The 144,179-nt window shown below is 44.6% G+C and overlaps 3 protein-coding genes across 3 annotated transcripts; 1 reads left to right on the forward strand and 2 right to left on the reverse strand.

The window, feature by feature from the left end:
- Positions 1–811: 811 nt before the first annotated feature.
- LOC141082404 (uncharacterized) lies at positions 812–33,479 on the reverse strand. The gene is made up of 6 exons (XM_073566344.1): positions 33,462–33,479; positions 23,611–23,778; positions 23,386–23,509; positions 23,205–23,302; positions 22,916–23,006; positions 812–1,886 (listed from the first exon to the last, which is right to left on the reverse strand). Exons 1-6 carry the CDS (start codon positions 33,477–33,479, stop codon positions 865–867), a joined length of 1,521 nt encoding a protein of 506 aa, XP_073422445.1. The 3' UTR covers positions 812–864.
- A 1-nt stretch (position 33,480) lies between these two features.
- Positions 33,481–77,383, forward strand: LOC141082405 (uncharacterized). The gene is made up of 2 exons (XM_073566345.1): positions 33,481–33,775; positions 76,107–77,383. Exons 1-2 carry the CDS (start codon positions 33,481–33,483, stop codon positions 77,117–77,119), a joined length of 1,308 nt encoding a protein of 435 aa, XP_073422446.1. The 3' UTR covers positions 77,120–77,383.
- Positions 77,384–105,425: 28,042 nt separating this feature from the next.
- Positions 105,426–108,397, reverse strand: LOC141082255 (uncharacterized). The gene has a single exon (XM_073566194.1). It carries the CDS (start codon positions 108,192–108,194, stop codon positions 106,770–106,772), a length of 1,425 nt encoding a protein of 474 aa, XP_073422295.1. The 5' UTR covers positions 108,195–108,397; the 3' UTR covers positions 105,426–106,769.
- Positions 108,398–144,179: the final 35,782 nt, after the last annotated feature.

Genomic DNA, 144,179 nt, shown 5'->3' on the forward strand with positions numbered 1-144,179 from the left:
TCGTAAAGAGAAAAAATGTCAAAACGCCACAATTACTTTTTTTTCATCGCCGCAACATTAAAAAGCAATAAAGGATGACCAAAAGATCGTATCTGCACCAAAATGGTATCCAATTAAAAATGTCAGCTCGGCACACAAAAAATAAGCCTTCACCCAATCCGACATCATGAAAAATGGAGACACAACGGGTATCGGAAAATGGTGCAATTCTTTTATACTTTACCTAATAAAGATGAGTTATTTTTACTGATACAGCGGGTATGGAAAGTATTCACACCCCTTTAAATTATTAAATTGTTTCATTGCAGTCATTAGGTAAATTCAAAATCATACTATCTATTCCTGACACTGGAGGGGCTTATAAACTTCCAAAGTATATAGTTTGAGGTCTGGTATCTGCCAATATGGGGCTAGTTTTCCAATTGTTTTGAATAACATGATACATGATTTTAGGTTGTTTTTTTTTCGTTTAGTCTCGCTTGAGTATAGATCAATATTAAATATTCTACTGATGAGTCGTCTTTGGTGAGGACGATGAAACCCGTAGAAATGAGAGGCTTGGAGAGTGTGTATACGTCACCTCACCCTATATACTGAGACGTGGGGTATATGTTTTTTCTATTACTCACTTTCTGACTAACCTTCAGGGGGTGAATTATGGATATAGTTTTATATTTGGAATTAATAAAGTTTAGTTTTATCCTTTTGTTAGCAAACATGAGGAATGACAAGAGACAACCCATTTAAGAAGATTCAATTTTGGTTAAAACTATTCCAACATTATGAACATAAAAAAGTCTTCTCCCCTATGTGACATCTCTGATGTTTATTAACAGTTGATTTCCAAGTAAAATATTTCCCACATTATGAAAATGAAAATGGCTTCTCTTCTGTGTGACTGATCTGATGGCGATCAAGAAGCGCTTTCTGGTTAAAATATTTCCCACATTCTGAAGAGGAAGAAGTCTTCTCCCCTGTGTGAGTTCTCTGGTGCTTATCACAATATGATTTTCTGCTAAAACATTTCCCACATTTTGAACATGAAAAAGGCTTCTCCCCTGTGTGAGTTCTCTGGTGCTTAACACAATCTGATTTATTGTTAAAACATTTCCCACATTCTGAACAGGAAAAAGGCTTCTCTCCTGTGTGGATTCTCTGGTGCTTAACACAATCTGATTTATTGTTAAAACATTTCCCACATTCTGAACAGGAAAAAGGCTTCTCCCCTGTGTGAATTCTATGGTGATTAATACAATCGTATTTATTGTTAAAACATTTCCCACATTCTGAACAGGAAAATGGCTTCTCACCTGTGTGAATTCTATGGTGATCAATACAATCGTATTTATTGTTAAAACATTTCCCACATTCTGAACAGGAAAATGGCTTCTCACCTGTGTGGGTTCTCTGGTGTCTATCAAGAACTGATTTATGATTAAAACATTTCCCACATTCTGAACAGGAAAAAGACTTCTCTCCTGTGTGGATTCTCTGGTGCTTAACACAATCTGATTTATTCCTAAAACATTTCCCACATTCTGAACAGGAAAAAGGCTTCTCCCCTGTGTGAGTTCTTTGGTGTGTAACAAAATGTGATTTCTTGTTAAAACATTTCCCACATTCTGAACATGAAAAACGCTTCTTTGCTTTAGGAGCAGTTTGTTTTTTAATGCCTCTTTTGTGACTTTGATTTTTCTTAGTAGTCAGTAATGAATCTGAAGATGGGACCTGTTTCATAGGACCAGATGACAGATCTTTGCTGTGAATAGATGATGATATATCTGGAGTAATAGCAATCACTTCAGTTGTATCTTGTAGGATCTCAAGATCATCAGATTTAAAAGTTGAAGATGTCAGCTGTCCCTCTGATCTCCTGGTACAGTCATCTGCCAAGATAAAATACAATTATTATTTATTAATAAAATATCCTTGAGTTTTATAATTTTGAACATTTCTACTTAGCTTGCCATTTTTATGGACAGTTTATGTAAAAGCTTTAATTATTTACCAAGACAATGACAGTTCACAGTCTAAAGGGGGTTTTACACAGCGATATCGCTAACAATATTGCTATAGCGTCACTGATTTTGTGACGTTATAGTGATATCGCTAGCGATATCGCTATGTGTGATACTTACCTCCGACCGGCTCCCCCGCTGTCCATCGCTGATCGCGCGAGATCGGGCGGCTCCATTTCTCGTCGTCAGCTTCCTGCTGGGGCTTCCTGCTGTGACGACGAGCGACGCGTGGAGGCGGGCGGGAGGATGTCAGGATCGCTGTGTCTGAAAGGTGAGTATCGTGCACTGCGTCGCTGCTGCATCGCTGTGAGGTCTGCCTGTGTGACAGCTCACTAGCGATGCACCAGCGATCCTGACCGGGTCGCTGGTGCATCGCTAAATGTAAAAGGGCCTTAACAGAAAACCTTGTTGGATGAACCAGTAGTGTGCGGTGTTCAACTGTTTGTTCATTCTGCCTCCCAAATATCGAATTAAAAGAAACCAATCAATGTTATGTAGGCGAAAATAATACCAATTCTCATCTCACAAAAAACAAGTCCTCACTCAGGTCCATCATCTGTCAATGGAAAAACAGAGGTTCCCACACTATTAGTGGCTCAAAGGCTGCTGAAAAGCGACAAGGTTTCTATAAACCAATCCAGCAAAATCCGCTCTCACTTCGGAGTCTTGCAGTGTGCGCAAACAACATTTAGGATCCCTGTATTTAGCAATATTATAGTGAGAAGAATCCACTTAATTTGCGGTGTCTCCTGGAGCACAATCTGGGCACTATGTGCTGGGTAATAAAATGGCAAATGTGTAATTTTCACTCTCCAACATCCACTGTGTGTTAACTTCCAGAAAGTGGCTGTGGAGTCACAATATTCACTCCTCCTAAGGATTATTACCCTCAGTGAATTAATTTATAAAATGGAATCACTTTATGGGGATTTCGACTATTCTGGTTTTCTGTCATTTAGTTATATTAGGGCTTCTGCATATGGTGTGTCCAATCTCATCTGGGATCTGTTCCTGCTGTCCAGCTGGAGTAATCTGCTCCCTACTCCAGCCAATTGGAAAGTACCACACCCTACTAAAGCGCAAAGCACATGGCCGGAATCTGCCAGATACAGCGCTGTTCTCCTCTGGTTCAGTCCTCTGTGCTCAGCTTGCGGCTTGTGTATTTGTTTCCTGCTGTGACCGTGGCCCGTTTACTGACTACTCTTGTGTCTTCTGATTCTGTATTCTGTCCTTCTGGTTCTGACCCAGCTACCTGACTATTCTTCTTGCCATCTAACACCACAGAATAGCAGGTAACACCATGGTCCAAGCCTAGGGGTCCCAGTGTAAGTCCAGATCCATGTAATGGTGTTAAAGGGCGATGAGCAAGGCAATCCTTGGGATATGGAAAGCAGAGTAGAGCCAAGCATGTTCATGGTGGACATCTTTTGAGCTGCCAGGTGACCACGAACAGTGCTCCCAATACATTGTGTCTGCAAACTATTCCAGCAAGATCTGCATTCAAATAGCTAAATGGCGCTCCTTCCCTTCTGAACACTGCCATGTGCCCAGACAGTAGAGTACAACCGTGTGTAGGGATAGTGCGAAGCTGGAAAATAATTTGTAAGATCCATTTGTTTTCTATTATCCTTTGTGAAGAATTCCAAACTTACCACCACATAAAGTGACACACGTCAGATATTAATAATGGGGCCTGACTAGGAACTACTGAAATGATCAAACTCCACAGTCTCCATCAGTAATAAATGAGCAGCTAGTGGTGAAACCTCTCTGGGATAATTAGCGTATGGGTCACGGAGATTTCACAATCTATACTATCGTAAGCGCCAATAATATTTTCTGTCAGATGAGTTTCAAGAAGAAATATTAGGCATTTAAAGAGAACTGTGTATAAGGCCGATTTCACACGTCCTGATATTTCCGGTACCGTAAAAAATGGTACCAGAGATGTCCATGTGTGTAATACTTGTGGCACATGTGTGACAACCGTGTGCCACCCGTGTACAGCATCAGTACCACATGGATGGCCGGCAGGGAAGAAGCGGTACAGTAAGCGCTGTTCCCCGGTGGTGGGTGCTGAAGACGCTCTCATCATTTTCCTCTGCTCTGCCGGCGGGGAGAATGATGAGAGTTATATTAAAGTGAGAATGATGATAGTAGGTGCGGGCTTTTGGGACTATTACTCCCATCAACCTACACCTGCTGCTGCTAAGTACAGTGACATCAGGAGCGGATGATGGGAGTATTCTTCACCTGCCGCCTGCGCTATAACTAAATAAATGAATGAAAAAAACGGTGTGGGTTCCCCTGTATTTTCTATAACCTCTCTGGCAAAACTCACAACTGGGGGCTGCAATCCTCAGCTGTCAACTTCAGCAAGGCTGGTTATCAAGAATAGACGGGTCCTCACACTGTTTTTTTAATTATTTAAATAAATAATTTAAAAAACAGCGTGGAGTTCCCCTCCATTTTTGACAACCAGCCTTGCTAAAGCTGACAACTGGGGGGCTGGTATTCTCAGGCTTGTAAGGGGCCATGGATATTGACCCCCCCAGCCTAAAAATAGCAGCCCGCAGCTGCCCAGAAAAGGCATCTATTAGATGCGCCAATTCTGGCGCTTTGCCCGACTCTTCCCACTTAGGTGTTGGTGAGTATAACTGTGTTTGTTATTTCTGAAAAAGGAAAACTGTTTTGTTTTATTTCTAATAAAAGACTTTATTCTGGCTGTGTCTTTATTTACCATGTAACTATGGGGTTCGTAATGGATAGACACCTTTCCATTACTAAGCCGTGGGCTTGATGTCACCTGACAATAAAAGGGTGACATCAACCACACAAATATACAAATATGAACCCCACTTGCCACCGTTACAGAACAAGTGGGAAGACCCAGGAGAAGCGTCGGAATTGGCGCATCTAATAGATGTGTCTTTTCTGGGCAGTGCGGGCTGGTTACTGTTGAATCTATATTTGTAGTTTTCAGTTAATGAGATTCTCGTGCTTCAGGGTGGGGTTGTGGGAGTGGCTCTGGGGCGGGGCTGTGGGCGGGGCTTTATGTGGTGCTCTGCGTACATATTCATCTGTATTGGCTTATGACACTAATTCCTTCAGTGACCTGCCCCCTATTTTACATAAAAAATTACATCCAGAAAAATGGCGCCTGCACAGTACCATCTATAAGTAAGAGATAGATGCTACTGGACAGGTGCCGCCAGTGTCATTTGTAAATTTTTATTTTCTAAGCCTCACAATAGCCACAATATTATAGGCATTGTCAAGAATAATATCAACACTATTATATGCATTATGTAATAATGGGGGGCAGGTCAGTGAGGGATCAGCGACCTGTCATAAGCCAATACAGATGAATATGGAATCAGAGCACCACATAAAGCCCCGCCCACAGCCCCGCCCCAGAGCACGAGAATCTCATTAACTGAAAACTACAAATACAGATTAAACAACAACCACAAGACGGATTTCATCACCAGGTATCATTGTAATGAGTATAACGGCGCTGACCTGACAGTGTCTGTAGGTTACTGAGCACAATCCTGCTGACAGGTTCCCGTTAAATTTAGATCTTAGGCATTTGAAAGCAGCAATGGAGAGATTTTTTTCAAGACTATCAGGGAGATACAGACTCACATTAGGCAGGAAGGCCGATCCCACCACAATCAAACTATCATACAGAATGAACAGGTTAAAAAAAGACGCAGAATAAAAAATTATGTTACATCCCCAACAACAACATATGTACAAGTTGCACTCATTTATGGTGGACCATTGGAGCCACTGTGAGTCCTGACCAGAAGAGTAGAGAAAGTATTAGCGCCCCCATTTCAGGAGAGATTGTGTAGTTATCTGAATTCCTTAGGATGGAAAACATGATGGAATTCATGACGTTTAGTAAATCTATGACACCAGGGCTGGAGCCAACACATCTCCTGCAGGCGGGAATAAATGTATATTACAGCCATCAGCCACGCACAGCTTAGAGATCCATCATGGCACAGGTGGAATGTTTGTCCTGCAGTTTATCACAATCCTCCTTGAAGTTACTTGGTTTTAAAAGAAATTGAAATTTCAGGCTAAAGGGAAACTCTGTTATTGTACAGAAAATTCACACTTACCGTATTTTTTGCACCATAAGACGCACCTAGGTTTTAGAGGAGAAAATTAGGAAAAACAAATTGAATCAAAAAATGTGGTCAATTCTGTACTTAATATCCCCTATCCTGGTATATATGGTCCCCTCCTCCCCATTCTGATACACTTGGCCCCCTCATCCCTACCCTGGTATGCAAGGCCACCTTATCCCTATCCTGGCATGCATGGATCCCTCATCCCTATCCTGATATGACTGGCCCCATCCCCATCCTCGTATGCATGTATCCCTCATCCCTATCCTGGTGTGCATGGTTCCATCCCCATCCTGGTATGCAGGGCCCCCCATCTAATCCTAGTATGCATGCCACCTCATCTCTATCCTGGTATGCATGGCCCCATCATCCCTATCCTGCTATGCAGGGCCCCATCTCATCCTGGTATGCAGGGCCCGCATCTCATCCTGGTATGCAGGGCCCCCATCTCGTCCTAGTATATATGGTCCCATCTTGTCCTAGTATACATGGTCCCATCCCTATCCTGGTATGCAGGGTCCCCTATCTTGTCCTGGTATGCATGGTCCCATCAGCCCTATCCTGGTATGCATGGCCCCATCCTTATCCTGGTATGCATGGCCCTGTAGGAGGAAGGACCAGAACAATAAAGGCAACAGTGTCTGTGGGCCGTAACCATTGGAACTGCCACTAGTGTGGCAGGGGGACAGAGAACCTGACCGGGACAGACCTGTGACCTCTGCTGCAAAGGGTGGGTCTGATATAAAAAGGGGGTGTGCCGGAACCTGGGGTTTCTGGTGGGAAGACAGGAGGTGCAGCAGAGGAAAGTTTGCTCCCTCCCAGCAGGTAACACTACTGACGACAGACTGCGCTTGAGTGCGCACCCCCAACATCCAGCAACAGCACCAGTGACCGCTTACCGCTGCTGGACGCTGACCCTACGTGACCGCAGGCAGGAAGCGCTGACCGTACTGTGCAACGCTTGACAGCAGACAGTGTAGAGTTCACGGCTCCCGTCGGAGACTTTGACTTTACATCCACGGCTGTGGCCTTGATACCAGAAGCCTCCACCTCATCCGCCTAAACAACAGCCACCGGTACCTGGACATACAGCAGCCCACCAAAAGGTCCCGGACTCTTCTTCACCGCTAAGAGAGAGTGCCTCCGGTTCATCCAGGACCGCTTCCTCAACATGACGCGCCATCTGTGGCGCCATCGTGGAATCTTTCAACCACCTCCCTTTGGATGACAGAGTCTGATAAGTTGAACTCTACTGTTTTTTCCTCTCCCGTCGTTAGCAATTCTTTTTTCGTTGTTACCATTGTTGACAGGTGAAGTCAAGCTGTCACTGCATAATACTGAACTTCCACATACTTGTCCGCGCAATACTTCTGTGCATCTTGTATATATTAACTCCCTGCATGGGGAAAGCATTGTTATCTTTTTCTCTGGTTATAAAAAGACACCCGTTAACACTTGCTCTGCCCCCTGCTCGTCACTGCATCCAACGCACTTGCTGGTAACCTACAGCCCCATCTTGTCCTGGTATGCATGGTCCCATACCTATAAGTGGCCCCCACCCCCATTCCTATCCTGGTATGCATGGCCTTATCAGAAAACAGTAAAAAACAAACCATTACACTTACCTACCCGGTGCTCCCTTGCAGCCTCTTGCTCCGGTTGTGCTTGTAAGCAGCGCTGGGAACAGTGCGTATTCATGAATATTCATTTCTCTTAAGTAACGGCACATGTGACCACCGGTAGCAGCAGGAAGCTAGTTGCTGACACTGTGCGCTACTGAAGAGCAATGAATACTCACTGCCCTTTGCGTGCACAGTCCTGGCATCTGTGCTCTGCTTGTGAGCAGCGCATGACGTCCCTGCCAAGTGCTGCTTACAAGCATATAGCAGTTGCTAGCACCGAAGCAGGACGCTGTGAGGAAGCGCGGGGTAGGTAAGTGTAATGGTTTGCATTTTTAATGTTTTCTGATGGGGCCATGTGTTATGATTAGGTAACCGAGCAGGATAGCTGGGGAATAGGCTAGGCAACCAGATAACCAGAAAGGTTGGTAACTAAGAAGATTGCAAGATTGCAGACCCCTAAACTGACAACACAACTAGAATTAGCCATGGGACGTACCTACGAGGCCCTAGATGCCTCGGCACAGCCAAAGAATTAACTAAGCCTAAAGCAAGAAAGGGGAAAGCTAAACTGCCCCGGAGTAGAACCCCAAAGGAATAGATAGCCCCCGAACATATATTGCTGATGAGACAAGATGAGGCACAAAACACAGGTAGAAAATAGAGTAAGCAAATGATGGGGCCCAAACTGTCTAGATAGAACAGGACAAGAAAGATACTGTCTGCAATCACGCAAAAACCCTAAGAAAAATCCAACACGTATGATATGCAAAAATACTGAAGCCACACGACTTGTCCCCCACTAGATCAGAATTCTGGTGTGAACTGGAAGCAAAACAAAAGATACTGACATAGCAGGGGATTAGCAATACTGAACACACTGATATGAGCTGTGGCATATGGAACAAGGTCCTGTTATGAATAGGTCACCGAGGAGGAAAACTAAACAAGCTAAGTCACAGAAAACCAAAGAAGTTGGTAACTATGCAGATTGCAGACCCCTGACCCTAACCACACAACTAGCAGCAGCCGTGGAGCGTTCCTACGATGAATCTAGATGCCTCGTCACAGCCGGAGGACTAAATAAGCCTAAAGCAAGAAAAGGGGAAAACTAACTGCCCCAGAGCAGACCCCAAAGGAATAGACAGCCCCCACACATGTATTGATCGTGAAACAAGATGAAAACACAAACACAGGCAGGAAAATAGGCTGAGCAAACGATGGGGCCCAAACTAACTAGAAAGGACAGGAAAGGAAAGACTGTCTGCAATCTGCCCAAAAACCCTACAAAAATAATGTCCAACACTTCTGATAACAAAATTAACCCTGAAGACACTAGACTTCTCCCACTATATCAGCTGTTATGATGAGTCACCAAAGGAGGAAAAAAACAAAATACCAGCTTAGTCCAGAAAAACCAGAGAGGTTGGCAGCTATCGGATTGCAGACCCCTGAACCTATCCACAACAACTAGCAGTAGCCGTGGGGGGTTCCTACGGTGCCCTAGACCCCTCGATCACAGCCGGAGAACTATATAGCCTAAAGACAGAAAGGGGAAAAACTAAACTGCCCCAGAGCAGACCCCAAAGCAATAGGCAGCCCCCAACATATAATGACGGTGAAGCAAGATGAAAACACTAACACAGATAGAAAGATAGGTTGAGCAAATGATGGGGCCCAAGCTAACTACATAGGACAGGATAGGAAAGCTGCTGTCTGCCATCCGCAAAAACCCTATCAAAATGAGCCAACCGACTGATAGGAAAAACAGGCCCTGAAGTCGCTAGGCTTCAAAAGACTATATCAGCACTCAGGTATATTCTGAAGACAGAACAAAATATCAACAGATCAGAGACAAAAATGGAATTCAGCTCACCCCCGGCCGGGGATGGCAGAACTCCCAAAAAACAAGGCAAAACAAAAACAAAACTGAAGAGTACAAAGCAGAGCAGAAAAACTTAGCTTTGAGATGCAGGAATCAGACTGGTCTCCAAGAATCCAGCAGGAAAATCACCAGCCAGGAAGAAGGGCGTCGGCAGCCTTATATCCAGTCCTCAATTCCAGCCACCCAGTCATCATCTAGCTGCCCAGGTGTTTGGTAATCAGTCTCACTACCTTCCTTCACTAGAGGAGGGAGTTCATCAGACCTCAATGGTGAAGGGAAAAATGAACTCACAACAATCAGCACTCTGAAATATTCTGAGACAGAGCAAAAAAGAGGCCAATCTAATAAGGGACAAAAAGCAAATTGGCAAATACAGATAAACAAGAGTGGAAATTCAGCACAGCCCCAGCCGGGGCTGGCTGACCACACAAAAAACTGAATAGACAAACAAAATCAAGTGTGAACATTAGCAGAAACACTTAGCTTGAGATGACTGGAACAGAGCTGAAAACCAAGACCTGAAAAGCCAGAAGGAATCACCAGCACCGGAATAGGGCGTCGGCTGACTTAAATCCAGTCTGAGATTCCAGAGATCCAATTGTTATCCTCATCATGAGGTGGCAGATCTCTACTAATTAAATCAACCTCACTACCTCCTGTTACCACCAGAGGGAGCCCGGAAGGAGAACTCACAACTGATAGACCAGAAAATGAGTTCACAACAGGGTCCAGCACAGGTCCCCGCAGGGAACAAGGCTGAACTAACACCTGCAAAGCAGAAATCAGAGAAAGGCAAAAACTGGATCAAATGCAAAAAGATTCCAGCAAACAAATGACTCATCTGAACGATGCAGGACCAAGCAGGGGGCAGGCAGACTTCCAAATGCACAGGAAGAAACCAAATCACCAGCAACAATTGAGGGAAGGTTGCTCACTTAAATCTTCCCAGTCTGTAACACCTGACCTCCAATCATCATCTTCAGGTGATTGACTTTTGTCAACCCGACCAGCTCCATTACCTGCAGCAACCACCAGAGGGAGCCCAAACTCAGAAGCCAGGTCACAAGTGTTCACAACAGCCATGCATACCAGGATGGGGATGGGGGTGTGGGCCAATTATAAGGATGGGGCCATGCATACCAGGATCGGGTTTGGGGGGGTAATCAGATCAAGACACTATTATTAAAGAGAAATGAATATTCATTGTCCTCCAAGCCCATGGGCATGGAATGCAGTGAATATTCATTTCTCTTTAGCAGCGGGAACACGAGTTAGCCGCAGCCCCCGGCTCCAGCCTCCTGTGACCATCTGCCGTTTCCCCAACTTCCCACCACATCCAGAGCCGGTACATCCAGACTATAAGACTCACCCCCCCATTTTCCTCAAGCGTCTTATAGTCCTAAAACTACGGTAGTTTTAACACAAAATGAAAAGTGGGGATAAAGGGAAATTAGTTATTGCACAGAAATTCACACTTGGCCTCACTGCACATTTAATGTTGTCGCTCAAAAAAGCAAAGTTTGACCAGAAAGACTGGACCTGGTCATGAGTAGTTTTGAGCGATACCACCCGATACTGAAAAATATCAGATCGGAATGGATCGGCCGATCTAAAAAAAGTATCAGGTATCGCCGATTCCGATCCCGGAAGTCCCATTCAAGTCAATGGAACTGAAATATCGGAATTAAAAAAAACCCTTTCTTTCCCTGTTGGTTAATTCTACATGAAGAAACACAACTAATAATAATGTAGAATGTATTGTGGGAGGTGTAGGAGACATTAAAGCCATAGAGTTTTAGCCCAATCAAATGGAATAGCAGGAATTAAAAATATTTTCTTAAAGACGTTTGGAGTTACAAAGATATTTACTGTTAACCTCTTTTATATTTTGTCAGATATGTATGTTTCACTACTTCCATGCTCTTCACCTTCTTTTTTACTTCTCCCACACTTTCTCCTTCATCATCCTCAGCAGCATCTTTTTCATCAACTTCTTCACCTTATTCATCTTCTTCTTCACCTTCTTCCTATTTAATTTTTATTTTAGATTCTTCATATTCTTCTTATTCAACTATTATTCTTCTTCATATTCAACTTCTTCCTATTCTTCTTCATCATATTCTTATTTGTGTCAGGCATTCCTGCAGTTGTTATCTATAAAAGTTTGAAGATTACACCTTCCGTTCAGCCTGTGACAACAGATTTACAACAGGATTTGTCCGCGTTCAGTTTGGCCTGCAGCAGCAGGCCTTTTCCAGGGGCACCACGAGGAGGAATGGACTCACCCCCATACACTGTTTAGTCTTCTGCTTATAAATTAGATAATATCATTTGCTCTGATTTTTAGTCTTATGCTTAATGTTCTTCTGCTTTTGGTTTTTATGCTTCTTGGTCTTCTGTCTCTTGTTGTTCTGCATCTTGGTGGTTGTCTTCCTGTCCTTTGTCCTCTTGGTCATCTTCTTCAGGGTCATCTTTAGGTATTCTTCTGTGTAGTCTTCAGGATCGTCGTCTTCAGGGTCATTGTCAGGGAGATCCAGAGTGAGAATCAAAAACCATTTCCACAAGCTTGAACTTGGAAAAGTAGCAGAAGGTACAAGAAGGCTGAGGAACTGCCGAGAACCAGCTGACGGTACTGGAACCCGGAGGGGCAGCAGAATGAACAAGAGCCAATGGCACAACCGTGGACCAGCTGACGGTGCTGGAACACGGTTACTAAGCAGGAGGTACCTGTGCTCCAAAGCACTACCAAGGACCAGCAGACGTTGCTGGAACTCGGATACCAAGAAGGAGGCACCTAGGCCAAAGGCACTGCCGAGAACCAGCTGACGGTGCTGGAACCCGGATGGGTAGCAGAAGCTGCAAGAGCAAATGACACTAGCGAGGACCAGCTGACGGTGCTGGAACCCAGAGGGGCAGCAGAAGGAACAAGAGCCAATGGGACAACCGTGGACCAGCTGACGGTGCTGGAACCCGGAGGGGCAGCAGAAGGAACAAGAGCCAATGGGACAACCATGGACCAGCTGACGGTGCTGGAACACGGTTACTAAGCAGGAGGTACCTGTGCTCCAAAGCACTACCAAGGACCAGCAGACGTTGCTGGAACTCGGATACCAAGGAGGCACCTAGGCGAAAGGCACTGCCGAGAACCAGCTGACGGTACTGGAACCCGGAGGGGCAGCAGAATGAACAAGAGCCAATGGCACAACCATGGACCAGCTGACGGTGCTGGAACACGGTTACTAAGCAGGAGGTACCTGTGCTCCAAAGCACTACCAAGGACCAGCAGACGTTGCTGGAACTCGGATACCAAGAAGGAGGCACCTAGGCCAAAGGCACTGCCGAGAACCAGCTGACGGTGCTGGAACCCGGATGGGTAGCAGAAGCTGCAAGAGCAAATGACACTAGCGAGGACCAGCTGACGGTGCTGGAACCCAGAGGGGCAGCAGAAGGAACAAGAGCCAATGGGACAACCGTGGACCAGCTGACGGTGCTGGAACCCGGAGGGGCAGCAGAAGGAACAAGAGCCAATGGGACAACCATGGACCAGCTGACGGTGCTGGAACACGGTTACTAAGCAGGAGGTACCTGTGCTCCAAAGCACTACCAAGGACCAGCAGACGTTGCTGGAACTCGGATACCGAGAAGGAGGCACCTAGACCAAAGGCTCTGCCGAAAACCAGCTGATGGTGCTGGAACCCGGATTGGTAGCAGAAGGTACCCATGATCAACAAAGTTGCAAGGCCGCGAGCAGGACGCAGTTTCCGAAAACCACAGTCCAACAGGGGGTGCTTGTCCTATTGGCACTACGGAACCAGCCTTTACCAGAACCCGCAGCCCACATAGGAAGCACCAAAACTGCAGGCACCATAGACTCGGCTAACCTGACCGCAACACGACAGGACAACGTATCGGTGGCAAAGTGACGTTGACACTACCCGGAAACAGCAGGCGGGCTGGAACCAGGCTGGGCAGGAGGGAGTATCCGTGCCAAAGACACTGCCGAGAACCAGCTGACGGTGCTGGAACCCGGATGGGTAGCAGAAGCTACAATACTCTATGGCACTACCGAGAACCAGCTGACGGTGCTGGAACCCAGAGTGGCAGCAGAAGGAACAAGAGCCAATGGCACAACCGTGGACCAGCTGACAGTGCTGGAACACGGTTTCTAAGCAGGAGGTACCTGTGCTAAAAAGCACTACCAAGGACCAGCAGACGTTGCTGAAACTCGGATACCAAGAAGGAGGCACCTAGGCCAAAGGCACTGCCGAGAACCAGCTGACGGTGCTGGAACCCGGATGGGTAGCGGAAGGTACCCATGAAAAAAACAAAGTTACAAGGCCGTGAGCCGGCCGCAGTTACCGAAACCCACAGTCCTACATAGGAAGCACCAAAACTGCAGGCACCATAGACTCGGCTAACCCGACCGCAACACGACAGGACAACGTATCGGTGGCAAAGTGACATTGACTGTTATGATTCAGGAGGAGAAAACAAAAATACAAGCTAAGTCCAGAAAACCGGAGAGGTTGGTAGCTATCGGATTGCAGACCCCTGATCCTATACACCACAACTAACAGAAGCCATGGGGGGTTCCTACGGTGCCCTAGACCCCTCGTCACAGCCGGAGAAATACATAAGCCTAAAGAAGGAAAGGGGAAATCTAAACTGCCCCAGAGCAGACCCCAAAGCAATAGACATCCCCCAACATGTATTGTCGGTGAAAAACAGATGAAAACACAAACACAGACAGAAAGACAGGCTGAGCAAACGATGGGGCCCAACTAACTAGATAGGACAGGACAGAAAAGATGCTGGCTGCAATCCGCAAAAAACCCTACCAAAAATGTCCCAACCGTCTGATAGGGAAAAAGGCCCTCACTAAGCACTCAGGTATATTCTGAAAACAGAGCAAAGAGATCAACTGATCAGAGACAAAAATGGAATTCAGCCAGTCCCAACCAGGACTGGCTGAATACAAACACTAAGGAAACCAGACAAAATCTCATGGAATAATAGCAGGGAAAAAACATAGCTTTTAGTAGACAGGAACTAAGCTGGATGCAAGAGCTCAGAGCAGAAAGGATCACCAGCAGCCCTGCAGGGCGTCGGCTGCCTTATATCCACTCAGAAATTCCAGATGTCCAATCACACTCCGCCAGTTCAGATGACAGGTTCTTCCCATCCCAATCAATTTCACTACCTCTCTTCACCAGCAGTGGGAGTTCATCAGACAGTTGACACTACCCGGAAACAGCAGGCGGGCTGGAACCAGGCTGGGCAGGAGGGAGTACCCGTGCCAAAGACACTTCTGAGCTGCAACTGGCGATGTTGGAGCCCAGGGGTCAATCATGCAGCAGGCTGAGGCCTACTTGGAGCGAGTTTTATATTGGTTGTACACAACTACTGATTTTAACCGGGCTCCACTTAGGCCTCTGGCTCTACTGTCTCTAGTATTTCCCCTGGCCTCCAACCCCGGCAGTCGCTGCTCTGAAGTGGCGTGTGCACAATCCACACTTGTTCCTGTGTGACTGGGGCTCATTTACGTCAGTTGATCCACTGATGTGTGTCCGGCAAGGTCTCCTGCTCTGTCCACATTCCCACTACTAGTAATGGTAATGGGGACAGAGCGGGAGACATTGCCGGACACACATCAGTGGATCAACTGACGTGCCTGAGCCACAGTAACACAGGAACAAGAGTGGATTGTGCAGACGCCACTTCAGAGCAGCGACTAGCGGGGTTGGAGGCCAGGGGAAATACTAGAGACAGTAGAGCCAGAGGCCTAAGTGGAGCACGGTTAAAAATCAGTAGTGTGACTGTGTAGGCAGCAGGAGACTTTGCCATCCACACAGCAGGGGAACAGCTGGCGTTACTGAACCCCACAGACACCGAAGCGAGTGTTTCAATCTGTGCGGATGGCACTTCCAGGCTACAACTGGCTGTGTTGTAGCCCAGGATCAATGCTCCGAGCAGGCTGAGGCCTACTTGCGGCGAGGAGAAAATACGATGTAGTGTGAGTTTGGAGGCAGCAGGAGAGTTTGCCATCCACACAGCAGGCGAACAGCTGGCGTTACTGAACCCCACAGACACTGGAGCGAGTGTTTCAATCTGTGTGGATGGCACTTCCAGGCTAGAACTGGCTGTGTTGTAGCCCAGGATGAAGCATGCAGCAGGCGGAGGCCAACTTGCAGCTGGTTTTATAGAGGTTGTAGATTACTGCTGATTGTAACCGTGCTCCACTATGGCCTCCGGCTCCACTGTCTCTAGTATTTCCCCTGGCCTCCAACCCCGCCAGTTCCTGCTTTGAAGTGGCGTCTGCACAATCCACACTTGTTCCTGTGTAACTGTGGCTCAGTCACATCAGTTGATCCCCTGATGTGTGTCTGGCAAGGTCTCCTGCTCAGTCCTCATTCACACTACTAGTAATGGGAATGTGGACAGAGCAGGAGACCTTGCCGGACACACATCAGGGAATCAACTGACGTGACTGAGCCACAGTAACTCAGGAACTAGTGTGGATTGTGCAGACGCCACTTCAGAGCAGGAACTGGCGGGGTTGGAGGCCAGGGGAAAAACTAGAGAGCACAGTTACAAATCTGTAGTAGTTTGCATGTGGATAGAGCAGGAGACTTTGCCGTCGACACAGCAGGGGAACAGCTGGCATTACTGAACCCCACTAACACAGGAGCAAGTGTGTGTTTCTCTGCGAGGATGGCACTTCTGAACACCAACTGGCGTTGTTGGAGCCCAGGATGAGGCATGGAGCAGGCTGAGGCCTGATGTTGTTGGCATGTGGATGGAGCAGGAGACTTTCGCGTCTACACAGCAGGTGAACAGCTGGCATTACTGAACCCCACTAACACAGGAGCTAGAGTGTGTTTCTCTGCGAAGACGGCACTTCTGAACACCAACTGGCGTTGTTGGAGCCCAGGATGAGGCATGGAGCAGGCTGAGGCCTGATGTTGTTGGCATGTGGAGGCAGCACTAGACTTTGCCATCTACAGTACACAGCAGGGGAACAGCTGGCATTACTGAACCCCACTAACACAGGAGCTAGTGTGTGTTTCTCTGCGAAGACGGCACTTCTGAACACCAACTGGCGTTGTTGGAGCCCAGGATGAGGCATGGAGCAGGCTGAGGCCTGATGGTGTTTGCATGTGCATGGAGCAGGAGACTTTGCCATCTAGACAGCAGGGGAACAGCTGGCATTACTGAACCCCACAGACACAGTAGCAAGTGTGTTTTTCTCTGCGAAGACGGCACTTCTGAACACCAACTGGTGTTGTTGGAGCCCAGGATGAGGCATGGAGCAGGCTGAGGCCAACTTGCAGCACGTTTTATAGAGGTTGTAGACTACTACTGATTGTAACCGTGCTCCACTTAGGCCTCAGGCTCCACTGTCTCTAGTATTTCCCCTGGCCTCCAACCCTGCCAGTGACAGCTCGGAAGTGGCCTCAGCACAATCCACACTTGTTCCTGTGTTACTTGGGCTCAGTCCCGTCAGTTGATCCCCTGATGTGTGTCCGGCAAGGTCTCCTGCTCTGTCCTCATTTACACTACTAGTAATGGGAATGTGGACAGAGCAGGAGACCTTGCCGGACACACATCAGAGGATCAACTGACGTGACTGAGGCCAAGTAACACTGGAACATGTGTGGATTGTGCAGACGCCACTTAAGAGCTGTCACTGGCGGGGTTGGAGGCCAGGGGAAATAATAGAGACAGTGGAGCCAGAGGCCTAAGTGGAGCAGGGTTAAAAATCAGTAGTATTTTGAATGTGGATGGAGCAGGAGACTTTGCCCTCCACACAGCAGGGGAGCAGCTGGCATTACTGAACCCCACTAACACAGGAGCAAGTGCTTTTCTCTGTGCAGACGACACATCTGAGCGACAACTGGCTGTGTTGAAGCCCAGGGACTATAGTTCAGGTGGTAGAAACATGAACACAACAGGAGACCTGGATACAGTTGCCAACCAATTATTTAGTCGGGAAGCGGACTGGCAAATTCTGGGGAGATCCAGGCCTTGTTCATTTTCAGAAAAGTAAGCCGGTCGACGTTATCGGAAGAAAGTCTCGTGCGACGGTCTGTTAGCACACCACTTGCGGCACTAAAGACGCGTGCCGATAATACACTGGCAGCAGGGCAAGCCAGCACCTCCAATGCATACTGGCTAAGCTCTGGCCATGTATCCAGCTTAGAGACCCAAAACTTGAAGGGGGAAGAGCCATCTGGGAGTACAGTCACAGGGCAAGACATGTAGTCTGTCACCATCTGACGGAAACGTTGCCTCCTGCTGACTGGAGCCATCAGTGATGGTGTAGACAATTCTGGCGGACACACAAAACTTTGCCACATTTGGGCCATAGTGGTCTTGCCTTGTGCTGCGGCGCTGCCTCTGCTCCCTCTTTGTGCCGAGTTTCCTCCACTGGCTCGACGCACAGAGGTGCTTTGTAAAGCACTAACACCACTGCTGTCGGGTGGAATGGAAAACATGATGGACTGCACCAGTGTGTCTTGGTACTCCTGCAGTTTACGCTCCCGGTTCAACGTTGGTATGAGGGTTTGCAAGTTGTCCTGGTAGCGAGGATCTAGGAGGGTGTACACCCAATAGTCAGCCGTGTAGAGAATGTGGACGATGCGGTGGTCGTTTCTCAGGCACTGCAGCATGAAGTCAACCATGTGCTGCAGACTCCCAACTGCCAAAGAACCGCTGTCCCCTGCTTGAGGCGTGTTCTCTGCCTGCTCTGAATTACCCCACCCTCGCTGCACATACTGACTAGAGCTTTGTGTACCTCCCTCCTCTGGAGAGATGTCTTCCTCCTCCATCGACTCCTCCTCATCCTCCTCACAAAGTGTCCCCTGCCTAGGCCTTTGTGAGGAAGCACGTAGCGCAGACTGTCCAGAAGCAGATGGCATTTGGGACTCCTCATCCTCCACCTCTTTCAAAACCTCATCCCTTAGTGCTTGCAGTGTTTTTTGAAGCAGGCAGATAAGGGGGACAGTCATGCTGACTAGTGCATCATCTGCACTCGCCATCCGCGTGGAATCATCGAAGGCATGCAAAACGAGGCAGATGTCCTTCATAGAGGCCCACTCAGTGGTGCTGAAGTGTGACCGGTACGACTTGTGCAGTGCGACTTGTTTGCGCCTGATGCAGCTGGTACTCCATGACTGCTGCCTGCTGCTCACACAACCGCTCCAACATATGTAACGTAGAATTCCACCTGGTGGGTAGGTCACATATGATGCGATGTTCCGGAAGGCGTAATCGGCGCTGCAGAGAAGCAAGGCGCGACCTTGCCGTGCTGGAACGCCGCAAGTGAGCGCACTCTATGTGGACCTTGTGCAGCAGTGCACCAAGATCCAGATAGTCCCTCAGAAAGCTCTGCATGACCAAGTTGAGCACATGTGCCAGACATGGGATGTGAGTGAGGTTGCCTAGGCCAAGAGCTGCCACCAGATTTCGGCCATTGTCACACACTACCAAGCCCGGCTAGAGATTCGCTGGCACAAACCACACGTCGCTCTCCTGCTTGATGGCATTCCAGAGCTCCTGCGCTGTGTGGCTTCGATTCCCCAAAGAAATTAATTTCAGTACGGCCTGTTGACGTTTGGCCACGGCTGTGCTCATATCGGTCGTAATAGGCTTCTGCTGCGCTGTTTCAGAGGAACTTGAGAAGGAGGAGGAGTCAATGTGTACAGACTGGATTCCTGCAATCCGTGGAGTTGGCAGAACACGTACAGCGCCACTCTCCAGATCTGTACCCGGCTCCACAACATTGACCCAATGGGCAGTGAGGGAAAGGTATCGTCCCTGTCCATGGTTACTGGTCCACGCATCAGTGGTCAGGTCGACCTTGCTACTGACGGAGTTTAGTAGCGCATGTTTTATGTTTGCCTCCACATGTTTCTGCAAGGCAGGGACGGTTCGCCTGCTGAAATAAAAGCGGCTGGGCAAGGTGTATTGTGGGACTACCAATGCCATGAAGTCCCGGAAGGTGTCAGTCTCCACCAGCCTGAATGAGAGCATTTCAAGTGCCAGTAATTTGGCAATGCCAGCATTCAGAGCCTGTTCTCGGGGATGGTTTGCCGAGTATGGCCGCCTTTTCTCTCATGCCTGTGCTACCGATGGCTGTTGAGTGGCCTGGGAGTGTGAGGATGACTTGGAACGTGGTGCTGTGGGTGGAATGTCACAGGGTCTCCGGACAACAGTGCCAGATGTTCTTCCTTGGTGATCCTGTGAGGAAGCCGAACCAGCTGTGTGTGAGCTGGAGGAAGAGGCCCCAACACGAGCTGAAGAGGTGGTAGGTGGTGCTGTACATTGGCCTACGTCTTCAGTGTGTCTGTGTGACTCCACCTCGTGCTTGGTCCGCACGTTTCCACATATTAGTGGTATTGAGGTTGCTGACATTTTTCCATCTTTTGACTCTCTGATGACACAGCTTGCATTTGACAAAGCAAATGTCATCTGCAACTGTGTCAAAAAAGGACCACGCACTGCAAGTCTTGGGAGCGCCAGTTTTGCCTTTTGAAAGTGGAATGCTCCTAACGGGTGCCGAAGTGGAGGCTACAGGCAACCAAGTCTGCCCCCTCCCTCTCCGTCCGGTTTTGGCCGTTCGGGGAATCTCTTCCTCAGAGCTGCTCCCACCACCTTCCTGTTCCTCACGCCATGATGGGTCAAGGACCTCATCATCTACACTCCCCTCTTCAAACACCTGCTTCTCCTGGGTTGTCTCGCCAGCACCGTACGCAACAGAAAGTGGCACCTGTGTCTCGTCATCATCTGATGCGTACTGAGGTGTGCTGACCATAGGCACTGGCCCACCCGCCTCTTCAGATTCAGAGGGACAAAGCATTTGCGCATCACTGCATACTCCCTCTTCTTCACATTCTGGAATGCTGCTTGGCTGGCCCCCTCTTTCCAAACCAACAGATTCCGAGAACAGAAGTAGAGACTGTGATGGCTCCTGTCCAGGGCTCTCTGACTGCCTGGGCACTTTGGCAGGTGGTGAAGAGACAGATGGTTGCTCTTTGGTGCTCTGGCCCTGAGAGGATGTGGAAGTAATTGAAGTCGATGCGTTAGCTGCCATCCATCCGACAACGGCTTCAATTTGTTCCTCCCGCAGCAGTGGGGTACGGTGAGCTCCTACAAAGCTGCGTATAAAGGACTGTTGCCAGCTAAAACTGGGGGATGCTGACTCACTGGTGCCAACAGCAGGCACAGAATCCCCACGTCCTCTCCCTGCAGAATCCCCACGTCCTCTCCCTGCAGAATCCCCATGTCCTCTCCCTGCTGAAACTCCACACCCACGGCCACGTGCCTTACTCCCTGCCTTCTTCATCTTGCTAGACTGAGAAAGATAGGCAGAAAAGTACAAAGGGGGGCCTTAGTGTGCTTATTCCTGAACAGCTGGTTACAGGTATAAGAAACACTAATTTTATGAAGTGTGTGTGTCGAATACACTTTAATGGGAGCTAATGTGGCCTGCACAACTTTCAAATGTAGTGTTTGGTGAACTTTGTTGTTTTTTTTTTGGGAAAAAAAACTAAAAGGATGTGACCAAAGATTTGAAAGTGAGAGTATCACCAACTTTCTGGAGCTATTACAATGCAGGCAGGTAACCTACAATGCAAAAGATGAGGCTCCAAAAAAATTGGGTAATACTAATCTGGCTGCAGCTGAAGGGCACAAGCCAGAAAAAAGGCTCCTCTATCTACTCCTATATAGTGTTTGCAACCAACCAATGTAGATGGATATGGATGGATGCACACTAATAGGAGAAGAAAAAATGAGCTGCAATTAAAGAAAAATATGTGTGAGGCAGTGACGCACGCTGAGCAGCCTACAACCAGACGTAGCTGCAGGACACACTACTCAGCGTGAGCTGCACTCACACACAGTCAGAGACCTCTCAGACAGCCGTGAACAGTGCAGCTAAGTGGGCACTAGTACTGACAGGCTGCAGAAAGGCTCCGCTGTGCACCCCTAGAGTGTTTGCAACCACCGTATATGGATACAGATGGATGCACACTAATAGGAGAAAAAATGAGCTGCAATAAAAGAAAAATGTGTGAGGCAGTGACGCACGCTGAGCGGCCTACAACCAGACGTAGCTGAAGGACACACTACTCAGCGTGAGCTGCACTCACACACAGTCAGAGACCTCTCAGACAGCTGTGAACAGTGCAGCTAAGTGGGCACTAGCACTGAAAGGCTGCAGAAAGGCTCCGCTGTGTACTACTAGTGTTTGCAACCAACGTATATGGATACGGATGGAATCACACTAGATAGAATTTAAGAAAAATAAGCAGCTCAAAAAGAAAAATATGTATGAGGCAGCAGTGAGGCACGCTGGGCGGCCTACAACGAGACGTGGCTGAAGGACCCACTCCACAGCGTGAGCTGCACTCACACAGCCCTTGCAGAAAGCTGTGAACACTGCTGCTAGGGAAAAGAAAGCTACAGTGGTGGTTTATGTAGCCTGGGTTAAGCACTATATGTTTTGTGGAATCGCTATTTCTAACTGTCCCTCACAGTCTTCAACAGCAGCCTGTCCCTAACTGAATTCACAGCAGAGTGACCAGAAATGGCGGCGGCTTTTATAGTGCATCATGACATCATTTCAGCAGCCAATCACAGCCATGCCAATAGTTAACATGCCTACATGCCTAACAGGATGTGCCCACACTTCTGAGGATTCCCATTGGCTGAATCAAAGCGTGCGGGCTGATAGCATTATGGGAACTTCCGATTCCGGTATCTGATAGGAAAAAAGTATCGGAAGTCAGTATCGGAATTCCGATACAGCTAATATGGGCCGATACCCGATACTTGCGGTATCGGAAAGCTCAACACTAGTCATGAGACATTCAGCAGCACAGAAGGGAGAGAAAATTCATCCAATAAGATCTCAGGGATCTAGGAAGCCAACAGCATCATTACCCTCCGCTTTCTCTTTCAGGCCCATCATAAGATTTTTCTTCAAGTGATTTTCTAACCTTTCAGCACATTCTACGTAGGCTGTCATTTGACTTCCAGGGGGTAGGTGGATCCTCCAGGTTGTAAGTTCTATAGAAAAGGGCTTTCAATGCCCAAAGTCATTTGAACAGTTTTAGGTGGAGAATGTTGTGGTCTAGAGGCAAAATGGTGATCATGGTAATACGGCCGGACTACACCACCGATAAAGCAGCCACAGCCGGTGACTGAGAGGAATCTGTGACTTCTCTCCATTCAGTGGTTACTACTCACCTGGGCAGTCATATGTGGGAATCTCCTCTTTACACCACTCATTATTTCTCACATATGTCTCTGTAGTGTTAATATGAGTCAGATCTTCATCCTGAAACAAATATTGTAAAGGTCAAAGACAGATGGAGAAGTCCCATCTATGATCAGCTCTAATCCTGCCATATCCACCGTTCTCATTACACAAGTATAAAACATATAATACTGGTGGATAAAACAAGACTGAGCACAAGACCTTCACAGCCGTCTACACATCATAGGGGAGATCTCCTGACACCTTCTCTCCATCTACCTGATGATCCTGAGGAGCCCTGGGATCTTCTTGGTTACAGTCCTGTGGTAGAAGAGGACGGGGACATCTCTCTGGTGCTGTCCTCTTACTGGATAGATCTGGAGGAAACACATACAGGGACTGAATTCATTCTCTACATAGAGATAATTATAGGACGTGTGTATTTAGTCCTGTCTATTACCTGGAGATGTGAGGGGCTGGGGAACCTCCATTATGACGTTCTTGTACAGATCTCTGTGTCCTTCTAAATACTCCCACTCCTCCATGGAGAAATAGACAGCGACATCCTGACACCTTATAGGAACCTGACACATACAATGATACCGTCATCCCCCGATCCCTTCATAGTGTTACTGTATAATGTTCCGGCATTCCCAGCAGTGTCACCTCTCCAGTCAGCAGTCACCTCTCCAATCATCTTGTAGGTGAGTTCTAAGATCTTCTGGTCATTGATGTCCTCATGGATCAGGGGGTGAGGTGGAGGCCCCGTGATTGGGCTCAGGGGTCTTCCACATCCCTCAGACACAGGGTCCTGACAGCGATCACTAGAGGTCTTCTTCACCACTGTGTAATCCTGGTAATGGAGAGACACATTAATAAATCTCACTACAGACATTTCCAGAGTCCTCACCTCTCCAATTCTGTCCATCTGTTATTCCCATAGATAAGAATGATGTAATGTGACGTCATCAGAATCTCTCACCTCTCCAGTGAGACGGAAGAGGATCTCTAGGGTGAGGTGTAACATCCTCTCCGCCATCTTGTCTCTGTCCATATCCATCCTTGATGGGTAAATCAGGAAAATTCTCTTCTGTAGAAGATCTTCACTGAGAGGATCCGATATTGTAGACACCTGAATGAGAAGAAGATGATCCGATGTAACATCATAAGAATCCTGTGTAATAATACAATTACTGGAGATAATAAGGGAAACATATGAGGAGATTTATTATCTTACAGGGTTTAGTTTTCTCCCCTGACATCTACTAATAAAACCTATATATTTAGGCCACAGACAACAAGCAGTTTCCTCCTCGGAGTCGGCAGCTGAACACGTTCCTCATAGACTCATCTTCCATAACGCTAATTCTCGTCTCATTACCGACACTGGAATCGGCATTAGCAATACTGCAGGAGATATTCATTACACGCGACATGAGAAATAACTCCTTCATGATGAGGACGACATCTTCATCTCCTACTGCGGCTCTAGAGACAGATGTGGCCAGAGTCGGTCACTGCCTCCATCCCCACCGGCTGTCTATATGAAGGTTTCCCGTCTTCCCCGCACTGGAATCTTCTATCACGTTAGATCTCAGCTCTGAGTCACACACAGAAGTTTGAGGCTTTTCTGGAAGAACAGGACAGGAGAGATCTGAGGCCGATGTCTCCATGTACAGGGTTTCCCCTCGGGATAAGAGGCTTTTCTATCCCTTTCCCCCAATTAGAGGGGACACCTGTGGATATCGGGGTCTTTACCGGCTGCAGTCCTGGGGGGATTTACTCGGTAACGTGGACGTTGGACAAACGTCACCATCAATTCCCATCAGAGTGAAGGAACATCGCTCCTCTATTCAGCTCTATGGATCCAGGATGAAATCCACTGCGGCCCCTGCAAGAAAAGAGCGAAGTCTGGTGAGACCCCCGAGGCTGGAGATTTCTACAACTGCTCTGTGCACACAGGACCTGTGATGAGGTCACAGGAGGGGCGGAGTCAGAGGTCACATGATCAGGGGCCTCAGCGTGTGCAGGACTCTGCTGTGCTGGTTGTCATGGTGCTGGATGAGGGGAAGTTTTTGTGTGGGGTCAGGAGGGGTTTACAGGGTGGATGTAGCAGAGCCGTGTGTGTACGAGGTGTACGGAGCAGAGCCGTGTGTGTACGAGGTGTACGGAGCAGAGCCGTGTGTGTACGAGGTGTACGGAGCGGAGCCGTGTGTGTACGAGGTGTACGGAGCGGAGCCGCGTGTGTACGAGGTGTACGGAGCGGAGCCGCGTGTGTACGAGGTGTACGGAGCGGATCTGTGTGTGTATGAGGTGTACGGAGCGGAGCCGTGTGTGTACGAGGTGTACGGAGCGGATCTGTGTGTGTACGAGGTGTACGGAGCGGAGCCGAGTGTGTACGAGGTGTACGGAGCGGAGCCGTGTGTGTACGAGGTGTACGGAGCGGATCTGTGTGTGTATGAGGTGTACGGAGCGGAGCCGTGTGTGTACGAGGTGTACGGAGCGGATCTGTGTGTGTACGAGGTGTACGGAGCGGAGCCGAGTGTGTACGAGGTGTACGGAGCGGAGCCGCGTGTGTACGAGGTGTACGGAGCGGAGCCGTGTGTGTACGAGGTGTACGGAGCGGAGCCGTGTGTGTACGAGGTGTACGGAGCGGAGCCGAGTGTGTACGAGGTGTACGGAGCGGAGCCGTGTGTGTACGAGGTGTACGGAGCGGAGCCGTGTGTGTACGAGGTGTACGGAGCGGAGCTGTGTGTACGAGGTGTACGGAGCGGATCTGTGTGTGTACGAGGTGTATGGAGCGGAGCTGTGTGTGTATGAGGTGTACGGAGCGAAGCCGTGTTTGTGTGGACCCCTCTGTGTACTCTGTATACCCCCAGCTTCGGTCACAGACCCCACAGTGTACGCTGTATACACCCTTATACTCCCAGCTTCAGTCACAGACCCTTCAGTGTGCCCTGTATACACCCATATTCCCCCATCTTCGGGCACAGACCCCTGTGTACGCTGTATAGACTCATATACCCCCAGCTTCGGTTGCAGACGCCTATTTGTACGCTGTATACACCTGTATTCCCCCAGCTTCGGTCGCAGACCCCTCAGTGTACTCTTTATACACCCGTATACCCCCAGCTTCGGTCGCAGACCCCTGTGCACACTGTATACACCCATATACCCCCAGCTTCAGTCGCAGATCCTTGTGTATACTGTATACACCTGTATACCTCAATCTTCAGTCACAGACACCGCGTCTCTCACACTGTATACCCCCAACTTCAGTCTCAGAACGCTGTGTGTATGCTGTATACACCCGTATACCCCCAGCTTCGGTCGCAGACCCCTGTGCACACTGTATACACCCATATACCCCCAGCTTCAGTCGCAGATCCTTGTGTATACTGTATACACCTGTATACCTCAATCTTCAGTCACAGACACCGCGTCTCTCACACTGTATACCCCCAACTTCAGTCTCAGAACGCTGTGTGTATGCTGTATACACCCGTATACCCCCAGCTTCGGTCGCAGACCCCTGTGTTCACTATATGCACCTGTTTATCCCCAGTTTTGGTCTCAGACCCCTGTGTACACTATATACACCCATGTACACCCAGCTTCAGTCACAGTCCCCGCGTCTCTCACATTGTATACATCAGTATACCCCCAGCTTCAGTCTCAGAACCCTGTGTGTATGCTGTATACACCCGTATACCCCCAGCTTCGGTCACAGACCCTTCTGTGTCAAGGGAGTTTCAGTCTTCCAATTAGAAATCGTCCAGACCTGAATAAGTAAGATGCTTCTTTATTGGACATGCCGGCATGGAGAGAGAATGACGGCCACACCAGGTGTGGGCCGTCCTCTGTCTAACTCAATACATATTCTTAAGAGTTTAAATAGCAAAACCCAAAGGGTGTTGAAACATTGCGTTTGCAGAAAAGAGTACATACAATATGCTGAGCTTGTTAGAAATTCTTATCTACAGTTACCAGAGAAGTCACGTAAGACAAGGAAAGCAGCTAACGTTCACAAAAAGTAACACCCAAAAGTAACACCCATGTATTACATCAGCTGAAAAGAATTTCAAAGTCTTAAGAAAAAATAAATGGCATATATGCAGTCATGTGCATAGATACACATATATACACATACATACAGTCATATGTAAAAGTTTGGGCACCCCTATTAATGTTAACCTTTTTTCTTTATAACAATTTTGGTTTTTGCAACAGGTATTTCAGTTTCATATATCTAATAACTGATGGACTCAGTTATATTTCTGGATTCAAATGAGGTTTATTGTACTAACAGAAAATGTGCAATCTGCATTTAAACAAAATTTGACCGGTGCAAAAGTATGGGCACCCTTATCATTTTCTTGATTTGAGCACTCCTAACTACTTTTTACTGACTTCCTGAAGCACTAAATTGGTTTTGTAACCTCATTGAGCTTTGAACTTCATAGCCAGGTGTATCAAATCATGAGAAAAGGTATTTAACCCCTTCCTGACATGAGACGTACTATCCCGTCCACGGTACCCGGGCCCGTATGACCGGGGACGGGATAGTACGTCTACCGCGATCAGCGGCGCCCACGTGGTGAGCGCCGCTGATGGCGGCCGGGTGTCAGCTGATTATCACAGCTGACACCCGGCACAATGTGTCAGGGGCGGTCACGGACCGCCCCCGACACGTTAACCCCTTGCACACCGCAATCAAACGCGATCGCGGTGTACCGGGAGTTAAAGGGAAGCATCGGCAGGGAGGGGGCTCCCTCCGTGCTTCCCTGAGCCCCCCACGGCAGCGCAATGTGCAGCGCTGCTGCGGGGGGCTCCTTTCCTCCAGGCCCCCGAATCCAAGATGGCGACGGGGGCCTTCGGGGGCCTGGGGAAGCTGGCTTCCTCAGTGCCTGCAAAGCGCAGGCATGAGGAAGCCTTGTGCACTGCCTGTGACAGATTGCTGATCTGTCACAGTGATCTGTGATGTGACAGATCAGCGATCTGTCACAGGACAGTGATGTCCCACCTGGGACTATGTAATAAAGTAAAAAAAAAATTAAAAAAAAGTGTAAAAATAAATTTAAAAAAATCGCCAAATAAATTAGTAAAAAAAAAAAAATATTCCCCAATAAATTCATTTTTTGAAAATAATAAAAAAAAAAACAATAAAAGTACACATATTAGGTATTGCCACGTCCGTAACGACCTGCCCTATAAAACTGTCCCATTAGTTAACCCCGTTAGCGAACCCCTTAAAAAATAAAAATAAAAAACGAAGCAAAAAATAATGATTTATTATCATACCGCCAAACAAAAAGTGCAATAACGCGCGATCAAAAAGACGCATATAAATATCCATGGTACCGCTGAAAACGTCATCTTGTCCCGCAAAAAACAAGCCACCACACAGCATCATCAGCGAAAAAATAAAAAAGTTATAACTCGCAGAATAAAGCGATGCAAAAATAATTATTTTTTATATAAAATAGTTTTCATTGCATAAAACCGACAAAAACATAAAAAAACGACCTAAATGAGGTATCGCTGTAACCGTACTGACCCGAAGAATAAAACCGCTTTATCAATTTTACCGCACGCGGAACGGTGTAAACGCACCCCCCCCAAAAGAAATTCATGAAACGCTGGTTTTTGTTCATTCTGCGTCCCAAAAATCGGAATAAAAAGCGATCAAAAAATTTCACGTGCCCGAAAATGGTACCAATAAAAACGTCAACTCGTCCCGCAAAAAATAAGACCTCACATGACTCAGTGGGTCAAAATACGGAAAAATTATAGCTCTCAAAATGTGGTGATGCAAAAACTATTTTTACAATAAAAAGCGTCTTTTAGCGTGCGACAGCCGCCAAACATAAAAACCGCCATAAATAGTAAATCAAACCCCCCGTTATCACCCCCTTAGTTAGGGAAAAATAATAAAATTAAAAAAATGTATTTATTTCCATTTTTCCATTAGGGTTAGGGCTAGGGTTAGGGCTAGGGGTGTGTTGGGGTAGGGTTAGGGCTAGGGTTAGGGCTAGGGTTAGGGCTAGGGCTAGGGTTAGGGCTAGGGTTAGGGCTAGGGTTAGGGGCGTGTTGGGGTTCGGGTTGGAGTTAGAATTGGGGGTTTCCACTGTTTGGGCACATCAGGGGCTCTCCAAATGCAACATGGCGTCTGATCTCAATTCCAGCCAATTCTGAGTTGAAAAAGTCAAATGGTGCTCCTTCCCTTCCAAGCTCTGCTATGCGCCCAAACAGTGTTTTACCCCCACATGTAGGGTAGCAGCCTACTCAGGACAAATTGCAAAACAATTTTTGGGGTCCAATTTCTCCTGTTACCCTTAGGAAAATAAAAAATTGGGGGCAAAAATATCATTTTTGTAGAAAAAAATGATTTTTTTATTTTCACATCTGAGTGTTATAAACTTCTGTGAAGCACTTGGGGGTTCAAAGTGCTCACCACACATCTAGATAAGTTCCGTGGGGGGTCTAGTGTCCAAAATGGGGTCACTTGTGGGGAGTTTCAATAGTTTAGGTACATCAGGGGCTCTCCAAACGCACATGACACCCGCAGACCATTCCATCAAAGTCTGCATTCCAAAACGTCACTGCTTCCCTTCCGAGCCCCGACGTGTGTCCATACAGTAGTTTTCTCCCACATATGGGGTGTCAGCGTACTCAGGACAAATTGGACAACAACTTTTGGGGTCCAATTTCTCCTGGTACCCTTGGGAAAATAAAAAAATGGTGACTAAAAGATCATGTTTGTGGAAAAAATACGAATTTTTTTTTTTTCACGCCCGGGCGTTGTAAACTTCTGTGAAGCACTGGGGGGGTCAAAGTGCTCACCACACATCTAGATAAGTTCCTTGGGGGGTCTAGTTTACAAAATGGTGTCATTTGTGGGGGGTTTCCACTGTTTAGGTACATTAGGGGCTCTCCAAAGGCAACATGACACCCGCAGACCATTCCATCAAAGTCTGCATTCCAAAACGTCACTACTTCCCTTCCGAGCCCCGACGTGTGCCCATACAGTAGTTTTCTCCCACATATGGGGTGTCAGCGTACTCAGGACAAATTGGACAACAACTTTTGGGGTCCAATTTCTCCTGGTACCCTTGGGAAAATAAAAAAATGGTGACTAAAAGATCATGTTTGTGGAAAAAATACGAATTTTTTATTTTCACGCCCGGGCGTTGTAAACTTCTGTGAAGCACTGGGGGGGTCAAAGTGCTCACCACACATCTAGATAAGTTCCTTGGGGGGTCTAGTTTACAAAATGGTGTCATTTGTGGGGGGTTTCCACTGTTTAGGTACATTAGGGGCTCTCCAAAGGCAACATGACACCCGCAGACCATTCCATCAAAGTCTGCATTCCAAAACGTCACTACTTCCCTTCCGAGCCCCGACGTGTGCCCATACAGTAGTTTTCTCCCACATATGGGGTATCAGCATACTCAGGACAAATTGGACAACAACTTTTGGGGTCAAATTTCTCCTGGTACCCTTGGGAAAATAAAAAAATGGTGACTAAAAGAACATGTTTGTGGAAAAAATACGAATTTTTTATTTTCACGCCCGGGCGTTGTAAACTTCTGTGAAGCACTGGGGGGGGTCAAAGTGCTCACCACACATCTAGATAAGTTCCTTAGGGGGTCTAGTTTCCAAAATGGTGTCATTTGTGGGGGGGTTCCACTGTTTTGGTACATCAGGAGTTTTCCAAACGCGACATGGTGTCCGATCTCAATTCCAGCCAAAAACGTCAAATGGCGCTGCTTCCCTTCCGAGCTCTGCCATGCGCCCAAATAGTGGTTTACCCCCACATGTGGGGTATCAGCGTACTCAGGACAAATTGCACAATAACTTTTAGGGTCCTGTTACCCTTGGAAAAATAAGAATTGAGGTGAAAAGATCATTTTTGTTGAAAAAATATGATTTTTTAATTGTATGGCTTTATGTTATAAACTTCTGTGAAGCCCATGGGGGTTCAAAGTTCTCACCACACATCTAGATAAGTTCCTTAGGGGGTCTAGTTTCCAAAATGGTGTCATTTGTGGGGGGTTTCCACTGTTTTGGTACATCAGGGGTTTTCCAAACGCGACATGGTGTCCGATCTCAATTCCAGCCAAAAACGTCAAATGGCGCTGCTTCCCTTCCGAGCTCTGCCATGCGCCCAAATAGTGGTTTACCCCCACATGTGGGGTATCAGCGTACTCAGGACAAATTGCACAATAACTTTTAGGGTCCTGTTACCCTTGGAAAAATAAGAATTGAGGGTGAAAAGATCATTTTTGTTGAAAAAATATGATTTTTTAATTGTATGGCTTTATGTTATAAACTTCTGTGAAGCCCATGGGGGTTCAAAGTTCTCACCACACATCTAGATAAGTTCCTTAGGGGGTCTATTTTCCAAAATGGTGTCATTTGTGGGGGGTTTCCACTGTTTTGGTACATCAGGGGTTTTCCAAACGCGACATGGTGTCCGATCTCAATTCCAGCCAAAAACGTCAAATGGCGCTGCTTCCCTTCCGAGCTCTGCCATGCGCCCAAATAGTGGTTTACCCCCACATGTGGGGTATCAGCGTACTCAGGACAAATTGCACAATAACTTTTAGGGTCCTGCTACCCTTGGGAAAATAAAAATTGGGGTGAAAAGATCATTTTTGTGGAAAAAATATGATTTTTTAATTGTACCGCTGTACGTTATAAACTTCTGTAAAGCCCTTGTGGGTTCAAAGTACTCACCACATATCTAGATAAGTTCCTTGGGGGGTCTAGTTTCCAAAATGGGGTCACTTGTAGGGGGTTTCCACTGTTTAGGTACATCAGGGACTCTCCAAACGTGACATGGCGTCCAATCTGAATTCCAGCCAATTTTGCATTGAAAAAGTCAAACGGCGCTCCTTCCATTCTGAGCTCTGCCATGCGCCGAAACAGTCGTTCCCCCCCACATATCAGGTATCTGCGTACTCAGGACAAATTGCACAATAACTTTTGCAGTTCAATTTCTCCTGCTACCCTTGGTAAAATAAAAAAAATTGAACCTGAAGTATTTTTTTTATGAAAAAAAGTTAGATGTTCATTTTTTTTTAAATATTCAAAAAAATTCCTGTGACGCACCTAAAGGGTTAATAAACTTCTTGAATGTGGTTTTGAGCACCTTAAGGGGTGCAGTTTTTAGAATGGTGTCACTTTTGGGTATTTTCTATCATATAGACCCCTCAAAGTGGCTTCAAATGTGATGTGGTCCTAAAAATAAAATGGTGTTGTAAAAATGAGAAATCGCTGGTCAACTTTTAACCCTTATAACTTCCTAACAAAAAAAAATTTTGGTTCCAAAATTGTGCTGATGTAAAGTAAACATGTGGGAAATGTTAGTTATCAAGTTTTTTGTGTGCCGTATCTCTGTGATTTAAGGGCATAAAAATTCAAAGTTGGAAAATTGCGAAATTTTCAAAATTTTCGCCAAATTTCCGTTTTTCTCACAAATAAACGCAAGTTATTTGAATGAAATTTTACCACTATCATGAAGTACAATATATCACGAGAAAACAATGTCAGAATCACCGGGATCCATGGAAGCGTTCGAGAGTTATGACCTCATAAAGGTACAGTGGTCAGAATTGTAAAAATTGGCCCGGTCATGAAAGTGCAAACCACCCTTGGGGGTGAAGGGGTTAAGGTGGCCACTTGCAAGTAGTTCTCCTATTTGATTCTCCTATGAAGAGTGGCATCATGGGCTCCTCAAAACAACTCTCAAATGATCTGAAAACAAAGATTATTCAACATAGCTTTTCAGGGGAAGGATACAAAAAGTTGTCTCAGAGATTTAACCTGTCAGTTTCCACTGTGAGGAACATAGTAAGGAAATGGAAGAACACAGGTACAGTTCTTGTTAAGCCCAGAAGTGGCAGGCCAAGAAAAATATCAGAAAGGCAGAGAAGAAGAATGGTGAGAACAGTCAAGGAGTAATATGAATAAAAATATAGAGGAATTTGAAACCCAAGATTTTGAGGTTTTAAAAAACCAGTATATGGAGAATAGGAGAATCTCTACTTCTTTCTCAATGCCATTATTCAATCCAAGTGAGATCCCCAGTACTTCCTCTGATCTGATTAATTTAGATGAAATACAGGTAGAAGACTTACTGGATCTCTCCCTACATGAAAATACACAACCGAGTGAGAGCCAAAACACTGTTGTCATAGATAACAGTAGAAATAATTCTGAGTGCCTAGTACCGTTCCTGCCAGGAGCAATACCTAAGAAAAATAATATTGAGGATTTTTTTCTGGTAAAAAAGAAAAAAAAGAAAATTCCCTATAGAGGCTGCAGGGGGGGAGGAAGAAAAAATCGTAGTAAAGAGAGGAAAAATAGATCTGAACAAAAAAACAATGGATCAAACATCTTCAACCTCTCCTCCTATACTCTAAAACCATTAGAAAAACAGGTGTTGTCCAAAGGACTTTCCTATTGTCCAACGTACACACCTAAGGATTTTGACACTTTCTTGGACATTCAAAACTTTTTAAGAAATCTTACCTTGAAACGACACTTCATTATGAATAAAAACAAAATCGCTAACAAATTAGAACAGGTACCAACACATGAAAACCCAGAAGTGAATGCACATGCTGAGGTAAAACCCAAATCAAGTTTTTACCCCACTGAAAGCAAAGGGAACCATATAACTGTATTTGGGGATATCATTCTTAATGAGATGAAACAATTGGGATTGAAAAAATCTGGAATAAAAAATAGATACAAAAATAATTTAACAAAGAGGGAAAAAAATGCCATTCAGGATCTTCTAGAGAATAAAGACATTGTTATACGCCCTGCTGATAAGGGAGGAGGTATAGTGATTCAAAACTATGATATATACTGCCAGGAAGCTAACCGTATCTTATCGGATCCAGATTTTTATAGTGTTGTAATAAATTACCCTTCAACTGAATTAATAACAGCCTATTCGGATTTAATAAAAAGAGGGACTGAGGAAGGAATATTTAATGAAAAAGAAAGAAAATTTCTGAAATTAAAAACCCTAACATACCCTTCTTCTATCACCTCCCAAAATTACACAAAGATATTAACAATCCCCCCGGACGTCCGATAATATCTGGAATAAACTCCATCTCGAGTAATCTTGCAGAGTATATAGATAAATTAATGAAAGTACATGTGACCAATTTACCCAGCTACTTGAGGGATTCATCTCATCTTATAGAATTATTGAATGAATTTACATGGAAAAAATCCTATACATTTTTTACCTTAGATGTAGCAGCCCTATACTCGAATATTCAACATGAATTGGGATTAACAAGCTTTTACCATTACGTTAGAAATGATGAGCGTTTTTCAGTGGCACAAAAGAGGTTTATTTATGATGGATTATTTTTTATTCTTAAGAACAACTATTTTACTTTTTTAAAAAACACCTATCACCAAGAGAAGGGAATGGCAATGGGGTCAAAAGTGGCGCCAACTTTCGCAAATCTCTTCATGGGGAGATTCGAAGAGATTTTTATTTATAAATCACGCTTTTACAATTGTATAAAATTTTTAAACGTTTTATTGATGACATCTTCATAATATGGGACAGTAGTAAAGGGAATATTGAGGATTTTGTCATAGATCTGAATAATAATGATTGGGGGATGTCCTTTTCTCCATGCCACAATGAGAAAGAAATTAATTTTTTAGATCTTAATATTTATATTGAAAACCTTCAAATTAATACAAGAACATACTTTAAGAAAGTGGATGCGAATAGCTTCTTGCATTACCACAGTGGCCATTATTGCAAATGGCTGGTAAACATACCTGTGAACCAGTTTAAACGAATTAGGAGAAATTATACTACTGAAATTGATTTTTTAAACCAAGCTAAAATACTAGAAGAAAGATTTGAGGAAAAAAAATATCCTAAGAAACTAATAAAGGAATCCCTGGGTCATGTGCAAAATAATTATGATCAAAAATCACTTTTAGCTAAAAAGATTAAAACTAATACTGACGGTTTTAATCTTAATTTTATTACCACTTTTAATAAACACCATAAGGAAATGCATGAAATTTTAAAGGATAATTGGCACATTCTTTTAAATGACCCCATCTTAAAAACCATTTTACCGAAAACCCCAGGTGTTACTTTCAGGAGACCACCCAATATTAGAAACCTTGTGGCTCCGAGTAGATTGAGAGGACAAAAAATCTCTGTGATAACTAAAAAGAAAACTGCAGCACCACCAGGAATTTATAAATGTGGGAAAAAGAAATGTTTGTGTTGTAGGGGCATTGGTCATAAAAAAACCCTTTTTAATTCAACATCAACGGGTGAAACTTTTACTATTAAAGCCAATCTCACTTGTGAATCAAGTTTTATTATATATTTAATACAATGTATTTGTGGAAAACAATACGTGGGACGAACTACTCAGTGTTTTCGAAAAAGGATGAACTCCCACAGGCACAACGTGATGATTGGCTATATGAAACATGGACTATCTAGACATTGTGCCCTACATCATAAAAATGATTTTTTTTCTCTAACATTTTTTCCCATTGACCATATACCTGAAAATGCTCCGAATAGATTTCTACAACTTAGTAGAAAAGAAATTTATTGGATTTATCGACTCGATACTATTAATCCAAAAGGTTTAAATGAAATATGCGATATTTTTATATAAGTCTTACCTTGAGGAATGTTTTTCATATTTTTCTGTATATTTAATATATCAATTTATTTGTAAAACTTTTTTAAACTGTACTAAATTATCCTCACATTTTATCTGGTGAATTGAGAAGTTTTATGAGAAAATAATATATGTTACGTGAGATACATTTCTTAATGGTTTTTTGTTTTTTTGTTTTTTTCCCCTACTACGCTCTTGGCCGGGATATACCTCAGGGATCCCTTGGGTCATTCTAGTTCACTCAGCACTACTCTCTCTGGTGGACATAATTATATTACAGTTGGGTTCACCGCTAATTCTCATTTTTAAATACATTTGTTTTTAATTCGTATCAGTCCTTTTATTAAGTTGGTTTTTGGGATTTAAAAACTTTCCCACAAAATTATTTTTAAATAATTTTTTAAATAATTTTAAAACACATCTTTAAATTAAACACTTTGATTTTATATTTTTCTCTCGCATATTTGCACACTGGGAATTGTGGCAAAATGCTTCTAGTTCTTTCATAGATCTGCCATGTGAATGACAACATAGAAAAAAAAACAAAAAAAAAAACATTGGTTTAAAATACACAATTTCTCCAAATATAGCTCCTTTTATACACTCCCATTTATCACTACTATTGGTGAAAGGAAACTTTTTGCACTCTCTATCTTCACTAGTTATATCACATGAGTAATTACTCTCCACTACTCCTCACCACCGGTAGCTCATCACTCATGATAGCTCAGTGGTGAAACTGCCAGACATTTGTCTCAAACTCACCACAATGAAACTGGTTCTTATCCTCTCTTGTTCCCTTTTTTTTGTGTTGTATATATTTCTTTTTATTTAATTATAAAAGTCCATATTATTGCATTGATTGTCTGAATAGGATACACAATACTATCACTATCCGGAATATATGTTTTTCTATATATTTATGTCACTTTGCTTGTCTTTTCCAAATATCTTTATGTGCAGCATGTGCAGGTTGACGCCCTTCTCTCACAACGGGGGGTTACGCCCACACAGCATATAAGGCTGTCATTTGTATAGACCGATCACAACTCTGTACTGTAACCTGAAGAAGAGGTGCGGTTTGTCACCTCGAAACGCGTAGTTTCTGTAGTACATATAATAAAGAACTTGAAAGATTTATATGGATTTCTGAAGAATTCTTATTACTAAAGCAGCGCGGATGCTCAGAAGTGCTTTTCTTGGATCCTCAACTTATGATACCTAGTGGACGCTGTCCACCTGCACGAGCTCTGCAGCAGCTATATGACTGCAACAAACGTTGAGAGTGGTTGTGTCTGAACACAACCCATAAAGGGTGAGTACTCCAAAGTACTTTTATATTTTAATTGATTTATACCAGGTGAAGCCCTATGTCTGCGCCCCCGCCCTTGTTTTCTCTTAGACTGGCTACTAAAATCTTTACTAAAAGCTGTGCCATCCTTTGTAAAAGACTCAGGAGATTTATTGAAAAAATTGAAAGATTTCCATTGGCAACCACATTTCTCCTTTGCCTCTATTGATGCTGAGGTCTATATACCAGCATCCCCCATGATAAAGGCATAGCAGCAATAAAGGAGATTTTACACAAACAAATCACAGGATTTTATTTCCTTTATTATCGAGTCACTTGATTATGTTTTGACACATAATGCCTTCAAATTTCTGGATAAGTGGTATATACAAAGGGTGGGCACAGCAATGGGCACGCCAGTCTCTTGTGTCATACAAAGGGTGGGCACAGCAATGGACACGCCAGTCTCTTGTGTCATACAAAGGGTGGGCACAGCAATGGGCACGCCAGTCTCTTGTGTCATACAAAGAGTGGGCACAGCAATGGGCACGCCAGTCTCTTGTGTCATACAAAGGGTGGGCACAGCAATGGGCACGCCAGTCTCTTGTGTTTATGCAAATTTATTCCTAGCACGGTTTGAACAGTTTTATATAAAAACAGCCCTAAATCCACACTTAAGACATTTACAAGCATATTTTCGCTTTGTGGATGATATTTTTATTATCTGGGGGGTTCTCTGGAAGAATTTGCAGATTTTGTAAAATACCTGAACAATGTGAACAGTGACAACATGCGCTTCACATTTTCATTTGGGGGAAACACAATAGATTTTCTTGATGTCAAATTTAAAATAAAAAATGGCTCTTTAAAAACAGAAGTGTTTAGAAAAGAAACCGCAACAAATAATTACTTACATTATAAGAGCGCTCGCCCATTACACACTAAAAAGGGACTTCCATATAGTCAAATGCTAAGAGTAAGAAAACTGAATAATGATGAAACCATTTTTAATGAACAAATTTCTGAGCTGAAACAACGTTTTTTGCAAAGGGGCTACCCTATGAATTTATTAAATGAAGCATATGAAAGGGTAAAAAAATTTTCTCAGATGGATTTATTAAAGGAAAGGACTAAAAAATTAAATAGTGTAGTCAAACCTACAAAAAAATTTAATTTTGTTTCAAACATAGTGCAATGGATAGAGCAATACAAGCAGCAGTGAGAAAACACTGGCATCTCATTGACGCAGAAAAAACCTCACACACAGATGGTAAATTAGTTCCTCAATTTGCATACAAAAGGGCACATAATATAGGGGATTTATTAGTACATGATAGACTTCGTCCCCCTCAAAAAAATTGGCTACGAGATTTATCAATAAAAGGAAATTATAAATGTGGTCACTGCAGATACTGTCATCTTCACCTGACAGGGAATTCTATACATTTCGGCTCTATGGAACATAAGGTACAAAATTACATTTCTTGTCAAACTAAATTCGTGGTTTATATTATTTTTTGTCCATGTGGTTATATTTATATTGGAAAAACTATAAGACCACTTACAATACGTTTTGGTGAACACTATAGATCTATTACATCAGGAAAGGGCTCACTGCGATTAATCAAGCATATTCAAGATGTGCAGAAAGCTAACCCAGAAATTTTGAGTTTTGCAGGGATTGAAAAGGTCAATTTTCCACCTCAAGGAGGCAACCGTGACAAAGCTTTACTGCAACAAGAAGCAAAATGGATCCTGAAAGCGAACGCACAAGGTCCTTTGGGACTAAATGACCGGATCGATCTATCAGTATTTTTATAAAAAATGTTATATAAAAAATTGTATGTAAAGTTATTTTTCGATTATAATCTTCCTATGATACTGTAAAAATATAGATTATCTTGTAAATCGATATGGAAAGATCTATTCTTTACTAGTATCTTGCACTCTGTATATTGTATAACTATATATTTTTTTGTAAATCTTTGTTTCACAACTTGTTTTGTATGTTAATTAGTAAGGTCTGTGATCCTATATAGGGAATGACCTTTAGTTAATCCCCTCACCTGGACCCGTAGAAGCGAGTAATCGCGAAACGGCCGCTGTCCGGCACCTCTCTCCCCTAGCATTCCTCTAACGTCCTGCATGTCCACACATCATACTGATGGAATTTATGTGAAATAAAGACGCACAGTTTTTCAGCTACATCGGTGAGTGCTGCATATTTCTTCTTTTTTTGCTTCACATTGAAATATTCATGTTTTTTCATGCAAGCACCTCCGTTTTTTGACTGAATTATATACCGCAATACTTCAGATAAATAGCTTCCTCTGGTAATGTGGTGATTTTGCACCCTAGTATGCCGTTCATCTGTTTGCTCTTTGCTGGGTACATATTGGGCTGTTATGAAAGAGTCACCGTAGGAGGAAGACACAAAAATAGAAGCTAAGTCCAGAAAACCAGAGAAGTTGGCAACTATCAGATTGCAGATCCCTGAACCTATCAACACAACTAGCAGTAGCCGTGGGGGGTTCCTATGGTGCCCTAGACCCCTCGATCACAGCCGGAGAGCTAAATAGCCTAAAGACAGAAAAGGAAATCTAAACTGCCCCAGAGCAGACCCCAAAGTAAAAGGCAGCCCCCAACATATAATGACGGTGAAGCAAGATGAAAAAAACACTCACACAGATAGAAAGATAGGCTGAGCAAACGATGGGGCCCAAACTAACTAAACAGGACAGGAAAGGAAGGTTGCTGTCTGCAATCTGCCAAAACCCTATCAAAGACATAAGCCAACAGGCTGATATGGAAAAAGACCCTGAAGCAGCTAGGCTTCAAAAGCTATATCAGCACTCAGGTACTTTCTGAAGACAGAGCTAAAGGAATTCAGCTCACCCCAGCAGGGAATGGCAGAAATCCAGAAAAACAAAGCAAAACAAAGTCAAAGCCAAAATGCAAAAGGCAGAGCAGAAAACTTAGCTTTAGAGGAGCAGGAATTCAGACTGGTCTCCAAGGATCCCACAGAGAAATCACCCGCAGGGCAGAAGGGCGTCGGCGGCCATATATCCAGTCAGTCACTCCACTCAGCCAGTCATCATCACTAGGCTCAGGTGCTTGATAATCAGGCTTACAGTCCTGGACATTCTCGCACGATCAGTGATAACCAGCGGGGGAGCGGGTCGTAGGTAAGTATCAGACACAGCGATATCGCTAGCAATATCGCTATAACGTCACAAGTTATAGCGATATTGCTAGCGATATCGCTTAGTGTGACAGTACCTTTAGTAGCAATGGACAATATATTAAGGAAGCAGAAAGACAGCGATCAGATAGCAGCACATAGAAAAACAAGCGCTGATCCCACAAATATCGAGAAGGAACAACTAAGATCTTCTCTGAGATTTCACATAGAGAAGGGACGATTGTCTAAGGCTGGTTTCACATTCGCGCTTTTTAAGCGCACGCACGGCCGGGGGTAGCTCCGCCCCCGATCCGGCTCTCTGCCCGGCGTGCCCGCCCCTTCCTTGTAGCGCCGCCTCCTAGCGCACAGCGGCGCCTGCGATCGGCGCACCCTATCTTTAGCATAGGGTGCGCAGATCGTGCGCAGGCTGTGCGCTAGTTGCGCTTTGACCTGCGCTGCGCACTTTTGACGGTGCGCCGTGCACGCCAAAATCAAACTTTTCGGATGTTGGCGCGCACGGCGCACCGTCAAAAGTGCGCAGCGCAGGTCAAAGCGCAACTAGCGCACGGCCTGCGCACGATCTGCGCACCCTATGCTAAAGATAGGGTGCGCCGATCGCAGGCGCCGCTGTGCGCTAGGAGGCGGCGCTACAAGGAAGGGGCGGGCACGCCGGGCAGAGAGCCGGATCGGGGGCGGAGCTACCCCCGGCCGTGCGTGCGCTTAAAAAGCGCGAATGTGAAACCAGCCTAAGAAATATCAGAGAAACTCTTCCCTGAATTTCCACACAAGCCGCATTGGCATTATATTCCTAAAGTCCACAAAGATGCAGCGCCCCCACCAGGTCGCCCGATAGTGTGCGGAGTCGGATCAGTAACAGAATCTTTATCTACATTTATAGACCGGTGTCTGAGACCATTACTGAGAATAGCACCTGCTCACATCAAGGACACCGGAGATTTATTGTCATGTCGGACACTGTTTGCACCAGGGTGTCCGGCAGACAGCGGTAATACCCCATCCTACCACTTTGTTCTCAGCGGCGCTGGTTGTTCCTCTGATCCGGCTTGGATTGGGTTAACCAGGTTGTCATTCTGGCTGGGGTCTTAGCCACGCCCACTGGCTTTAAATTGTCCTGCGTGACTATGGGCGTCGCCGACTATAGCTCTTGCCTTGTGCTAAGCGATACCGGTCTGGAGTGGTGGTCTAAGGAGCATATGGTTGCTGGTGTAGTATATTCCATTGTTGCCATTTTGCCTCCCTGTGTTGTATTATTTGGTTGCCCTTGCACATTACTGTATTCCCCTGTGTGTACGCGGTGTGGTGCATTTCCGTTATCCCTGTCCATACTTATTTGTGGGGTCTGGTGTTTGGTCTCCTCACTGGGTGGAGGGTGGTGGGTTCAGCTTGGGGCTGGACAGGAGACAAGGACAGGGTGGAGGCCCAGGCAGGCACACCTTCAGTGTAAACCCTGGGTTGAGGGACAGACAGGGTTTCCCCTAGTCTGAGGGACACCGCAGGGGCCCCGGGGTTTTAGCCTAAAGTCACCTAGGCTTCCCATGACATTATAGTCGGCCCCCCAAAAAAAAAAAAAGGGGTTATTTACCATGGATCCCATAGTCTCCATTACTAAGCAGCTGGAGGCTCTGTCCACACAGGTCACTGAACTGAGGGGGGCGGTCCAGCAACAAGGCCTGTCAGTTCCTGCTGTGCAAACTGAGACAGCAGCCAGGGCAGCTGAACCCAAGTTACCTCTCCCTGAACGATTTTCTGGTGATCGCTGTAAGTTCATTGTATTTCGTGAATCCTGCAAATTGTATTTTCATATGCGTCCTCTCTCCTCAGGAGATGAGGCTCAGCGTGTGGGCTTGGTAATTTCTTTGCTGAGTGGTGATCCACAAGCATGGGCCTTTTCACTACCTCCGGATTCACATGCATTTGAGTCCGTAGACCTTTTTTTTTCTGCTCTTGGTTTAATCTATAACGATCCAGACAGATTGGCGTTAGCAGAGTCTAAAATCCGCTCTCTGCTCCAGGGTGAGCGACTGGCGGAGGATTACTGCACTGAATTTCGTTGCTGGGCTGTGGACACTCAATGGAATGACCCTGCTCTAAGAAGTCAATTTTTGCATGGGGTTTCTGGAAGGGTTAAACAAGCCCTGCTAATGTATGAGACTCCCGCCTCTTTGGAGGCTGCTATGGTACTTGTTGTATGCATTGATCGCCACTTTCGTCAGAGGTCGCAGGAGACATTGGCGGTGGGGGGGGCAGTTTCTGGTGAGTTTGCTTCGGGTGAATCCGTGGAACCTATGCAGATCACTGGTATATCTCATACACATAATAACAAACATAAATGTCCCTTGCCCAGAAAGCAAGGGGTCTGTTTTTTTTGTGGCAAAAAAGGACATTTTATTAATGCTTGCCCCCTGGTACCTAAGAAGGACGCGTCGGCAGAAAAACTGCTAGACTCAGAGGGTTTGGAGGAGTCTAGTCTGAGCCTTTGCATATCCTCCGTGGTGGTCTCCCAGTGCATGCTCCCTGCCAAGGTAGTTATCGGGGACCAAGAGCTGTCAATTACTGTATTTGTAGATAGTGGTTCAGCTGCTAATCTCATTGATGAAAAGTTTGCGCGTACAGCGGGATTTAAGGTGGAAGAGCTGCCTAATCCTATCCGGGTGGTTACCATCAATGCCTCCCCTCTCTCACAAGGGGAGGTTAAAGAGTTTGTGGCTCATGTAAAACTCCACATTGGGGTCCTACACTCTGAGCGGGTAACATGTAAGGTGCTCAGTAATTTATCTGCTCAGGTAGTTCTGGGGTTTCCATGGTTGTCTATGCACAATCCGGTGATTGATTGGAAAACCCAGGACATAATTCAGTGGAGCAGATACTGCCAGGAGAGTTGTCTGGCCACGTGTATCTCCGCTGTGACTCCCAGCATCCCGGAGCCACTGCTGGACTTTGCTGATGTATTTTCTGAAAGAGGTTGTTCTGAGCTGCCACCGCACCGACCCTATGACTGTGTTATTAGATTAAAACCGGGGGCCAAGTTACCGAAAGCCAGGATGTTTAATATCTCAGGTCCTGAGAGGCAAGAGCTCAAGGAATACATTGCAGAGAGTCTAAGCAAAGGGCACATCAGGCCCTCATCATCTCCATTGGCGGCTGGGTTCTTCTTTATCAAGAAGAAAGATGGCGGATTACGTCCGTGTCTGGATTTCAGGGAACTCAACCAGATCACGGTTCGTGACCCATACCCGATGCCACTGATACCCGATTTGTTCAACCAGGTGTCTGGTGCCAAATGGTTTTCCAAGCTTGACCTCAGGGGGGCATACAATCTCATAAGAGTCCGTCAAGGGGATGAATGGAAGACGGCATTTAATACCCCTGAGGGTCATTTTGAGAGTTTGGTGATGCCATTTGGGTTGACGAGCGCGCCAGCAGTATTTCAACATTTCATAAATGATGTCTTTTCTCATCTCTTGGGGAAATTTGTTATTATATACCTTGATGACATTCTTATTTACTCACGCGACCGTGATGCACCCATAGAGCATGTTAGGAAGGTATTGCAGTTACTCAGGGAAAACAAGCTCTATGCCAAGCTTGAGAAATGTGTATTTGTCGTCCAAGAATTACCTTTTTTGGGTTATGTAATTTCCGCCGCAGGGTTTAAAATGGACACCGCTAAGGTGCAAGCGGTGCTGCAGTGTGAACGGCCTGATAATCTCAAGGCGCTTCAGCGATTCCTGGGCTTTTCAAACTATTATAGGAAATTTATTAAGAATTTTTCTATGATTGCTAAACCGCTCACCGACATGACTAAAAAAGGTACCAATTTTTCTGACTGGTCTGAGGCTGCTGTGCGCTCGCTTGAATTCCTGAAAAACAGTTTTGCTTCAGCTCCCATCCTGGTTCAGCCTGATGTCTCCCTACCATTTACCGTGGAGGTGGATGCATCAGAGGTTGGTGTGGGGGCGGTACTGTCTCAGGGTCCATCCTTGGGCGAATTGCATCCGTGTGCCTACTTCTCCAAGAAACTGTCACCGGCCGAGCATAATTACGATATTGGTAACAGGGAATTGTTGGCCATCAAGTTGGCATTTGAGGAGTGGCGACACTTCTTGGAGGGGGCTGTCCATCAGATTACTGTTATAACAGACCATAAAAATCTGCTTTATTTAGAGTCTGCTAAACGCCTGTCCCCCAGACAGGCTCGCTGGGCGTTATTCTTCACCCGGTTCAATTTTTTTGTGACATACCGACCAGGTTCTAAGAATATTAAGGCGGACGCCTTGTCCAGATGTTTCCCGGGTGGAGAGCCACGTGAGGATCCGGTGCCTATCCTCCAAAAGGGTGTTGTGGTCTCGGCTCTCACGACAGAAGTTGAGGCAGAGATTGCTGAGGTTCAGGAGGAGGTACCGCCGGATCTGCCTCCTAATAAATCGTTTGTGCCACTACACCTACGCTTAAAGGTGTTAGGGGAACATCACGATACTGTCCTGGCGGGCCACCCAGGGGTTAAGGGCACTCTGGAACTTGTATCACGTCGTTTTTGGTGGCCCAAAATCCGGCAGGAAGTGGCCTCATATGTGTCAGCCTGTACCACGTGCGCACGGGCCAAGACACCACGCTCCCGTCCTGCTGGCACATTGCATCCTCTCTGTGTGCCCAGTAAGCCATGGACTGATATTTCCATGGATTTCATTACTGATTTGCCCTCCTCGGCTGGGAACACGGTCATTCTGGTATTAGTTGATCGGTTCTCTAAAATGTCGCATTTCGTTGCTTTGCCATCTTTGCCCAATGCGAAGACCCTTGCTCAGGTATTTATTCGCGAGGTGGTCAGACTTCATGGTGTCCCATCTGACATTGTATCTGATAGAGGTACACAATTTGTGGCAAAATTTTGGAGAGCTTTTTGTTCATGCTTAGGGATTAAATTGTCTCATTCATCGGCTTTCCATCCGCAGTCGAATGGGCAGACTGAGCGTATGAACCAAAACCTAGAACAATACTTACGCTGTTTTGTGTCTGACAATCAGGAGGAGTGGTCGGCGTTTCTTCCTCTGGCTGAATTCACGATAAACAATCATTGTCAGGAATCGTCTGGGGAATCTCCCTTCTTTTGTGTTTATGGTCAACATCCCCAATTCTGTACCTTGCGCCAAGGGTGCTCGGCAGGCATCCCTGAGGAGGACCAGTTGGGAGCACGATTGTCATCCGTTTGGAGGAGAGTAAAGCAGCGCTTGCTGAATGTAGGTTCTAGGTACAAACGTGTGGCTGACGGTAGACGTGTGCCAGGTCCGGACCTGTGTGTGGGTGATTGGGTGTGGTTGTCTACAAGGAACATCAAACTCAAAATACCATCGCTTAAGTTGGGTCCCAGGTTCATTGGTCCATTTAGGATCTCCGCAATTATCAACCCTGTGGCATTTCGTTTGGAGTTACCTGCCGTATACAAGATACATAATGTGTTTCACAGGGCGTTACTTAAGAAGGCCGTGGGTGCGGTTGATGTTTCGCCCGTGCCACCACCTCCCGTCTTGGTGGATGGCACATTGGAGTTTGAGGTGTCCAAGGTGGTTGACTCTCGGTTAGTGCGTCGCACTTTACAGTACCTGGTCCACTGGCGTGGCTATGGTCCGGAGGAGAGGACTTGGGTGCTGGCTTCGGACATACATGCGGACCGACTGGATACAATGTTTCATCGCCGCCATCCGGACAAGCCGGGTCCTCGACATTGTGAGGTTCCTGGGGTCCCTCGTAGAAGGTGGGGTACTGTCATGTCGGACACTGTTCGCACCAGGGTGTCCGGCAGACAGCGGTAATACCCCATCCTACCACTTTGTTCTCAGCGGCGCTGGTTGTTCCTCTGATCCGGCTTGGATTGGGTTAACCAGGTTGTCATTCTGGCTGAGGTCTTTGCCACGCCCACTGTCTTTAAATTGTCCTGCGTGACTATGGGCGTCGCCGACTATAGCTCTTGCCTTGTGCTAAGCGATACCGGTCTGGAGTGGTGGTCTAAGGAGCATACGGTTGCTGGTGTAGTATATTCCATTGTTGCCATTTTGCCTCCCTGTGTTGTATTATTTGGTTGCCCTTGCACATTACTGTATTCCCCTGTGTGTACGCGGTGTGGTGCATTTCCGCTATCCCTGTCCATACTTATTTGTGGGGTCTGGTGTTTGGTCTCCTCACTGGGTGGAGGGTGGTGGGTTCAGCTTAGGGCTGGACAGGAGACAAGGACAGGGTGGAGGCCCAGGCAGGCACACCTTCAGTGTAAACCCTGGGTTGAGGGACAGACAGGGTTTCCCCTAGTCTGAGGGACACCGCAGGGGCCCCGGGGTTTTAGCCTAAAGTCACCTAGGCTTCCAATGACATTTATAGAGAATTGTGTCCGATATAGATTGGCAGGGGGGTTATAAATTGGCTTTGATCGACGTCAGGAGCTTGTACGCACGAATTCCACAAATCACAGGACTGGAAGCAATAAAAAATCTATGGAAAAAACTGCTGAAACAGATGACTATATTGGATTCATCCTGGAAAGCCTGAATGTTACAGTGGGGCAAAAAAGTATTTAGTCAGTCAGCAATAGTGCAAGTTCCACCACTTAAAAAGATGAGAGGCGTCTGTAATTTACATCATAGGTAGACCTCAACTATAGGAGACAAACTGAGAAAAAAAAATCCAGAAAATCACATTGTCTGTTTTTTTTCCTTTTATTTGCATATTATGGTGGAAAATAAGTATTTGGTCAGAAACAAAATTTCATCTCAATACTTTGTGATATATCCTTTGTTGGCAATGACAGAGGTCCAACGTTTTCTGTAAGTCTTCACAAGGTTGCCACACACTGTTGTTGGTATGTTGGCCCATTCCTCCATGCAGATCTCCTCTAGAGCAGTGATGTTTTTGGCTTTTCGCTTGGCAACACGGACTTTCAACTCCCTCCAAAGGTTTTCTATAGGGTTGAGATCTGGAGACTGGCTAGGCCACTCCAGGACCTTGAAATGCTTCTTACGAAGCCACTCCTTCGTTGCCCTGGCGGTGTGCTTTGGATCATTGTCATGTTGAAAGACCCAGCCACGTTTCATCATCAATGCCCTTGCTGATGGAAGGAGGTTTGCACTCAAAATCTCACGATACATGGCCCCATTCATTCTTTCATGTACCCGGATCAGTCGTCCTGGCCCCTTTGCAGAGAAACAGCCCCAAAGCATGATGTTTCCACCACCATGCTTTACAGTAGGTATGATGTTTGATGGATGCAACTCAGTATTCTTTTTCCTCCAAACACGACAAGTTGTGTTTCTACCAAACAGTTCCAGTTTGGTTTCATCAGACCATAGGACATTCTCCCCAAACTCCTCTGGATCATCCAAATGCTCTCTAGCAAACTTCAGACGGGCCCGGACATGTACAGGCTTAAGCAGTGGGACACGTCTGGCACTGCAGGATCTGAGTCCATGGTGGCGTAGTGTGTTACTTATGGTATCCCTTGTTACATTGGTCCCAGCTCTCTGCAGTTCATTCACTAGGTCCCCCAGCGTGGTTCTGGGATTTTTGCTCACCGTTCTTGTGATCATTCTGACCCCATGGGGTGGGATTTTACGTGGAGCACCAGATCGAGGGAGATTATCAGTGGTCTTGTATGTCTTCCATTTTCTAATTATTGCTCCCACAGTTGATTTCTTCACTCCAAGCTGGTTGGCTATTGCAGATTCAGTCTTCCCAGCCTGGTGCAGGGCTACAATTTTGTTTCTGGTGTCCTTTGACAGCTCTTTGGTCTTCACCATAGTGGAGTTTGGAGTCAGACTGTTTGAGGGTGTGCACAGGTGTCTTTTTATACTGATAACAAGTTTAAACAGGTGCCATTACTACAGGTAATGAGTGGAGGAAAGAGGAGACTCTTAAAGAAGAAGTTACAGGTCTGTGAGAGCCAGAAATCTTGATTGCTTGTTTCTGACCAAATACTTATTTTCCACCATAATATGCAAATAAAAGGAAAAAAAAACAGACAATGTGATTTTCTGGATTTTTTTTTCTCAGTTTGTCTCCCATAGTTGAGGTCTACCTATGATGTAAATTACAGACGCCTCTCATCTTTTTAAGTGGTGGAACTTGCACTATTGCTGACTGACTAAATACTTTTTTGCCACACTGTATATTGTCCCATAAGGCCTTCTCTTTTGGGGGCAGCTGGTCCACCCAGATGACGGGGACAGCGATGGGGGCGCCAGATGCTGCAGTTTCACTAATTTGTTCTTGCCAGACTTTGAAAATAAATATATTTATAGTGTAAAACCCCCACCTGACACCTCCGTGCGGACCACCGGTATGTGGATGATGTGTTTCTGGTGTGGGCTGGGACAGAAAGGGGTTAATGATTTCATTACATATATGAACGCAGAGAATAAGGTTAATATGAGATTTATTCACAATTTGGACAGAATAACTTAGATTTCTCAGATGTGAATAATAAAATAGTGGATGGTAGAATAATAACCAGCACCTATAAAAACCTGCAGCCATCAATATGTCCCTCCATTCTAATAATGCGCACCTGAAACATACTAACAGAGGCCGACCATACAGCCGGTATCTGAGGCTGAGAACAATGAATAGTAGAGAAGAAGGTTTCCTACAACAAGCGAATGACCTGACAGACGACTTATTACACAGAGGTTATCCGCCAACATTATTACACTGTGCTAGAGCGATGGAGGAACCCATGTGGGTCTAGTTACAAGATCCAGGAGGAAGAGCAGAAAAAGGACGAGATAATAAAAGGTTTATTGTTACTTTTACACCTAATCCCAATATGAATGTAATAAAATCAGCGATAAACAGGAATTGGCATTTGTTAGGAGATAAAGATTTAGCCGTAGCAGCAAAGAACAACCCTCGATTGCTTCTAGAAGAAGCGGTGACTTAGATGACTTATCGCTACAGGAAAGATTCCAGGAGAAGAACAATAAAGTCACCTGGTTACATGGAAGACGCCCAAGAGGCCATTTCCATTGTGGGGATCGCTCCTTCTGTCATCTCCATCTTACAGGAGAAATCTGAGGATCGGGGCGATGACGGTAGATAAACTAATCACGGGCCGCACAGAGCAAGCGCTTTATGTCATATACTGCCCAGGACAATTCTTATATTGCCCAGACTATTAGACCACGGCACATCAGGCTCAGAGAACATTTCCATTCAGTCACACAGGGAAAGGATCTGTGACATTAATGATATAAGAGAGGTCCATAATGCGGACCCCGATGTCCTGAGATCTGCAGGAATTGAGCCCGGTGATTATCCTGTACAAGGCGGTGACCAGAACAGATTACTGCTAACAAGAGAAGCAGCATGGATTGTGGATTGCGATGCACAAGTTCCCCTTGGCCTCAATGATACATTGAATATGTCTGTGTGGCTATGATCTATGTTATATTTCTTTTAATTTTTTATATTAATCATTTCACTGTACTCACTGTAAATGTTTTGCACTTCTCAGTTAACCATTCCCTAACCCTAGTTAAAATGAAGTGGTGTAACCCCCTGACAAGCATGGACTGGTAGAAGTGCTAAGCAAGTGCGAAACGGCCGTAGTCCGTCAGGCTCTCTCCTCTGTATAGCTCCCTGTTACCTGCACGCCGCACCCTAATATGGTTTGATGTCTCGTTTCACCATGGAATAAAATTGCAAGAAGGATCTGGGTGACAATTCTTTCAATTCCTTATGATTACTCTTATACGTATACACAATGGTGATGAATGGAAGGCCGCATTCAATACACCGGAGGGGCATACTGAAAATTTGGTGATGCCATTCAGATTAAACAATGCTCCGGCAGTCTTTGAAAATTTCATTTTTTTCTCCCCGATGGGTAGATTTGCGGTAGTTTACCTGATGATTAGTGTTGAGCATTCCGATACCGCAAGTATCGGGTATCGGCCGATATTAGCGGTATCGGAATTACGATACTTAATTCCGATACTTTTGTCATATCGGAATCCGGAATCGGAATCGGAATAGGAAGTTCCCATCATGCTATGAGCCTGCTTGCTTTGATTAAGCCAATGGGAATCCTCCGAAGTGTGGGCACATCCTGTTAGGCATGTAGGCATGTTAACTATTGGCATGGCTGTGATTGGCTGCCGAAATGATGTCATGATGCACTATAAAAGCCACCGCAGCCGCCATTTCTGGTCACTCTGCTGTGAATTCAGTTAGGGACAGGCTGCTGTAGAAGACTGTGAGGGACAGTTAGAAATAGCGATTCCACCAAACATCTAGTGCTTTACCCAGGCTACATAAACCACCACTGTAGCCTTCTTTGCCCTAGCAGCAGTGTTCACAGCTGTCTGCAAGGGCTGTGTGAGTGCAGCTCACGCTGTGGAGTGGGTCCTGCAGCCACGTCAGGCTGTAGGCCACCCAGTGTGATCACTGCTGCCTCATACATCTTTTATTTTTTGAGCTGCATTTTTTACATAATTTCAATCTAGTGTGCTTCCATCCGTATCCATATACGTTGGTTGCAAACACTAGTAGTAGACAGCGGAGCCTTTCTGCAGCCTTTCAGTGCTAGTGTCCACTTTGCTGCACTGTTCACGGCTGTCTGAGAGGTCTCTGACTGTGTGTGAGTGCAGCTCACGCTGAGTAGTGTGTCCTGCAGCTACGTCTGGCTGTTGGACGCTCAGCGTGCGTCAGTGCCTCACACATATTTTTATTTGAGTGCAGCTCATTTTTTCTTCTATTAGTGTGCATCCATCCGTCTCCATCTACGGTGGTTGCAAACACTATAAAGGAGTACACAGCGGAGCCTTTCTGCAGCCTGTCAGTGCCAGTGCCCACTTAGCTGCACTGTTGACGGCTGTCTGAGAGGCCTCTGACTGTGTGTGAGTGCAGCTCACGCTGAGTAGAGTGTCCTGCAGCTACGTCTGGTTGTAGGACGCTCAACGTGCGTCACTGCCTCACACATATTTGTCTTTGAGTGCAGCTCATTTTTTCTTCTCCTATTAGTGTGCATCCATCCGTATCCATCAACATTGGTTGGTTGCAAACACTATATAGGAGTAGATAGAGGAGCCTTTTTTTCTGGCTTGTGCCCTGCCGGCGCAGCCAGATTAGTATTACCCAATTTTTTTGGAGCCTCATCTTTTGCATTGTAGGTTACCTGCCTGCATTGTAATAGCTCCAAAAAGTTGGTGATACTATCAGTTTCAATTCTTTGTTCACATACTTTGAGTTTGTTTCCAACAAAGAAACCACAAAAAAAGTTCACCAAACACTACATTTTGAACTTGTGTAGGCCACATCAGCTCCTATTAAAGTCTAGTCCACACACACACACACTTCATAAAATTAGTGTTTCTTGTACCTGTAACCAGCTGTTCAGGAATAAGCACACTAAGGCCCCCCTTTGTACTTTTTTGCCTATCTTAAGCAGTCTTGCAAGATGAAGAAGGCAGGGAGTAAGGCGCGTGGGCGTGGGCGTGGGCGTGGAGTTTCAGCAGGGAGAGGACGTGGGGATTCTGCAGGGAGAGGACGTGGGGATTCTACAGGTAGAGGACGTGGGGATTCTGGGCCTGCTGCGGGCACCAGTGGATCAGCATCCCCCAGTTTTAGCAGGCAACAGTCCTTTATGCGCAGCTTTGTAGGACCTCAACGTACCCCACTGCTGCGGGAGGAACAAATTGAAGCCGTTGTCGGATGGATGGCAGCTAACGCATCGACTTCAATTACTTCCGCATCCTCTCAGGGTCAGAGCACCGAAGAGCAACCATCTGTCTCTTCACCACCTGCCAAAGTGCCCAGGCAGTCAGAGAGACATGGACAGGAGCCATCACAGTCTCTACTTCTGTTCTCGGAATCTGTTGGCTTGGAAAGAGGGGGCCAGCCAAGCAGCATTCCTGAATGTGAAGAAGAGGGAGTATGCAGTGATGCGCAACTTCTTTGTCCCTCTGAATCTGAAGAGGCGAGTGGGCCAGTGCCTATGGTCAGCACACCTCAGTACGCATCAGATGATGACGAGACTCAGTTGCCACTTTCTGGTGCGTACGGTGCTGGCGAGACAACCCCGGAGAAGCAGCTGTTTGAAGAGGGGAGGGAAGATGATGAGGTCCTTGACCCATCATGGCGTGAGCAACAGGAAGGTGGTGGGAGCAGCTCGGAGGAAGAGATTCCCCTACCGGCCAAAACAGGAGGCAGAGGGAGGGGGAAGACTTGGTTGCCTGTACCCTCCACTTCGGCACCCGTTAGGAGCATTCCTCCTTCCAAAGGCAAACCGGGCGCTCACAAGAGTTGCAGTGCGTGGTCCTTTTTTGACACAGTTGCAGATGACATTTGCTTTGTCAAATGCAAGCTGTGTCATCAGAGAGTCAAAAGAGGGAGAAATGTCAGCAACCTCAATACCACAAATATGTGGAAACATGTGCGCACCAAGCACGAGTTGGAGTTGCAGAGACACCCTGAAGACGTAGGCCAACGTACAGCACCACCTACCACCTCTTCAGTTCGTGTTGGGCCCTCTTCCTCCAGCTCACACACTGCTGGTTCGGCTTCCTCACAGGATCGCCAAGGAAGAACCTCTGCCACTGTTGTCCGGAGACCCTGTCAGATTACACCCATAGCAGCACGTTCCCATCCATCACAGCCATCGGTAGCACAGGCATGGGATAAAAGGCGCCCTTACTCGGCAAACCATCCCCGAGCACAGTCTCTGAATGCTGGCATTGCCAAACTTCTGGCAGTTGAAATGCTGTCATTCAGGCTGGTGGACACTGACACCTTCCGGGACTTAATGGCATTGGCAGTCCCCCAATACAACGTGCCCAGCCGCTTTTATTTCAGCAGGCGAGCCGTCCCTGCCCTGCAGAAACATGTTGAGGGCAAAATAAAACATGCGCTACTAAACGCCGTTAGTAGCAAGGTCCACCTGACCACCGATGCGTGGACCAGTAACCATGGACAGGGACGATACCTTTCCCTCACTGCCCACTGGGTCAATGTTGTGGAGCCGGGTACGGATCTGGAGAGTGGAGCTGTACGTGTTCTTCCAACGCCACGGATTGCAGGACTCCAGTCTGTACACATAGACTCCTCCTCCTACTCAAGTTCCTCAGAAACAGCAGAGCAGGAGCCTGTTACGACCGATATGAGCACAGCCGTGGCCAAACGTCAACAGGCTGTACTCAAATTAATTTCTTTGGGGAATCGAAGCCACACAGCGCAGGAGCTCTGGAATGCTATCAAGCTGGAGAGCGATGTGTGGTTTGGGCCAGCGAATCTCCAGCCGGGCTTGGTAGTGTGTGACAATGGCCGAAATCTGGTGGCAGCTCTTGGCCTAGGCAACCTCACACACATCCCATGTCTGGCACATGTTCTTAACTTGGTCGTGCAGAGCTTTCTGAGGGACTATCCGGATCTTGCTGCACTGTTGCACAAGGTCCGCATAGAGTGCGCTCACTTGCGACGTTCCAGCACGGCAAGATCGCGCCTCGCTGCTCTGCAGCGACGATTTGGCCTTCCGGAACATCGCATCATATGTGACCTACCCACCCGGTGGAATTCAACGTTACATATGTTGGAGCGGTTGTGTGAGCAGCAGGCAGCAGTCATGGAGTACCAGCTGCATCAGGCGCAAACAAGTCGCACTGTGCGCCGTTCACACTTCAGCACCATTGAGTGGGCCTCTATGAAGGACATCTGCCTCGTTTTGCGTGCCTTCGATGAATCCACGCGGATGGCGAGTGCAGATGATGCACTAGTCAGCATGACTGTCCCCCTTATCTGCCTGCTTCAACAAACACTGCAAGCACTAAGGGATGAGGTTTCAGAAGAGGTGGAGGATGAGGAGTCCCAAATGCCATCTGCTTCTGGACAGTCTGCGCTACGTGTTTCCTCACAAAGGCCTAGGCAGGGGACACTTTGTGAGGAGGATGAGGAGGAGTCGATGGAGGAGGAAGACATCTCTCCAGAGGAGGGAGGTACACAAACCTCTACTCAGTATGTACAGCGAGGGTGGGGTGATGCAGAGCAGGCCGAGGTCACGCCTCAAACAGGGGACAGCGGTTCTTTGGCAGTTGGGAGTCTGCAGCACATGGTTGATTTCATGCTGCAGTGCCTGAGAAACGACCGCCGCATCGCCCACATTCTCGTCTCGGCTGATTATTGGGTGTATACCCTCCTAGATCCTCGCTACCGGGACAGCGTACAAAGGCTCATACCAACGTTGAACCGGGAGCGTAAAATGCGGGAGTACGAAGAGTCACTGGTGCAGTCCATAATGTTTTCCATTCCACCCGACAGCATTGTTGCTAGTGCTTTACAAAGCAGCTCTGTGCGTCGAGGCAGTGGAGGAAACTCTGCACAAAGAGGGAGCAGAGGCAGCGCCGCAGCACAAGGCAAGACCACTATGGCCCAAATGTGGCAAAGTTTTGTGTGTCCACCACAATTGTCTACACCATCAGCGACGCCTCGAGTCAGCAGGAGGCAACGCTTCCGTCAGATGGTGTCAGACTACATGTCTTGCCCTGTCGCTGTACTCCCAGATGGCTCTTCCCCCTTCAAGTTTTGGGTCTCTAAGCTGGATACATGGCCAGAGCTTAGCCAGTATGCATTGGAGGTGCTGGCTTGCCCTGCTGCCAGTGTATTATCGGAACGTGTCTTTAGTGCCGCAGGTGGTGTACTAACAGACCGTCGCACGCGACTATCTTCCGATAATGTTGACCGGCTGACTTTTCTGAAAATGAACAAGGCCTGGATCTCCAAAGACTTTGCCATTCCTCTTACAGACTAAATTAGTGGTTGGCAACTGTATCCAGGTCTGCTGGTGTGTTCATTTTTCTACCACCTGAACTATAATCCCTTTGCTTCAACACAGCCAGTTGTCGCTCAGATGTGTCGTCTGCACAGAGAAACACACTAGCTCCTGTGTTAGTGGGGTTCAGTAATGCCAGCTGATCCCCTGCTGTGTGGACGGCAAAGTCACCAGCTCCATCAACATTCAAACCACTACTGATTTTTAACCGTGCCCAACTTAGGTCTCTGGCTCCACTGTCTCTACTATTTCCCCTGACCTCCAACCCCGCCATCTACATCTCTGAAGTGGCGTCAGCACAATCTACACTTGTTCCTGTGTTCCTGTGGCTCAGTCCCATCAGTTTATCCCCTGATGTGTGTCCGGCAAAGTCTCCTGCTCTGTCCACATTCCCATAACCAGTAGTGGGAATGAGGACAGAGCTGGCGAACTTGCCGGACAAACATCAGGGGATCAACTGACGGGACTGAGCACCAGTAACACAGGAACAAGTGTAGATTGTGCTGACGCCACTTCAGAGATGTAGCTGGCGGGGTTGGAGGCCAGGGTAAATAGTAGCGACAGTGGAGCCAGAGGCCTAAGTGGAGCATGGTTAGAATCAGTAGTAGTCCACAACCTCCATAAAAACCGCTGCCCATTGGCCTCTGCATGCGGCATGCGTAATCCTGGGCTCCAACAGCTTCAGTTGGTGTTCAGAAGTGTCGTCTCCACAGAGCCAAACACATTCGTTAGAGTGTTAGTGGGGTTCAGCACTGCCAGCTGTTCCCCTGCTGTGGAGATGGCAAGTCTCCTGCTGCCTTCACCTGCCAAAATCCAGTAGGCCCCAGCCTGCTCCTCGCCTAATCCTGGGCTCCAACAGCGTCAGTTGGTGTTCAGAAGTGTCGTCTCCACAGAGCCAAACACCTTCGTTAGAGTGTTAGTGGGGTTCAGCACTGCCAGCTGTTCCCCTGCTGTGGAGATGGCAAGTCTCCTGCTGCCTTCACCTGCCAAAATCCAGTAGGCCCCAGCCTGCTCCTCGCCTAATCCTGGGCTCCAACAGCGTCAGTTGGTGTTCAGAAGTGTCGTCTCCACAGAGCCAAACACCTTCGTTAGAGTGTTAGTGGGGTTCAGCACTGCCAGCTGTTCCCCTGCTGTGGAGATGGCAAGTCTCCTGCTGCCTTCACCTGCCAAAATCCAGTAGGCCACAGCCTGCTCCTTGCCTAATCCTGGGCTCCAACAGCGTCAGTTGGTGTTCAGAAGTGTCGTCTCCACAGAGCCAAACACCTTCGTTAGAGTGTTAGTGGGGTTCAGCACTGCCAGCTGTTCCCCTGCTGTGGAGATGGCAAGTCTCCTGCTGCCTTCACCTGCCAAAATCCAGTAGGCCCCAGCCTGCTCCTCGCCTAATCCTGGGCTCCAACAGCGTCAGTTGGTGTTCAGAAGTGTCGTCTCCACAGAGCCAAACACCTTCGTTAGAGTGTTAGTGGGGTTCAGCACTGCCAGCTGTTCCCCTGCTGTGGAGATGGCAAGTCTCCTGCTGCCTTCACCTGCCAAAATCCAGTAGGCCCCAGCCTGCTCCTCGCCTAATCCTGGGCTCCAACAGCGTCAGTTGGTGTTCAGAAGTGTCGTCTCCACAGAGCCAAACACCTTCGTTAGAGTGTTAGTGGGGTTCAGCACTGCCAGCTGTTCCCCTGCTGTGGAGATGGCAAGTCTCCTGCTGCCTTCACCTGCCAAAATCCAGTAGGCCCCAGCCTGCTCCTCGCCTAATCCTGGGCTCCAACAGCGTCAGTTGGTGTTCAGAAGTGTCGTCTCCACAGAGCCAAACACCTTCGTTAGAGTGTTAGTGGGGTTCAGCACTGCCAGCTGTTCCCCTGCTGTGGAGATGGCAAGTCTCCTGCTGCCTTCACCTGCCAAAATCCAGTAGGCCACAGCCTGCTCCTCGCCTAATCCTGGGCTCCAACAGCGTCAGTTGGTGTTCAGAAGTGTCGTCTCCACAGAGCCAAACACATTCGTTAGAGTGTTAGTGGGGTTCAGCACTGCCAGCTGTTCCCCTGCTGTGGAGATGGCAAGTCTCCTGCTGCCTTCACCTGCCAAAATCCAGTAGGCCCCAGCCTGCTCCTCGCCTAATCCTGGGCTCCAACAGCGTCAGTTGGTGTTCAGAAGTGTCGTCTCCACAGAGCCAAACACCTTCGTTAGAGTGTTAGTGGGGTTCAGCACTGCCAGCTGTTCCCCTGCTGTGGAGATGGCAAGTCTCCTGCTGCCTTCACCTGCCAAAATCCAGTAGGCCCCAGCCTGCTCCTCGCCTAATCCTGGGCTCCAACAGCGTCAGTTGGTGTTCAGAAGTGTCGTCTCCACAGAGCCAAACACCTTCGTTAGAGTGTTAGTGGGGTTCAGCACTGCCAGCTGTTCCCCTGCTGTGGAGATGGCAAGTCTCCTGCTGCCTTCACGTGCCAAAATCCAGTAGGCCACAGCCTGCTCCTCGCCTAATCCTGGGCTCCAACAGCGTCAGTTGGTGTTCAGAAGTGTCGTCTCCACAGAGCCAAACACATTCGTTCAAGTGTTAGTGGGGTTCATCATTGCCAGCTGATCCCCTGCTGTGGAGATGGCAGTCTCTCCTGCTGTCTCCGCATTACAAAGACAGTAGGCCTCTGCCTACACCCTCCTATTTCCTGGGCTTCAACACAGCCAGTTGTAGTTCGGAAGTGCCGTCCACACGGAAAGAGATACTTGCTCCCGTGTCTCAGTGGGGTTCAGTAACGTCAGCTGATCCCCTGCTGTGTGGATGGCAGTCTCTCCTGCTGTCACCTCATTCAAAATACAGTAGGCCTCTGCCTACACCCTCCTATTTACTGGGCTTCAACACAGCCAGTTGTAGTTCGGAAGTGCCGTCCACACGGAAAGAGATACTTGCTCCCGTGTCTCAGTGGGGTTCAGTAATGTCAGCTGATCCCCTGCTGTGTGGATGGCAGTCTCTCCTGCTGTCACCTCATTCAAAATACAGTAGGCCTCTGCCTACATCCTCCTATTTCCTGGGCTTCAACACAGCCAGTTGTAGTTCGGAAGTGCCGTCCACACGGAAAGAGATACTTGCTCCCGTGTCTCAGTGGGGTTCAGTTAAGTCAGCTGATCCCCTGCTGTGTGGATGGCAGTCTCTCCTGCTGTAAACTCATTCAAAATACAGTAGGCCTCTGCCTACACCCTCCTATTTCCTGGGCTTCAACACAGCCAGTTGTAGTTCGGAAGTGCCGTCCACACGGAAAGAGATACTTGCTCCCGTGTCTCAGTGGGGTTCAGTAACGTCAGCTGATCCCCTGCTGTGTGGATGGCAGTCTCTCCTGCTGTCACCTCATTCAAAATACAGTAGGCCTCTGCCTACACCCTCCTATTTCCTGGGCTTCAACACAGCCAGTTGTAGTTCGGAAGTGCCGTCCACACGGAAAGAGATACTTGCTCCCGTGTCTCAGTGGGGTTCAGTAACGTCAGCTGATCCCCTGCTGTGTGGATGGCAGTCTCTCCTGCTGTAAACTCATTCAAAATACAGTAGGCCTCTGCCTACACCCTCCTATTTCCTGGGCTTCAACACAGCCAGTTGTAGTTCGGAAGTGCCGTCCACACGGAAAGAGATACTTGCTCCCGTGTCTCAGTGGGGTTCAGTAACGTCAGCTGATCCCCTGCTGTGTGGATGGCAGTCTCTCCTGCTGTCACCTCATTCAAAATACAGTAGGCCTCTGCCTACACCCTCCTATTTCCTGGGCTTCAACACAGCCAGTTGTAGTTCGGAAGTGCCGTCCACACGGAAAGAGATACTTGCTCCCGTGTCTCAGTGGGGTTCAGTAACGTCAGCTGATCCCCTGCTGTGTGGATGGCAGTCTCTCCTGCTGTAAACTCATTCAAAATACAGTAGGCCTCTGCCTACACCCTCCTATTTCCTGGGCTTCAACACAGCCAGTTGTAGTTCGGAAGTGCCGTCCACACGGAAAGAGATACTTGCTCCCGTGTCTCAGTGGGGTTCAGTAATGTCAGCTGATCCCCTGCTGTGTGGATGGCAGTCTCTCCTGCTGTCACCTCATTCAAAATACAGTAGGCCTCTGCCTACACCCTCCTATTTCCTGGGCTTCAACACAGCCAGTTGTAGTTCGGAAGTGCCGTCCACACGGAAAGAGATACTTGCTCCCGTGTCTCAGTGGGGTTCAGTTAAGTCAGCTGATCCCCTGCTGTGTGGATGGCAGTCTCTCCTGCTGTCACCTCATTCAAAATACAGTAGGCCTCTGCCTACACCCTCCTATTTCCTGGGCTTCAACACAGCCAGTTGTAGTTCGGAAGTGCCGTCCACACGGAAAGAGATACTTGCTCCCGTGTCTCAGTGGGGTTCAGTAACGTCAGCTGATCCCCTGCTGTGTGGATGGCAGTCTCTCCTGCTGTAAACTCATTCAAAATACAGTAGGCCTCTGCCTACACCCTCCTATTTCCTGGGCTTCAACACAGCCAGTTGTAGTTCGGAAGTGCCGTCCACACGGAAAGAGATACTTGCTCCCGTGTCTCAGTGGGGTTCAGTAATGTCAGCTGATCCCCTGCTGTGTGGATGGCAGTCTCTCCTGCTGTCACCTCATTCAAAATACAGTAGGCCTCTGCCTACACCCTCCTATTTCCTGGGCTTCAACACAGCCAGTTGTAGTTCGGAAGTGCCGTCCACACGGAAAGAGATACTTGCTCCCGTGTCTCAGTGGGGTTCAGTAACGTCAGCTGATCCCCTGCTGTGTGGATGGCAGTCTCTCCTGCTGTAAACTCATTCAAAATACAGTAGGCCTCTGCCTACACCCTCCTATTTCCTGGGCTTCAACACAGCCAGTTGTAGTTCGGAAGTGCCGTCCACACGGAAAGAGATACTTGCTCCCGTGTCTCAGTGGGGTTCAGTAATGTCAGCTGATCCCCTGCTGTGTGGATGGCAGTCTCTCCTGCTGTCACCTCATTCAAAATACAGTAGGCCTCTGCCTACATCCTCCTATTTCCTGGGCTTCAACACAGCCAGTTGTAGTTCGGAAGTGCCGTCCACACGGAAAGAGATACTTGCTCCCGTGTCTCAGTGGGGTTCAGTAACGTCAGCTGATCCCCTGCTGTGTGGATGGCAGTCTCTCCTGCTGTCACCTCATTCAAAATACAGTAGGCCTCTGCCTACACCCTCCTATTTCCTGGGCTTCAACACAGCCAGTTGTAGTTCGGAAGTGCCGTCCACACGGAAAGAGATACTTGCTCCCGTGTCTCAGTGGGGTTCAGTAATGTCAGCTGATCCCCTGCTGTGTGGATGGCAAAGTCTCCTGCTGCCTACACAGTCGTACCACTACTGATTTTTAACCGTGCTCCAATTAGGCCTGTGGCTCCACTGTCTCTCGTATTTCCCCTGTCCTCCAACCCCGCCAGTTACAGCTCCGAAGTGGCGTCTGCACAATCCACACTTGTTCCTGTGTTACAGGTGTTCAGTCCGGTCAGTTAATCCCCTGATGTGTGTCCGGCAATGTCGCCTGCTCTGTCCACATTCCCATTATGGGAATGTGGACAGAGCAGGCGACATTGCCGGACACACATCAGGGGATTAACTGACCGGACTGAACACCTGTAACACAGGAACAAGTGTGGATTGTGCAGACGCCATTTCGGAGCTGTAACTGGCGGGGTTGGAGGACAGGGGAAATACGAAAATCAGTGAAGCCACAGGCCTAAGTGGAGCTTGGTTCAAATTAGTAGTCTACAACCGATCTTAAAATTTCTTCAATGCAGCCTAAGCCTGCTCCGTGCTTGTCCCTGGGCTTCAACACAGCCAGTTGTTGCTCGGAAGTGCCGTCTTCACAGAGTAAAACACTAGCTCCTGTGTTTGTGGGGTTCAGTAACGTCAGCTGTTCCCCTGCTGTTTTGATGGCAATCTGTCCTGCTGCCTCCCAATTGACAGCACATCAGGCCTCAGCCTGCTAAGTGCTTGTCCTGGGCTCCAACATCGCCAGTTGCTGCTCATAACTGACTTTGGCACGGGTACTCCCTCCTGCCCAGCTTGGTTCCAGCCCTGCCTGCTGTTTCCGGGAAGTGTCAATGTCAGTTTGCCACCCCAAGTTGCCATGTCGTGTTGCGGTTGGGTTAGCCGAGGCTAGGGTGCCAGCAGTTTAGGTGCTTCCTATGTGGACTGCGGGTTCTGGTAAGAAAGGTTTGTTCCATAGTGCCAGTAGGACAAGCACCCCCTGTAGGACTGTGTGATTCGGTAACTGCGGCCAGCTTGCGGCATGCCAACTTTGCTTTTCAGGGGTAACTTCTGATACCCCTCCGGGTTCCAGCACCGTCAGCTGGTTCTCATCAGAGCCTTTGGCCTAGGTGCCTCCATCTCGGTATCCGAGTTCCGGCAACGTCTGCTGGTCCTTGGTAGTGCTTTGTAGCACAGGTACCTCCTGCTTAGTAACCGGGTTCCAGCACCGTCAGCTGGTCCTCGGTTGTGCCATTGGCTCTTATTCCTTCTGCTGCCCCTCCGGGTGCCAGCACTGTCAGCTGGTCCTCGCTATTTCCATTTGCTCTTGCAGCTTATGCTACCCCTCCGGGTTCCAGCACCGTCAGCTGGTTCTCGTCAGAGCCTTTGGCCTAGGTGCCTCCATCTCGGTATCCGAGTTCCGGCAACGTCTGCTGGTCCTTGGTAGTGCTTTGTAGCACAGGTACCTCCTGCTTAGTAACCGGGTTCCAGCACCGTCAGCTGGTCCTCGGTTGTGCCATTGGCTCTTATTCCTTCTGCTGCCCCTCCGGGTGCCAGCACTGTCAGCTGGTCCTCGCTATTTCCATTTGCTCTTGCAGCTTATGCTACCCCTCCGGGTTCCAGCACCGTCAGCTGGTTCTCGTCAGAGCCTTTGGCCTAGGTGCCTCCATCTCGGTATCCGAGTTCCGGCAACGTCTGCTGGTCCTTGGTAGTGCTTTGTAGCACAGGTACCTCCTGCTTAGTAACCGGGTTCCAGCACCGTCAGCTGGTCCTCGGTTGTGCCATTGGCTCTTATTCCTTCTGCTGCCCCTCCGGGTGCCAGCACTGTCAGCTGGTCCTCGCTATTTCCATTTGCTCTTGCAGCTTATGCTACCCCTCCGGGTTCCAGCACCGTCAGCTGGTTCTCGTCAGAGCCTTTGGCCTAGGTGCCTCCATCTCGGTATCCGAGTTCCGGCAACGTCTGCTGGTCCTTGGTAGTGCTTTGTAGCACTGGTACCTCCTGCTTAGTAACCGGGTTCCAGCACCGTCAGCTGGTCCTCGGTAGTGCCATTGGCTCTTGTTCCTTCTGCTGCCCCTCCGGGTGCCAGTACCGTCAGCTGGTTCAAGAGGACAAAGAACAGGAAGACAACCACCAAGATGCAGAACAACAAGAGAGAGAAGACAAAGAAGCATAAAAAAAACAAAGCAGAAGAACATTAAGCATAAGACTAATACTCTGAGCAAATGATATTATCTTATTTATAAGCAGAAGAAGACTAAGCAGTGTATGGGGGTGAGTCCGTTCCTCCTCGTGGTGCCCCTGGAAAAGGCCTGCTGCTGCAGGCCAAACTGAACGCGGACAAATCCTGTTGTAAATCTTTTGTGACAGGCAGAACGGAAGGTGTAAACTTCTAACTTTTCTAGATAACAACTACAGGAATGCCTGACACAAACAAGAATATGATGAAGAAGAATAGGAAGAAGATGAAGAAGCTGAATATGTAGAATAATAATTGTTGAATAAGAAGAATATGAAGAATGTAAGAAAAGGAAGAAGAAGAAGAAGAAGAAGAAGAATGTAAAAAAAGGAAGTAGAAGAAGAAGAAGAAGAATGTAAAAAAAGGAATAAGAAGAAGAATGTAAAAAAAGGAAGTAGAAGAAGAAGAAGAAGAATGTAAAAAAAGGAAGTAGAAGAAGAAGAAGAAGAATGTAAAAAAAGGAAGTAGAAGAAGAAGAAGAAGAATGTAAAAAAAGGAAGTAGAAGAAGAAGACATACATGTCTGGCAAAATATAAATGAGGCTAACATAGTCAATATCTTTGTAACTCCTAACATCTTTTAAAAAAAAGTTTAATTCCTGCTATTCCATTTGATTGGGCTAAACCTCTATGGCTTTAATGTCTCCTCCACCTCCCACAATACATTCTACATTATTCTTAGTTGTTTTTCTTCATGTAGAATTAACCTACAAGGAAAGAAAGGGTTTTTTTTAATTCCGATATTTTGGCCCCATTGACTTGCATTGGTTCCCGGTATCGGAATCGGCGATACCGATACTTTTTTTAAAGATCGGCCGATCCATTCCGATCCGATATTTTCAAGTATCGGCTGGTATCGCTCAACTCTACTGATGATATATTGAGTTACTCACGTCCTCTGCAGGAGCATCATGAGCATATCAGACAGCTGGAGTGGGAAAAACATTACCCAGCAATCCCTTTTTGACATTTTGAAGACCTCCATCATTGAACAATGTCCTAGCACCAGCAAACATAAAAGAGAAGAAGGAAGATTTGCTAAAAATCGCCTGTCTACCGAATAAAATCATTACATGCGATCTGAAAACTTGCCCCTGTTGTGACTCGATCTGCCATGGTCTCTCTGAATCCACCCTTATTTCTACGGGTGAAACTTTCCCAATCTAAACTCCCATGTCATGTTCCACCAGTTATGTTACATACGTGATTATATGCTCATACCAGAAATTATATGTGGGAAGGACGACCCAACCCCTCCACAAAAGGCTGAACTCACACCGCTCCAATACTCCATAGGGTTTTCTCCAACATGGGCTTTCACGTCACTGCACCATCAAACACAAGAAAGATTCCACACAACTGAAAATATTCCCCACAGAGGAGATTCCCCCACAGGGTCAGAATCGCGTTGGACAACTACATCGGGAAGAAATCTTCTGGATTTATAAACTAAACCCCCTTACTCCAAATGGCCTCAGTGAGATTACAGATGTTACAGAGGCTCCTGCTGCACCAGCCTGGGATCAGTCAGATCATCGCCGGATCCCCGAACTCCTCCTGTGACCCGGCTCCACCAGCGCTGCCGATCCCCCCCCGGGTTTACTGAATTCGGACTGTGGGACAGAACCCCATTTGACACATTAAATTTTGCCCTATTTTTCTTCTGAAACTTTGGGGTGCGTCTTATAGTCAGAAAGATACAGTATATCTTTATTCATTCTTTTAGGTGACCGCACTTCATTCATAAGCACTTTATAATATAATTATTGTATGTAAGTGTGTTCTGTTTTTTCATGAACTATAATTTATCTTTGTGTGACGGACTTTCTCATGAACTTTGACATTTTGTGCTTTGTTGGCGTTTTTTATTCCAAAGACATACTGATAGGGAATTTAGATTGTGAGCCCCATTGGGGACAGCGATGATAATGTGTGCAACCTGTAAAGCGCTGCGGAATATGTTGGCGCTATATAAATAAAAAGATTATTATTACTATCATTATAAAGACTGCATATAAAACGTTCCAGGCTTGACATGTTTATCCGCTATCAGGCTTCGTCCTGAGGAAGACGTCCTGCGTGACTGTGAAATGCGTTGACTTTGAAAACCTGTTTGAATAAACGTTTTTAGTGAAAATCTCCATCTCCGATCGTCTCCTTCAGCAGCGCAGGTACAGACACATTATACCCGGATCAGCTCTTCTGCTCGGTCTTTGGCCCCGGGTCCTGCAGCAGCTGATTTATGCATTGAGCATGGTGTAAAGGCGCCACTCCATCAGGTGAGTGTAATGCTCCCCTACTCTCATTATATCTGGTTATCAGGTAAGACCCTATTTTTCGCTTGTTTGTTCCTCAGTATCTCGACTACAAGAAATCTCTGTAACACTTTCAGGTCACTTGGCTAAAACCAATGAAGGGACTGCTGGGACCGTAACGGGGTCCATCTGAGACCCCAATGCAGAAGACAAATGTCCTGAGAGCTGGACCTGCTGGACCACAAATTGTCATTTCTCCAGGTTACCAAATAAATAGTTGTCACGTAGAACCTGGAGAACCTGTCTGACATGCTCAGCATGCTCCTCCAGAGGACGGGAGTAACTCACTATATCATCCAGGAAAATTACCACAAATCTACCAATCGGTGAGGAAAATATAATTACTGACATTGTCACAGACTGCCGGAGCATTGGTTACCCTGAATGGCGGCATCAGGTTGGGTTTTCTTACAGCGAATATTGGATTTATGTTGGGGCCCCCTGTCCCTGACAGCCGGTGTCGTTTCCCCTACAGAGGCCAATCCACAAGGGCCCTGAGGTGCGAGACTCGGGCGAGTTTCTCCCAAGTGTGACCCCGGCCTCAGCCGGACTCTGGAAGGGGGGAAATAACCGAGATTTGGGCATTTTAGCTCCTGGTGTGGAGTCGATAGCACAATCATATGCCGCCATATAGTAGACGGCCGGTAACCGGTGAGAATTCCCTCATGTGTGGGGTCTATTTCCCTCCAGAGAAATCACACGTTACATTCCACACATAACACTGTGTAGAGAAGGCGGCACGGGGTAATTGTGCCAGTAGTGAGGGGCAAATAATGGCGGGAATGTCACTGACTGAGGAGAAGCCTCCATGGAGCGTCTTCACTCCGGAGATCATGTGACCCCTGACTCCTCCCCTCCTGTGACCTCATCACAGGTCCTGTGCACAGAGCAGCCATATATGTGGAGTGCGGCTCTGCAGGTTAGTGATGGGCAGTCCGGCTCTTCTGGCTCCTTTCCCCACTTTTCTCCCTCCTGTCCCTTCACTATAAAGCCTGGGCCTCATTATACAGCTGTACAGGGGTCTAGTGAAGGCTTTTTAGCCCTTTCCTCAGACTGTAGCTCCTGGGAACAGGCCCTCACTCCTGTCCCTTCACTATAAAGCCTGGGCCTCATTATACAGCTGTACAGGGGTCTAGTGAAGGCTTTTTAGCCCTTTCCTCATACTGTAGCTCCTGGGAACAGGCCCTCACTCCTGTCCCTTCACTATAAAGCCTGGGCCTCATTATACAGCTGTACAGGGGTCTAGTGAAGGCTTTTTAGCCCTTTCCTCAGACTGTAGCTCCTGGGAACAGACCCTCACTCCTGTCCCTTCACTATAAAGCCTGGGCCTCATTATACAGCTGTACAGGGGTCTAGTGAAGGCTTTTTAGCCCTTTCCTCAGACTGTAGCTCCTGGGAACAGGCCCTCACTTCTGTCCCTTCACTATAAAGCCTGGGCCTCATTATACATTATACATACACTTATATATGGTTTGGGACCCTACTTGTGCACCACCATTTTTGAGAAGTTGTGCCAACGGTTTTTGTATCTCAACCTATTACAGTCACATGTCTCATTACAGTTTCATGCCTATTACAGTCACATGTCTATTACAGTCACATGTCTCATTACAGTCACATATCTCATTACAGTCACATGTCTCATTACAGTCCCATGTCTATTACAGTCCCATGTCTATTACAGTCATATGTCTATCAGTCACATGTGTTGTGAACTTATTTTCTGGTCTGCCTCTGGTTTCTGGTGAAGGAGCTGGTTGTGTTGACAGAGGAGTCGTGAGTTCTCTTTCTGGGCTCCCTCTGCTAGTGGCAGGAGGTAATGAAGCTGATCTAATTAATAGAGACCTGCCACCTGATAATGAGGATGAGGATTGGACATCTGGAGTCTCAGACTGGATTTAAGACAGCCGATTCCCTCTTCCCATGCTGGTGATTTTTTCCTGCCTCCTGAGGTTCTAGTTTCCAGTTCAGTTCCTGCCTTCTCAAGCTAAGTGTTCTCTGCTATTGTTCACACTTGATTTGGTTTGATCTATTCAGTTTTTGTGTGGTTAGCCAGCCCCGGCTGGGGCTGTGCTGAATTTCCATTCCTATGTCACTGCATGTGCCAGTTTGCTTTTTGTCCCTTATTAGATTGGCCTTTTTTTTGCTCTGTTCTCAGAATATGCTGATATAGTGGGAGAAGTCTAATGACTTCAAGGTTTTTTGCTATCAGAAGTGTTGGACATTTTTGCATGTTTTTTTTGGCGTGATTGCAGACAGTATCTTTCCTTTCCTGTCCTGTCTAGTTAGTTTTGGCCCCATCGTTTGCTCAGTCTATTTTCCTACCTGTGTTTGTGCTTTCATCTTGTCTCACCATCAATACATGTGTGGGGGCTGTCTATTCCTTTGGGGTCTGCTCTGGGGCAGTTTAGATTTCCCCTTGTCTTGCTTTAGGCTTAATTAGTCCTCCGGCTGTGACGAGGCATCTAGAATCATTGTAGGTACGTTCCGCGGCTACTTCTAGTTGTGTGGTTAGGATCAGGGGTCTGCAATCCGCTTAGATACCAACCTCTCTGGTTTTCTGTGACTTAGCTTGGTTTTGTTTTCCTCCTTGGTTACCCAATCATAACAGGCACAATTTTGTCTGCATGGGGGTTGTGCTCAAAGCCCAACATCGTGTGATCCTCCAAAGAAATGCCACCCCACACCATTACTGACCACTGCCAAACCGGTCATGCTAAAGGATGTTGCAAGCAGCAGATCGCTCTCCACGGCGTCTCCAGACTCTGTCACGTCTGTCACATGTGCTCAGTGTGAACCTGCTTTTATCTGTGAAGAGCACAGGGCACCAGTGGCAAATTTGCCAATCCTGGTGTTCTCTGGCAAATGCCAAGTGCCCTGTACGGTGTTGGGCTGTGAGCACAACCCCCATCTGTGGATGTTGGGCACTCACACCATCCTAAGTGGAGTCAGTTTCTAACCGTTTGTGCAGAGTCAGACACATGAACATTTGTGGCCTGCTGAAGATCATTTTGCAGGGCTCTGGCAGTGCTCCTCCTGTTCCTCCTTGCACAAAGGTGGAGGTAGTGGTCCTGCTGCTGGGTTGTTGCCCTCATATGGCCCCCTCCACATCTCCTGGTGTACTGGCCTGTCTCCTGGTAGCGCCTCCAGCCTCTGGACACTGCGCTGACAGACACAGCAAACCTTGCCACAGCTTGCATTGATGTGCCATACTGGATGAGCTGCACTACCTCAGCCACTTGTGTCGGTTTTAGAGTCCGTCTCATGTTACTACGAGTATGAAAGCACAACCAACATTCAAAAGTGACCAAAACATCAGTCAGAAAGCATTGGTACTGAGATGTGGTCTGTGGTCCCCACCTGCAGAACCACTCCTTTATTGAGGGTGTCTTGATAATTGCCAATAATTTCCATCTGTTGTCTATTCCATTTGCACAACAGCATGTGAAACTGATTGACAATCAGTGTTGCTTCCTAAGTGGACAGTTTGATTTCACAGAAGTTTGATTTACTTGGAGTTATATTCTGTTGTTTAAGTGTTCCCTTTATTTTTTTGAACAGTGTATATAGATAGAGAGATTTTTTTTTTCTTTACATTGGAGGGTCCAATTCCAGCTATTGCTGTGGGATCTGTGATTTCAATCTACTCCACTGTGTACAGGATAATAGAGTATAATAAAGTAGTTATGGACGTGACGTAACTAACATTGTGCAGTGACTCTGCTTTCCATATAGTGATGGATATTTCTTGTTGCTGAAACTGTGATATTTTTTTTTCACTTTAAACCTTTTTTAAACCCCTCTGATCAGTGCAATCACACAACATACAAGCCTCTGATGGCTCCGGTGATGCCCTGTACTACTGTAGTGCCGTGTATCATCACTGCCTGTCAGTGTAATACTAACGGCCCCATACACATGAGATCAGAGTTGGCTGATCGGTCATTTGGCAGACGGCGATCTCTCCCGACTCCCCCATACACAGAAATATTCCAGCTTTCCTGTGGTCTGTATGAGAGAGTCGCCTCCAGACTCCTCTAGAGGAGGATTATCTACAGGAAGAACAAACGGATTATCCTCTGAAATTCAGGATGTCAGATCCTTCTCTGCCCTGACATCATCTGTCGGGAGGCCCCCAAATACATTATATGGTCGGCCAAACCCCCCGAAATCAGTGCTTTCATGGAACTTTAGTCTAATGTGTATGGGGGAGTTATAAGGTAACTTATTGGACGCTGCCTCTGGCCCGACCTAATAGACCTTCATACATTGCAGCCCAGACCCCATTATTAGGCATGTAAGTATCGGAGTAACTAGGCCGCCCCATACTATCGAGTACTTGGAGGCGGGGGGGCATTCAGCCAAACTCTGTCACACCTTCTTAGATGTCATGTTTGCTTTTCACAGCAGCAAGTGGTTAAACTGCCAGGGTTTTTGTTGCAGCCTCACCTGTGCCGTCCCTGCGGTGTATATCTATGTTCTGGGGCCCAAAAAGATTCATTTATTTTTAATAAATGTTTAACATGTTAAAAATTATAAAATGTGTCTTCTGCTTTTTGCATATAAGAATTGTTGGAGCCAATTTTCTTTAGAAACATTTTAATATCGGCTTTTTCTGGAGTTTTTCTTGTAATATAGGAAAGCCTAAGGCCAGAAATAAACCCCATAAATCACTGTACATGGAGACTTTGGGATCAGATCATTTCTGTCCGTTGTGTTTGTGGAAACTAAAAATCTTTTCTAAAAGCCTCAAACTTCTGTGTGTGACTCAGAGCTGAGATCTAACGTGATAGAAGATTCCAGTGGAAGAAGGGAAACCTTCATATAGACGGCCGGTGGGGATGGAGGCAGTGACCGACTCTGGACAAATCTGTCTCTAGAGCCGCAGTAGAAGATGAAGATGTCGTCCTCATCATGAAGGAGTTATTTCTCATGTCACGTGTAATGAATATCTCCTGCAGTATTGCTAATGCCGATTCCCGTGTCGGTAATGAGACGAGAATTAGCGTTATGGAAGATGAGTCTATGAGGAACGTGTTCAGCTGCCGACTCCGAGGAGGAAACTGCTTGTTGTCTGTGGCCTAAATATATAGGTTTTATTAGTAGATGTCAGGGAAGAAAACTAAACCCTGTAAGATAATAAATCTCCTCATATGTTTCCCTTATTATCTCCAGTAATTGTATTATTACACAGGATTCTTATGATGTTACATCGGATCATCTTCTTCTCATTCAGGTCTCTACAATATCGGATCCTCTCAGTGAAGATCTTCTACAGAAGAGAATTTTCCTGATTTACCCATCAAGGATGGATATGGACAGAGACAAGATGGCGGAGAGGATGTTACACCTCACCCTAGAGATCCTCTTCCATCTCACTGGAGAGGTGAGAGATTCTGATGACGTCACATTACATCATTCTTATCTATGGGAATAACAGATGGACAGAACTGGAGAGGTGAGGGACTCTGGAAATGTCTGTAGTGAGATTTATTACTGTGTCTCTCCATAACCAGGATTACACAGTGGTGAAGAAGACCTCTAGTGATCGCTGTCAGGACCCTGTGTCTGAGGGATGGGGAAGACCCCTGAGCCCAATCACGGGGCCTCCACCTCACCCCCTGATCTATGAGGACATCAATGACCAGAAGATCCTAGAAATCATCTACAAGATGATTGAGCTGCTGACTGGAGAGGTGACACTGCTGGGAATGCTGGGACATTATACAGTAACACTATGAAGGGATCGGGGGGATGACGGTATCATTGTATGTGTCAGGTTCCTATAAGGTGTCAGGATGTCGCTGTCTATTTCTCCATGGAGGAGTGGGAGTATTTAGAAGGACACAAAGATCTGTACAATGATGTCATAATGGAGGTTCCCCAGCCCCTCACATCTCCAGGTAATAGACAGGACTAAATACACACGGCCTATAATTATCTGTATGTAGAGAATGAATTCAGTCCCTGTATGTGTTTCCCCCAGATCTATCCAGTAAGAGGACAACACCAGAGAGATGTCCCCGTCCTCTTCTTCCACAGGACTGTAACCAAGAAGATCCCAGTGCTCCTCAGGATCATCAGGTAGATGGAGAGAAGGTGTCAGGAGATCTCCCCTATGATGTGTAGACGGCTGTGAAGGTCTTGTGCTCAGTCTTGTTTTATCCACCAGTATTATATGTTTTATACTTGTGTAATGAGAACGGTGGAGATGGCAGGATTAGAGCTGATCATAGATGGGACTTCTCCATCTGTCTGTGACTCTTACAATATTTGTTTCAGGGTGAAGATCTGACCCATATTAATACTACAGAGACATATGTGAGGGGTGATGAGTGGTGTAAAGAGGAGATTCCCACATATGACTACCCAGGTGAGTAGTAACCACTGAATGCAGAGAAGTCACAGATTCCTCTCAGTCACCGGCTGTGGCTGCTTTATCGGTGGTGTAGTCCGGCCGTATTACCATGATCACCATTTTGCCTCTAGACCACAACATTCTCCTCCACCCAAAACTGTTCAAATGACTTTGGGCATTGAAAGCCCTTTTCTATAGAACGTACAACCTGGAGGATCCACCTACCCCCTGGTATTAGTGTGAGGGTGATCCCTTAAGGCGAGATCTAAATGATTGCTTGTACCTGACCCAATATAGGCTGAGTGTGCATTTACAGTCACAGCGAACACAGAGTAAGATGTCTACTCCTTTCTCAGTAAAGGCTTGCACACAACTGAAGTTTATTCTCAAGACAAAGAAACAGCAAATGGGTGTCACACAATCTTCTGAGTAGCCAGTGTCAGTCTATGATAGGTCCATTTCAGCTTCACTTCCATATATGGTATCCAGTATCTCAGCTTCTGCATTCCAAGGATTCCTTCCAGGGTGTTGTCTGACGACATAGACGCCATCTTGGTACACCATATGTAATAATAATAATAATTTTTATTTATATAGCGCCAACATTTTCCGCAGCGCTTTACAGTTTATCACTTTCAAAACACAAGTCATAAGTTACGTTAACAATACAATAATTAAAGCAAAATAAGACGACCCTGCTGGTGAGAGCTTACAATCTACAATGAGGTGGGGGAGATACAGAGTACAGGTGTGAATTTACAATTGTATATTTACAATGATGGTCCAGCCTTCTTGAGGGAGTGAGAGATGGATGGAGATAGTGAATGGGCTACACACGCACACTTACAAATAGAATGACTTTGATTAATGAACGTGATAGGCCGCTCTGAACAAATGTGTTTTGAGGAAACGCCTGAAACTATGCAAATTGTGGATAGTCCTAATTTCTTGGGGTAGAGCATTCCAGAGGATAGGAGCAGCGCGGGAGAAGTCTTGGAGTCGGGAGTGGGAGGTTAAGGATTAGTGCAGAGGTTAGTCGAAAGTCGTTTGCAGAGCGCAGCGATCGGTTAGGCCAATGGACAGAAATGAGGGAGGAGATGTAGGGGGGTGCCGCACTGTGGAGAGCTTTGTGGGTGAGAACAAGTACTTTGAATTGGATACTATAATGAATGGGCAGCCAATGTAAGGAATGGCGAAGCGCGAACGCGTCTGAGTGCCGATTAGTCAGATAGATGACCCTGGCTGCTGCATTAAGTATGGACTGGAGAGGGGATAGTCAAGTGATGGGGAGGCCAATTAATAGAGCGTTGCAGTAAACCAGGCGGGAGTGGATCACTGCTATAGTGAGGGTTTTTGTTGTTTCCATTGTGAGAAAAGGGTGGATTCTAGAGGAAGAGAAGATGACGTGGCGCCAGAGAACAAAACACTGATGGAGTGGTCAGAGAGATAGGAAGAGAACCAGGAGAGAGCAGTGTCCTTAATGCCTAGTGACTGGAGCATAGAGAGTAGGAGATGGTGGTCAACAGTGTCGAAAGCTGCAGACAGGTCGAGAAGAATGAGCAGAGAGTGGTCACCGTTACATTTTGCTGTCAGAAGGTCATTGGTCACTTTGATGAGTACAGTTTCAGTCGAATGTAGGCGGCGGAAGCCGGACTGTGAAGGGTCTAGGAGGGAGTGAGTGGAGAGGTAATGGGTAAGGCGGCAGTAGACTAGGTGCTCCAAGAGTTTAGAGATGAAGGGGAGATTGGAGACTGGTCTGTAGTTGTTTGTGCAGGATGGGTCGAGAGCGGGTTTCTTTAGTAATGGAGTAACGATGGCGTGTTTGAAGGAGGATTGGAAAATGCCCGAGGATAGGGAGAGATTAAAGATTGCAGTTAGGTGGGTTGTGACGACTGGAGCTGTGAACTGTGAACTGACTTATATAAGGTTTAATAATTCATTTCATTAGCCATTCTCTCCTTCACATTAGGAGATGCTGACCGTTACCTGCCCAGATCTGTAACTATAAAGCCAAATGACAGCGTACGTAGAATGTGCTGACAAGATAGAAAATCACTTGGAGAAAAATCTTATGCTGGGCCTGTAAGAAAAAGCGGAGGGTAATGATGCTGTTGGCTTCCTAGATCCCTGAGATCTTATCGGATGAATCTTCTCTCCCTTCTGTGCTGCCGAATGTCTCATGGTCCCTACAAGACCAGGTCCAGTCTTTCTGACCAAACTTCCCTTTTATGATCGACACCAGTAAATGTGCAGTGAGGCCAAGTGTGAATTTCTGTAGAATAACAGCAGAGTTTCGCTTTATCCTGACTTTTCAATTTGTATTAAAACCAACTAACTTCCAGGAGGATTGTGATAATCTCCAGGACAAACATTCCACCTGTGCCATGATAGATCTCTAAGCTGTGCGTGGCTGAGGGCTGTAATATACATTTATTCCCGCCTGCAGGAGATGTGTTGGCTCCAGCCCTGGTGTCATGGATTCACTCCACGTCATAAATTACATTGTTTTTGATCCTAAGGAATTCAGATTACTGCACAATCTCTCCTGAAATGGGGAGCAATATTATTTTCTCTAATCTTCTGGTCAGGATCCATAGTAGCTCCAATGTTCTACCATAAATGAGGGCAACTCTGGTTTACTGTTGTTTAATCTGTATTTGTAGTTTGAAGTTAATGAGATTCTCGTGCTCTGGGGCGGGGCTGTGGGCGGGGCTTTATGAAGTGTGCTGATTACATATTCATCTGTATTGGCTTATGACAGGTCGCTGACCCCTCACTGACCTGCCCCATTATTACATAATGTATATAATAGCATTGATATTATTGGTGATAATGCCTATAATATTGTGGCTATTGTGAGGCTTAGAAAAAAAATTACAGACAGCAAAATGACACCGGCGATGGCGGCGCCTGCGCAGTAGCCTCTATCTCTTACTTATAGATGCTACTGTGCAGGCGCCGCCATCGAAGGTGACATTTTGCTGGATGTAGTTTTTTTCTAAGCCCCACAATAACATATTATGCCCAGCTTGTGTCTCTGGAGACCTCCCCCCACCTACCCCTGGAAATTGTTAAGTCAGCTCTACTCAAATGTGTCTGTCACTAAATAAGCCAAATGCTTGAATGTCAAAACAGTTCAAAAACGTGGTTGTGTGTGGAAGATTTTAAAGCCGTCATGGAGGCATAAGGCTGGCAGTGATGGGCATTGTGGGTAATAATAGCGGGGATCATGCCTGATTCCTCTCTAGGAACATACACGACATCTTCTCTGGGGGTTCTTTCTTGTTTCAGTTACTGGGATGAGTGCAATAAAATGTCGCTCAGTGAGTCTTCTGACATCTTCACATTCTAAAGGACTAGCGGGTTCAAAATTATCAAAAACAAGATTTTCAGTGACCTTTTCCTGATAATCAAGGAAAGTATCTGCATTTCTGACTTTTTTGTATAACACAAAAGAATTATATGTGGCCACCTGAAACAAATACATGACTAACTCTTTATACCAGATGTATGATTTTCTTGATACCTGGTATGGCTGTAGAACCTGATCTGCAAGGTCCACACCCCCATATATTTGTTGTAGTAAGTGACAGACACAGGTTTTGGAGTAGTGGATCCCTGTTGGTCTGCAGTGGCCCTTGTGGCATCTGTGTGGATCGAGCTCAGGATAAAAATATCTTTATTATACTTAAGGGCAAGCAGCTCTCCATTGGGTAAAGCCCCTGACTGCCCCTTTCAGAACTTTTTGCTGACCAATGATTGTGGAAACCCCTGACGGTTTTTGTCAATGGTCCCACAAGCCCCTATGTTATGTTCAACCAGACTTTTAAATATGGGTATGCTGGTGTAGTAGTTGTCAACATACAGATTGTAGCCTTTTTGTAGAAATGGAGTTATCAGCTCCCAAACGATTTTTCCAGATGTCTCCATATAAGTAGGGCGTGGCTTGAACAGGGCAGTTGGACCAATAGGACCGAATGCTCATTTCTTTAACAAGCCCCATAGCGAATGTAAGTCCTAAAAATGTTTTCATTTCTAGGACATTAGTTGGTGTCCATAAATGTGACCTAGCATAATAGGATTGTGGATTCTGGCTGATGAATTGGGACGCATATAAATTTGTAGGACAATATGCTCTAGCAAGCTATCTGTCAGAAACAAATTAAAAAAATAATTGGTCCAAAATTTTCCACCTCCACATTTATACCAGGAATGGCATTAAAATTAGGGATGAATGGAGTAGCCGAATCCGAAGCCTCCCATCTGGGAAATGCTACAGCAAGAGGCAAAGCCCCTTGGACATTGGTGTGCGCCAATTCACGAGCACTAGGGACAGCGCTAGTACTGGGCATTGTTCCCTGAGTTGGAGACATTTCACCAGAAGCGCTATTTGCCCTTCTTGTTGTACTGGTCCTTGTGTGTGAGGATGGACCAGAATCACTGCTCATTTCTGAGCTATCACTGTCGCTGCTACTAAAGCCCTCGAAATCCACATCGCCATCTGACACTGCACTTTCTTCACTGTCATAACATAAAAGTGCATAAGCCTCCTCTGCACTATAATACTGACGGGACATTTTATTCGTTTTTATTTATTTATTTTTTTCCGGAAAAAGAAAACTCTGACATGACTGATGTGACATGACCCAATTATTGGGGAGACAATTGAGAAAAGCCTAATTCTTTATCCTAATCCTAACTTTAGCCTAACAGTAACCCTAATTATAGCATTAAGTGTAATCTGCCTTATCTGTTTTTCTATTGACAGATGATGGACCTGAGTGGGGACTTGTTTTTTGTGAGATGAGAATTGGTATTATTTTCGCCTACATAACATTGATTGGTTTCTTTTTATTTGATATTTGGGAGGCAGAATGAACAAACAGTTGAACACCACACACTACTGGTTCATCCAACAAGGTTTTCTATTAGACTGTGAACTGTCATTGTCTTGGTAAATAATTAAAGTTTTTTTACATAGCTTGCTATTTTTATGGACAGTTTAAGTAGAAATGTTCAAAAATATAAAACTCAAGGATATTTTATTAAAAAATAATAACTGTTTTTTATCTTAGCAGATGACTGTACCAGGAGATCAGAGGGACAGCTGACATCTTCAAGTTTTAAATCTGATGATCTTGAAATCCTACAAGATACAACTGAAGTGATTGCCAGTACTCCAGATATACCATCATCCATTCACAGCAAAGATCTGTCATCTGATCCTATGAAACAGGTCCCATCTTCTGATTCATTACTGACTACTAAGGAAAATCAAAGTCACAAAAGAGGCAATAAAAAACAAACTGCACCTAAAGCAAAGAAGTCATTCTCATGTTCAGAATGTGGGAAATGTTTTAACAAGAAATCTCATTTTGTTACTCACCAGAGAACTCACACAGGGGAGAAACCTTTTTCATGTTCTGAATGTGGGAAATGTTTTCACTGGAAATCACAATTGGTTTATCACCATAGAACTCACACAGGGGAGAAGCCTTTTTCCTGTTCAGAATGTGGGAAATGTTTTAACCAGAAATCAGATTTGGTTTATCACCATAGAACTCACACAGGGGAGAAGCCTTTTTCCTGTTCAGAATGTGGGAAATGTTTTGCACATAAATCACATTTTGTTAATCACCAGAGAACACACACAGGGGAGAAACCTTTTTCATGTTCTGAATGTGGGAAATGTTTTAGCCAGAAAGCGATTCTTGTTAGACATCAGAGCATTCACATGGGGGAGAAGCTTTTTTCCTGTTCAGAATGTGGGAAATGTTTTAATCGGAAATCAGATTTGGTTAATCACCATAGAACTCACACGGGGGAGAAGCCTTTTTCCTGTTCAGAATGTGGGAAATGTTTTAACCTGAAATCACAATTGGTTAATCACCAAAGAACTCATACAGGGGAGAAACCTTTTTCATGTTCAGAATGTGGGAAAACTTTTAACCAGAAAGGGAATCTTGATGAACACCAAAGAACGCACACAGGGGAGAAGCCTTTTTCATGTTCAGAATGTGGGAAATGTTTTAACCATAAAGGGAATTTTGTTAAGCACCAAAGAACTCACACAGGAGAGAAGCCTGTTTGATGTTCAGAATGTGGGAAATGTTTTAAATGGAAAATAGATCTTGATCGCCATCAAAGAATGCACACAGAGGAGAAGCCTTTTTCCTGTTCAGAATGTGAGAAATGTTTTAACCGGAAAGCGCTTCTTGTTAGTCATCAGAGCAGTCACACAGAGGAGAAGCCATTTTCATTTTCTTCATGTGGGAAATATTTTACTTGGAAATCAACTGTGAATAAACATCAGAGACATCACATAGGGGAGAAGACTTTTTTATGTTCATAGTGTTGGAATAGTTTTAACCAAAATTGAATCTTCTTAAATGGGTTGTCTCTTGTCATTCCTCATGTTTGCTGACAAAAGGATAAAACTAAGCTTTATTAATTCCAAATGTAAAACTGTACCCATAATTCACCCCCTGAAGATTAGTTAATAGGTGACTAATAGAAAAAACATGTACCCCACATCTCAGTATATAGGTAGAGGTGACGTATACACACTCACTCTCCAAGCCTCTCATTTCTATGGGTTTCATCGTCCTCACCAAAGGCGACTCATCAGGAGACTATTTAATATTGATCTATATTCAAGTGAGACTAGACAAAAAAAACTAAAATCCTGTATCATGTTATCCGAAACAGTCAGAAAACTAGCCCCATATTGGCATATCCCAGACCTCAAACTATATACTGTGTAAGTTTATAAGACCCTCCAGTGTCAGGAATAGATAGTATGTGAAAATACATTATAATTCTTGTGTTTTTCTCCTATAGGGACTGCCCTAGTTTGGTAATGTAACTGCTGATAATTAGTAGTGCAGACAAATTGTCCTAGACTAAACTCAGTCTTCAGACGGCCCAATATGTACCACTCAGGGAAAACTTACCTGCTCCAAAGATCATTAGCAGCTTCTAACTAATGGTCATGCTGCGGTCTGTCAGGGAATGAGTGCAATATCGTTATAAAGACTAGGGATATGTGCAATCATAATGTCTGGGAGATCTGTGCCATTATTTAGTATGAATATGGAAATTATCTCTGAAAGGTAAGTGTTCCCTGAGCGGTATATACTGTATTGTCACATACTATCTATTCCTGACACTGGAGGGGCTTATAAACTTACACAGTATATAGTCTGAGGTCTGGGGTCGCCCAATATGGGGCTAGTTTTCTGACTGTTTCGGATAACATGATACATGATTTTAGGGTTTTCTTCGTCTAGTCCCGCTTGAATATAGTTCAGTATTAAATAGTCTCCTGATGAATGATTGATGAATCCAATGAATATTTATTTCTCTTAAGTAGCGGCACACGTGACCGCCGGCAGCAGCAGGAAGCCGGGGGCTGACACTGCGCGCTACTGAAGAGCAATGAATAGTCACCCCGATCTCCAATGAACAGTCCCGGTAAGTACTCCGGCAGCTGTGCTCTGCTTGTGAGCAACGCATGACGTCCCTGCCATGTGCTGCTTACAAGCATAAAGCAGTTACTGACACCGGAGCAGGATGCAGCGAGGGAGCGCCGGGTAGGTAAGTGTAATTTTATTTTTTAAAGTTTTCTGATGGTGCCATGCATACTAGGATGGGGGTGGGGGAAAATGGGATGGGGCTATGCATACCAGGATGAGATGGGGGCCCTGCATATTAATATAGGGATGAGGGCGATCATTCCTGCCAGGATAAGGATGAGGGATCCATGCATACCAGGATAGGGATGAGGGGGCCTTGTGTATCAGGATGGGGGTGAGGCGACCATATATACCAGGATGGGGGATACTAAGCACATATTTGACCACATTTTTTGCAATAACCCCTTTACTCCCAAGGGTGGTTTGCATGTTAATGCCCGGGCCAATTTTTACAATTCTGACCACTGTCCCTTTCTGAGGTAATAACTGGTGAACGCTTCCATGGATTCTGGTGATTTTGACATTGTTTTCTCATGACATATTGTACTTCATGTTAGTGGTAAAATTTCATTCATATAACTTGCGTTTATTTGTGAAAAAAACAAAAAATAAAAAAACTCATACTCAGCTGGCGTGCCGGCTCCACTTCAGCGGTGTCGAGACTCACTGTCCCGGGGCTTATGTGAGGTTCTCACATCACACGAGCCCTGCGCCCAATCAGTGGCAGCTTCACTGTTCCTTTCTTCGGATGTATTGAACATCAACATGAAGCCAGGGATGCGGCTGCTCTCTGACGGCCTCATGATGCTTGATTTGTCTGAAGGTGGGGACAGTGACGTCAGCGCTGATTGGGCACAGGGCTCACATGACGTAAAAACCTCAAAAGAGACCCAAGAACGCAAGTGCCGACACCGCTGAGACGGTGCCAGCATGGGAGGTTTGTGTATATGTTTTTATTGTAACAGGACCAAACATGAGGAATGAGAAGGGGATGTCCAACTAGTTGTCAACCTTTTTATCAAAAATCCCACACAGGGAAAAGTCATTATTATACCGAGAGTGTGAGAAATGAATTACAGGAAAATCGTATTTTGTTGACCTTCAAAAATAACTCAGACCGGGAGAACCTATATATATTATTCACAAATTGTACAAAAACATGATGCACGCGGCGTGCGTTCAAGGATGGAATATTATATGGGAGTTTTATAGGATAAATTCAAGGTGAGAATATTATATGGGAGTTTTATAGGATAAATTCAGGGTGAGAATATTATATGGGAGTTTTATAGGATAAATTCAAGGTGAGAATATTATATGGGAGTTTTATAGGATAAATTCAAGGTGAGAATATTATATGGGAGTTTTATAGGATAAATTCAAGGTGAGAATATTATATGGGAGTTTTATAGGATAAATTCAAGGTTAGAATATTATATGGGAGTTTTATAGGATAAATTCAAGGTGAGAATATTATATGGGAGTTTTATAGAATAAATTCAAGGTGAGAATATTATATGGGAGATTTATAGGATAAATTCAAGGTGAGAATATTATATGGGAGTTTTATAGGATAAATTCTAGGTGAGAATGTTATATGGGAGTTTTATAGGATAAATTCAAGGTGAGAATATTATATGGGAGTTTTATAGGATAAATTCTAGGTGAGAATATTATATGGGAGATTTATAGGATAAATTCAAGGTGAGAATATTATATGGGAGATTTATAGGATAAATTCAAGGTGAGAATATTATATGGGAGATTTATAGAATAAATTCAAGGTGAGAATATTATATGGGAGTTTTATAGAATAAATTCAAGGTGAGAATATTATATGGGAGTTTTATAGGATAAATTCAAGGTGAGAATATTATATGGGAGTTTTATAGAATAAATTCAAGGTGAGAATATTATATGGGAGTTTTATAGAATAAATTCAAGGTGAGAATATTATATGGGAGTTTTATAGGATAAATTCAAGGTGAGAATATTATATGGGAGTTTTATAGGATAAATTCAAGGTGAGAATATTATATGGGAGTTTTATAGAATAAATTCAAGGTGAGAATATTATATGGGAGTTTTATAGAATAAATTCAAGGTGAGAATATTATATGGGAGTTTTATAGAATAAATTCAAGGTGAGAATATTATATGGGAGTTTTATAGGATAAATTCAAGGTGAGAATATTATATGGGAGTTTTATAGGATAAATTCAAGGTGAGAATATTATATGGGAGTTTTATAGGATAAATTCAAGGTGAGAATATTATACGGGAGTTTTATAGGATAAATTCAAGGTGAGAATATTATATGGGAGTTTTATAGGATAAATTCAAGGTGAGAATATTATATGGGAGTTTTATAGAATAAATTCAAGGTGAGAATATTATATGGGAGTTTTATAGAATAAATTCAAGGTGAGACTATTATATGGGAGTTTTATAGGATAAATTCAAGGTGAGAATATTATATGGGAGTTTTATAGGATAAATTCAAGGTGAGAATATTATATGGGAGTTTTATAGGATAAATTCAAGGTGAGAATATTATATGGGAGTTTTATAGAATAAATTCAAGGTGAGAATATTATATGGGAGTTTTATAGAATAAATTCAAGGTGAGACTATTATATGGGAGTTTTATAGGATAAATTCAAGGTGAGAATATTATATGGGAGTTTTATAGGATAAATTCAAGGTGAGAATATTATATGGGAGTTTTATAGAATAAATTCAAGGTGAGAATATTATATGGGAGTTTTATAGAATAAATTCAAGGTGAGAATATTATATGGGAGTTTTATAGAATAAATTCAAGGTGAGAATATTATATGGGAGTTTTATAGTATAAATTCAAGGTGAGAATATTATATGGGAGTTTTATAGGATAAACTCATGGTGAGAATATTATATGGGAGTTTTATAGAATAAATTCAAGGTGAGAATATTATATGGGAGTTTTATAGAATAAATTCAAGGTGAGAATATTATATGGGAGTTTTATAGGATAAATTCAAGGTGAGAATATTATATGGGAGTTTTATAGGATAAATTCAAGGTGAGAATATTATATGGGAGTTTTATAGAATAAATTCAAGGTGAGAATATTATATGGGAGTTTTATAGAATAAATTCAAGGTGAGAATATTATATGGGAGTTTTATAGAATAAATTCAAGGTGAGAATATTATATGGGAGTTTTATAGGATAAATTCAAGGTGAGAATATTATATGGGAGTTTTATAGGATAATTTCAAGGTGAGAATATTATATGGGAGTTTTATAGAATAAATTCAAGGTGAGAATATTATATGGGAGTTTTATAGAATAAATTCAAGGTGAGAATATTATATGGGAGTTTTATAGAATAAATTCAAGGTGAGAATATTATATGGGAGTTTTATAGGATAAATTCAAGGTGAGAATATTATATGGGAGTTTTATAGGATAAATTCAAGGTGAGAATATTATATGGGAGTTTTATAGAATAAATTCAAGGTGAGAATATTATATGGGAGTTTTATAGAATAAATTCAAGGTGAGAATATTATATGGGAGTTTTATAGGATAAATTCAAGGTGAGAATATTATATGGGAGTTTTATAGGATAAATTCAAGGTGAGAATATTATACGGGAGTTTTATAGGATAAATTCAAGGTGAGAATATTATACGGGAGTTTTATAGGATAAATTCAAGGTGAGAATATTATATGGGAGTTTTATAGGATAAATTCAAGGTGAGAATATTATATGGGAGTTTTATAGGATAAATTCAAGGTGAGAATATTATATGGGAGTTTTATAGAATAAATTCAAGGTGAGAATATTATATGGGAGTTTTATAGAATAAATTCAAGGTGAGACTATTATATGGGAGTTTTATAGGATAAATTCAAGGTGAGAATATTATATGGGAGTTTTATAGGATAAATTCAAGGTGAGAATATTATATGGGAGTTTTATAGGATAAATTCAAGGTGAGAATATTATATGGGAGTTTTATAGAATAAATTCAAGGTGAGACTATTATATGGGAGTTTTATAGAATAAATTCAAGGTGAGAATATTATATGGGAGTTTTATAGGATAAATTCAAGGTGAGAATATTATATGGGAGTTTTATAGGATAAATTCAAGGTGAGAATATTATATGGGAGTTTTATAGGATAAATTCAAGGTGAGAATATTATATGGGAGTTTTATAGGATAAATTCAAGGTGAGAATATTATATGGGAGATTTATAGAATAAATTCAAGGTGAGAATATTATATGGGAGATTTATAGGATAAATTCAAGGTGAGAATATTATATGGGAGTTTTATAGAATAAATTCAAGGTGAGAATATTATATGGGAGTTTTATAGGATAAATTCAAGGTGAGAATATTATATGGGAGTTTTATAGGATAAATTCAAGGTGAGAATATTATATGGGAGTTTTATAGAATAAATTCAAGGTGAGAATATTATATGGGAGTTTTATAGGATAAATTCAAGGTGAGAATATTATATGGGAGATTTATAGAATAAATTCAAGGTGAGAATATTATATGGGAGATTTATAGGATAAATTCAAGGTGAGAATATTATATGGGAGTTTTATAGAATAAATTCAAGGTGAGAATATTATATGGGAGTTTTATAGGATAAATTCAAGGTGAGAATATTATATGGGAGTTTTATAGGATAAATTCAAGGTGAGAATATTATATGGGAGATTTATAGGATAAATTCAAGGTGAGAATATTATATGGGAGTTTTATAGGATAAATTCAAGGTGAGAATATTATATGGGAGTTTTATAGGATAAATTCAAGGTGAGAATATTATATGGGAGATTTATAGAATAAATTCAAGGTGAGAATATTATATGGGAGTTTTATAGAATAAATTCAAGGTGAGAATATTATATGGGAGATTTATAGAATAAATTCAAGGTGAGAATATTATATGGGAGATTTATAGAATAAATTCAAGGTGAGAATATTATATGGGAGTTTTATAGGATAAATTCAAGGTGAGAATATTATATGGGAGTTTTATAGGATAAATTCAAGGTGAGAATATTATATGGGAGATTTATAGGATAAATTCAAGGTGAGAATATTATATGGGAGTTTTATAGGATAAATTCAAGGTGAGAATATTATATGGGAGTTTTATAGGATAAATTCAAGGTGAGAATATTATATGGGAGTTTTATAGGATAAATTCAAGGTGAGAATATTATATGGGAGTTTTATAGGATAAATTCAAGGTGAGAATATTATATGGGAGTTTTATAGGATAAATTCAAGGTGAGAATATTATATGGGAGTTTTATAGGATAAATTCAAGGTGAGAATATTATATGGGAGTTTTATAGGATAAATTCAAGGTGAGAATATTATATGGGAGTTTTATAGGATAAATTCAAGGTGAGAATATTATATGGGAGTTTTATAGGATAAATTCAAGGTGAGAATATTATATGGGAGATTTATAGGATAAATTCAAGGTGAGAATATTATATGGGAGTTTTATAGGATAAATTCAAGGTGAGAATATTATATGGGAGTTTTATAGGATAAATTCAAGGTGAGAATATTATATGGGAGTTTTATAGGATAAATTCAAGGTGAGAATATTATATGGGAGTTTTATAGGATAAATTCAAGGTGAGAATATTATATGGGAGATTTATAGGATAAATTCAAGGTGAGAATATTATATGGGAGTTTTATAGGATAAATTCAAGGTGAGAATATTATATGGGAGTTTTATAGGATAAATTCAAGGTGAGAATATTATATGGGAGTTTTATAGGATAAATTCAAGGTGAGAATATTATATGGGAGTTTTATAGGATAAATTCAAGGTGAGAATATTATATGGAAGATTTATAGGATAAACCAAATACCAACAGAAAATAAACGACCCAAAACAAACATTTATCAGTAAAAATAACTCCTCTTCATTAGGTAAAGTATAAAATAATTGCACCATTTTCCGATACCCGTCACATCTCCATTTTTCATGATCTCGGGTTGGGGGAAGGCTTATTTTTTGTGTGCCGAGCTGACGTTTTTAATACCATTTTGGTGCAGATACGATCTTTTGATCGCCCGTTATTGCATTTTAATGCAAGGTTGCAGCGATCGAAAACCTAATTCTGGCGTTTTGACTTTTTTCTTGTTACGCCGTTTAGCGATCGGGTTAATTCTTTTTTTATATTGATAGATCAAGTGATTCAGAATGCGACAATACCAAATAAGTATATGTCTTATTTTCTTTGAAACAAACATTTTTGGGCCAATATACCATGACGGCACCAAAAATCATGAAGAGATCCAGTATGAGAATAAAATATCAAATTTTATTGAAAAAACATTAAAAATATTTAAAAAAATTACAAAAATGCCCAGCAGGAGGTGCTGAAAACATTCATGCCATTAGTTATTATAGTCGCACAGACAAATGTGAATCCTTGCACATAAGTAATTATATATAATTTCCAACAGGAGTGTAATATCTCTATAAATGTAGAGAATATTCACACCACAGTATTAAAAAACACATTGAATATAAATCAGGCCTGATATATGTAACTTAATTAAATAACCTCAGTGTCAAAATAACTGAATATATCGTGACTGAAAAAAAATACTTTGTGGAAATAATCTGTGACAACACCACAGGCAGCTCACTCTGAATGTAATAGAGACCACATTAAATGGCGCCTGAGTGATGGTAACCCAGTCTGATATATGCTGCAGGTAAAAGTAAATGACCTCAATGTCAGCACGATTAACTAATATCACGGCTGAAAAAGTACTAGAGGATTGCTGCATAAATCCACAAAGGTTCAACATAAAGGTAAAAAAGGTAATACCTATTAAAACGCTGATGCCGGGTCTCTGGTGAATGTGAATGACGCGACCTCCCTCACCCCAACGCGTGTTTCGCATTAGCGTCTTCCGGGGGCGTGTCTATGTGGTGGGTCTTGTGTGTTTAAATATACCCAGGAACCAATCAGAGAGCATCATAAGGTAATGAAGGCGTGAACTATCTGTGACATCACGAAACACCTCTCATGGCGCATGCCTAGATCTGCCCTGATGTAGGAATCACTTCCCAATGATGCGTCCCTTAGACTCCAAGCTGACATGCACGAGGTGTAAGTGTGGCGCACTCATGGAAGCCAGCACCAATGCCTAAACTGTGCAGGCGCACCTAGTGCTCGAGACACAGTGATCACAAAAAGATTGTGTGTAATAAAGTTACTAAATAGAGGGGTTTATAAGTTTCATATATAATGATTTTATTAAAGGAATAATTTATTATAATTATTAAAGTGTAAAAGTGCCTATAGTGCAATTATAATAAAATGAACTAGAACCGCAGTATAATGACTCGGAATTCATCTTTATTCCTTTACCATGAATGTGATAATTATATAATGTTATATATTCAATAGTGTTTATGGTGCAAAGATAGTCACAAGAAGGAGTGGAATGGTCACAGAAAAAAACTAACACCCTATATCAATAATTAGAATGATCACAGGGAAATTCCAATACAAATATTCCACGCAGCAAAAAAAGGAAGAAAAAGAAAAAATGAAAGGAAAAAATTGGGTAGAAAGGAGACTAGAAAAACCTAGTAATAGAATTCACACTTATCTAAGCATGCTCTCACAGCATCTACCAAAACCCTGATGAAAGGATGTAACAATTAGACTAATGATTCCATCAAATGCAGAATAGGAATAATAATACAAAACATATAATAAAGCTGGAATCCCTGAAAAGCAGGCCAAAAGGATATCAAATATAGCCAAGATATCGTCCTGTACATTGGAATGAGCATGCACAATGCACAGAGTAATTATTAGTCCACATAGTATAATTGTTCTTCCCTCAACGATTCTTCTTATAACAGGAAAGGTCTCCTCTAAAGTGTGGAATATCCCAATGGAAGAGATCATGTGGAAGAAAGGGAACAGATAGGAACAAGCACAGGCATAAGGAAAGCCAAATAAAATAAACCCCACCCCATAAAGAGATGCCGCAAACAATAGATCTCTACAAAAAAAAGAGGCAAAACCTACATTTTCGTTAAGGCCCAACGGACTCCTCGTGCCCGGCCGATGTATGCATTGGCTTTCTATTTGGGCAAGGATCTTAGATAGATCTCCCCCTCTGATATCCAAAACAACTCGATCTGTTCCCTTAATCATCAAACCACTTGCATTACATTGATGGTAACGTTTAAAACGCCTAGGCAAGGTTTTCAAAAGGGAGTCATCTGGAATGTTCTTGGCTTTTTCAATGTCCCTCACATGCTCACGGGTTCTGATCTTACGTTCACGTGTGGTAAGACCCACCTAGATCTTCCCATACGGACACTGGGCATGATAGATAACACCCTGGGAGGAACAATTGATATGCCTTCTTATTTCAAAAGTTTTGGACCCATCCTGATTCTGAAAAGTGCTTGTTTTTACCAAATTAAGACATCCCTTGCAAATGCCAGATGGGAAAAAACAGGGTTTACCCGTATTTTTCTTTGCTCTTTTTTTATTAGTTTCTGAAACGTAGTGGCTATGCACCAAGATGTCCTTCAAACTTTTAGATCCTCTGGCCACAAAATTCGGGGTAGATGGAAGTAATTGCTTCAGAATCGGATCTATTAGGAAAGTGTGCCAATGTTTATGGACTATCTCCGCGAGACCTTTCCATTGGCCATTAAAAGTAGAGATAAAACGTACCGTATCCATGTTTGATGATTCCTTCTTATTTGTGGATTGCCCATAGAGAAGTTGGTCCCTGCTCATTTTTGAAGCTCTCGAATATCCCCGCTTAATTGATCTCTTGCTGTAGCCTCTTTCTAGAAATCTTCTGACAAGATCTTCAGACTGTTTTTCAAATGCTTGATCATGTGAGCAAATTCTTTTTGCCCGAAGGAATTGACCAATCGGTATTCCATTTATCATAGATCTCGGATGTGAAGATTGTGCCAGCAAAAAGGAATTAGTTGCTGTTTGCTTACGAAAAATATCTGTATTCAGATGACCGTCAGGAGAGGCAGGAATAAAAATATCTAGAAATTCCAGACTTCTTCCATATTTAAAGGTTTCACATTGATCTCAGTTTGATTGAGCCTGTCAATAAGAGCACATAATTCATTATATATGAAATTTATAAACCCCTCTTTTTAGTCATTTTATTAGACACAATCTTTTTGTGATCACTGTATCTCGAACACTAGGTGCGCCTGCACAGTTTAGGCATTGGTGCTCGCTTCTATGAGTGCTCCACCTCTTGCATGTCCGCTTGGAGTCTAAGGGAGCGCATCATTGGGAAGTGATTCATACATCAGGGCAGATCTAGACATGCGCCATAAGAGGTGTTTCGTGATGTCACAGAAAGTTCACGCCTTCATTACCTTATGATGCTCTCTGATTGGTTCCTGGGTATATTTAAACCCAGAAGGCCCACCACATAGACACTCCCTGGAAGAAGCTAGTGCGAAACACGTGTTGGGGTGAGGGAGGTCACGTCATTCACATTCACCAGAGACCTGGCATCAGCGTTTTCATAGGTATTACCCTTTTTTACCTTTATGTTGAACCTTTGTGGATTTATGCAGCAATCCTCTAGTACTTTCTCAGCCGTGATATTATTTAATCGTGCTGACATTGAGGTCATTTACTTTTACCTGCAGCATATATCAGACTGGGTTACCTTCATTCAGGTGCAATTTAATGTGGGTCTCTATTGTCAGCGTCGGGATTTTTTCTCTAGTCACCAACCTCGGGTGGAGCTCAGGTGGAGCTTCTCTTACCTAGGAACCTAGGAGTGGAGAAATAAAACGAGAGACTCAGGTTGCTTGTCTATCAAGTAAATCTCCTTTATTAAAGGGGCAGGCTTGATCTTTTATAGCAAACCAGAATAGGAAAAGGAGAAATATGGACAATTCCGTAACATTGCGTAACCATTGGCAAAATACAGATAAGATTGCACAATAATTGGCAAGAAAGATAAGTTTTATAATGATATGTCAACTATATCATGAGTTATGAGACATAATTTAATTGGAGGTGAAGGGAACATGTGGGGGTTTTGGCATTTCCCTTAGGTCAATTTAACAATTCGTGGAACCATATCCTGTTAGTGCTTTTTGGCCAAGAAGATACTTGGCCTCGGCATATTTAGACATTATTGAAATATAGAAGGGGGAATTTGGAGCTGACCACTGGCAAAAGCATCTAACCACGTAGACAGATGATAACAATTAAAATGGTGTCATGGGTTACGAAGTTGTTTTTCTGATATTTTTCGAGACTTTAGAGAACTAAGATTAACCATTTCTTTAACAACTCCCCTCTTTTTTATCTGTCTACCTACCTCTATCTGCCCTTGCCTTTTTCCAAGGCCTGCAAGATAACCCTACTTCAAAAAATACACGGCTTGTCCTATGTATATCATGGGACACCAGTCCTGCTGTGTATCCATTCAGATTATACTTGAGAATCAGACCTCCTTTCCCTACTTCTCTTCTACTTATTGCCCTTTCTCAGAGGAATACAGACTTTATTAGGGGAGTTATGTCTGTCTTGTGTGTAATATGTTAAGATATAGCGAATACATAATTACTGTAATACATGGTAACGTATATTTTGATATATTAGTATATATGCATTCTTATATCTTTATTCATCAGTAAGTGTTAGTCATTTAAAATCCATAAAGCATATAATCTTCATCGTTGTTCTTTGTAAAGTTCTTGTCTTTGGCTTTGTTCAGACCAGTGGTTTTCCACAATGCAGACAATCAGCCAGGTCCACTGCAGTTTGCTTGTTGCAGAATGTACATTCACGCTGAACGGTGGTTATGAAGGTCGTCAGCACTTGGTTGGTTATGAAGGTCGTCAGCACTTGGGTTTGCTTGATCTCTGAATCACTACGTTTACCTGGAAAACATTTACAATTAGAGCCAAGAATTTCTTTATGAGTAAAACAAACAATCTTATCATTACTGCAAGAACCAATATTACAAAGACTGCTTGAATTAGGAAATGAATTATTCCTGATATCCATCCGCCTATCGCTTTAAACAAATTCAAAGGATTTAACCATGCGAGCCGTTCAGGGAGGGGCAGGTCCTCCAGGGAATTAACCTTCCGTATTCCTTCCTTTATCAGCCTAGCTTGTTCTATGTCATGAGTGACTCTCATCAGTCCGGATGGATCTATATAGTGGCAGCAGGCGGGTCCCACTACCTGACAGAATCCCCCTTGAGATGCTGTGAGATAGTCGAGCACCATAGAGTGTTGGTTGGTTATGACAATGAGCTGTCTCATATAAGCAGATTCTACATTGATGGCATCAAATAAATACTCAGTCACATTATCAAAAATATCACCTAATTCCTCTATCATCTGAGCATTTCTTATAGTTCTGAACATAACTCCCAAGGGACCAGTGAGGACCATTCCGGTCTTAAGATACCATGGGGTGTGCATTAAATGCTTGGGTGGCTAGGAGAGGGTGCACTACGCTTTGTTATCATGTGACCAGGGACATTTTTATAATGGAAATCATTCTCATCCCATACCCAGGTGGCCGGCTCTATCCTAGCCAGTGTACATGCACCTTCAGCTCCTGTAGGAATCCACCTATACACATTGCTCCCACAGACTATATAAACCCCCTTTGGTAATTCAAACTGAAATTCATTAAGAAAAGCTATTGCTATTGAAACCAACCGGGTGGTGGCAGTGTAGAGGCACCAGGAGTTCTCCAGATCTGTAGTGACTGCCCTATAATATCGTAACGGCTGACATTCTGGGTCTGTATTAATGCTTATGGACATCTCAGCTGCCCCATCTCCATACTGACCTCCTCCGGTTTCTTCATCTACATGAACCGCCTCTCTTGCTGTACATTGTGCTGTATTACCATAAAGGAAGAAATGATTCCTTGTCCAATTAGTATCATGTAGGAATCGTTCTAAACACACTTGGTCACTAAAAATTTGCTTATCTCCCAGGGAAAAAGTAGTTTTTACTGCAAAACTAAGTTTTAGCTCCTGATCTGTCACCTTTCCTATATAATTTTTATCAGTAGCCTTGTTTCCCCAGTTTCCATCATATTCCTTAAATTCAAACAAATTGATTGGTCGCTTATTTACAGGTTCCTGTTTTCTGGTAAGATTTATTTGGAACCACGGCTGTTGTCCAACCTGTAATAGGCAAGGTAGCAGAAGTTTCACTCTGCTGCTCAGCCAGATTGAGGGCCCGCATTTCCCAACACTTTCCTCTGAACAGCTCCTCTTCTGTCAATGGAGTTACGAAATATGGCATAGTTTTTGCAGCAATGGGGGCATGTGAACAAATCCAACAGTTGGATAAATTTCGGACTTGGGCAATATAGCTATGGTACTGGACAAATTTATTAGCCCACAGTTTTGACACGTCATTATCCCATGGTTTAAAGACATCATTATCTTTTTTACATTGAATAGATAATATCACAGTGAGAAACAAGAATGGATAGTACTTCCCAAATTCCATTCTTTTAGTTCCTGTAAAATTTCTTGCAGCGAGACGTGTGTGGGCGTGATCAGCTGGACTTGATAGGGTCCCTCAAAGTGAGGATCTAGACTTTTCCTCAGGTGCTTTCGCGTCACCACCCAGTCACCAGGCTTAAGGTCATACGAATTTGCTGCAACACCTGTTGCAATGCTCCCACATAGGCCGTCATATTTGAATGAGAGGCCTGCATCTGCTGGGGAAAGTACAATCCTGTCTTGGGAGGGCTCCCAAACAATACCTCATATGGACTTAAACTTGTCTTTCTGTTGGGAGTTACCCTAACAGTGTACAATGCAATGGGAAGACACTCAGTCCATGGTTTACCTGTTTCTGCCATTGCTTTCTGAATTTTCAATTTCAGTGTACCATTTAACCCTTCCACCCTGCCACTGCTCTGAGGATGATAGGGAGTGTGAAATGATTGTTCCATCCCTAAGGCTCGGGTGATTCCTTGGCACACCTGTGAAGTGAAATAACTACCTTGGTCACTTTCAATTACCTCTGGCACTCCAAATCTGCAAACAACTTCTGACAACAGCTTTTTAACCACGGTGCGTGCATTTGCATGAGCACAGGGCCATGACTCTGGCCAGTTGGAAAAAAGATCCACACATACCAGCACATATTCATAGTTGCCTATTCTTGGAAGCTGAATGAAATCAATCTGCAGTCGCTGAAAAGGGTGCAATGGCCTGGGGGTGCACTTTGGTGGCACCTTCACCGTTTTCCCCTACATTATGGCATGCACAGATAACACATCCCTGTACGAATTTTGCAGCTGCATAATGGAACCCTGGTGCGACCCAACTTGCTTTTACCTGGCTTACCATTCCATCCTTGGATTGGAGTGTTAATCCATGGGAGAGGGAGCACACTATAGGGAACAATGCCCTGGGCAAGCAATACCTACCGTCCGCTCTCCACAATCCATCTTCTTCCTTCACACCTGCGTGCCTTTGCCACTCTTCCTTTTCTGGTGCAGAGGCCTGTTCTTGCAGGCTCTGGAGTAATTGAAGATCCACCTCCCCCGACACCTGTACAGTGTATGTTCCTGCGGGAAGAGGGAACAAAGCAACCTTGGCTGCAATATCAGCTCGGTTGTTGCCTTCGGCTTCCTTAGTGCGCTCCCTAGTGTGAGCTTGCACTTTCACTATAGCAACTTTCTTAGGCAGCTCCAATGCTCTGAGAAGCTGGGCCACCAATTCTGCATTTTTAATGGGCTTACCAGAGGAACCAACAAACTGTCTGCTCTTCCATATGGGACCATAATCATGGCAGATGCCAAATGCATAGCGGCTATCTGTGAAAGTATTTTCTGTCAAATGTTCAGCGATTACACACGCCTCAGCGAGTGCTTTCAATTCAGCTTCTTGAGTAGACATCCTAGACATCCTAGAATGCAAAGCTTTACTTTGTACCACCTTATGTTGATCAACCACGGAATAACCTGCATAAGGTACTTCATCTTGGTAAATCTGTGACAAATCTACATAAAACTCTTGATCTACATTAGGGATTGGTGTCTCTTGCACATTGGCAAGTAGCCATGTTAAAAATACAGTATACCCTTAGCATGTCCCCCCCCAATTCATGACAAAGCAAATGGAAGTGGAGGTCATAATTTGGAATTCCTAGAGCCGAGGCTGAGAGAATGGCCTACTTCAAGTTCTTGAACCCCTCTTTTGCTTCCGGGGTCAGTTGGCATGGCTTCTCTACAGTAGCTGGTCAGCCCCAGGAATATACTCAGTGGCAGATGGAAGTGAGCTCCATTGCTTGGCTTATGGCTTTTTCTATGCAATGACCTAAGAAAAGAACTTTTTCCTTTGCTAATTGCAGTTACCTCTTGACACCTTACATCCTTCATGGTACAAAAATATTAACAAGGAAGCTGTTTCCATTAGACATACAGTACCTGTTTGATCTCTCTGCTCAGGGGATATCGTCTAATACGCACCGGTACAGTTCCTGGCTTCAATCTAATGAATACTGGCACTATCCTAAACCAACATCTGTTTTATCTTTTACCCATAGTGCAGCTGCTATCTGCTCGAGCATCTGCAGTATTTCCTCATCTTGCTCAACCTGTTGGTTTTCCTGTTCTTCTAACTGCATCATGGACATCACCGTGGATAGTGCTTCTTCCGATAAAGGGCCTGAAACAGTAATTCCCTTTTTCCCAAACTTAATGATTGCATTGACAGCATTCAAAATATCAGCGCCTATCAAGTTCAGAGGACATTTCTCTGAAACTAACAATTGGGCACATAAGTCAGTAGTCTGAGCTATTCGCACATTCATAGGTTCTGTTTCATACAAAGGATGAACCATTCCTCCTGCTCCTAATCCCTGTACCATTTTCCCTGTCCTGAATTGTTGTGGCATATCCTTTTCTTATATATTATAGTACGGCTCACCCCCAATCAATCAGGCATTTTATTTGTTGGAGGAAGATTTAATTGTGTGATAGTGATTGGACCATCCTGTGGGGGAACCGCTATTCTTGTTTCCACTTCTCCGGGTCTGTTCTCCCCTCTTTCCTTTTCTTCTCTCCCCCTGTGATGTATACCTGCCGCCTGCACCACAGTTTTCACAGCATTAATAAATGCATCCGGAGGTGTATTCACCATAACAGGAGTCGCCTTCTGCTGCTTCTTCACTTTCCTATTGGTAATCTGGTCCTCTATCCCCTAAACATGGGAAGGGATTGTATATACATTCTGGCCGTACTCTCATCACTTCTGTTCTCAGATCTTCCTTCAATCCTATCAGTAACATATTTTTACAAATCTGGCTTCTCTGGGGTTTTACAAATCATAGTTATGAGGTGTAAGGGTTGTCTGCAAGCGAAATGTAAAATGTTTCCTCATTTCTCCCCTCTGTAGGAATTGCTTGGGGCTGTTCCTTACCGGAGTGGAGAAACTGTCTGTGAACCCCTGTGGCAACCCAAGGGTAATAAGCATAGAGGAGAAGCATCATATACAAGTCAGCTAGTTTGCATCTGCGGAGACATGGGGATCAGTCCTCCCCCCGTGTTTGGCACCTATGGGACCCCTGGCTGATGGTATATCACCAGGGTCTACCAGAGATGGGGCGTATAGAATTATACAGATGTTAAGGCTGCAGACAGAAATCTCCTGTCAGCACATAACTTCGCTCTTTGGGCTGCTTAACCCCTTACCTACAAATGACGTAATATTCCGTCCATGTGACCATGGACCTAATTACCATGGACGGAATATTACGTCATCGCGATCAGCGGCGCCCACGTGGTGAGCGCCGCTGATCGCGGCCGAGTGTCAGCTAATTATCATAGCTGACACCTGGCACAATGTGTCAGGGGCGGTCACGGACCGCCCCCGACACGTTAACCCCTTGCACACCGCAATCAAACACGATCGCGGTGTACCGGGGTTAAAGGGAAGCATCGGCAGGGAGGGGGCTCCCTCCGTGCTTCCCTGAGCCCCCCACGGCAGCGCAATGTGCAGCGCTGCTGCGGGGGACTCCTTTCCTGCAGGTCCCCGGATCCAATATGGCGACGGGGACCTCCGGGGGCCTGCAGGAAGCTGGCTTCCTCAGTGCCTGCAAAGCGCAGGCATGAGGAAGCCTGTGCAGTGCCTGTGACAGATCGCTGATCTGTCACAGTGATCTGTGATGTGACAGATCAGCGATCTGTCACAGGACAGTGATGTCCCCCCTGGGACATTGTAATAAAGTTAAAAAAAAATAAAAAAAAGTGTAAAAATAATTTAAAAAAAATCGCCAAATAAATTAAAAAAAAAAAAAATATATTCCCCAATAAATTCATTTTTTGGAAATAAAAAAAAAACAAAACAATAAAAGTACACATATTTGGTATCGCCGCGTCCGTAACGACCCGCCCTATAAAACTGTCCCAATAGTTAACCCCTTAAGCGAACCCCTTAAAAAATAAAAACAAAAAACGAAGCAAAAAATAATGATTTATTATCATACCGCCGAACAAAAAGTGCAATAACGCGCGATCAAAAAGACGCATATAAATATCCATGGTACCGCTGAAAACGTCATCTTGTCCCGCAAAAAACGAGCCACCATACAGCATCATCAGCGAAAAAATAAAAAAGTTATAGCTCGCAGAATAAAGTGATGCAAAAATAATTATTTTTTATATAAAATTGTTTTCATTGCATAAAAGTGCCAAAACATAAAAAAACGACCTAAATGAGGTATCGCTGTAACCGTACTGACCCGAAGAATAAAACCGCCTTATAAATTTTACCGCACTCGGAACGGCGTAAACGCACCACCCAAAGGAAATTCATGAAACACTGGTTTTTGTAAATTCTGCGTCCCAAAAAACGAAATAAAAAGCGATCAAAAAATGTCACATGCCCAAACATGATACCAATAAAAGCGTCAACTCGTCCCGCAAAAAATAAGACCTCACATGACTCGGTGGGTCAAAATATGTAAAAATTATAGCTCTCAATATGTGGTGATGCAAAAACTATTTTTACAATAAAAAGCGTCTTTTAGCGTGCGACAGCTGTCAAACATAAAAACCGCCATAAATAATAAATCAAACCCCCCGTTATCACCCCCTTAGTTAGGGAAAAATAATAAAATTAAAAAAATGTATTTATTTCCATTTTCCCATTAGGGTTAGGGCTAGGGTTAGGGCTCAGATTAGGGTTAGGGCTAGGGTTAGGGCTAGGGTTAGGGTTAGGGCTAGGGTTGGGGTTAGGGCTATGGTTAGGGTTAGAATTGGGGGTTTCCACTATTTGCGCACATCAGGTGCTCTCCAAACGCAACATGGCATCTGATCTCAATTCCAGCCAATTCTGCGTTGAAAAAGTCAAATGGTGCTCCTTCCCTTCCAAGCTCTGCCATGCACCCAAACAGTGTTTTACCCCCTCATATGGGGTATCAGCCTACTCAGGACAATTTGTAAAACAACTTTTGGGGTCCTATTTCTCCTGTTGCCCTTAGGAAAATAAAAATTTTGGGGCAAAAATATCATTTCTGTGGAAAAAAATTTTTTTGTTATTTTCACGCCTGGGCGTTATAAACTTCTGTGAAGCACTTGGGGGTTCAAAGTTCTCACCACATATCTAGATAAGTTCCTTAGGGGGTCTAGTTTCAAAAATGGGGTCACTTGTGGGGGGTTTCCACTGTTTAGGTACATCAGGGGCTCTCCAAATGCGACATGGCGTCCGATCAGAATTCCAGCCAATTTTGCATTGAAAAAGTCAAACGGCGCTCCTTCCCTTCTGAGCTCTGCCATGAGCCGAAACAGTGGTTCCCCCCCACATATCAGGTATCAGCGTGCTCAGGACAAATTGCACAATAATTTTTGCAGTCCAATTTCTCCTGTTACACTTGGTAAAATAAAAAAAATTGAACCTGAAGTAATTTTTTTTGTGAAAAAAAGTTAAATGTTAATTTTTTTTAAATATTCAAAAAATTCCTGTGACGCACCTGAAGGGTTAATAAACTCCTTGAATGTGGTTTTAAGCACCTTAAGGGGTGCAGTTTTTAGAATGTTGTCACTTTTGGGTATTTTCTATCATATAGACCCCTCAAAGTGGCTTCAAATGTGATGTGGTCCGTAAAAATAAAATGGTGTTGCAAAAATGAGAGATCGCTGGTCAACTTTTAACCCTTATATCTTACTAACAAACAAAAATTTTGGTTCCAAAATTGTGCTGATGTAAAGTAAACATGTGGGAAATGTTACTTATTAACTTTTTTGTGTGCCATATCTCTGTGATTTAAGGGCATAAAAATTCAAAGTTGGAAAATTGCGGAATTTTCAAAATTTTCGCCAAATTTCCCTTTTTCTCATAAATAAATGCAAGTTATATGAATGAAATTTTACCACTAACATGAAGTACAATATGTCACGAGAAAACAATGTCAGAATCACCGGGATCCATGGAAGCATTTCAGAGTTATGACCTCATAAAGGGACAGTGGTCAGAATTGTAAAAATTGGCCCGGTAGTTAACGTGCAAACCACCCTTGGTAGTGAAGGGGTTAAGGGGGGCCGGTCTCATCCCCTCCGCTACTACAGGGGTGGAGGGAGCTGTGGAAACACAGACTGATCTTGGGAAGGGGAGCAGCCTGTGTGTGGAGACGCTGCAGATTGCCTGACATACATTCTCTCATTCTAACTTCATCACACTTAGTATTAACTTCATCATTCATCATAACTTCTTAGTAATAACTTCATCATTCTTAGTAATAAAACACAACATATCATTCAGAAGTTCTGATCCACGCTGCAACTTGCACACCATAATCACATTTTCCAATCCATACAGCATGCTCCTTACTTAAACACTCATTGTATCTCTCAGCATCCAAACATCCATTCCTTGACACTTCTGCCTTTTCAAGAATTGTCAGCGGTATTGTTAACTGCTTCATAATCCTGCAGGTCCTTTATCTTATATCTCGGATCCGTAGTCTGTCCTGACCTGGTATGCCTAGCACCATAACAGCTGTCAAGGGTAGCGACCCCTGTCTTCAGCCCTGCTATGTAATAGCCGGATCCCACTGGTCTACTACAATAGCCAGCAATCCCACTATCAAAGCAATAACCTGAACCGCAGCTCTCTGTTCTATCCTAATGCTGATACATACTCTCCCAAACAATTAGACAGAATACTGTCAACAACACAGCTCCAAACACAAGCGCTATATACTCCTCATACATCTGGATCTGAGCCCTTACTAGACTCTGAATATGGAAGATCTATTCCTGAATCCACTCGGGGTTCAATAAGATAATATTCGTGCGTGATATTATCTTGCCACCTTGGCATATACCACCTAGAGTCCAATACATCTACCCAGCTTTTGGACAATGCATATGACAAGAATATACTCTGTGCCTATACTGCTGAACTGAATACAGACCCTTATCACACAGCATATGGTACACACATGGTAAGCATCTGTCTGACACTTCAATCACATCTATACACGTAGTACTTCTGTACTCTCCCGCTCCCCGCATCTTATCAAAAATGCTCTAGTGCCAATGGACGAAAACATCAATCACATCTATTTGTAGAAACTCTTGCTTGGTTCACTATATCCTCTAATTAGCGTCCTATCTGAGTACCGGGTTGCATACAAAAAACATTTACATTTATATTCCCATAGATTGTCTTCACGTGATTTTCCCTCTTCACTACAAACTCCCACCCAGGACCTTCCTGTAAATTTTTCAAGTAGCAACTAACTAGAGAATTTTATCTTACTCACTGCTTTGAGTAAGAAAACTATTTTATACACTGAGCACCCATCATTTATCAAATTTCCTTTGATAATCCTTTAATTTTATTTTTGCAGATTCACACCAAACAATCAACCAATTCTTATCATTTTACTACTTACCAACTGGATTCTGTCCCTTGTAGGACTGCAACTACTGGTAACATTTGAGTCACTAAGAGAGATTTCCCTACTCTCACTCAAAGGGGCGCAGGGAGCTGCGGACACAGACTGTCGCTGTAAAGGAGGGGCTGCTGCTCGTCCCTGCGCTATTTGATTTCTCCCTCTCCTACTTTGGGCGAACTCCCTCTAGTCATCATTCTTATCAGTATTAAAATATGGATCATGCTGCTCAGCTGTTCTCATCCATGCGGCCACTTGCTCCTCATAACCATATTTCTTAATCCATTTATCATGTTCTCTGCTAAATCGCTTCCATCTCTCAATCTCAACAGCGCAGCTTAGTGCTCCACAACACAGACATAGCAACATATCAGGACAGCATTATCAGTACTACTTATCAATTAACATTTGACAAGGCATCAACAAACAAAAGAAGAATAAAAGTTAGAACAAACATAAACCAAGTATAGCAAAGCAGCAAAGCAGGATCAAGACAATTTGATTGCAATATTTTCAATATTAACAAACACTGATATCATTACAAACAGAAAGACAGGAACCTTTGTTATAGATACAGACAAAACAAATGAAAAATCATCGCACTTCATCCTGAAACAAAACAATTGTTAACAGCACTTTTGGTCTATTGCCCGGTCTTTACTTTGCAACAACAATTAAGCACATAATATTAGAATGTTAAGATGGTTAGTATTTTTAGACAGATGAACAAGTGCAAATATGCAACAACAGACAAAGACACAAAAACAAAATAGATTAAAGCAAAGAGACAAAAATAAAATAAACCTAAATCTTTTAAATTTTGTTACCCGAGGGGATTCCCATTCAAAGATCCAGACAGACTGACCTACCTACCTTGCCTGAGGGAGACAAGAAAGGATGCGAGCAAAAATGCTCACTTACCCGGGTCCTCTTTCTGCTCTCCCTGACAAAAGCAAGGCAATCTTTTTCAGTCCAAATCGATAGTTAAAAGGGAATGCAATCCCGCTGTGGGCCTCCAAGTTGTCAGTGTCAGGATTTCTTTTCTAGTCACCAACCTCAGGTAAAGCTCACTTAGAGCTTCTCTTACCTAGGATCCTAGGAGTGGAGAAATAAAAAGAGAGACACAGGTTGCTTGTCTTTCAAGTTAATCTCCTTTATTGGGAGGGTCAGGGTAGATCTTTTATAGCTCATCAGAAGAGGAAATGAACAAATATGGACAATTCCGTAATATTGTGTAACAATTAACAAAAATGGCGGAGAGCTTACACAATAACTGGCAAGAATGATAGTTATATAACAAGATGTCAACTGTATCATGTATCATAAGATATATTTAATTGGAGGTAACGGGAGTTTTTGGCATTTCCCTTTTATTAATTTAATAGTTCATGGAACCATATCCTGTTGGCCAGGAAATGGATTTGGCCTCAACATATCTAGACATTTATTATGAGAGAGATTTGGAACTGACCACTGGCAGAATTATCTAACCACGTAGACAGATGATAAAAATTAAAATGGTGTCATGGGTTACAAGTTGTTTTTCAGTTATTTTTCTAGAATTTAGAGAACTAGGATTAACCATTTCTTTGACACAATTGACTGTACGGAACCACAGATGGGTGAGTCTGAAGAGCTGTTCACACATTCTATCATGAATTCATCAAAAGTGTACTCAAAAGCTTCACAGAGTCAAGAGGAGGAAATCTGCACCGATGCCCATTTATTTAGCTGGATCCGGGGCAGAACGAAGTATGGTCTGAACAGCATCCTGACCCTCATCAGCAGACGCTTACCCCTGGGGGAGATGGTCCTGATGAGACTCAGATATCTGAGGCTCATATGGATTGTACTGTGCTGTCAGGGCAAGAAGAGGAGGAGGGTGACTCCAATGGCGAGGAATGTGATAACACAGAGGATGATGATGATGAGGTGATAGATCCCAGTTGGTGTGAACATAGAGACACACAGCTGAGTAGGTCATCTGAGGAAGATGAGGTTAGGTTGCGCTGTACATCGCAAACACGCAGTGAGGCAGCCACGACGAGCGATGCATCCTCAGCCACAACTGTGCCTCTGACCAGCAGCGTCCATGGGTCTGCAGTTTGCAGAGGTGGCAAGGGTTGCCTATTCTGGGCCTTTTTTGACACTGCAAATTATGAGCCAACTCATGTAATCTGCCAACTTTGCAAAAAAAAAAAAACTGAGCCAAGGTAAAAAGTGCAATAATTTGACTACTTGTATGAAATTTCACATGCGCAATCAACACAAGGGCTTTAAAAGTGAACCTGTAAATTATAGGCCAGTAAGTCTAACCTCTATTGTTGGCAAAATATTTGAAGGGTTTCTGAGGGATGTTATTCTGGATTATCTCAATGAGAATAACTGTGTAACGCCATATCAGCATGGGGTTTTGAGGAATCGCTCATGTCAAACCAATCTAATCAGTTTTATGAAGAGGTAAGCTATAGGCTGGAACAAGGTGAGTCATTGGATGTGGTATATCTTGATTTTTCCAAAGCGTTTGATACCGTGCCACACAAGAGGTTGGCACACAAAATGAGAATGCTGGGTCAGGGGGAAAATGTGTGTGAATGGGTAACAGGCTTAGTGATAGAAAGCAGAGGGTAGTTATAAACGGTATATTTTCTAACTGGGTCGCTGTGACCAGTGGGGTACCACAGGGGTTGGTGTGGGACCTATTCTAATCAACATATTTAGTAACAATCTGGTAGAAGGTTTACACAGTAAAATATCGATATTTGCAGATGATGCAAAACTATGTAAAGCAGTCAATACAAGAGAAGATAGTATTCTGCTACAGATGGATCTGGATAGGTTGGAAAGCTGGGCCGAAAGGTGGCAGATGCAGTTTAGCAATGATACATGTAAGGTTATACACATGGGAAGGAGTCCATATCACTATTACACACTGAACGGGAAACCACTGGGTAAATCTGACATGGAGAAGGACTTGGGGATCCTAGTTAATGATAAACTTACCTGGAGTAGCCAGTGCCAGGCAGCGACTTCCAAGGCAAACAGGATCATGGGGTGCATTAAAAGAGATCTGGATACACATGATGAGAGCATTATACTGCCTCTGTGCAAATCTCTGGTTAGACCGCACATGGAGTACTGGTACAGTTTTGGACACCGGTGCTCAGGAAGAATATAATGGAACTAGAGCGAGTACAAAGGAGGGCAACAAAATTAATAAAGGGGATGTGGGAACTACAATACCCAGAGAGATTAGCAAAATTAGGATTATTTAGTCTAGAAAAAAAACAACTGAGGGGCGATCTAATAACCATGTATAAGTATTTAAGGGGACAATACAATCACTCCGAGGATCTGTTTATACTAAGGAAGGTGACGGTCACAAGGGGGTATTCTCTGCGTCTGGAGGAGAAAAGGTTTTTCCACCAACATAGAAAAGGATTATTTACTGTTAGGGCAGGGAGAATCTGGAATTCCTTGCCTGAGGAGGTGGTAAAGGCGAACTCAGTCAAGCGGTTCAAGAGAGGCCTGGATGTCTTCCTGGAGCGCAACAATATTGTATCTTACAGTTATTAGGTTCTTTAGAAGGACGTAGATCTGGGGATTTATTCTGATGGAATATAGGCTGAACTGGATGGACAAAAATCTTCTTTTTAACTATGTTAGCATGCTTTATTGTGGGAATTCAATTGCACAAAAATGCGGACCAGCGGACATCAACAACCATCAGCCGCCCCATCAATCACATCTGCTGCTTCCTCCTCCTCGGTTACTGTATCAACTATTGAGACACAGGTCTTCAACCACAAAACCTCAAGTTCTGTACTTGCTCCAGTCACGCTGACTGAGATGCCGCCTTCAGATGTAACGGAACCGGACAAGCCTAGATTTTGACTGATCAAAGAGAACGATCACACCACAAGTTTCTCAAACCACAGTAACATCTCCGCTTGCAACTCTCTCACGGTCCAGCAGTTTGTCTGGTTCACCGTTCTCCGCCCTCTCTCAGCACTGCAGCTAGCCCATGGTTCCGCAGTTGTGGTCACATAAAAGATAGCTTTGTCATGCGTAGGAGGAAATAAAGAGGTTGAACTCCACCATCTCCAATTTGTTGGCCACAGAAATGCTGCCTTTCTGCCTGATACAGACAGTTTACGAAATCTCATAGCCGTCGCAGTCCCCCAGTACCAATTACCCAGTAGTCATTACTTTTCTAAGAAAGCTGTGCCTGTGCTACACCAGCATGTCGCAGACATCACCCATTCCATGACAAAATCGCTGTCTGCTAGAGTGCATTTCATCACAGACACTTGGACGAGTAAGTATGGCCAAGGGGGTTACATCTCGCTGACTGAGCACTGGGTGACTCTACTGGCTGTGGGAACAGGTGCTGCTCCACAAGTCTTGGAATCCCCAAGGTTTGCAGGACAAACCTCTACATTTAACACTTCCTCCACTGCTTTTGCCTCCTCTATCACCTCTAGGGCCTCCACCTGTGCCCTCAACCTCTGCCTTAATGAGACACACGTTCCAAGTGCGGAGCAGACCCCCACCACCTCCGTACTGCACAACATGGGCTCTCTGCAATCAGGCAGTCTTAAAATTGATATGTCTTGGAGATTGCAGTCATACAGCTGAAGAGTTGTGGACAGTTCTCCAGGCTCAGTGTGATCAATGGCTGTCTCCGCTGAACCTGCATGCAGGGAAGGTGATAACGGTGCAAACTTGGTGGTGGCCCTACAGCAAGGCAAGCCCACACACGTGCCTTGCATGGCTCATGTCCTCAACTTGGTGGTACAGCGTATTCTCCACCACTATTCTGGCCTGGGTGAACTGCTCAAGAAGGCACGTAAGCTGTGTGCTCATTTCTGCTGTTCACACCCCTCTCCTCATCGAATTCCACTGTGCACGTTGGAGCAACTGTAGCAGCAGCAACAAGCCCTGACGCAGTATGTCATGTCATATAGCCTGGGCCAACGCAGTATGGACCTGGCGCATGTCACATTTACAGAGTGCGCACAGATTAAGGACTTCTGAACCCTTCTGCACAGTTTCAAAATGGCTACTGAGATAGTTCTCACTGATGCCGCCATCATCAGCATCACTATTCCGGTCATATATATGCTGGAGAAGACATTGAACAGCCTGCGGGAAGAGATGGTGGTCCCAGAAGAGGAGGAAGCAGAGGCGGATGCAGAAGGGATAATACTGTCTCTAAGTTCAAGACTGTCACCACACAGGTGGGTGCCAAGGGAGGGTGGATTACTGTGATCGAGTGGGGGTGGTGATAGACACGCTGTTATCGAAGGTGCAAGATCCAAGGAACAAATGGAGGAGAAAGAGGTGATGGGCGAGCAACTGTAAGATGAAGAGGATAATACTTCCCTCTCTGTTATTCGTGGTTGGAGGGATGGGACGGAGGAAATGAGCCTCATTGTTACCCAGCCACCAACACAGCATGGGCTTTGGGCTTAGACCTCATGGTAGAGCCCTACATATGAGCGCCTTCTTGCTACACTATCTGCAACATGATCCCCGTATAGTTATGGTAAGGAATAATGCTGACTACTGGGTTGCCACTTTCTTAGATCCACGTTATAAAACCAAATTTTGCCAGACGATCCCCGCCCTAGAAAGGGAACAGCGAATGCTGGAGTATTGAAACACGCTTTTACACAACCTTAAGAGAGCTTTTCCCTAAGACAGCAGTGAAGCACACAGTTCGAATCGTGGTTGTAGACTTCCAACCTCTGGACCGTCAATTCTTCAATGCCAAAATATTAGCAGCAGCAGCAGTGGTGGAAGTAGAAGAAGCAATTTCTGTAAGTCCTTTGACACTTTTTTAGGCCAACGCATGACGTGGGTTACTTGCTTACGTATTTTGGCCAAAATATTTACTAATACCTCTCATATTTTTATATGTGTTTTTTGCACTATATTTTTCAGGGTGCAGTTGGGCCCATTCGGTCTTGTAAACTGTGGTGTCTGTTCACATGGGATGCGTTTGGATGGCGCTAGGCAGCCCGCCTGATCTAATAGTATGGGCGTAACTAATAGGCTGTTAGCCTGGATGCTGTGCATTACCATTGTGTGAACAGCGGAGCATACAAGTCTTCATTGTGCATTAATATACCAAGCAACCGCCCCTCCATACATTGGTAGGTTGTGAGCGGTTGTCTCATCGGTATTCTTGCACCTGTGTTGCCCCCATCCTAACTATATGGGCTCACTCACCCTGATAGTGCGTTTGTTTGGAGGTCTGGGCAGGTCGGCATCTCTGCCTTTTTTCTGTGTTTTTGAACATTTGACATTTGCCTGAATTTTTATATCTACACGATTTACACAAATTATATTTTCTTGTCTTAACTCTATACTATTTACCATTAGAAGCTGTGTATTTTTGTAATTATTTGTATGTATACATGATTAATTACCACTTCTGTCTCTGTAAAAACAATCCCCTTTAACCCCTTTCTGACATCGGGTGTAACTGTATGCTGATGTCAGACTCCCTCCTTTTGATGTGGGCTCCGGCGCTGAGCCTACATCTTTTCTTGCACATGATGGGCCAGAAATCCCGCACTTCAGTGACCGTCACATGATTGCGGGTCACCGATAGGTTGGCATGACAACCAGAGGTCTCCAGCAGACCTCTATGGTTGTCACTGCCGGATCCTATGAGCGCTGCCCAGTGGTTGGCGCTCATAGCAAGTGAGCAACTCTGCTACATGCAGGTGATCTGATCATTGCCTGTATGTAGCAGAACTGATCGGGTTATAGCAGCTTCTAGCCTCCCATTGAGACTATTGAAGCATGCCTGTGGAGACATGGGGTGGTCAACGGGTGCCGCGGTCCGCTGACCGAAACGAGATGGATCAGGGATCCTCCCACCTAACGCAGGCTCTCCCTTTAACATGGGCATAATGCTACTCAGACAACACACAGTGAGGGTAATGCAGTGTGGCAATGCTTTATTGAACCACAAAACAGGCAGATAACACATAGAACAGTCACAGCAAAATACCCAACAGAGTGCACATTACAGAGTCTCACCCTTCCGCTGATTCACTCCCAGGGTCGCTACCCCACCTGTGGCACGCACAGAGATGAGGTAACGACAAGTGTAGGAAGAGGACAATCCATTCAGTCCATACAAGGTAAAAGGCCAGTTGATCTGAGGATCACAACCTGGCTTCTCCAAACGTATCCATGGTTCAGCGATGGTGAATGGAGCAGATCTGTATTCTTCCAACCGAGGCTGAAAACCCCTAGGTTGTTTCCTGTAGAATGATAGATCTGAGTCCCTCGTGATGTAAAAACTATACGAAGTATAAAATTTGAAGTCTGGGATCTGCCGATATGTGGCTAGTTTTCTGTTACAGATAACATGATTTTAATTTTTTTTTTGTCTAGTCTCGCTTGAATATAGATCAATATTAAATAGTCAACTGATGACGCCTTTGGTGAGGACAATGAAACCCGTAGAAATGTGAGGCTTGGAGAGTGAGTGTGTATACATCACCTCACCCTATATACTGAGGTGTGGGGTATATGTTTTTTTCTATTAGTCACCTTCTGTCTAACATTCAGGGGGTGAATTATGGGTATAGTTTTACATTTGGAATTAATAAAGTTTAGTTTTAGCCTTTTTTCAGCATACAGGAGGAATGACAAGAGACAACCCATTTAAGAAAATTCAATTTTGGTTAAAACTATTCCAACATTATGAACATAAAAAAGGCTTCTACCCTATGTGATGTTTCTGATGTTTATTAACAGCTGATTTCCAAGTAAAATATTGACTACATTAAGAAAATCAAAAAGGCTTCTCCCCTGTGTAACTGCTCTGATGTCTAACAAGCGCTTTCCGGTTAAAATATTTCCCACATTCTGAACAGGAAAAAGGCTTCTTCCCTGTGTAAGGTCTGTTGAGGTGGCTCAGTGGTTAGCACTACAGCCTTGTAGTGCTCTAGTCCTGGGTTCAACTCCCATCAAGGACAACATCTGCAAGGAGTTTGTATGTTCTCCCCGTGTTTGCGTGGGTTTCCTCCCACATTCCAAAGACATACTGATAGGGAATTTACATTGTGAGCCCCATTAGGGACAGTGATGATAATGTGTGCAAACTGTAAAGGGCTGCGGAATAGGTTAGCGCTATATAAAAATAAATATTATTATTAGTAGTAAGATTTCATTTCTATTAAAAGATTTCCCACATTATAAACAGGAAAAATGGCTTCTCTGATGTGATCAAGATTTATTTTCGATTAAACATGAAGGAAGTTTCTCCCCTGTGTGAGTTATTTGGTGTGGAACAAGACTCCCTTTCTGGTTAAAAATTGTTCCACATTCTGAACATGAAAAAGGCTTCTCCCCTGGTGAGTTCTCTGGTGCCTAACACAATCTGATTTAGTGCAAAAACATTTCCCACATTCTGAACATGAAAAAGGCTTCTCCCCTGTGTGAATTCTCTGGTGTTTAACAAAATGTGATTTATGTGCAAAACATTTCCCACATTCTGAACAGGAAAAAGGCTTCTCCCCTGTGTGAATTTTATGGTGATAAACCAATTGTGATTTCCAGTGAAAACATTTCCCACATTCTGAACAGGAAAAAGGCTTCTCCCCTGTGTGAATTTTATGGTGATTAACCAAATCTGATTTCCGGTTAAAATATTTCCCACATTCTGAACAGGAAAAAGGCTTCTCCCCTGTGTGAGTTCTATGGTGATAAACCAATTGTGATTTCCAGTGAAAACATTTCCCACATTCTGAACAGGAAAAAGGCTTCTCCCCTGTGTGAGTTCTCTGATGAGTAACAAAATGTGATTTCTGGTTAAAACATTTCCCACATTCTGAACAGGAAAAAGGCTTCTCCCCTGTGTGAGCTCTATGGTGATTAACCAAATCTGATTTCTGTTTAAAATATTTCCCACATTCTGAACAGGAAAAAGGCTTCTCCCCTGTGTGAGCTCTATGGTGATTAACCAAATTTGATTTCCGGTTAAAACATTTCCCACATTCTGAACAGGAAAAAGGCTTCTCCCCTGTGTGAGCTCTATGGTGATTAACCAAATTTGATTTCCGGTTAAAACATTTCCCACATTCTGAACAGGAAAAAGGCTTCTCCCCTGTGTGAGTTCTATGGTGATTAACCAAATTTGTTTTCAGGTTAAAACATTTCCCACATTCTGTACAGGAAAAAGGCTTCTCCCCTGTGTGGGTTCTCTGGTGAGTAACAAAATGTGATTTCTGTATAAAACATTTCCCACATTCTGAACAGGAAAAAGGCTTCTCCCCTGTGTGAGTTCTCTGGTGAGTAACAAAATTTGATTTCTGTATAAAACATTTCCCACATTCTGAACAGGAAAAAGACTTCTCCCCTGTGTGAGTTCTCTGGTGAGTAACAAAATCTGATTTCAGTGTAAAACATTTCCCACATTCTGAACAGGAAAAATGCTTCTCCCCTGTGTGAGTTCTCTGGTGTGCAACAAAATGTGATTTCCATGTAAAACATTTCCCACATTCTGAACAGGAAAAAGGTTTCTCCCCTGTGTGAGTTCTCTGGTGTGTAACAAAACGTGATTTCCACGTAAAACATTTCCCACATTCTGAACATGTGAATGACTTCTTTGCTTTAGTAGCAGTTTGTTTTTTATTGCCTCTTTTGTGACATTGCTTTCCCTTATTACTCAGTAAGGAATCAGAAGATGGGACCTGTTTCATAGGACCAGATGACAGATCTTTGCTGTGAATGGATGATGGTATATCTGGAGTAATAGCAATCACTTCAGTTGTATCTTGTAGGATCTCAAGATCATCAGATTTAAAAATTGAAGATGTCAAATGTCCCTCTGATCTCCTGGTACATTCATCTGCTAAGATAAAAAACAATTACTACTTATTAATAAAATATCCTTTGGTTTTATATTTTTGAACATTTCTACTTAAACTGTCCATAAAAATGGCAAGCTATGTAAAAAACTTTAATTATTTACCAAGTCAATGACAGTTCACAGTCTAATAGAAAACCTTGCTGGATGAGCCAGTAGTGTGTGGTGTTCAACTGTTTGTTCATTCTGCCTCCCAAATATCAAATATAAAGAAACCAATCAATGTTATGTAGGCGAAAATAATACCAATTCTCATCTCACAAAAACAAGTCCCCACTCAGGTCCATCATCTGTCATTGGAAAAACAGAGGTTCCCGCACTATTAGTGGCTCAAAGGCTGTTGAAAAGCAACAAGGTTTCTATAAACCAATCCAGCAAAATCCGCTCTCACTTCGGAGTCTTGCAGTGTGCGCAAACAACATTTAGGATGCCTGTATTTAGCAATGTTATAGTGAGAAGAATCCACTTAATTTGCGGTGTCTCCTGGAGCACAATCTGGACACTATGTGCTGGGTAATAAAATGGCAAATGTGTAATTTTCACTCCAACATCCACTGCGTGTTAATTTCCAGAAAGTTGCTGTGGAGTCAAATTATACACTCTTTCTACACATGTGGCCAAAATTGTTGGTACCAGTTGTTTAATGAAACCCACAATGGTCACAGAAATAACTTTAATCTGACAAAAGAAATAATAATTAAAAAATCTATGAAAGTGAACAAATTAAAGTCAGACATTGCTTTTCATCCACGCTTCCACAGAACTTAAAAAAAATAAAACTCATGAAATAGGCCTGGGCAGAAATGATGGTACCCTAAAGTAAAATATTTTGTTGCACAACCTTTAGAGACAATTACTGAAATAAAATGATTCATGTACCTGTCAATGAGACTTCTGCACCTCTCGACAGGTATTTTGGCCCACTCCTCAAGGGCAACTGCTCCAGTCGTCTCGTGTTTGAAGGTTGCCTTTTCCAGACGGCATGTTTTCAGCTCTTTCCAAAGATGCTCATTAGGATTTAGGTCAGGGCTCATAGAAGGCCATTTCAGAATAGCCCAATATTTTCCTCTTAGCCATTCTTGCGTGTTTTAGCTGTGTATTGTGTGTCATTATCCTGTTGCAAGACCCATGACCTGCAACTGATACCAAGCTTTCTGACATTGGGCAGCACATTTCTCTCTAGAATCCCTTGATAGTCTTGAGATTTCATTGTACCCTGCACAGATTCTAGACACCCTGTGCCAGATGCAGCAAAGCAGCCCCAGACCGTAACAGAGTCTCCTCCATGTTTCACAGTAGGGATAGTGTTCTTTTTGTGATATGCCTCATTTTTCCATCTGAGAACATAGAGCTGATGTGCCTTGCCAGAAAGTTCCATTTTTGTCTCATCTGTCCATAGGAAATTAACCCAGAAGCTTTGTAGCATGTCAACATGTGGGTTGGCAAATTCCAGTCTGTTTTTTTATGATTTTTTTTTCAACAATGGTGTCCTCCTTGGTCGTCTCCGTGAAGTCCACTTTGGGTCATAGAATGACGGATGGTGTGATCTGACACTGATGTTCCTTTAGCTTCAAGTTCACCTTTAATCAGTTTACAAGTTATTCTGGGATATATTACCATTCATATTATCTGTCTCTTTGATTTGTCATCAATTTTCCTCCTGCGGCCACGTCCAGGGAGGTTGGGTACAGTCCCATGGATATTAAATTTCTGAATAATATGTGCAACTTTAGTGACAAGAATATGAAGCTGCTTGGAGATGGTCTTATAACTTTTACCTGTAACATGTTTTTCTATAATTTTCCTTCTAATCTCCTGAGACAACTCTTTCCTTCGCTTCCTCTGGTCCATGTTGAGTGTGATACACACCATGTCACCACACAGCACAGTGAGTATCTGTAGCCTCTATACAGGCCACTCACTGATTCCAGGATTGTAGACACATGTGATGCTAATTAGTGGACACACCGCGATTTACACATTCTGTTGAAGCTTGGTTGAAAAGCAATGTCTGACTTTCATTTGTTCATTTTCATAGATTTTTTATTTATTATTACTTTTGTCAGATTCAAGTTATTTCTGTGACCATTGTGGGTTTTTGTCATTAAACGAGGGGTAAGAACAATTTTGACCACGTGTGTATAGTTTATAACCATCAGTGAATTAATTAATTACATGGAATTACTTTATGGGGATTTCGACTATTCCGGTTTGCTGTCATTTAGTTATATTAGGGCTTCTGCATATGGTGTGTCCAATCTCATCTGGGATCTGTTCCTGCTGTCCAGCTGGAGTAATCTGCTCCCTACTTCAGCCAATTGGAAAGTACCACACCCTACTAAAGCGCAAAGCACATGGCCGGAATCTGCCAGATACAGCGCTGTTCTCCTCTGGTTCAGTCCTCTGTGCTCAGCTTGTGGATTAAAAAACTGGAGTCTGAACTGAGAAAGTAAGTTAATGTGTATGCACAATGTAAGTGCATATTAACACATGACCATTAACCAGAGAAAACAAAAAGCAAAAAACACAACTATCCTAAACTAAAAAGTAAAAAATAAACTGCAAATAATGCATAAAGGTAATAATAATAAGGGTATTTAGTAAACATAATTTTGATCAAAATAATGTACAAGCCATCCCGCCACGTCACGGCAACCCCGGTGGGACAGTCCTAACTCTAGTATTTAAAAGCGTTTCACTTGCCAAGTGACGTAAATGTGAACAAGGATCGAGCGACTAAACCACTAGTAAAAGCACAGGCCAGACAGGATGGTTTTCCCAGCTCAGAAAAGAGGGCGGTCACACCCTTATATGCACTGAATGCACAATAAAATGAATAAAAAACTGGAGTCTGAACTGAGAAAGTAAGTTAATGTGTATGCACAATGTAAGTGCATATTAACACATGACCATTAACCAGAGAAAACAAAAAGCAAAAAACACAAATATCCTAAACTAAAAAGTAAAAAATAAACTGCAAATAATGCATTTTTTACTTTTTAGTTTAGGATATTTGTGTTTTTTGCTTTTTGCTTTCAGCTTGCGGATTGTGTATTTATCCCCTGTTGTGACCGTGGCCCGTTTACTGACTACTCTTGTGTCTTCTGATTCTGTATTCTGGCCTTCTGGTTCTGACCCAGCTACCTGACTATTCTTCTTGCCATCTAACACTACAGAATAGCAGGTAACACCATGGTCCAAGCCTAGGGGTCCCTGTGTAAGTCCAGATCCATGTAATCGTGTTATAGGGCGATGAGCAAGGCAATCCTTGGGATATGGAAAGCAGAGAAGATAGAGTCAAGCATGTTCATGGTGGACATCTTTTGAGCTGCCAGGTGACCATGAACAGTGCTCCCCATACATTGTGTCTGCAAACTATTCCAGCTAGATCTGCTTTCAAATAGCTAAGTGGCGCTCCTTCCCTTCTGAACACTGCCATGTGCCCAGACAGTAGTGTACAACCGTATGTAGGGTATAGTGCGAGCTGAAAAATAATTTGTAAGATCCATTTGTTTTCTATTATCCTCTGTGAATAATTTATCACCACATAAAGTGACACACGTCAGATATTAATAATGGGGCCTGATTAGGAACACAAAACTGGCTGCAGGAAGAGGTTAAATCAGAGGATTTTGGACACTACTGTAATCAAACACTGTGACTATAGACAATAACATCTACTGAAATGATCAAACTCCACAGTCTCCATCAGTAATAAATGAGCAGCTAGTGGTGAAACCTCTCTGGGGTAATTAGTGTATGGGGCTCGGTGACGTCACAATCTAAACTATCGTAAGGTCCAATATTTTCTGTCAGATGAGTTTCAAGAAGAAATATTACACATTTATAGAGAACTGTGTATAATAGTGCAGAGCGGAGATGTCTTAAAGAGAACCTGTCAGCAGGATTGTGCTCAGTAACCTACAGACACTGTCAGGTCAGCGCCGTTATACTGATTACATCGATACCTAGTGATGAAATCCGTCTTGTTGTTGTTTAATCTGTATTTGTAATTTTCAGTTAATGATATTATCGTGCTCGGGGCGGGGCTGTGGGTGGGGCTGTGGGCGGGGCTTTATGTGGTGCTCTGATTACATATTCCTCTGTATTGGCTTATGACAGGTCGCTGATCCCTCACTGACCTGCCCCCATTATTACATAATGCATATAATAGCATTGATGTTATTGGTGATAATGCCTATAATATTGTGACTATTGTGAGGCTTAGAAAAAAATTACATCCAGCAAAATGTCACCAGCGGCGCCAGCGCAGTAACCTCTGTCTCTTACTTATAGATGCTACTGCGCAGGCGCCGGATGTAATACAGATGAATATATAATCAGAGCACCACCTAAAGCGCATATTTTTCTTCAAGTGATTTTCTATCTTGTCAGCACATTCTACGTACGCTGTCATTTGGCTTTATAGTTACAGATCTGGGCAGGTAACGGTCAGCATCTCCTAATGTGAAGGAGAGAATGGCTAATGAAATCAATTATTAAACCTTATATAAGTCAGTTCAGATATGGTGTACCAAGATGGCGTCTGTGTCTTCAGACAACACCCTGGAAGGAATCCTTGGAATGCAGAAGCTGAGATACTGGATACCAAATATGGAAGTGAAGCTGAAATGGACCTATCATAGACTGACACTGGCTCCTCAGAAGATTGTGTGACACCCATTTCCTGTCTCTTTGTCTTGAGAATAAACTTCAGCTGTGTGCAAGCCTTTGCTGAGAAAGGAGTAGACATCTAACTCTGTGCTCGGTGTGACTCTTTAAGTGTGCACTCGGCCTATATTGGGTCAGGTACAAGCAATCATATAGATCTTGCTTTAAGGATCACCCTCACACTAATCCCAGGGGGTAGGTAGATCCTCCAGGTTGTAAGTTCTATAGAAAAGGGCTATCAATACCCAAAGTCATTTGAACAGTTTTGGGTGGAGGAGAATGTTGTGGTCTAGAGGCAAAATGGTGATCATGGTAATACGGCCGGACTACACCACCGATAAAGCAGCCACAGCCGTTGACTGAGAGGAATCTGTGACTTCTCTGCATTCAGTGGTTACTACTCACCTGGGTAGTCATATGAGGGAATCTCCTCGTTACACCACTCATCATCTCTCACATCTGTGTCTGTAGTATTAATATGGGTCAGATCTTCACCCTGAAACAAATATTGTAAGAAGTCCCATCTATGATCAGCTCTAATCCTGCCATCTCCACCGTTCTCATTACACAAGTATAAAACATACAATACTGGAGGATAAAACAAGATTGAGCACAAGACCTTCACAGCCATCTACACATCATAGGGGAGATCTCCTGACACCTTCTCTCTATCTACCTGATGATCCTGGGGAGCACTGGGATCTTCTTGGTTACAGTCCTGTGGAAGAAGAGGACGGGGACATCTCTCTGGTGTTGTCCTCTTACTGGATAGATCTGGAGGAAACACATACAGGGACTGAATTCATTCTTTACATACAGATAATTATAGGCCGTGTGTATTTAGTCCTGTCTATTACCTGGTGATGTGAGGGGCTGGGGAACCTCCATTATGACGTTCTTGTACAGATCTCTGTGTTCTTCTAAATACTCCCACTCCTCCATGGAGAAATAGACAGCGACATCCTGACACCTTATAGGAACCTGACACATACAATGATACCGTCATCCCCCGATCCCTTCATAGTGTTACTGTATAATGTCCCAGCATTCCCAGCAGTGTCACCTCTCCAGTCAGCAGCTCAATCATCTTGTAGATGAGTTCTAGGATCTTCTGGTGATTGATGTCCTCATGGATCAGGGGGTGAGGTGCAGGCCCCGTGATTGGGCTCAGGGGTCTTCCCCATCCCTCAGACACAGGGTCCTGACAGCGATCACTAGAGGTCTTCTTCACCACTGTGTAATCCTGGTTATGGAGAGACACATTAATAAATCTCACTACAGACATTTCCAGAGTCCTCACCTCTCCAGTTCTGTCCATCTGTTATTCCCATAGATAAGAATGATGTAATGTGACGTCATCAGAATCTCTCACCTCTCCAGTGAGACGGAAGAGGATCTCTAGGGTGAGGTGTAACATCCTCTCCGCCATCTTGTTTCTGTCCATATCCATCCTTGATGGGTAAATCAGGAAAATTCTCTTTTGTAGAAGATCTTCACTGAGAGGATCCGATATTGTAGAGACCTGAATGAGAAGAAGATGATCCGATGTAACATCATAAGAATCCTGTGTAATAATACAATTACTGGAGATAATAAGGGAAACATATGAGGAGATTTATTATTTTACAGGGTTTAGTTTTCTTCCCTGACATCTACTAATAAAACCTACAGTCATATGTTAAAGTTTGGGCACCCCTATTAATGTTAACCTTTTTTCTTTATAACAATTTTGGTTTTTGCAACAGCTATTTCAGTTTCATATATCTAATAACTGATGGACTCCGTTATATTTCTGGATTCAAATGAGGCTTATTGTACTAACAGAAAATGTGCAATCTGCATTTAAACAAAATTTGACTGGTGCAAAAGTATGGGCACCCTTATCATTTTCTTGATTTCAACACTCCTAATTCCTTTTTACTGACTTCCTGAAGCACTAAATTGGTTTTGTAACCTCATTGAGCTTTGAACTTCATAGCCAGGTGTATCAAATCATGAGAAAAGGTATTTAAGGTGGCCACTTGCAAGTAGTTCTCCTATTTGATTCTCCTATGAAGAGTGGCATCATGGGCTCCTCAAAACAACTCTCAAATGATCTGAAAACAAAGATAACTTTTCAGGGGAAGGATACAAAAAGTTGTCTCAGAGATTTAACCTGTCAGTTTCCACTGTGAGGAACATAGTAAGGAAATGGAAGAACACAGGTACAGTTCTTGTTAAGCCCAGAAGTGGCAGGCCAAGAAAAGTATCAGAAAGGCAGAGAAGAAGAATGGTGAGAACAGTCAAGGACAATCCACAGACCACCTCCAAAGACCTGCAGCATCATCTTGCTGCAGATGGTGTCACTTTGCATCGGTCAACAATACAGCGCACTTTGCACAAGGAGAAGCTGTATGGGAGAGTGATGCGAAAGAAGCCGTTTCTGCAAGCACGCCACAAACAGAGTCGCCTGAGGTATGCAAAAGCACAATTGGACAAGCCAGTTACATTTTTGGAAGAAGGTCCTGTGGACTAATGAAACAAAGATTGAGTTGTTTGGTCATACAAAAAGGCGTTATGCATGGAGGCTAAAAAACAGCATTCCAAGAAAAACACTTGCTACCCACAGTAAAATTTGGTGGAGGTTCCATCATGCTTTGGGGCTGTGTGGCCAATGCCAGCATCGGGAATCTTGTTAAAGTTGAGGGTCGCATGGATTCAACTCAGTATCAGCAGATTCTAGACAATAATGTGCAAGAATGTGACGAAGTTGAAGTTACGCAGGGGATGGATATTTCAGCAAGACAATGATCCAAAACACCGCTCCAAATCTACTCAGGCATTCATGCAGAGGAACAATTACAATCTTCTGGAATGGCCATCCCAGTCCCCAGACCTGAATATCATTGAACATCTGTGGGGTGATTTGAAGAGGGCTGTCCATGCTCGGCGACCATCAAACTTAACTGAACTGGAATTGTTTTGTAAACAGGAATGGTCACAAATACCTTCATCCAGGATCCAGGAACTCATTAATAGCTACAGGAAGCGACTAGAGGCTGTTATTTTTGCAAAAGGAGGATCTGTGAAATATTAATGTCACTTTTATGTTGAGGTGCCCATACTTTTGCACCTGTCAAATTTTGTTTAAATGCAGATTGCACATTTTCTGTTAGTTCAATAAACCTCATTTGAATCCAGAAATATTACTGAGTCCATCAGTTATTAGATATATGAAACTGAAAGAGCTGTTGCAAAAACCAAAATTGTTATAAAGAAAAAAGGTTAACATTAATAGGGGTGCCCAAACTTTTACATATGACTGTATATATTTAGGCCACAGACAACAAGCAGTTTCCTCCTCGGAGTCGGCAGCTGAACACGTTCCTCATAGACTCATCTTCCATAACGCTAATTCTCGTCTCATTACCGACACTGGAATCGGCATTAGCAATACTGCAGGAGATATTCATTACACGCGACATGAGAAATAACTCCTTCATGATGAGGACGACATCTTCATCTCCTAATGCGGCTCTAGAGACAGATTTGGCCAGAGTCGGTCACTGCCTCCATCCCCACCGGCTGTCTATATGAAGGTTTCCCATCTTCCCCGCACTGGAATCTTCTCTCACGTTAGATCTCAGCTCTGAGTCACACACAGAAGTTTGAGGCTTTTAGAAAAGATTTTTTGTTTCCACAAACACAACGGACAGAAATGATCTGATCCCAAAGTCTCCATGTACAGTGATTTATGGGGATTATTTCTGGCCTTAGACTTTCCTATATTACAAGAAAAACTCCAGAAAAAGCCGATATTAAAATGTTTCTAAAGAAAATTGGCTCCAACAATTCTTGTAAAAAGAAAAAAATATGCATAAAGCAGAAGACACAATTTATAATTTTTAACATGTTGAACATTTATTAAAAAGAAATTAATCTGTTTGGGCCCCAGAACATAGATGTACACCGCAGGGACGGCACAGATGAGGCTTCAACAAAACCACTTGCTGCTATGAAAAGCAAACATGACATCTAAGAAGGTGTGACAGAGTTTGGCTGAATGCCCCCCGCCCCCAAGTACTCGATAGCATGGGGCGGCCTAGTTACTCCGATACTTACATGCCTAATAATGGGGTCTGGGCTGCAATGTATGAAGGTCTATTAGGTCGGGCCAGAGGCAGCGTCCAATAAGTTACCTTATAACGTCCCCATACACATTAGACTAAAGTCCCATGAAAGCACTGATTTCGGGGGGTTTGGCCGACCATATAATGTATTTGGGGGCCTCCCGACAGATGATGTCAGGGCAGAGAAGGATCTGACATCCTGAATTTCAGAGGATAATCCGTCTGTTCTTCCTGTAGATAATCCTCCTCTAGAGGAGTCTGGAGGCGACTCTCTCATACAGACCACAGGAAAGCTGGAATATTTGTGTGTATGGGGGAGTCAGGAGAGATCGCCGTCTGCCAAATGACCGTTCAGCCAACTCTGATCTCATGTGTATGGGGCCGTTAGTATTACACTGACAGGCGGTGATGATACACGGCACTACAGTAGTACAGGGCATCACCGGAGCCATCAGAGGCTTGTATGTTGTGTGATCGCACTGATCAGAGGGGTTTAAAAAAGGTTTAAAGGGGGAAAAAAATCACAGTTTCAGCAACAAGAAATATCCATCACTATATGGAAAGCAGAGTCACTGCACAATGTTAGTTACGTCACGTCCATAACTACTTTATTATACTCTATTATCCTGTACACAGTGGAGTAGATAGAAATCACAGATCCCACAGCAATAGCTGGAATTGGACCCTCCAACGTAAAGAAAAAAAATCTATCTATATACACTGTTCAAAAAAATAAAGGGAACACTTAAACAACAGAATATAACTCCAAGTAAATCAAACTTCTGTGAAACCAAACTGTCCACTTAGGAAGCAATACTGATTGACAATCAATTTCACATGCTGTTGTGTAAATGGAATAGACATCAGGTGGAAATTATTAGCAATTATCAAGACACCCTCAATAAAAGGAGTGGTTCTGCAGGTGGGGACCACAGACCACATCTCAGTACCAATGCTTCTGGCTGACGTTTTGGTCACTTTCGAATGTTGGTTGTGCTTTCACACTTGTGGTAGAATGAGACAGACTCTACAACACATACAAGTGGCTCAGGTAGTGCAGCTCATCCAGGATGGCACATCAATGCGAGCTGTGGCAAGAAAGTTTGCTGTGTCTGTCAGCGTAGCGTCCAGAGGCTGGAGGCGCTACCAGGAGACAGGCCAGTACACTAGGAGATGTGGAGGGGGCCGTATGAGGGCATCAACCCAGCAGCAGGACCGCTACCTCCACCTTTATGCAAGGAGGAACAGGAGGAGCACTGCCAGAGACCTGCAAAATGATCTTCAGCAGGCCACAAATGTTCATGTGTCTGCACAAACGGTTAGAAACTGACTCCATTAGGATGGTCTGAGGGCCCGATGCCCACAGATGGGGGTTGTGCTCACAGCCCAACACCGTACGCTTGGCATTTGCCACAGAACACCAGGGTTGGCAAATTTGCCACTGGCGCCCTGTGCTCTTCACAGATGGAAGCAGGTTCACACTGAGCACATGTGACAGACGTGACAGAGTCTGGAGACGCCGTGGAGAGCGATCTGCTGCCTGCAACATCCTTCAGCATGACTGGTTTGGCAGTGGTCAGTAATGGTGCGGGGTGGCATTTCTTTGGAGGCCACGATGTTGGGCTGTGAGCACAACCCCCATGGAGACACAATTGTGCCTTTACCTGGAGATAAATTCCCAGTGGGGGCAATTTCCAAAATGCAATAACTTAAGTGGGGAATTCAGCTCTTTTCGCACTTAAGGGATCTGTATATGGAGTCTACAAACTACAGTGGGGGAAATAAGGATTTGTTACGCTGCCAATTTTGGGGTAAAGTAACATTTTTGTGAGGAAATAAAGTAAAATTGTCATTTTTTCCTTCCACATTGCTTAAATTCCTGTCACACTGTCCGAATTCAGATATTGTCCTGTCAGAAAGGAGAATACAGGGAGCAAAAGGGTTAATAGGACTCACAGGATGAACCGGCCCAGAAAGCAGAAGATCCAGGAGTGTCTGCCACATATATGACTGCTCTGTGCACAGGACCTGTGATGAGGTCACAGGAGGGGAGGAGTCAGGGGTCACATGATCAGGGGCCTCAGTGTGTGCAGGACTCAGTGTGCTGGAGCGCTCCCGATAATCAGCTGCGTGTGTCGCGCTGTGTGATAGTCACAGCACCTGCATGGAGGGCGACACATGCAGCTGATTATCGGGAGCGCTCCAGGGATCCGGGGTCCCGATGCAGCTATTCGGTAAGCGATATTAGCCAATAGCAACTTCTCCGACGATATTCGCTCATCTCTAGTAATAACAGCTCAAAGAAATTCACCAAACTTTTCATTAAGTTTAATAGTAAGACCCTATTAAATATTGAGCACCAGCGGGATGAAGCACTGACAGCGGCATGTAAAAGTGTGGGCGCCCCGGGTCAAAATGACCGTTATTGTGAGCAGTAGTAAGATGAAGATGAAATGATCTCTAAAAGGCCGAACCTCTAAGATGACACATGGCCTTTGTATTTTAGACAAAAATAATATTAAAAACATATATATATAGACTTTTTTACAATTTCAGAATTGCAAAAAGGAAAAAGGGTGATGCAAAACTTTGGGCACCCTTGGAGATTTGTGTACTGAGATAATTTTGATCAAGATTTCACACCTTAATTCGCTTGTTAGGGTTATGGTGAGATCACATGGTGACCAGGAGCTACAGTCTGAGGAAAGGGCTAAAAAGCCTTCACTAGACCCCTGTACAGCTGTATAATGAGGCCCAGGCTTTATAGTGAAGGGACAGGAGTGAGGGCCTGTGCCAGGAGCTACAGACTGAGGAAAGGGCTAAAAAGCCTTCACTAGACCCCTGTACAGCTGTATAATGAGGCCCAGGCTTTATAGTGAAGGGACAGGAGTGAGGGCCTGTGCCCAGAAGCTACAGTCTGAGGAAAGGGCTAAAAAGCCTTCACTAGACCCCTGTACAGCTGTATAATGGGGCCCAGGCTTTATAGTGAAGGGACAGGAGTGAGGGCCTGTTCCCAGGAGCTACAGTCTGAGGAAAGGGCTAAAAAGCCTTCACTAGACCCCTGTACAGCTGTATAATGAGGCCCATGCTTTATAGTGAAGGGACAGGAGTGAGGGCCTGTGCCAGGAGCTACAGACTGAGGAAAGGGCTAAAAAGCCTTCACTAGACCCCTGTACAGCTGTATAATGAGGCCCAGGCTTTATAGTGAAGGGACAGGAGTGAGGGCCTGTGCCCAGAAGCTACAGTCTGAGGAAAGGGCTAAAAAGCCTTCACTAGACCCCTGTACAGCTGTATAATGAGGCCCATGCTTTATAGTGAAGGGACAGGAGTGAGGGCCTGTGCCAGGAGCTACAGACTGAGGAAAGGGCTAAAAAGCCTTCACTAGACCCCTGTACAGCTGTATAATGAGGCCCAGGCTTTATAGTGAAGGGACAGGAGTGAGGGCCTGTGCCCAGGTGCTACAGTCTGAGGAAAGGGCTAAAAAGCCTTCACTAGACCCCTGTACAGCTATATAATGAGGCCCAGGCTTTATAGTGAAGGGACAGGAGTGAGGGCCTGTGCCCAGGAGCTACAGACTGAGGAAAGGGCTAAAAAGCCTTCACTAGACCCCTGTACAGCTGTATAATGAGGCCCAGGCTTTATAGTGAAGGGACAGGAGGGAGAAAAGTGGGGAAAGGAGCCAGAAGAGCCGGACTGCCCATCACTAACCTGCAGAGCCGCACTCCACATATATGGCTGCTCTGTGCACAGGACCTGTGATGAGGTCACAGGAGGGGAGGAGTCAGGGGTCACATGATCTCCGGAGTGCAGACCTCCATGGAGACTTCTCCTCAGTCAGTGACATTCCCGCCATTATTCGCCCCTCACTACTGGCACAATTACCCCGCGCCGCCTTCTCTACACAGTGTTATGTGTGGAATGTAACGTGTGATTTCTCTGGAGGGAAATAGACCCCACACAGGAGGGAATTCTCCCCAGTTACTGGCCGTCTACTATATGGCGGCATATGATTGTGCTATCGACTCCACACCAGGAGCTAAAATGCCCAAATCTCGAATGTAACCGCTATAAGAGAAGATATAACAAATTTCCCCTAAACTCACACAGCGGAGGAGGCCTCACTTGGAGCAATGTGACTCGCGCACAGAAAATCTATTCCCGGTTCTGTGATAAGTTATCGGCCGACAGGAAGAAGAAAGGTCTGAATTACAGCCCAGACTGGAGGAGAAACTGCAGGAGTTAGAATTGGCCAATCAGCACTCTTCACCCCTATACTTATCTACACAAATACAAGATATGAAATGACAATTAGACGCCATTCTCACCACCAGAACGGAGAGGCGCTAACTTGGAGTAAAGCCGCGTTTTATCACCATGCCAATAAGCCTAATAAGATGCCGCTCGTAGGCTCAGAATGAGAGAGTCACTGCATATAATCTCCTCTATAAAAGACCCTAAGGGTCAGATCTCAGCCCACCCCGATGTCATGTATAGCACTTATAATGAATACTCCCAGAGTTTGTATTCCCCCCACAATCACCCCCCTCACTACAGGAGTCATTCCTTCACACACTACATCTACCTAACCTGACTGAGTCCGCGGCACAACAACTCCATTTACACATCTCTGAGGAGGAAATAGTTTCATCAATCAAAAACCTAAAAAAAAGGAAAGTCCCCGGGGCCGGATGGTCTTACAGCAATATATTATAAAAAATGCAGCGATGTGCTGACACCACATATAAAAACCTCTGTAATTCATTACTAAATGGCTCACAGCTGCCCCCTGAGCTCTACGTGGCGCATGTAACCGTAATCCCTAATCCTAAGAAAGATCATCTCACCACAAATTATAGACCTATATCCCTCTTATACATTGACTTCAAAATCTTTACATCCATTGTGACTAACAGGATCAATAAAATCCTCCCTCACCTCATCCATCGGGATCAGGTTGGTTTTATACCAGCGCGACAGGCCCCAGATAATATTAGGAGAGCGTTAAATATTATTCATACAACTAACCTACAGCGAAAGCGACTTCTCCTGCTTGCATTAGATACTGAGAGGGCTTCCGATTCGGCGTCCTGGACATATCTCTTTACGGTTCTATCGGAAGTCGGATTCTCCCCTAAACTTATAAAGTGCCTCCAATTGTTATATGATAGCCCTATTGCTTATGTAAAACTCCCGTCACCACATCCCCCTCCAATTAATATTCAGAGGGTACCAGGCAGGGCTGTCCTCTATCTCCGGATCTTTTTGCACTTGTAATGGAACCCATTGTGGAAGCAATAAGGAGAGATCAGAATATCCTGGGCCCTGAGAATATGGGAGACCAATATAAAGTCAGCCTCTTTGCGGATGATCTCCTGCTAACATTAATAAGTCCCCACACTACACTCCCTCACTTGTTTTCCCTCCTTCACGAATTTGAGAAGGTCTCAGAGTTAAAAATTAACATTGATAAACCCGAAGCATTATTTGTAAATTTTCCTAAGAGCAAACTAATATAGCCTCCCATTTTGGGTTTATACACAAAGAACATTATCTAACATATCTGGGTATCAACTTAACAGCCAACAGGTCACCTCTGTTTAGGTGGAATTACACTCCACTGATCCAAAACTTCCAGAGGGACTTGGATAGATGGGCTTCCTCAAAGTTATCCTGGCTCGGCAGAACACATGCATTAAAAATGGTGTCACTGACTCGCTTCTTATATCTATTTAGGTCCCTCCCAATTATGGTACCAGCCAGAACGATCACTCATTTACACTCTATGAGGTCTAAGTTTCTTTGGCTCGGAAAACAACCCACAATTGTGCAAAAACTTATGTTCCGTCACAGAAAAGAAGGGGGTTTATCCCTCCCTAATTTTACACTTTATTACAAGTCGGCACAGATTGCTCCATTAATAAGTGCGTGTTCATATCCCAATAGTCCGAGATGGGTTATTCTGGAATCATTTCTCTCCAAACCATTCTCTTTATCAGGCCTAATGTGGACCACAGACCAACTTCCACGGGGGTTAATGAATGTGGCTCCTTTTACAGTCCACTCGTTGCTTCTTTGGAGGAAAGTCTGGTTTAAATATAACTTACAATAAAGCCCTTCTCCCCTGACAGCTATATTACAAAACCCCATGTTCCCGCCAGGCCGTGGGCCACAAATTTTTTCTTGGTGGATAATGAAAGGTATTCATATCCTTAAACATTTGTGTTCCCCATTTAATATCTTACTTGACAGACAGGAATTTGTTCAAACATTTGACCCTCCAGTTAGGGAGGTAATGCGACTGAACAAATTCTTCCACTTTGCAAAGCAGATCCTCCCGAGCGGTACTACTCTCAGGGCAACGAGTTTTGAAAATAAATGTCTAAATGACCCTTTGGGAAGGGGAACGATCTCATTGATCTACTATGTGTGAGAATCATGTGGGAATAGTGGATGAGGGCAGGTATATCTCGCCCAGATTCCTTTCCTATGTGGCCTAGTCTGGTCAGTATCGCACCTGCTTGCTAATGAATAATGGGAGGTGGATATAAAAGGATGCAAGGTGGTTGTGTGAGTGTCTCAGCCTGGGAACACAGAGAGCCTGTCTGTATGAGAGACACACGTGAGTGGAAGCAGTGCCCACTGCAACTGTGGTTTGGCTGGATGGGAGAAGCCCGCCAGTTGGTAGTTAGGTTGTCCATTGTTTAGTTAGTGCTGGACAGGCAAGGATTTGTTTTATGTTTTATTTCCTTTTGCATTGCTTTCACCGTTAATAAACCTGACCCAGGGTCAGTTATACACGAATCCCAGCTCTGCGCCTGAGTTTCATGCTGAATGCACGTGACCTTTGACCCCAGCAAAGGCGATCCCGGAGTGTTTTATCACATTGTGGTGGAGAACGCGGGCATCACGTTGCAAGCATGAGCATGGAGGACGTGGTGAAAGCGCTGGTACAATCCACCGCCGTCCAGCAAGAAGCTAATCGGGTGATGATGGCCCAGCTGAAGGAGTTGGTGGACATGACAGTTACCGATCGTTCGCTTCTCCAGCAGGTGGCGCAGCGCTTGGCAAGCTTACCTGAGCTTAACCTGGAAGCCGAGTCGAGAGTGATTCACGTGAGTCGGTACTGGCAGAAAATGACAACCGAAGATGACGTCGAGGCATACCTGACCACGTTTGAACGGACGGCGGTGAGAGAAAGATGGCCAAAGGCACGATGGGCCGGCCTGATTGCCCCGTTTCTTTCCGGTGAGGCCCAAAAGGCTTATTATGACTTAGAGCCTGAAGCCGCGCAGGACTTTGACAAACTGAAAGCCGAGATCTTGGCCCGGCTGGGAGTGACGACCGCTGTCCGTGCACAGAGAGTGCATCAATGGACTTATCAGCCGGATAAACCACCGCGGTCCCAGATGTTCGACCTGATCCACGTGACGAAGAAGTGGCTACAACCCGAGGTGTTGACAGCGCCAGAGATAATCCAGAGAGTCGTCATGGACAAGTACCTGAGAGCTCTACCGCCAGCCCTGAGGAAGTGGGTAAGCCATGGAAATCCTACGACGGCAGATCAACTGGTGGGTCTGGTTGAATGTTACTCCGTGGCGGAAGGACTCCGAGACGACGCTACCCCACCTCGTTCTTCATCATCTCCACGTGGAACCGGTAAGACTGTTCCAGGGAGTAGGGGAGATGGAAAAAGCCCTAAGACAGTGGGGGAGGAAAACGGGACTGCCCGCACTGCGAGGCCGAGAGTAACGAACTATGGTCTAAGCAAGGGGCCCGTTAGGTGTTTCCGCTGCCAAGAGATGGGACATATTGCTGCGAACTGTCCGGTCACTACTGAACCCATGCAGTGCGACGTCACAGACTCTAAAAACCGCATGTCTATGGTTGCACGGGTAGTGAGTGTGAATGCCGGTCAAAAGGATGTGGAAAAACACTTGTGTGATTTAACTGTTGATGGCAAAAATGTGGTGGCATTGTTAGACTCGGGAAGTGTGGTGACTCTGGTGAAGGCCAGTCTGGTGTCAGCCCCGACTGGACCATCAGACAAATTTTCTGTAACGTGTGTGCATGGAGACACCTGTTCGTACCTCACCACGGTCATATGCATTACTACTTCCTATGGGTCTGTGCAACATAAAGTGGGACTCGTCCCGGCGTTATTGCATGATGTTATCCTGGGCCGGGATTTTCCCCACTTCTGGCAATTGTGGGAGAATCAGTTGATGCCCTCGGGTAATAGTGTGCATGATTCTTCTCCCAGGGAGCGTGTGGGTCCCGAACCCCTGGAAGAGGTCTCCCCGGAAGACTCGGGGGAAGAGTCTGCGGGAAATGACCTGCAGTTCCCGTTTTCAGTCATGGCGGGTGATAATGAGGAGACCGGGGAAGAGGAGGAGGCTGACAGCCGTCCACCTCCCCGTTTGCCGGATTTAGAAGTTCAGAAAGATGACTTCCAAAGCGAGCAAATAAAGGATCCTACCCTTTCTCAGGCTAGGACAAATGTGAAAGTGATAAATGGGGTAACCGTAGAACCTGGCTCTAGGCTGGCATATCCTTACATGGTTCTGGAGAATGATTTACTCTATCAGATAGAGAAAAAGGGGGAAGATACGGTGCAACTATTAGTCGTGCCAAAACCCTACCGGCGACAGGTGCTGGACCTGGCCCACGGACATGTGATGGGAGGTCACCTGGGAGTCCAGAAAACCACCGAAAGGATATTACACTGTTTTGTTTGGCCAGGCATGCATCACGATATTCGTGTATATTGCGAGTCTTGTCCTGACTGCCAAGCCTCTGCACCTAAGCCCCGGTTCTGTAGCCCTTTGGTACCCCTACCTATTATTGAAGTCCCGTTTGAGAGGATTGGGATGGATTTAGTTGGGCCCCTTCCACGGTCTGCACGTGGACACCAACATATCCTGGTCATCTTGGATTATGCCACTCGTTACCCGGAGGCCATCCCTTTGCGTAACACGGCCACCAAGACGATTGCCAAGGAGCTGGTGCATGTGTTTAGTCGGGTCGGTATACCAAAACAGATACTCACCGACCAGGGGACCCCCTTTATGTCCAGGATAATGAAGGAGCTCTGCCGATTGTTACAAATCGAACCGTTACGCACATCCGTGTATCACCCTCAAACAGACGGGTTGGTTGAACGGTTCAATAAAACTCTGAAGCAGATGCTGAGAAAGGTGATAGACAAGGATGGGAAGAACTGGGACTATTTACTTCCGTATTTGCTTTTTGCCATCAGGGAAGTACCCCAGTCTTCCACGGGATTCTCGCCTTTCGAGTTATTGTACGCCCGACGTCCTCGCGGACTGTTAGACGTTGCAAAAGAAACCTGGGAGGGTCAGGTCACTCCATTTAAAACAGTGATAGATCACGTCACACAAATGCAGGACCGTATTGCGGCTGTTATGCCTATCGTCAAAGAACACATGATACAGGCTCAAGGAGCCCAAAAAAGAATCTACGATAGGGGCGCCAAGATCCGTACGTTTGCACCCGGAGATAGGGTGTTGATCCTGGTCCCCACGGTGGACAGTAAGTTCCTGGCAAAGTGGCAGGGCCCCTTTGAGATCAAGGAAAGAGTTGGTGAAGTAAACTACAAAGTATACCAGGCAGGTAAACGGAAACCTGAACAGATTTATCATGTAAATCTGATAAAGCCCTGGAAGGATCGGTCTGCCTTGTCAGCGGAGCTGGCCCGTCCTGTCTGCTCGCATACCGTACCGGAGGTACGGGTTGCAGAGACTCTCTCAGAGCGGCAAAAGACTGAGGTCAGGCAGTTTCTACTTCACAACCAAAAGTTTTTCTCAGAAAAACCCGGGCAGACTATGCTAATGAAACATGACATCGTAACGGAACCTGGTGTCACAGTTCACGTAAAGCCCTACCGAATCCCGGAAGCGCGCCGTGAAGCCGTTTCCCAAGAAGTGAAGGCAATGTTAGAGTTAGGAGTCATTGAGGAATCGCACAGTGTGGGGTCCAGCCCGATTGTGCTAATTCCTAAACCGGACGGCACCATCCGGTTCTGCAATGACTTCAGGAAACTGAATGCGGTCTCAAAATTTGATGCCTATCCTATGCCCCGGGTCGACGAGTTAATAGATCGGTTAGGAAAAGCCCGGTATACTACGACCCTAGATCTAACAAAGGGGTATTGGCAGATCCTTCTGGCTGAGGCTGCCAGAGAAAAGATGGCATTTGCTACGCCGGAAGGTTTATTTCAGTATGTGTATATGCCGTTTGGACTGCACCGGGCACCGGCAACCTTCCAGAGACTGATGGATCGAGTCTTGAGGCCACATAGGCGGTACGCTTCAGCCTATTTGGATGACATTGTCATTTACAGCTTGGACTGGGAGACTCATCTCCAGAAAGTACAAGCTGTGATTGACGACCTGTGGGAGGCAGGTCTAACCGCGAACCCCAAGAAATGTCACATCGGGCTAGAAGAAGCCCGGTACTTGGGGTATGTAATTGGGAGGGGTGTTGTTAAACCCCAGGTTGATAAGATTCAGGCGGTTCAGGACTGGCCACAACCTGTCAACAAGAAGCAGGTGCAAGCCTTCCTGGGGATCGCCGGCTATTATCGCCGGTTCATACCCAATTTTGCAGCCATCGCTACCCCCCTGACGGATCTTACAAAAGGGAAAGACTCCATCATGATTAAATGGAGTTTAGCGGCTGAAGAAGCCTTCCATAGCCTAAAACGGGCACTTTGCTCTCAGCCCGTACTGGTGACTCCGGACTTCCGCAGCGAGTTTGTGGTACAAACGGATGCCTCTGATACCGGTATCGGGGCCGTACTCTCACAAGTGAGGGACGGAGTGGAACACCCAGTCCTCTATCTCAGCAGGAAGCTGAATAAACACGAGCAAAGGTATGCAGTCGTAGAAAAAGAGTGCCTCGCCATTAAGTGGGCTCTAGAGGCCCTCAAATATTACCTGGTGGGCCGAAAGTTCAGGCTGATCACTGACCATGCCCCTCTCAAGTGGATGCACTTGAACAAGGAACGGAATAGCCGGGTGACCCGGTGGTTCCTTGCCCTGCAGGCCTACACTTTTACGGTGGAGCACCGCCCAGGGGTACAGATGGGGAATGCAGATGCCCTGTCCCGAGTGCACTGTTTGGCGGGTGTCATTGCTCGACCAGAGTGGTCTGAGCAGAGGGGGGGGATATGTGAGAATCATGTGGGAATAGTGGATGAGGGCAGGTATATCTCGCCCAGATTCCTTTCCTATGTGGCCTAGTCTGGTCAGTATCGCACCTGCTTGCTAATGAATAATGGGAGGTGGATATAAAAGGATGCAAGGTGGTTGTGTGAGTGTCTCAGCCTGGGAACACAGAGAGCCTGTCTGTGTGAGAGACACACGTGAGTGGAAGCAGTGCCCACTGCAACTGTGGTTTGGCTGGACGGGAGAAGCCCGCCAGTTGGTAGTTAGCTTGTCCATTGTTTAGTTAGTGCCGGACAGGCAAGGATTTGTTTTATGTTTTATTTCCTTTTGCATTGCTTTCACCGTTAATAAACCTGACCCAGGGTCAGTTATACACGAATCCCAGCTCTGCGCCTGAGTTTCATGCTGAATGCACGTGACCTTTGACCCCAGCAAAGGCGATCCCGGAGTGTTTTATCACATATGCCATAAATTCTCCATAAAATGATAAAAAATTGAAGTATATGTTACAATGGGAGGAGGATCTGGGGTTTGAACAGTCAATTGATGAATGGTATCGTAGCTGTGACACCCTATCAGAAGGTAGTCACCAGACTTCTCTTGTGGAGACCTCCTTAAAACTATTGCACAGAGTCTATTATGTACCAGAAAAAGTTCACAGCATTTTTCCTAAAATCTCGGGAGACTGTTTTAGGGGTTGTGGATTTTCTGGTGACATGAGACATATTTGGTGGTCTTGTATGGTGGTTTCTGGGCTTTGGGAGAAGGTGAAGCGTCTGATAGCACAGATGTATGGTGGACCGGTTGATCTGGAACCTTTTACCCTTTTACTGGGAACCAGGCCTTCCCAGCTCCAGAAAGCTTTCAGAAGCTAGTAAACTACTTATGTATGGCCACTTATATCCACATTGTGGCAAAGTGGAAGTCGCCCTCACTGTCAATATCTATGGTGAAAGAGAAGATGAACGACATTATGTTATTCTCATTTGTGGCCCCAGCGTTTCTTGTAGAATAAATCCCTTTCTCACACAGTCCTGTAGTGATGACTTTGTTCTCACGTTTTGTAGGAGGGTTCGTCTGACTCCATCTTATGTTATCAGTATAAGTGCGAGAGATGAGAGACCAACGACCGCAGTATTACCGTGTGTGTCCGGCGTCAGTTCTACAGTGTGAGAGATGGGTGGTCTGTGACTGAAGCTGGGGGTATACGGGTGTATACAGCATACACAGAGGGGTCTGTGACCGAAGCTGGGGGTATACGGGTGTATACAGTGTACACAGAGGGGTCTGTGACCGAAGCTGGGGGTATACGGGTGTATACAGCATACACAGAGGGGTCTGTGACCAAAGCTGGGGGTATACGGGTGTATAGAGCGTACACAGGGGTCTGCGACCAAAGCTGGGGGTACACGGGTGTATACAGCATCCACACAGGGTTTTGAGACTGAAGCTGGGGGTATACGGCTGTATACAGCGTACACAGAGGGGTCCATACAAACGCGGCTCTGCTCCATACACCTCGTACACACACGTCTCCGCTCAGTACAGCTCGTACCCACACGGCTCCGCTCTGTACACCTCGTACACATGCGACTCTGCTCCGTACACCTCGTACACACACGGCTCCGCTCAGTACACCTCGTACACACACGGCTCCGCTCCGTACACTTCGTACACACACGGCTCCGCTCCGTACACCTCGTACACACACGGCTCCGCTCCGTACACCTCGTACAAACTCGGCTCCGCTCCGTACACCTCGTACACACACGGCTCCGCTCCGTACACCTCGTACACACGCGGCTCCGCTCCGTACACCTCATACACACGCGGCTCCTCTCCGTACACCTCGTACACACACGGCTCTGCTCCGTACACCTCGTACACATGCGGCTCCGCTCCGTACACCTCATACACACACGGCTCCGCTCTGTACACCTCGTACACACACGGCTCTGCTCCGCACACCTCGTACACACGCGGCTCCGCTCCGTACACCTCGTACACACGCGGCTCCGTTCCGTACACCTTGTACACACGCGGCTCCGCTCCGTACACATCGTACACACACGGCTGCACTCCGTACACCTCGTACACACACGGCTCCACTCCGTACACCTCGTACAGACGCGGCTCCGGTCCGTACACCTCGTACACACACGGGTCCGCTCCGTACACCTCGTACACACGCGGCTCCGCTCCGTACACCTCGTACACACGCGGCTCCGCTCCGTACACCTCGTACACACGCGGCTCCGCTCCGTACACCTCGTACACACACGGGTCCGCTCCGTACACCTCGTACACACACGGCTCCGCTCCGTACACCTCGTACACACACGGCTCCGCTCCGTACACCTCGTACACACACGAGTCCGCTCCGTACACCTCGTACACACACGGCTCCGCTCCGTACACCTCGTACACACACGGCTCCCCTCCGTACACCTCGTACACACACGGCTCCGCTCCGTACACCTCGTACACACACGGCTCCGCTCCGTACACCTCGTACACACACGGCTCCGCTCCGTACACCTCGTACACACACGGCTCCGCTCCGTACACCTCGTACACACACGGCTCCGCTCCGTACACCTCGTACACACACAGTTCTGCTACATCCACCCTGTAAACCCCTCCTGACCCCACACAGAAACTTCCCCTCATCCAGCACCATGACAACCAGCACAGCAGAGTCCTGCACACACTGAGGCCCCTGATCATGTGACCCCTGACTCCTCCCCTCCTGTGACCTCATCACAGGTCCTGTGTGCACAGAGCAGCTGTAGAACTCTCCGGCCTGGGGGGGTCTCACCAGACTTCGCTCTTTTCTTGCAGGGGCCGCAGTGGATTTCATCCTGGATCCATAGAGCTGAATAGAGGAGCGATGTTCCTTCACTCTGATGGGAATTGATGGTGACGTTTGTCCAACGTCCACGTTACCGAGTAAATCCCCCCAGGACTGCAGCCGGTAAAGACCCCGATATCCACAGGTGTCCCCTCTAATTGGGGGAAAGGGATAGAAAAGCCTCTTATCCCGAGGGGAAACCCTGTACATGGAGACATCGGCCTCAGATCTCTCCTGTCCTGTTCTTCCAGAAAAGCCTCAAACTTCTGTGTGTGACTCAGAGCTGAGATCTAAGGTGAGAGAAGATTCCAGTGCGGGGAAGCCGGGAAACCTTCATATAGACGGCCGGTGGGGATGGAGGCAGTGACCGACTCTGGCCAAATCTGTCTCTAGAGCCGCAGTAGAAGATGAAGATGTCGTCCTCATCATGAAGGAGTTATTTCTCATGTCGCGTGTAATGAATCTCTCCTGCAGTATTGCTAATGCCAATTCCAGTGTCGGTAATGAGACGAGAATTAACGTTATGGAAGATGAGTCTATGAGGAGCGTGTTCAGCTGCTGACTCCGAGGAGGATGAAAATGAGGATGAGTGACCTCATGGAGATCAACATCCAGCACTGCGGAGACACCATCACATGTTTCTCAACGCAAGCAATGACTAGCCAGGTCTTTCCCCGGGAAGGAACAACCACGGGAAGGGAAGTCTCCAATGAAGGAAACCACCTATGCCAAAACATGGTATCCATCCACAGACAGCTGTTTCGGGGTATTGCCCCTCATCAGTGTGGAGTAGGAAACTGGCTAGTAGGAGCAATGCCTAGTAAAAGACTATGAAAATGAGGATGAGTGACCTCATGGAGATCAACATCCAACACTGCGGAGACACCATCAAATGTTTCTCAACGCAGTGATTCTAGAGCAATGCCCCCATCCCTTATGGGAAATATGCAAAAACATGTAAATCAATCAGCCACGGAGACACCATCACATGTTTCTCAATGCAAGCAATGACTAGCCAGGTCTTTCACCGGGAAGAAACAACCACGGGAAGGGCAGTCTCCAATGAAGGAAACCACCTTCTCTTCTCTACAGAAGAGAATTTTCCTGATTTCCCCATCAAGGATGGATATGGACAGAGACAAGATGGCGGAGAGGATGTTACACCTCACCCTAGAAATCCTCTTCCGTCTCACTGGAGAGGTGAGAGATTCTGATGACGTCACATTACATCATTCTTATCTATGGGAATAACAGATGGACAGAACTGGAGAGGTGAGGACTCTGGAAATGTCTGTAGTGAGATTAATGTGTCTCTCCATAACCAGGATTACACAGTGGTGAAGAAGACCTCTAGTGATCGGTGTCAGGACCCTGTGTCTGAGGGATGGGGAAGACCCCTGAGCCCAATCACAGGGCCTCCACCTCACCCCCTGATCCATGAGGACATCAATGACCAGAAGATCCTAGAACTCATCTACAAGATGATAGAGCTGCTGACTGGAGAGGTGACACTGCTGGGAATGCTGGGACATTATACAGTAACACTATGAAGGGATCGGGGGGATGACGGTATCATTGTATGTGTCAGGTTCCTATAAGGTGTCAGGATATCGCTGTCTATTTCTCCATGGAGGAGTGGGAGTATTTAGAAGGACACAGAGATCTGTACAAGAACGTCATAATGGAGGTTCCCCAGCCCCTCACATCTCCAGGTAATAGACAGGACTAAATACACACGGCCTATAATTATCTGTGTGTAGAGAATGAATTCAGTCCCTGTATGTGTTTCCTCCAGATCTATCCAGTAAGAGGACAACACCAGAGAGATGTCCCCGTCCTCTTCCTCCACAGGACTGTAACCAAGAAGATCCCAGTGCTCCTCAGGATCCTCAGGTAGATGGAGAGAAGGTGTCAGGAGATCTCCCCTGTGATGTGTAGACGGCTGTGAAGGTCTTGTGCTCAGTCTTGTTTTATCCACCAGTATTATATGTTTTATACTTGTGTAATGAGAACGGTGGAGATGGCAGGATTAGAGCTGATCATAGATGGGACTTCTCCATCTGTCTGTGACTTTTACAATATTTGTTTCAGGGTGAAGATCTGACCCATATTAATACTACAGAAACATATGTGAGGGGTGATGAGCGGTGTAAAGAGGAGATTCCCACATATGACTACCCAGGTGAGTAGTAGCCACTGAATGCAGAGAAGTCACAGATTCCTCTCAGTCACCGGCTGTGGCTGCTTTATCGGTGGTGTAGCCGGCCGTATTACCATGATCACCATTTTGCCTCTAGACCACAACATTCTCCTCCACCCAAAACTGTTCAAATGACTTTGGGCATTGAAAGCCCTTTTCTATAGAACTTACAACCTGGAGGATCCACCTACCCCCTGGTATTAGTGTGAGGGTGATCCCTTAAAGCGAGATCTATATGATTGCTTGCACCTGACCCAATATAGGCCGAGTGTGCGCTTAAAGAGTCACACCGAATATAGAGTTAAGGCCCTGTCACACATAGCGATCTCACCTGCGAGAATGCTGCTGAGTCACAAGTTTTGTGACACAACAGCGATCTCACCAGCGAGATCGCTGTGTGTGACAGCGATCAGCAACTGTCCCCCTGCCGGTATCGCTGATCGCTGTAGGAAACCGCTGGACATTTCTTTTGTTGCTGGTCTCCCGCTGGCCAGCACGGCTTCCCTTGGATACCCGATGTGTACATTAGTTACCAGCTCCCTGCACCAGGACGCTGGTAACTAACGAACACAGCGACGCCTCGCGCTCGGCGTCGCTGTGCTGATCGCTGGTGAAGCTGTCTGTGTGACAGCTCACCAGCGATCACATAGCGACTCACCAGCGATCCTGACACGTTGATATCGTTGTCGGGATCGCTGGTGAGTCGCTATGTGAGACTCCAGCTTTAGATGTCTACTCCTTTCTCAGCAAAGGCTTGCACACAACCGAAGTTTATTCTCAAGACAAAGAGACAGGAAATGGGTGTCACACAATCTCCTGAGTAGCCAGTGTCAGTCTATGATAGGTCCATTTCAGCTTCACTTCCATATATGGTATCCAGTATCTCAGCTTCTGCATTCCAAGGATTCCTTCCAGGGTGTTGACTGAAGACACAGACACCATCTTGGTACACCATATGTGAACTGACTTATATAAGGGTTAATAATTGATTTCATTAGCCATTGTCTCCTTCACATTAGGAGACGCTGACCGTTACCTGCCCAGATCTGTAACTATAAAGCCAAATGACAGCGTACGTAGAATGTGCTGACAAGATAGAAAATCACTTGAAGAAAAATCTTATGCTGGGCCTGTAAGAGAAAGCGGAGGGTAATGATGCTGTTGGCTTCCTAGATCCCTGAGATCTTATCGGATGAATCTTCTCTCCCTTCTGTGCTGCTGAATGTCTCATGGTCCCTACAAGACCAGGTCCAGTCTTTCTGGCCAAACTTCCCTTTTATGATCGACAACAGTAAATGTGCAGTGAGGCCAAGTATGAATTTCTGTCCAATAACAGCAGAGTTTCCCTTTATCCTGACTTTTCAATTTGTATTAAAACCAACTAACTTCAAGGAGGATTGTGATAATCTCCAGGACAAACATTCCACCTGTGCCATGATAGATCTCTAAGCTGTGCGTGGCTGAGGGCTGTAATATACATTTATTCCCACCTGCAGGAGATGTGTTGGCTCCCCACCCTGCAAAATGACACCAGCGGCATCTGTCCAGTAGCTTTTATCTCTTACTTATAGACGCTACTGTGCAGGCGCCGCCATCACCGGTGACATTTTACTGGATGTAATTTTTTTCTAAGCCTCACAATAGCCACAATATTATAGGCATTATCACCAATAATATCAATGCAATTTTCACATTTTTTTATGCCCTTAAATCAGAGAGTCATATCGCACAATATAGTTAATAAATAACATTTCCCACATGTCTACTTTACATCAGCACAATTTTGGAAACAATTTTTTTTCGTTAGGAAGTTATAAGGGTTAAAAGTTGACCAGCGATTTCTCATTTTTACAACAAAATTTACAAAACCATTTTTTAGGGACCACCTCACATTTGAAGAGAGTTTGGGGGGTCAGTATGACAGAAAATACCCAAAAGAGACACCATTCTAAAGAGTGCACCCCTCAAGGTGCTCAAAACCACATTCAAGAAGTTTATTAACCCTTCAGGTGCTTCACAGGAATGAATGGAATGTGCAAGAAAAAAATATTTACTTTTCTATAACAAAAATTTTCCTTTAAAACTAATTGTTTTTACTTTCGCCAGGGTAACAGGAGAAAATGGACGATACATTTTGTTTTGCAATTTCTCCTGAGCATGCCGATACCCCATTTGTGGGGGAAGTCTACTGTTTGGGCGCACGGCAGGGCTCGGAAGGGAAGGCACGCCATTTGGCTTTTTGAATGTAAAATATGCTGGAATAATTAGCGGTTACCATGTCGCGTTTCGAGAGCACCTGATGTGCGTAACCAGTGGAAACCCCCAACAAGTGACACCAATTTGGAAACTAGACCTGCCAAGGAAATGTGTGGTGAGCACTTTGAACCCCCAAGTGCTTCGCAGAAGTTAATTACGTAGAGCCGTGAAAATAAAAAATCATTTTTCCACAAAAAATGATCTTTCCGCCCTCCATTTTTTTTCTAAAGGGTAACAGGAGAACTTGGAACCCAAAATTAGTTGTGTAATTTGTCCTGAGTATGCTGACAACCAATATGTGGGGGTAATCCACTGTTTGGGCGCATGGCAGAGCTCGGAAGGGAAGGAGCGCTATATTGGAGAGCAGATTTTGCTGGAATTGTTTGTGGGTGACATGTCACATTGTCAGAGCCCCTGAGGTGCCAGAATAGCATAAGCCCCCAAAAGTGACTGCATTTTACCAAATACTTCCCTGAATGAATTCTTCCAGTGGTGCAGTGAGCATACTGACACCACAGCTGTTCCATAGAAGATTATACCATTGGGCAGTGAAGAAAAAATAATTACATTTTTACCACTAAAATGTTGTTTTAACCCCAGATTTTACATGGGAAAATAGGTAGATAGGTAAATGGTCCCTACACCCAGAGATGAATTCTCAGAGGGGTGTCATTTCCAAAATGGGGTCACTTCAGGGGGTATTCTGCTGTTATGGCACTTTGGAGAGCCGCTAAGTGCCAGAACAACAGTTCCCCCTGAAGTGACCCCATTTTGGAAATGACACCCCTCTGGGAATTCATCTATGGATATAGTGACCATTTTCACTACATGGATGATTTCCAGAAACACGTAGTAGAAGTTTTAGAGCAAAAATTGCAAAAATGTCATTGTAGTGTCCAATATATTGTGCCCAGCTTGTGTCTCTGGAGACCTCCCCCCACCTACCCCCGGAAATTGTTAAGTCAGCTCTACTCAAATGTGTCTGTCACTAAATAAACCAAATGCTTGAATGTCAAAACAGTTCAAAAACGTGGTTCTGTGTGGAAGATTGTAAAGCTGTCATGGAGGCATAAGGCTGGCAGTGATGGGCATTGTGGGTAATAATAGCGGGGATCATGCCTCATTCCTGTCTTGGAACATACACATCTTCTCTGGGGGTTCTTTCTTGTTTCAGTTACTGGGATGAGTACAATAAAATGTCGCTCAGTGAGTCTTCTGACATCTTCAGATTCTAAAGGATTGGCGGGGACAAAATTTTCAAAAACAAGATTTACATGACCTCATAAGAATCAAGGAAAGTATCTGCATTTCTGGATTTTATGTACAACACAAAATAATTATATGTGGCCACCTGAAACAAATACATGACTAACTTTTTATACCAGATCTATGATTTTCTTGATACCTGGTATGGCTGTAGATCCTGATCTGCAAGGTCCACACCCCCATATATTTGTTGTAGTCAATGACAGACACAGGTTTTGGAGTAGTGGATCCCTGTTGGTCTGCAGTGGCCCTTGTGGCATCTGTGTAGATCAAGCTCAGGATAAAAATATCTTTTTTATCCTTATACTTGAGGGCAAGCAGCTCTCCATTGTGTAAAGCCCCTGACTGCCCCTTTCAGAACTTTTTGCTGACCAATGATTGTGGAAACGCCTGACAGTTTTTGCGAATGGTCCCACAAGCCCCTATGTTATTTCCAACCAGACTTTTAAATAGGGCTATATTGGTGTAGTAGTTGTCAACATACAGATTGTAGCCTTTTTGTAAAATTGGAGTTATCAGCTCCCAAACGATTTTTCCTGATGTCCCCAGATAAGTAGGGCCTCCTGGTGGGTTTAGTTGGCTATCTTTCCCCTCATAAATGTGAAAAGCTGATGTGTATCCGGTTGAACTCTCGCACATTTTATAGAGCTTTATTCCGAACCTTGTCCTCTTAGAAGGAATAAATTGCTTGAGGTGCAGTCTTCCTTTGAATTTTGCAAGGGACTCATCAATGGAAATGTTTTCTGTTGGGGTGTAAAGCTTTAAGAACTTTTCTGTCAAGTCTTCGATGATGGGTCTGATTTTGAATATTCTGTCATGTTCTGGGGCATTTCTGGGCAGTCATTGACTATTGTCGTTAAAATGCTAAAATCTCATGAGCATTTCATAACGGGTCCTAGGAAGAACGGGAGAAAACATAGTGGTGGCTTGAACAGGGCGGTTGGACCAATAGGACAGAATGCTCTTTTTATAACAAGCCCCATAGCGAATGTAAGTTCTAAATTTGACCTAGCATAATAGGATCGTGGATTCTGGCTGATGAATTGGGACGCATGTAAATCTGTGTGTAGAACAAATAGAAATAGGAAACTCTGACATGACTGACGTGACGTTACTGATGTGACCCAATTATTGGGGAGACAATTGAGAAAAGCCTAATTCTTGAGCCTAACCCTAACTTTAGCCAAACAGTAACCCTAACTTTAGCCCCAACACTAACCCTAACTATAGCATTAACTCTAACCTGCCTTTTCTGTTTTTCCGTTGACAGATGATGGACCTGAGTGGGGACTTGTTTTTTGTGAGATGAGAATTGGTATTATTTTCGCCTACATAACATTGATTGGTTTCTTTTTATTTGACATTTGGGAGGCAGAATGAACAAACAGTTGAACACCACACACTACTGGCTCATCCTACAAGGTTTTCTATTAGACTGTGAACTGTCATTGTCTTGGTAAATAATTAAAGTTTTTACATAGCTTGCGATTTTTATGGACAGTTTAAGTAGAAACATTCAAAAATATAAAACTCAAAGATATTTTATTTAAAAAAATGGTTTTTTTTATCTCAGCACATGACTGTACCAGGAGATCAGAGGGAATGCTGGCATTTTCAACTTTTAAATCTGATTATCTTGAGATCCTACAAGATACAACTGAAGTGAATGCTATTACTCCAGATATATCATCATCTATTCACAGCAAAGATCTGTCATCTGATCCTATGAAAAAGGCATTAAAAAACAAACTGCTCCTAAAGGAAAGAAGTCATTTTCATGTTCAGAATGTGGGAAATGTTTTAACAAGAAATCTCATTTTGTTGCACACCGCAGAACGCACACAGGGGAGAAACCTTTTTCCTGTTCAGAATGTGGGAAATGTTTTAACTGGAAGTAACATTTGGTTAATCACTATACAACTCACACAGGGGAGAAGCCTTTTTCATGTTCAGAATGTGGGAAATGTTTTATCCATAAAGGTAATCTTGATAAACACTATAGAACTCACACAGGGGAGAAGCCTTTTTCCTGTTCAGAATGTGGGAAATGTTTTAACCAGAAAGCGCTTCTTGTTAGACATCAGAGCAGTCACACAGAGGAGAGGACTTTTTCTTAATGTGGGAAATATTTTACTTGGAAATCAACTGTTAATAAACATCAGAGACGTCACGTAGGGGAGAAGCCTTTTTTGTATGTTCATAATATTGGAATAGTTTTAACCAAAATTGAATCTCCATAAATGGGTTGTCTCTTGTCATTCCTCATGTTTGCTGACAAAAGGATAAAACTAAACTTTATTAATTCCAAATGTAAATCTATACTCATAATTCACCCCCTGAAGATTAGTCAGAAGGTGACTAATAGAAAAAACATGCACCCCACAGTTCAGTATATAGGGTGAGGTGATGTATACACACTCACTCTCCAAGCCTCTCATTTCTATGGGTTTCATCGTCCTCACCAAAGACGACTCATCAGGAGACTATTTAATATTGACCAATATTCAAGCGACTAAACGAAAAAAAAACTAATATCATGTTATCCGAAACAGTCAGAAAACTAGCCACAATATAGTTCAATATTAAATAGTCTCCGGATGAATGAATTAATTCAATGAATATTCATTTCTCTTAAGTAGCGGCACACGTGACCGCCGGCAGCAGCAGGAAACCGGTGGCTGACACTGCGCGCTACTGAAGAGGAATGAATACTCACTGCTCGCACAGTCCCAGTGAGTAATACGGCAGCTGTGCTCTGCTTGTGAGCAATGCATGACGTTCCTGACGTGCTGCTTACAAGCATATAGCAGTTGCTGGCATCGGAGCAGGACGCTGCGAGGAAGCACCGAGTAGATAAGTGTAATGTTTTTTTTTATGTTTTCTGATGGGGCCAATCATACCAGAACGAGATGAGAGCCCTGCATACCAGGAAAGGGATGGGGTCCTTATATACCAGGAAACGGATGGGGTCCCTGCATACCAGGAAAGGGATGAGGGGGCCATGTGTATCAGGATGGGGATGAGGGGACCATATATACCAGGATAGGTGATATTAAGTACAGAATTGACCACATGTTTTGCTTTCATTTTTTTTCCTAATTTCCTCCTCTAAACCTAAGTGCGTCTTATAGTCCAAAAAATACGGTGTGTATATATATATATATATATATATATATAATTTTTTTTTTTTTTTTTTTTCTCAGTGAACTCATTCCTCATGTTTGGCCTCATTAAAATAAAACCACTCATACTCCGCTGCCGTGCCGGCTTCACTTCAGTGGTGTTGAGACTCACTGTCCCGGGGCTTATGTGAGGTTCTCACATCACACGATCCCTGCACCCAATCACCGGCAGCTTCACTGTTCCTTCCTTCGGACGTATTGAACATGGACAGGAAGCCAGGGCTGCGGCTTCTCTCTGACGGCCTCATGATGCTTGATTTGTCCGAAGGTGGGGACAGTGACGTCAGCGCTGATTGGGCACAGGGCTCACATGACGTAACAACCTCAAAAGAGCTAAGAACACAAGTGCTGACACCACTGAAACGGTGCCAGCATGGGAGGTTTGTGTAAGTGTTTTTATTTTAACAGGACCAAACATGAGGAATGAGAAGGGGTTGTCCAACTAGTTGTCAACCTTTTTATCAAAAATCCCACACAGGGAAAAGTCATTATTATACCGAGAGTGTGACAAATGAATGACAGGAAAATCGTATTTTGTCGATCATCAAAAATAACTCAGACGGGGAGAACCTATATATATTATTCACAGATTGTACAAAAACATGATGCACGCGGCGTGCGTTCAAGGTGAGAATATTATATGGGAGTTTTATAGAATAAACCAAATACCAACAGAAAATAAACGACACAAAATAAACATTTATCAGTAAAAGTAACTCATCTTAATTAGGTAAAGTATAAAAGAATTGCACCATTTTCCGATACCCGTCGCATCTCCATTTTTTGTGATCTTGGGTTGGGTGAAGGCTTATTTTTTGTGTGCCGAGCTGATGTTTTCAATGATACCATTTTGATGCAGATACGATCTTTTGATCGCCCGTTATTACATTTTAATGCAATGTTGCAGCGACCAAAAAACATAATTCTGACATTTTGGCTTTTTTCTCATTACGTCGTTTATCGATCGATTTAATCCTTTTAAATATTCATAGATCAAGCGATTCTGAAAGCGGTGATACCAGATATGTGTATGTGTTATTTTGAATGGGACGAAAGGGGGGTGATTTGAACTTTTATATTTTTTTTTATATATTTTTACAAACATTTTTTTCTGCTTGTCATTGTGAAGACATACAGCATTGTATCTTAATTAACAAGACGACTATTTTTTAGCAAACAAAGAATAATAGAATGTTATCTGTATGTTGGCTTTCAAATTTTAAGTGTTGATTTCTGGTTGGTCAAGGAAACAGACTTTTATTTGTGTAAGCCGGTAATATTGACTTTTATTGCGCACTTATCCTTGATCACTAGTGATGTTTACTGATATGCTAATTATGCATTGTGCTATGGAGCCAGTTTGTTGATTTCTAAAGCAGAGAGGGAAAAACTATGCAAACAGGTTAAATAATCAAGTAAAACTACTTGATTTCATCTCCATTCTTACCCTTTATGTAAGTACTGAATGAGAGACACTTGTTAAGTCTAAAAATAGGTTAAATGCCTCTGTATAAAGAGACTGAGAGAGAGAAACAGCCAGAGAGATTCTGCCAAGACATCCATACATCCCAAAAGGACAAGAGACAGGACAGCAGCCACAACATCATCACAAGGGACACGGATCTATCATTCTATAGGAAACAACCTAGGGGTTTTCAGCCTCGGTTGGAAGAATACAGATCTGCTCCATTGACCATCACTGAACCATGGATATGTTTGGAGAAGCCAGGTTGTCATCCTCAGATCAATTGGCCTTGTATGGACTGTCATCTTCCTACACTTGTTGTTACCTCCTCTCTGTGTGCGTGCCATCGGTGAGGTAGTGACACTGGAAGATCTGTAGTCACAGCAGCTATTATCCTGGTGAGTCAGTAGAAAAGAGACTCTGATGTGCCCCATCTTGGGTACTGTGCTGGGACTGTTCTATGTGTTATCTGCCTGTTTTGTGGTACAATAAAGCATTGCCCACACTGTTTTACCCTCACCCTGTGTTGTCTGAGTAGCATTTTGCCCATGCAAAAAGGAGAGCGGGAGTTCAGTGGTGCAATCCCTGGTCCATGCATTTTCGGCTAGTGGGCTAGTGGTCCATCAGTGACCCATAATCATGTGACAGGGTCACTGATGGGCGGGATTTACGGCACACTTGCGGACATCCGCCAGAAAAGAAGTGGGCTCAGCGTTGGAGCCCACATCAAAGGGAGAGAGTCTGACATCGGTATACATTTACACCTGATGTCAGAAAGGGTTTAAAGGGGATTGTTTTTACAGAGACAGGAGTGGTAATCAATCATGTATACATACAGATAATTACAAGAATACACAGCTTCTAATGGTAAATAGTATAGAGTTACCACAAGAAAATATAATTTGTGTAAATCACGTGTAGATATAAAAATTCAGGCATCATAGAGTAAAATGTATCCTAAGAGAGTGTCACTGTCAAGGCAGAGATGAGATTAAATGGAAGGTGCTGTGATTTTTGATAATTTATTGTAAAAATGAAAATATGTAAAAAGATGTTTTCACCTAAGCTTGACTCTGTTATGTTCATTTATTTTTTTTACTGTTTTAGTGCAGCCACTGGGCGCTGCCAGTTTACCACTTTCTGTCCTCAAATATGGCAGTCCTGGGTATAGGAGACAGCGGTCGGACGCCTCTGAAGGTTTTACAATGGCCCTCAGGCTATGTTCACGTAGCGGAACTCTCGCGGAAATTACCGCGAGAATTCCGGATTCCATTCCGCGGGAATTTTGCAAGTGTAATTAGCGTTTTCCAAGCGACCTGTCGCGATCCCGCGAGAACGGACGCCATCGCGGTCATTCTCGCAAAGGATTACTGGGACCGGGAGCATGGAGAGAGGCGGGAAGGCTGCGCGGGACGCTGGAAGGTGAGAATAACAATATTTTTTATTTTAATTCTATTTTTTACAGGGATATGGTACCCAGAGCCCGGAGGACAGTCTCCTCTCCTCCGGACCGTGGGTACCATCCGCAAATGTTCTGCTTACTTTTCGCATGGTGTGCACAGCCACATGCGGGAAGTAAGCAGAACAATGCATTCCTTTGGGTGCGGGATCTCCGCAAATCCGCTAAATTAATGAGCATGCTGCGTCTTTTACCGCAAAGCGATTGCGCCGCGGTAAAAACCGCAGCATTAGCACAGCATTGCGGAATCCCATAGGAATGCATGGGATGCTTATTTTTCGCGTTTTCGCGGCAAAATCACGCGTTTAAAACCACCGCGAATACGTGAAAAAAAGCTACGTGTGAACTCAGCCTCACAGTCCCCTGATGTGAACATCATTGTAAATCTGTGGTTAGATCTCAAAATATCAGTGCATGCAAGACGACCCAGGAAGCTCAAATCCCAATAGTAACCTGTTCCTCGCATGTTGCTTCCTCATTTATAAACATTAACGCACTCCCCCCGCAGTGACATCACTAGAATTAATTATATGCAAACACATGTAGTGGATCAATAAATTGGAATATCAAAATATACACAACATTCCAAAATTTAAACATTGCTTCAATAAAACAATAAAACAAAGCCGAGCAGATGAGCGTTTTTTTTAATATTAATTTTTATTGAAACCTTTTCGGTAACAACAATGGGTGGTAACATAGAAAGCATTATTCATGACGACCATGTATTATATTTACTACTGTCACAGTATTTATAGGCTGAAGGCCTAGATTAAGAATGTCTCTCTCTAGAAGTAGAAAAGATGACCTTGTAATACGTTGCTTCCCATGAAACAGTGTTAACAGCACTAACAACAGTATCAAAAACAAACAACAAAAACAGAAAGGGATCGGGAAGGAAAGGGGGGAACCTCCCCCAAGCCGCCTCACTCAGCCAACCCAGTGGCCTATCTCGCCTCCCCTCCAACCAGTATCAACCTCACACCAGTACTCTCCTTTAAAAACAAATATTTTAATTTTTCCTTTAAAAAACACCTAACGCAGTGTAGAAAGGCACATACACCAAAAGATGCAAAAGCCATAAATGACCGAAACACCTGCCTGCCAAAACCCTACAATAAGCCTAGTCTTACTCCTTCCTTGCTGTGGAGGTAGGCACCCCAAGAAACAATA

Source organism: Dendrobates tinctorius, unplaced genomic scaffold (assembly GCF_039654945.1).
Source record: "Dendrobates tinctorius isolate UK_male_01 unplaced genomic scaffold, ASM3965494v1 ptg000017l, whole genome shotgun sequence".
Taxonomy (NCBI): domain Eukaryota; kingdom Metazoa; phylum Chordata; class Amphibia; order Anura; family Dendrobatidae; genus Dendrobates; species Dendrobates tinctorius.

What these genes read in the sequence shown, in the direction of transcription:
- LOC141082405 (XM_073566345.1), top strand. Translation starts at nt 33,481, where the DNA reads ATGAATAAAAACAAAATCGCTAACAAATTAGAACAGGTACCAACACAT. An exon ending in CCCTGCTGATAAGGGAGGAG is followed by an intron (nt 33,776 to 76,106) that starts GTATAGTGATTC and finishes TTATCTTAGCAG; the next exon opens with ATGACTGTACCAGGAGATCA.
- LOC141082255 (XM_073566194.1), bottom strand. Translation starts at nt 108,194, where the DNA reads ATGAAACAGGTCCCATCTTCTGATTCCTTACTGAGTAATAAGGGAAAG.
- LOC141082404 (XM_073566344.1), bottom strand. An exon ending in GGGCTCCTCAGGATCATCAG is followed by an intron (nt 23,007 to 23,204) that starts GTAGATGGAGAG and finishes TATTTGTTTCAG; the next exon opens with GATGAAGATCTGACTCATAT. An exon ending in TCCCACATATGACTGCCCAG is followed by an intron (nt 1,887 to 22,915) that starts GTGAGTAGTAAC and finishes TTATCTTGGCAG; the next exon opens with ATGACTGTACCAGGAGATCA.